The sequence below is a fragment of the Dipodomys merriami genome, unplaced genomic scaffold, assembly GCF_024711535.1.
Source record: "Dipodomys merriami isolate MVZ:Mamm:240054 unplaced genomic scaffold, mDipMer1.0.p SCAF_14, whole genome shotgun sequence".
Taxonomy (NCBI): domain Eukaryota; kingdom Metazoa; phylum Chordata; class Mammalia; order Rodentia; family Heteromyidae; genus Dipodomys; species Dipodomys merriami.
In genome coordinates, this window is record NW_027202715.1 from 20,134,475 (window position 1) to 20,242,671 (window position 108,197).

The 108,197-nt window shown below is 43.1% G+C and overlaps 1 protein-coding gene across 2 annotated transcripts; it reads right to left on the bottom strand.

Moving 5' to 3' along the window:
* Positions 1-1,236: 1,236 nt before the first annotated feature.
* On the bottom strand, positions 1,237-88,719 carry Tet1 (tet methylcytosine dioxygenase 1). Of its 2 annotated transcripts, none has more exons than XM_070020966.1 (12): positions 86,758-88,719; positions 67,674-67,727; positions 31,679-33,857; positions 26,528-26,612; positions 25,604-25,697; positions 21,182-21,393; positions 18,129-18,279; positions 17,429-17,527; positions 14,939-15,028; positions 12,834-12,971; positions 11,061-11,358; positions 1,237-4,351 (listed from the first exon to the last, which is right to left on the bottom strand). In XM_070020966.1, the coding sequence occupies exons 1-12, from the start codon at positions 88,669-88,671 to the stop codon at positions 3,756-3,758; spliced, it is 5,910 nt and encodes a 1,969-aa protein (XP_069877067.1). In that variant the 5' UTR covers positions 88,672-88,719; the 3' UTR covers positions 1,237-3,755. The 2 variants fall into 2 exon arrangements, with proteins under 2 accessions (XP_069877067.1, XP_069877068.1); XM_070020967.1 differs by lacking the exon at positions 86,758-88,719 and adding an exon at positions 67,980-68,024 and having other exon boundaries at positions 11,055-11,358.
* Positions 88,720-108,197: the final 19,478 nt, after the last annotated feature.

The window sequence follows — 108,197 nt, forward strand, 5'->3', positions numbered from 1 at the left end:
TAACTGTCTAACATCTCACTACATACTGACACTGAAATCTGCTCTCTGGGCCCCAACTGAATACCTACCACTGAGAATTTATTACTTGATCACCTTTCCTCATTCTTTTGTTAGCAATTGCTACTGACAAACTTCACAATTTTATTGAATCTAGAAAGAAAAAGTTTTCCATGCATCAATTTCTGAAGTTGAAGGTAGCTATACATAAAGGTTGTATACATCTGCTGATTGGGTTGGCACATTCAAAGGAAATGTGCCCAACTGATCGAAGTTGTCATGCAGTATTATAACTTCATCCAACGTAATAGGTTATTGTAGTTTGTTTAAAGACTAGGCTTGGGTAAATTTGTTACATGCAACTGTGCAATGATAATTAGGTGACTACAAACATTAGAAAGTAGGCCACTTCATATAAATGAAGTCAGTAGCTCATTTACACAAGGGTATGTACTCAATTAATTATGAATCAGGGTTAGGTCTTAAGTAAATTGCTTATGAATCTCTTCTAGTAAAGTTCTAAATATATATATACATATACATATATATATATATACACACACACACATACAAGTATATTTTTTGTGCCACTCAGTACTGGGGCTTTAACTCAGGACCTGGGCACTATCCCAAAACTCTTGTGCTCAAGGCTAGCACTCTATCACAACTCCATTTCAGCTTTTTTGGTGGTTAATTGGAGATAGTCTCATGGACTTTCTTGCTTGGGGTTGGCTTCAAACCTAGATCCTCAGATCTCAGCCTCTTGAGTAGCTAGGATTAGAGGAGTGAGCCACAAGCACACAGCCACTGGCACCCAGCTTACACTTCTATTTATTTTAACAAATGAAATTACTTCATCCACATGCAGAATGAGTAATAAAGCAGTTGGAGTTATTTAAAATGTAAACATAATACAAAAACTTACCTACAACTATATATTTTCAGATACCATCACTTTGCACCATATAGCTCAATTAGGTTTAATTGACAAGGTGTAATTGGGCACTGTGTGGATGAATTAGAAACAAAATGTAGGTAAGGTTGACAAGCACCGGAAGCAGAAAAAAAAATCCCTAATAGCATTAGAAATGGAATTTTGAGGAATTTGATATCTAAGGGGACTGTAACAAGTTATTCTATAATTATAGTTTATAAGGTTATAAGACTCAACAAAATACAACTTGAGTACTATAAGAGGTAAGAGAATAGGTAACCATTACAGTAAGACCGATAGTATAGAAATAATGTTAGATGACAAGTCTTATGGGTGAAAATGTAATTTCAAACCAATTTATTTTCTTGCTTCATGAGAAACAGCATTTTTTAAAGCAGTGTATCCAGCATACAATCACAAATCCTACAAGACACTGAAAAACAAAACAAAACAAAAACAAAACCACAGGGCAGAGAATGAATGGGATGGTAAACTACTGAAATTCCAACAGAGTAGGAAGTGTGTGTTTCCCAAAGCTGGATTATTGATTGAGGCAGTCCACTCATCATGTTAATTACAGAAACAGAATGAAAACATTTTACTTGAAATCGGCACGTTCCCATACTTGTTTTGGTAAATTGCAACTAGCTTCACAAATTCTAACGGCCCTATTAATCAATATTGGTGTATAATGTTTAGCCATTAAGAAAGTTAAAGTCAGAAACAAATTTGAACTTACTATATATCTATGATCATGATAATTTGCTATTAAAATATGTATTTCACAAAGGAATTATTTAGGATTTAAATTTTAAGGTTTACTATGATATAGACGATAATTCAGGGGAAAACAAAATCAACAACTGAATTGCACAGGCATTCATGCACTGGAAGAATGGAAAGATGGAGGGACAAAGCCATGGTGGCAATTTCATCCATTAAATCTGGTAAGGAAACAATTTCTAGGGGGAGCTAAGGCCTAAAAATCTAAAAGGGTGAATTCCTGATGTGTAAGACCAGTAAATATCTTATTGAAGCAGCTGAACAATCACTCATATACTTACATAAGAAGTGTAAGCTAAAAAAAAATACATTTTTAAATGGAAATCTAAGGCACACAAAATCCTAAAACTCAATGAACACCCCATTTTACATATTCAAGAAGCAGAATTCTACTTGTATAAGATGATGGTCTATTAATGGACATTTTGTTATTTACAATCCCTTCGTATTCCTTTACTTGAATTTTGTCAAAAGCTTTAAATAATATTTTGCACCATATATTATTTTAATAAGTTACAAATGAATTTTTCTTTAGAGAGCTTGTTGGAGCTATTTGCTTTTGCACCAAAAAGGATGAGAGTTAGCAGTTGTGGGCTTCCTATGGCATTTCCAAAGGAAAAGCACCATTAGGTTTTCCTATACTCGAGATTCTGATAGTTTGTGTTGTAGCACCTCTGCATTTTAAAAGAATCAAGTATTTCATGGAAGGTTCTTTGTATTCTAAAGATTGTTTGGGCAATCCTTTTTGTTTTTCAATAAACCAATGGGAATGTCTATTTTTCCTATTACCTAGAACATAGGCAATTTATTTGAGTTACATTTTCTCAAATGCAATAAGCTAAGGTCATTGAGTACATTGGCTTTTCGTGGACAAAGCCAGGTCTCTAATATCATTCCTGTCATTTAACTAGGGACCATATTTTTTCAAACGTTTCAGAATGAGTTCTGAAGAAACGAGGCAAATTGAATAGGTAGATTTCTGGATCCATTTTATCATTTAATCAACTTGAAACAGTAGAAGCATTTGACTCTCCTGAATTCCATTTTGTCCTAACTCCTTCTGGAAACATCTTTCATGGGATATACTGAAAAGGCTGGGATGAAAATAATTTATTGGGGACACTGGTCCTCAATAAATCAGAAGATACCACTATTTTAGTATCCCAACACTCACTAATATTGGTGATATCTAACTCCAATTTTGAGATTGACTATTTTGTATAAGTAGCTAAAATGTAATGTGAAAGAACACATTCAAAGAACATAAACCATATATATGCTTTCAATATATATGACAGTCAACAACATGGAACTCTACACAGCAATAAATGATTTCTTTTGTATGCAAATATGCACAAACAATAGACATTAGGATTCTTCTATACTATTTCAAGTTACTTTTAAAAATAGAAAGTGCTTTTAAAATATATATTTATATATTTACAGTTTATGAACAGCCTCCAACCATTACTAACAATAACAAATAAACTTATGCAGGAAAAAAGTTTAGGAAGGAAAGAAAGCTTTTCATTGGTTTATTCAAAGGAGCATGCCAGTTTTCTAGCAATGATTGGAAGATGTCAGAACGAATGGCACCATGAAATAATAATTCAGCTTATTTTTAACTGTGTTGATGTGGTTAAGCACCAGAGGCTGTGTAGAGTTAACACTGTGTCTTGATTTTACATCACAGAACAAGAACCTGTTAAAATCCTCTAAAAATGACTTGATTCATAGTAAACAGACTTAATTTAAAGCACCAAACTGAGTGACTCTATCAAGGTTAACACCTAACCAAAACATTTCTGAATGTATTTAAAACTATAAAAATTTTATTTTTACTTAAAATGTGCACCTTCTACTAATTTTCAAAATATAGTCACAGTTAAATACCCACCCCATTCTTAAAATTTTTACCTCAGACTTGAAATGGGGGAGATGAAGATATAGTAAACCACAACATAACTTTCTTTAAACAGCACCTTGAAAAAATACACTGCACTACCAAAGGCATTATTTAAAAGGGGGTGGGAGTACACCTTCAGACCCAACGGTTATAGGGTCCAGCCACCTGTGTGAGAGCGTAAGGGGAAACAGTGACAACGTTGTCATGGGTCAATGTTATTGTTTTATGAGAAGGAATTAGGCTCAATTCATTTACTCCACTTTCAGGGGACTGTTCAATACAGTTAGCTGCCAGGTCACTTGGATGAGAAATCTTCATTCTCTTATTCTTAGCTTCTTTAGCCTCAAACTTAATCTTGTTGTGTTCATAACCATGTAAGGGCAAATTCAGATTTTTGTGCTGGTAATATACAAGGGAGAGGCGACAAGGTAAAAGTCGGTTGGGGTGGATCAAAGCAGTGGTGGCATGAAGCTCTCGCCTTGCACACTCAATCAAAATGGAGCCATGTGTGGGTGCTATTGCCACACCCCCAATATTGGGATCCAAGAAGATGGGCTCATTGTCTGACCAATACTCCTCGATGTCGGGCAGGTTCTCTTCATCAGCTGACAGGTCTTCAGATAGGAGAGACTCATCTGGTTCAGAATGCAGCTCATCTTCTACTACAGGACGGGAAGTGACTAATGGCAGCAGCTGGTTGGGTTGACTAGAAGTTAGCTGCTCAGCTGGACCTGTGGGAGGCTCAGAATAAGCAAGGGTATTGGCTATGGAAAGGAGGGGGGAGCACTTGTCCAGGCTGTGAGATTCCAGCCCATCCCCCAGCAGCCCTAGTAGCTTCTTTCACTGGGTGAGAATGGATGGAATAGAGGAATACCTTTTAGAGTTGTCTGAATAACTCCAGCTATCAGCAAAAAGCTGCAAATGGAAATGTGGCTCAAGTGGTAGAGCACCAGATGAGGGAAGGTGCAGTGAGGCCAATAGGACCACAACATTTACAATCTCTCTGGATGTACGGTCTAGCACATGTTAGGCAAGTATTCTACCATTTAGTGACACTATCAACCCTAAGCCCTTCGAGAATTCTTGCCCTGGGAAGCAATCAGAAGTCAATGCAAAGTTTTAAATAAAATTATTATTGTTCATTGTTTAAAAGAACAAAATACTAAAAGTGATCTAAAGATATTTAGATCTTGTATGATCTCATTTTGAAAAAGAAAAAACAGTTCATTTGTTAACTGGACACGGTGGCTCAGGATTCTAACTGGCTTCTTTGGAGACAACAATTATGGGATAGGATAGCAGTTGTGCAAGCTGAGCATTAAGACTTAAGACTGCATCTCAATCGATGGTTGACTGTCATCATAGTGACACAGAGGAAGATCACATTCTAGGGTGGCCTAGGCCTACAGAAAGATCCTAAAACCAACCAACATACTGGAAGACTCACTGAAGTGTTAGAAAACATGCTTAGCAATCCTGAGTTAGTTCTAAATTTGGGGGAGAGAGGATACATAAGAACAACAAATTGCAGAGAGTAAAGGAGTGAGCTTTGGAAAGCAGACAACAGTACATCTGAGTAAGCTTCAGCAGCTCCAAGTCTGACTCAAACAGGGAACGTGACTTTATAAAAACCTTCAAGAGAACAGCACTGTGTACCATGTGACGAGACCAATTGAAACAGATAAGTAAAGGGAAGGAAGATGTTAAACAACAACAAACATGCCTGTTACTGGGGATTGAAGTACTTGAGCTATGACCCTAACCAGAGTCTCATTAGCTGTGCCTGGGTTGGCAACGACATAGGCATGTAACTCCGTGTCTTAGTATAAGATTTTCTAAGGCAAGCCTCAGTAGCTCACGCCTATAATCCTAGCTACTCAGAAGGCTGAAATCTGAGGATATGATTCAAAGCCAGATAGGGCAGGGAAGTCCCTGAGGCTTTTTTTGGGGGGGGAGGGGGAGTCAGTCATTGGGGCCTGAACTCTGGGCCTGGGCGCTGTCCTTCAACTCTTCTGCTTAGGGCTAGCGCTCTACCCCTTAAGCCACAGTACCACTTCCAGCTTTTTCTGCTTACGTGGTGCTAAGGAATCGAACCCAGGGCTTCATGCTTGCAAGGCAAACATTCTACCACTGAGCCACCTTCCCAGCCCCATCCCTGAGACTCTTATCTCCAATTAACCACCAGAAAAATGGAAGTGGCGCGGTGGCTCAATTGGTAGAGCTCTCACCTTGAGCAGAAGAGCTCAGTGACAGCACCTAGACCCAGAGTTTAAGCCCCAAACCAACAAAAAAGAAAAAAGAAAGAAAAAGAAAAAACAATATTTTTTAAAAGAGCAATGAGTTTGATTGACCTTGCTGAATGTATTTTTTAAGTCTCACGGGTAAACTTTAAAAAAATTTTTTTCTTTTGTCAGTGGTGGGGCTTGAACTCAAGGCCTAGGCACTGTCCCTGAGCTCTTTTGATCAAGGTTAGCACTCTACCACTTTGAGCCATCGCTCCACTTCCAGTTTTTTGAGTGGTTGATTAGAGGTTAAGTCTCACGGTGACTTTACTGCCTAGACTGGTTTTGAACTGCCATCCTCAGATCTCAGCCTCCTGAGTGGCTAGGATTATAGGCAGGAGCCACTGGTGCCCAACTTTATGGGTAAACTTGTAAATCCGTAGGAAAAATATGATGCATACAGTTTCTAATATCAAGCAATCATATGTAAGGATGACTGTGAAATAATGTAAGAAGCTAAAAAAGGACAGCCAGTGATAGGGGATATAGTTCAGTAGAAGGGAGCTTGTCTAGCGTATTAACTTGAATGTGCTGGGCTTGATATCTAGGACCAAAAATAACAATTTTTTAAAAATGAACAATTAGCATACATATAAGGATATCAATTAGAAATGGCACAAAATGCCTGAATTATTGCTTCTTCTAAAAACTGCGTTATAGGTATAAAAGTGAGAAGAACTAAGGCCTACCTGGCATATTTCTTCCTTTTTTTTTTTTTTTGAAAATTGGGAATTCTTCTTAAGTGTTAACCACATACTGTATCCCTGAGCTACATTCTCAGTACTAACCTGTAATTCTAAATTTGGAAATCAGTATAAATCCATGATGTATTCTTTTTTTTTTTTTCTTTAGACTCCTCAGAGAAATGGATGATTTTAGATATGGGGCAGCATTATATAAGCCTAGAACATTTTGCTGTTTAAAAGAATTAGGACTGTGACAATAAAAAAAAAAAACCAGGTGTAAGGGGTTTCTACAATTTAGATTGGGGTCAAAAATAAATACGCACTGACAATACATAAAAAAGTAAATATGCACTATGTGAGAACATTTCTGAGACTAAAATCATATTAAATTTCAGAAAGTAAGATACTAAGAAACTAGTATTTTGAGAACTGAAAAATAAGCACAAATGATTAAGCAAGTAAGAGAAAAGAAATGACAAAATTTGTTGTAATAAAATTAACAACATAGAGATTAAGATGTTTCTTGAATCATTACATAAGGGTTGAATCAGGCTGACAACGCCTGACCCAGGAATCAGTATTAACATCACAAAAAATAAGCACAAAGCAGAATCAGACATTAGGTGATACTAGACATGAAATGTGTCAATTAGATATTAGTCCCTCTCTGGTGTTAAAAATATGACATTAACTCTGCTCTAGCAACAACAGAAGAGAACCAATAACAGACAGAAATCCAGGACAATGATTTCTTCAATTGTTGAAATAGGCAAGACAAGGGATTAGAGAGTTTTAAGTAAGAGACATAGCTAAATATAATGTCTGAGGTTTTCTTAAGACACTCCAAAAATTAAAATAAAAAATACTTATCAGAAAAATAGGACAAGAGCTGAGAAGGTGGCTCAGTGGTAGAGCGCTTGCCTTGCATGCTCGAGGCCCTGGGTTCGATTCCTCAGCACCACATAAGCAAAAAGAAGAAAGTTGGAAGTGGCGCTGTGGCTCAAGTGGTAGAGCGCTAGCCTTGAGCTGAAGAGCTGAGGGACAGAGCCCAGGCCCAGAGTTCAGGCCCCAAGACTGGACCCAAAAAAAAAAAAAAAAAAAAAAAGGACAATTGTTGTGTCGTATTGGGAATCAAACCCAGGGCTTCATGCATGCTAGACAAGCACTTTATCACTGAGTATTCTACTACTTAGTCCTACAGTTTTTGAATATTGGGATTATAACCTCCATTTGATATTTTGGTATTTATCTTCTTCTAAGTATTATGACTATGAAAACTTATTTTAGGAAATACTTATTTCTAAGTATTATGACTGAAAACTTGTTTATTACAGCATGGCTGTAATTACATGACTAGGAAGGAAAAAGAAATAAATGAGTTATAAATAAATAAATAAATAAATAAATAAATAAATAAATAAATAAGTTGGAGGTCAGTCCAGAACGCATAAAATCACTAAGATATTCTCTCAAGAAATTTCTAAAACTAATCCTTTTAGAACCAACCCAAAGAAATCCATTCTTCCAGTCCTTCATTAATTCACTTCATCTAGAAGAGTCAGAGTTAATTTTTATACCTAATGGTGATAAATTGGTGCTTCTCGGTATTTCAATAGTGGGGTTTGAACTCAGAGCCTCGAGGCTAGGTGGTACTCTATCAATCTTTAAATTACTTTTCATATATAAGCAGTATTTTCAAGTTGCCCACTTCCTTCTTGGTTTTAGTCCAACAGACATTTTAGTACTTATTTCTGGGAATTCTGGAGATTGACTTTAGGGCTTCTTGCTTGCTAGGCAGACATTGGTATTGTATGTATCCAATCTTGTTCTTACTATTTTTTTTTTTTGGAGGGGGATGGGGGGTCTGGTCATGGGGCTGAACTCTGGGCCTGGGCGCTGTCCCTCAGCTCTTCAGCTCAAAGCTAGTGCTCTACCACTTGAGCCACAGCGCCACTTCCGCCTTTTATCGAACCCAGGGCCTCATGCATGCAAGCAAGAGCTCTATCTCTGAGCCACCTTCCTAGCCCCTTACTATTTCTTTTAGGCTGCTACTCAATTTTGAAATTAAATTAGAAATCCCTAGGAATGGCCCTTGAATTTTTTTTAACCATTTCATTTATACTTCAAATCCTTTTCTTTTTTTCTTTCTTTCTTTTTTTTTTTTTTTCATTTTTTTTGGTCGGTTGTGAGGCTTGAACTCTGGGGCCTGGGCTCTGTCCCTGAGCTCTTCAGCTCAAGGCTAGTGCTCTACCACTTGAGCCACAGCGCCACTTCCCATTTTCTGGTGGTTAATTGGAGGTAAGAGTCTCACACAGTGGTAGAGCGCTTGCCTTGCATGCAAGAGACCCTGGGTTCGATTCCTCAGCACCACATAATCAAAAAGAAAAAAGCCGGAAGTGGCACTGTGGCTCAAGTGGTAGAGCGCTAGCTTTGAGCTGAAGAGCTGAGGGACAGCGCCCAGGCCCAGAGGTCAGGCCCCACGATCGGACTCCCCCCCCCAAAAAAAAAAATCTCACAGACTTTCCTGTCCAGGATGGCTTTGAACCGAGATCCTCAGATCTCAGCCTCCTGAGTAGCTAGGATTAGATTTGTGAGTCACTAGTGCTCAGCTTTTCAAAGCCTTTAAATATGCTCTCTCAGTGCTATTGCCTTCAAAATCATCTCTTAACTGCAGTTTCTGCTGTGGCTTCAACTTGAGCTTTTGTTGCTGGCACTTTGCTACGTGAGCCACACCACCAGATCCTCCACTTGTCTTCAAGTGTTGGCTTAGAATCAGATCCTCAGAGCTCAGCTATGATTACAGGTACAAGCAACTGGCCCTTGAATTCACATCTCTTATTACTCCTACCTGTTCTTATTTTCCCATTCAGTTACAGGTGATAATGACAGCATCATTTCAGTTTCCAATGTTACAGCATTTTAGACACTCTTTTTTCTTTTGTTCCTGATCATGTGACATCAACTTAGGGCATGAGCTCTGTCCCTGGGCTCTTTTTGCTCAAAGCTAGCACTCTACCACTTTGAGCCACAGAGCCACTTAGAACTAGTCATCTCTCATTTTCTCACTAGCTGCTTGCTCAGGTCTATATTACAGGTTTTTAGATTATTATTATTTTTAACAATCTCCCAAATTCCTTTTCCTCTAGTTTTAACCACATTTATGTACAAGATGTTTTTTGGTATTCCCTACAATTAAGACATTTTTCTGGTTCTCAGCTAAGCTGAAGACTTTACAAAGGCCTGTGCAATCCAAGATGAATACCCAGCAATGCCTTCATCTCATGGACCACATTTCCTACCATTCTTATCTTAGTCTCTGGTACAGCTAATCTGATCTCTTTTTTTGCTTAAAATATATGATATTTCCATGTACTTGCTGTTTTTTTCAGCCAGGAATAGTATTTCCCCAAATGCCCATGTTGCAGGCTTTCATTTGATTTTAGACTTTACTCAAATGCAGTATTGTCAGCAACTTTCCATTGGCTTTTTTCTTTTTTTTTTTGGTTGGTCGTAGGTCTTGAACTCTGGGCCTGAGCACTGTCCCTGAGCTCTTCAGCTCAAGGCTAGTGCTCTACCATTTTGAGCCACAGCAGCATTTCTGGTTTTCTGGTGGCTAATTGGAGGTAAGAGTCTCCTGGACTTTCCTGCCCACACTGGCTTTGAACTGTGACCCTCAGATCTCAGCCTCCTAAGTAGCTATGATTTCTCGCATGAGCCATCTGTGCCTGTCATTCATTAGCATTTTTAATTAAATGTAAATGAAAGCCTTTCACATCATTATCTCCTGTGTTTTCAAAGAGGTCAAGGCTAGCCAGAGCATCATGGAGACATCTTGCCTCAACTGCCTTCCTTCCCTCCCAAACAAACAGGACAGGTAGAATTGAGAGATCAGACAAGTTAGTGATATCCTAAAAAACAAGCTGAGCATGTAATATCAGCCAGTTGGATGATGGAAATAGGGAGACTGCCCTAAAAAAAAAAAAACAGGTTAGGACAAAAGACTATCCTAAAAAACCTAAATCAGAAAGGGAGTGGAATATAGCTGAAGTGAGAGGCCCATAGTTCAAACCCCAGTACTATCACAAAAAGTGAAAAACAATCAACTAAAATAAAATACACATACACACATATCCCAAAACCCCAAAACAACCACCATTAACACTATCAAAACAAAGAGAAGAAAGGGATGAGGAATTCACGGGAAAATTATTAGGTGAAAGAAAAATAAAAAAGGAAAGAGAAAATTATGAGGAAAAAAGTGTTGGGTAACTATTTTGTTGACCACTAGTTCTGGTAAAAAGGTAGGAATATATCAATGTCTCAATTCCAAACAAACTACATTACAATACCATGAGATTCAAGAGAAACTCATTCATATATGCACTTTTTTCTTCATAATACCTCAACCTTAAGTAAGGAAGGAGCAAGGTCAGATCCCAAGACCTTTTAATAACATAGGGACCAACCCTTACTGTGGATTTCTCTTGCTTTTTTCTTCAGGGGTTTCTCCTCCTCCACCTCGTCCAGGATCTCTGCGGAGGCCCTTGACCTCGTTTTTCCACAACGAGGCACAGGATTAACGAAACGGGTTCTTTTAGTGAGGGAGGGCTTTAGGACATGAATGGCCCCAGACTTGATCTTGGCTTCTATCCCCTCCTGGGAACCAAATTCATCAGTGTCTGCCAGTTTGTACAGGGGGAGGACATGGAACTGCTCATCCTCAGGAATGCCCTCTGGCTCGCGGTTTTTCTCTCCCAGTAATGTACAGACCTGAGAGAAGAACACAGGATGGGAAAACAGCAGACGCGTTCATGGAAGTAGCCTGTAAATTTTACTTTCAATTGATTGCTGCTAGCACATTAATTTTGGGTCAATATATTTTAATCACGTAGGCATACTGACTCAATTCGATTAGCTTCACAACTACAAATAAATGATCACTATCAAATAGCTATGCATATAGATCCATTGTGTATGTGTATGTATGTGAATGTGTGTTTGTATATATTTGTTTTCTCTGAAGTCAGTTTATAGTCCCAATTTGTATTTTTCAATCAAGGGCTATGCTCTAGCACTTGAGCCACTCCACTTATATATATATATTTTTTTTGGGGGGTGGGGGTGGGGTCTGTTGTGGGTCTTGAACTCTAGGTCTAGGCACTGTCCCTAAGCTCTTCAGCTCAAGGTAGTACTCTACCACTTGAGCCACAGCACCACTTCCAGTTTTCTGGTGGTTAATTGGAGATAAGAGACTCACAGACATTCCTGCATAGGATGGTTTTGAACCACAATCCTTAGATCTCAGCCTCCTGAGTACCTAGGATTATAGGTGTGAGCCCCCAGCTCCCGGCCAGATGATATTTTGATACTATAAATTTCTATATTCCATCGTATTTAAGTATGAGAAGATACTTCAGTTACCATAGAACATTACTTTTGGATATTTAAGTGTACTATGAATAATTCTAACTTGCTAATGTTTCCTATAAAATTTTGAGTTCTGATTTAAAAATAAAAAAACAAACAAAAAATAAAACAGCTTTTTCACTCAAGGCTGGCACTCTATTACTTGAGCCATCACTCCACTTCACAGACTGGTTTCAATCCAAGATCCTCAGATCTCAGTATCTCCAAGGAGCTAGGATGACAGTCTTGAACCAACAGCAGTAAGCATGCTTCTGTTTAACAACTGAATACTTAAAAAAAAGTTTTTAAATTTGCATGACTTATTGTAATGCATATATATGTTTATACACACATACACACACAACTAGTTGAAATAAACTTATTTCTCTGACAAATTGTGTGTTCTGCTCATTCCAATATTTTCATAGCAATAATCTATCTCAAAAAATGATCCAACCAATCGGCATGAAAAATACATGACTAGTGAGGTCCTTAAATCCACATATCAAAAAGATAACCTGGGGCTGGGAAGGTGGCTCAGTGGTAGAATGCTTGCCTTGCAGGCATGAGGCCCTGCATGAGTCCTTAGCACCACATAAGTAGAAAAAGCTGAAAGTGGTGCTGTGGCTCAAGTGGTAGAGTCCTCACCTTGAGCTGAAGAGCTGAGGGACAGTGCCCAGGCCCAGAGATCGGGCCGCCCTATGGACAAAAAAAAAAGAAAAAGAAAAAGAAAAAAAAGATAACCTGTACATAATCAGACACTTAACATCACACAGATAATAATTTCTCACAGCAACAATCTACTTACCAACTCCAGCCTAAGTAACTCAAGTACGTACCACAGTGCTTCCATTAAGCATGTTGTGAATGTCCCTGTGAGAATGGGCACAGAAGTCCAGACAGCAAGTGACCCCAGAAAAAGGACGACCTTTCTTGGTACCAAGACGACACTCTCCAGCAACATCTTCATATGCCACCTTAAAAAAAAAAAAGACGGAAAGAAAGAAAAAAAAGAGGCTGAGTGCTGGTGGCTCATACCAGAAATCCTAGTTTCTCAGGAGGCTGAGATAGGAGGATTACAGTTCCGAGCCAGCCTGAGCAGGAAAGTGTGTGAAACTCTTACCTCCAAGTAACCACCAGAAAACTGGAAGTGGTGCTGTAGCTCAAACTGGTAGAGCACTAGCCTTGAAAAAGAGCTCAGGGACAGTGCCCAGGTCCTGAGTTCAAGCCCTACCACCAACCAAAAAAAAAGGGACTGGGGAAGGTGGCTCAGTGGTAGAGTGCTTGCTTTGCATGCATGAGGCCCTGGGTTCAATTCCTCAGTACCTCATAAGCAGAAAAAGCCGGAAGTGGTGCTGTGGCTCAAATGGTACAGCGCTCACCTTGAGCTGAAGAGCTGAGGGACAGCACCCAGGCACAAAGTTCAGGCCCCAGGACTGACAAAAAATAAAAATAAAAAAATAAAAAAAACAAAAAACGTATTTGAAGATAAAATCATGTAAATTATTCCATCATAACAGCAGAAGCTAGGAAGGGCGATTAAAAAAAAAGAATAGAGACAAACACATCATGAGTACCCAATATAGTACAAACTTTTGAAAGGTCAGAATAAAAGCAAAAAAGAAAATGCATTAATCATAGGACTTACAGATATTTGCTGAATTGAAACCCTGTTGTACAAGCACTTAAATATCATTTTTTTAAGGACAAAGACTACATATTTTGTCTATATTTTGTCCTTCTTGCTCAATATATATGGACCAGTACCATCAAAAATTGAAAACACCTGGGCACCAGTGGCTTGCATCTGTAATCCTAGCTACTAAGGAGGCTGAGATCTGAGGATCAAGGCTTGAAGCCAGTCTGAGCAGGAAAAGTCCATGAGACTCTTACCTCCAATTAGCTACCAAAAATCCAGAAGTGGAGCTGTAGTGGTAGCACAATGGCCTTGAGCAAAACAGGTCAGGGATAACACCCAGGGGCTCAGTTCAAGCCCAAGGACCAGCATACCCCCAAGAAAGCTCAAATATAAACTTTGAAACTATATATGAAAGCTATATAAACAACCTCTATGAATATAGGCTATTATGGGGGGGAAAAAAGCAGGTTCTTTTGGGGTAGGGTGGGAGGAAGGATGATCTTACAAGGATAAATATATAGGGGCTAGGAATGAGGCTTAGTGGTAGAGTGCTTGCCTAGCATGTATGAAGCCCTGGGTTTGATTCCACAGTACCACATAAACAGAAAAAACTATAAGTGGTGCTGTGGCTCAGTGCTAACCTTGAACAAAAGAAGCTCAGGGACAGTGCCCAGGCCCTGAGTTCAAGCCCCAGGATTGGCAAAAAAAAAAAAAAAAAGATGAGTATGTGGAAAGTAGTATATTTGCATGTATGAAAAGAGATCAAAATAGAACAATGAAACCCTTTAAAAGGGGAGGGGAATAAGGGAACCCTGAGAGAAGTATACGTTGTATAGGAATGTGGATATGTTCCAGTAACACTCTCCCTTGAATAATAATAATTATTATTATAGTAATAACCAGAGTCTGAGATTCCATCTCTGACTAATTGGCAAAAAAAGCTGGTAATAAAGCCTAGGAGTTCCAGCCACATGCCAGTGGCTCATGCCTGTAATCCTAGGTACTTAGGAGGCTGAGATCTGAGGATCGCAGTTCAAAGCCATCCCGGGCAGGAAAGTCCCTGAGACTCTTATCCCCAATAAAACCACCAGAAAACCGGAAATGGGGCTGTGGCTCAAGTGGTAGAGCACTTGCTTGAGCTGAAGAGCTGAGGGACAGTGGCAAGGCCCAGAGTTGAAGCCCCATGACTGACAAAAAAAAAAAAAAAAAAAACCTAGAAGCTCCAGAGCTTAAACCTGTCTACCCACCCCATAATCGCACCCACCCCAAAATAAATTTGCTTCAGATCGCTGTTCCAAAACATACCTGATTTTGGTAAGCCTCCGGAGCAAACTGTTCATAAACTGGAGCTAAAAATGTAGCCAAACCCTGTAAATTATCTTCAAGTATTTTCTCCTATAAGGAAAAACAGTTTATCTGGTTATTTTATAATCACATACCATGAACTAATTGTTTGTGTATGGCTAAAGCATAAGAAATACTTTCCAGCACACAGTTGCCATTGCAGGCAATATTTTGCTTCTTTTTCTTAATCTAAACTATAAGAAATTGTCATTTTAATTAAAATTGTTCTAAACCAGCAATCCAAACAGTATTGAGAAATGTTACTCATGTGGCTAAGAATGAGAAGCAGGCTTTGTGATAAGGGAACATTCTCATCTGGAAGAGAAGATGTTGAAGAATTCAGGGTGATACAATGTGAAAAGAAAGAGCTCCATACATCATGTAAAACACATACTGGCTGTATTTCAGGGATAATGATGAAAGAGATTTTTGTAAAGGCCTCTGGATCAAAGGTGACTAATTGCACAATTGGATGTCCACTGTCATCCATCTAACATCACAAAGACAATTAAGATTTGGTAGGAGTGAGGACTTGTAATATGAGACTAAGACTCAGGATGCCACTTTGTGCCTATCTGGGACCCCAGCACCAGGGAGGCAAAGGCAAGAGAATTTAAGCGACACCTTGGCTAAAGTTAGTGATAGGGTTAATGATACACAAGTAGGGCATCCTAGCTATTCAAGAAGCTGAGATCTGAGATATCTGAGATATCTAAGGATGGAGGTTCAAAGCCAGCCAGGGCAGAGAGGTATGGCTCAAATGGTAGAGTACCAACCTTGAGTAAAAAAGTCAAGTGAGAGAGCTATAAGGTTTGAGTTCAAGCCTTACTAGCTGCGTATTAAAAAAGAGAGAGAGAGAGGGAAATTGATGTAAGGCTGAAGTCATGCTCAAGCAGTAAAGGGCTACCTAAGATTTCCTGAGTTCAGTCTCTAATATTAACAAAAACAAAGCAAGACAAAACGAAACAAAACAAAACATGGACACTCCCCCAAATCCCAAAAACAGTGTAAATAAAGTACATTCCTAAATTAGATTTTTGTGTGTATGCTGATCCTAGGGCTTGAACTCAGGGTCTGGGCACTGTACCTGAGCTTTTTTTGCTCAAGGTTGGTGTTCTACCACTTTAGCCACAGCTGCACTTCTGGCTTTTTTAGGTAGTTAAGTGGAGATAAGCGTCTCAGGGGCTTTCCTGCTTAGGTTGGCTTTGAACTCCGATCCTCAGATCTCATCTCAGCCTCCTGGGTAGCTATGACACCTAGCTAGATTAAGAACACATTTTTCCAAGATTCCCCTGCAATCATCCTGCCTCACCCTCAAACATAAGTGCATCTCACCATGCCTGGAAGATGAAGTTGATTTCCCCCCCCCCTTTTTATTAGCAGTATTGGGACTTGACCTCAGGCATATACTTTTTCACTTTTTTTAAGTTCATTATGAGATAGGCTCTTCTTCAGGATGCATCTCTTCTGTGCTTCCTGTTGAAGTGACAGAGCACCAGCCCCAGCTACAATGCTATGCAAGAGGTCCTGAGCTCAAGTCCCAGTACCAGCATAAAAGTTCTTCTATGGGGCTGGGAGTGTGGCTTAGTGATAGAGTACTTGCCTTGCATGCATGAAACCCTGGGTTCAATTCCTCAACACCACATAAACAGAAAAGGCCAGAAGTGGTGCTGTGGCTCAAGTGGTAGCGCGCTAGCCTTGAGCAAAAGCATCTCTGGGACAGTGCCCAGGCCCTGAGTTCAAGCCACAGGACTGGCAAAAAATATATCTATATATTTATCAAGACTTAGTTAAAATATATAATTTCTACATGTATTCATTAAAAAAGTTTAAACACACATTAAACTTTTTCAAATATATTTTCTTTAGAAGATTTTATAAGTAATGTTTTATAAGCTGTAGGGTACCACCAATGAGAGTTAGGAAATTCAAGGAGTCTCATGGACTTTCCTGCCTTGGCTGGCTTCAAACTTCTGTCCTCAGATCTCATCCTCCTGAATAGCTATCTCTTTGCTTCCTACTTACAAATTCCTTTTACCTCATTTTTTCAACCCAAACTGTGTGTGTATGACAGAATGAAATAAAGGTTAATTTTCTACATATGACTGTGAATACTATGCCAATAAAAAAAAAAGAAATGCAAATAAATTGCAAGCACATTAGGAATAAGTACACAGTAGTAATTTCATTTCACTTTTGCTTTTTATTACATGTTATCACAGCATTAATATATAATTTTTGATAACTTTCTACAAATCTGTGTATAGTTATCAATCTTACTTTAATTTTACTTTTGGATACTTCCAAGTTTAGAAAACACAAATCTTCAAGGCAATTAAAAGGTAAATTCCTTTCATCCAAAAAAAGAACCTGTGGAGTGACACCCCTCCCTCAGTCTACCCATCCCCAAAACAAGTCTGAGTACTCATGAATACTAATCTCTTTGCTCACCATGGCCAGGTGTTCTGGACTGATTCGTACTGGTTTCTTACTTCGTACAGGTCTCTTACTTCTTTTTACGTTACCTCCTCTTATTCTTCGATAGTAAGTCTGTGGGTAGTAAATTTGCTGTGTTTTTCAAATGTTGACAAATGGCTTTTGCTTACACTGGCTTATTTTTAGACTGGGTATAAAATTCCAGTTGTTGTTTAAAAAAAGAAATCACACACATACACACAATCTTTACTTTTAACAATAGCCAAGGACACAACATTTGATGTTGAGGCTTTGGATCCCTATGGCTCACATCTGTTATCCTAGCTGCACAGTGGGCTGAGATAAAGAGAATCTTAAGCAGGATCTTTAGGAGGTTTGAAGCCAGCACAAACAGAAAAGTCCATCTCAAAAAGACTCCTATCTCCAAACCAGCAAAAATGCTGGACTAGAGTCATGGCTCAAATGATAGAGCCTCAGACAGCTGACTAAACTGAGCAGACCCAATGCCTTGAGTTCAAGCCCCAGTTATTCCTTTATCTATCCCCCTTACCAAAAATAAAAATCAGGGATTGTTACTTTCTCTAAAGTGGAAGTTAAAATTTCTTACAAATATTAATGTTATTGCTACATTTAGATCTCTATTTCATTAGTGTTTCAAAAAATTTAAAGAAATACCTGTACAGTGTAATTTTTAAAAAATCAAAAGGACACTTACATGTGAGAGAGAGTTGCGACCGATTTTAAATTTTTGGGGTCCACAGCTTCTACCAAATTTGCAGCCATTTAAATACATGCTCCATGAACAGCCAAAAGAGAATGAGGCTCCGCAGGTTTTTGGATTAAGTCCTTGGCATGTACAGGTACGACTGTGGATGAAATTGTGAGAGAGTGAGGGAACAAAGCAGGATAATATATAAGTCACAAAACTACACACACAAAAAACTAGTGAGAAGGTTGTATCATTTACTTATTTTATGTAATCATTCACTTAAAATGTCCATTGCTTTGTGTGATTTGGAGAAACCCGAGGTAGAAAATATAAAACAGACTTGGATATATTACTTATTAACTGTTTATATTCCCCTCAACTCTTGGGTCTTAAAATTTGGAAGCCATAATTTTAAACTTCAATTAGTAATAGGACAATGGTTCATACTTACAAAGAAATAAACCCAAAGAAATACCATTCATTCTTCTAGTGTTTCTAAATTTGCATGTTTAAAAATTCTAATCTGATAGATGCAATTTCTGGATACAAATACAACTCTAATGTATTTATAAATTTATGAATATTTTCATAGTTCTGGGGAATGAAGTTGTCTTGTATAAGCTAGGTAAGCACCTCCAAAATGGAAGTTATCAAAGAAATTGAAAAATAATTTACATGACATGAAAAAATACTTAGGAGAGGGAAATTTATTTTGTTCATTCTAGACACTTGAAGTCAGGGAATTAAACTTGCCAGCTTTTTTGCTTATATCACTTGAGCACTATACCACTTGAGCCCAACCTCCAGTCCAGCAGTTGGAGACTTTTCTACCTGTCTGGCTTCAACCCAAAATTATCTACTCATCTCAGCCTTTTGAAAAGAGGGAGACATCAGCAACATAGTATATAAATAGTATTCATATTTACTGCTAAGATCTAAACACAGGTCTATAAATGCTAGGTAATCTGTCTGCCACTTTGCCACATCCATAGCTCTTAAGTTAAATACGGTGGGTCCATATGAAGAAATATATTTATTTTTAATTGAGATGACTAAATGAGGTTATCATCTTTAGAACTCATTATTGTATACCCATTAAAAAAAGCTTTTAGTCTGTAAAAGATTTTGATCTCGCAAGGGTTAGGAAGGGAATATATATCTACTATATATCTACTATAACATTTATTTTAAACATACAGACTTAGCTATGATCAGTGGCACAAACAACCCTGTAATCCTGACTAATTGGGAGGCAAAGATGGAACTGTATAAACAATGACCTGGGCCAGTTGTGTATTTCTGTTTATTCACTGGTTTCTGACTTTGTCAACCATAGAAATGGGAAGGATCTAGCCCAGACCTTACTTCAAAAATATCCAACAGGGAGAAAGTGAGCAGGGTGACATTGATCAAGTTACATTACAGGTTATGAAACCTGACTTATAAATTGAAATCTCTTAGCTGGACGCCAGAAATCCTAGCTACTCAGGTGACTGAGATATGAGGATAACGGTTCAAAGACAGCCTGGGCAAGAAAAGTCTGAGACTCTTATCTCCAATTAACCACCAGAAAATCGGAAGTGGCGCTGTGACTCAAGTGGTAGAGAGCTTGCCTTGGGTTGAAGAGCTGAGAGACGGCGTCCCGGCCCAGAGTTTAAGCCCCACGACAGAAAAAATAAATAAAAAATTTAAAAAATCTCTTTGTACAAATGCACAAACAGCTAGATGCTGGTGGCTTACACCTGTAATCCTAGCTATTCAGGAGGCTGAGATCTAAGAATTGTGATTCAAAGCCAGACCAAACAGAAAAAGTCAGGCTAGGAATGTGGCTTAGTGGTAGAGTGCTCCCCTAGCATGCATGAAGCCCTGGGTTTGATATCTCAGTACCAAATACACAGAAAAAGCCAGATGTGGGGTTGTGGTTCAAGTGGTAGAATGCTAGCCTTGAGTAAAAGAAGCTCAGGGACAGTGTCCAGGCCCTGAGTTCAAGCCTAGGACTGGCAAAAACAAACAGAAAAAGTTCATGAGACTCTTATTACCAATTAACCACCAGAAAACTGGAAGTAGAGCTTTTACTCAAAGTAGTAGAGTGCTATCCTTGAGCAAAAGAGCTCAGGGACAGAGCCTAATCTCTGAGTTCAAGCCCTATAATCCCTAAACTAACAATAGACTACAATGTAATCATGTGTGCAGATGAAACACTACCAGCCAATTAAAAAAAAAAAAAAAGCAATGGGCTGGGAGTGTAGCTTGGTGGTAGAGTGCTTGCCTCACATGCATGAAGTCCTGGGTTCGATTCCTCAATACCACATACACAGAAAAAGCTGGAAGTGGCACTGTGGCTCAAGTGGTAGAGCGCTAGCCTTGAGCAAAAGAACCTCAGGGACAGCATGTAGGCCCGGAGTGCAAGACCCAGGACTAGCAAAAAAAAAAAAAAAAAAAAAAATTAATGAATAAATAAAAAATATACTGGCTGCTGTGGCTCACATCTGTAATCCTAGGTTCTTAGTAAACTGAGACCTGAGGATTAAGGTTCAAAATCAGCCCTGGCTTATCTCCAATGAACCAGCAAAAAATCCAGAAGTAGAGCTGTGGCTTTTGTGGTTGAGCAGTAGTCTTGAACCCAAAAGCTTAGGGACTGTGCTCAGGCCCTTAGGTCAAGCCCCAGGACCATAGCGCACACGCACACATCCATACACCCACACCTACACAAAACCAAAACAAAAAGTGGCTGGAGTGTTGCAGTGCTTGCTTAGTGAGCATTATTATTAGGAAGTTCTAACTTTGTTCCCCACACAGAGAAAGAAAGAGGAGAAAGAGAGAAAGAGAGAGAGACAGAGACAGAGAGAAGATAATCTCGTATTCTAAAGGTGACATTCAAAGTAACCCTAACTCACAGCCAAACTAATCTCTTTTAAACAAAATGTACATTAATTTTAGATCCACAATAGTTAAAACTGATTTTCCCATACAATACACTTAGTGGGTAGTTAATTAACAATTTACCATTAGATAATAGAGATCTGAATGTCAAAGCAGTACAAAACAGATTTGATTACTTTTCGTTGAGGGTACATCTTCGGTCTGTCGGATGACCATTGTACGACCTTAGACTGTGAGTTATCTCCGCGTACAATCTGTCAGCTAGCAGCCAAGGAACGCCTTCCCATAGCATGATGACCACCACTGTCACTGCTGTTTGACAATAGTGGCCTGGGCGCTCCCGGACCAAACAAAGAACTTTTTCTTCATTACTGCTTCTTCTTATAACCTGCAAAAGCAGAATGCATCCATCCATGCAAAACAAGCCTACTTTCTGTAAACAACTACTAAACACATCAAGGGGTCGAAGTCTATGGCCACCATCATATGATCTGTCTACCCAACTCACTTTCATAACTAACAAAAGAAGTGCAAAAATCTATGATTTGTACTTTTTGAAAAAGTTTATACAGGAACAAGAGGACTCAGTGGAAAAGTGACATTAGCAGGATTGCAAAGTCACATGACAAGTGGGACTGGATATAAAAAACCTAAGAAATCTCATAGTAAATAGACAGTTGATGGGTAGATATGTAAATAATACAGAAAGCAATTCCCTGAAATTTTCATGGCTTCTTCATGTTACCACTAGGATATATTACATTTAAGGTGATATAGCTGACTTAGTGAATTGCAAAATATAACAATTTGAAATTCTATTTTTCATGTGTCTAGTGTTCAAAAGGGTTTCTAGTTCTGTTTTTGTGGCTCACACCTGTAATCCTAACTACTCAGGAGGATGAGATCTGAGGTTGTGGTTGAAAGCCAGTCCAGAAATGGGAGGTTGGTGAAACTCTTATCTCCAATCAATCAGCAAAAATTCAGAAGCGAAGCTGTGGTTCCAGAGTGCAAGCCTTAAGTGCAGCAGTGGAGCCCACTAGACATTGTTGAAAGTGAATGATACGACTTATGGGCATAGATGGAAGACAGAGAGGGAATGGGAGAGAATGAGGGACAGATAATGCTATGCAAAAGGAAGGAAATGTATTTAGTACCTGACCCGTGTAAAAGTAATATGCTGTATATCACCTCTAAAACAACAATTAAAAAAAAAAAAAAAAGAGTACCAGCCTTAGCTGGGCACCGGTGGCTCACTCCTACAATCCTAGCTGCTTAGGAGGCTTGAGATCTGAGGATTCGGGTTCAAAGCCAACCAGGGCAAGAACATTCATGAGACTCTTATCTCCAATTCACCACCAGACAATTCCAAGTGGCACTACAGCTCAAAGTGGTAGAGCACTAGCCTTGGGCAAAAGAACTCATGGGCAGCATGTAGGCCCTGAGTTCAAGATCCAGGAGCAGGAATAAAAAAGTGCCAGCCTTGAGCAAAAACAAAAAAAAAGGTAAGGGCCAGCACCCAGACTTGAGTTCAAGCTCCAGTACTAGCAAAGAAATAAATGAAATAAAGGAAAATAAAAAGACAAAATGCAGCCGGGTGCCGGTGGCTCACACCTATAATCCTAGCTACTCAGGAGGCTAAGATCTGAGGATCGTGGTTCAAAGCCAGCCAAGGCAGGAAAGTTCGTGAGACTCTTATCCCCAATAAACCGCTAGAAAAGCAGTAGTGAGGGGCTGGGAAGGTGGCTCAGTGGTAGAGCGCTTGCCTTGCATGCATGAGGCCCTGGGTTCGATTCCTCAGCACCACATAAGCAAAAAGAAAAAAAAAGCCGGAAGTGGCGCTGTGGCTCAAGTGGTAGAGTGCTAGCCTTGAGCTGAAGAGCTGAGGGACAGCACCCAGGCCCAGAGTTCAGGCCCCATGACTGGACCCAAAAAAAAAAAAAAAAAAAGCAGAAGTGGTGCTGTGGCTCAAGCGGTAGAGCACTCGCCTTGAGCTGAAGAGCACAGGGACAGCGCAAAAGCCCAGAGTTCAAGCCCCACGACCAACAAAAACAAAAACAAAACAAAAAGACAAAATGTAACAGTGAAACCTGCCTGTATAACTAACCTCAGCTTAAAAAAAAAAAAGCTTGGTGCCATTGGTACAGCGCCCAGCATCCTGGAGCAGGTAAAACATTTCCAAGATAGAAAATCAGCCAAACAAAACCACAAGCACTTCACAACAGAAACCTATGAGAAACATGTAAAAATGTGTTCAACAATATGAGTTGCCCAACAAAGAAAAACAATTTATAGTATTACAGATGCTGATAGGAGCCCCAAATGGTACAATCATTATGGAAAAATTAATGAAGTTACCATGGTGGTCCCAATTCTGCAAACCCAGGATTCAGGAGGCTCAAGCAATAAGACTTTGAACATTAATGCCAACTGTGTCTAAAAACATCTTAACCATTGTCAAGATGAAAGGGAATGTCACATGACTTAGTGGTAGACGGCTTACTTATCTAGCATACTAGAGGCCTTGAATTCAGTTCCCAAGGGCAGCGAGGGTTGGGATGGCAATTTTCCTATTTATTTTTTACTCCAGGGAGTTAAAAAGTACTAAGTATCAAGGATTGGCAAACATGTGGAGAATCTTTATATTGTACATTGAATATAAGAACTGTAAAAGTGGTTATCTCACAAAATTATTAGCAAAAACTGAATATGGCTATTTCCCAAAGTCAGCATAACTGAACTCAGAAGTGATCCAAATGCCACTGAGGAACTGGCTTCAAATTTGTGATCCTCCTCTTGGCCTTGTGACTCACTGCTTCTGGGGGAAAACAAGCTACTACGTCATGGAAACATTCCAATAGTACTGAAATGGAATTAAGGCTACAGGCAACAGCGACCAAATACCTATGGCCTTCCACAAGGAGCCTAGAAGTGACACTGTAAGTCAGCTCCCTCCTCCAGACAGTGATCTCACAAGCACCCACTCAGCTGATCTGCATCCCAAACCCACAAAACTGTGTGATGGAGTATTTTTTATCCCAAGTTGCTATATTTTGGTGTATTCTGGTTCAACAGATTATGCACACAGATTTGATCAGTTCATTCCATAGAATATGATTTAGAATCCAGCTACCATGTCCCTATCTCAAACATCTCAAAGGTTTCATGCTGCTCATAGAGAAGAATTTTGAGTTCCTTTCTATGGTCTGAAAAACCATTCCCTTATCTCTGCATGTTCTTTTATCCTCAGCTAGTTCCATTCCTGCTTTAACTCCATTGAATTCTTCTGACATGTGTGCATGTGTTCATGTGTGTGTGAGCATGTGTGTGCGTGTGTTCATGTGTGTGTGTGTGTGCATGTGTGTGTTTGTTTGTATACCAGTACTGAAGTCTGAACTCAGAGCTCGCTGCTCTTGCTCAGGTCATAGCTAGCACTCTACCCTTTAAGTCATGCCTCCAGTCTGGCTTTTTGGCTGGTTAATTGGAACTAGTTTGGCTTTCTAAATAGGTGGGATTCCATGTGTGAGGCACTAGTACCCAGCAGTGACACTATTTTTTTTAAAGAGGTGCCCTTTTCCTTGAACCCAGACATTGTACTTAATGCTGAGAAAAAGCCTCTGCTCCTTTCATTCTTTGAGAGTATTTTAATTTGCACACTTGGGCTATCTGTTACTTTGTGATACAAGTTCTCTAGGTTCCAAGGTTGGCCTTAAACTTGTGGACTCAAGTGATTCCCTTGTCTCAGCCACAAAGAGATAGGTTATACATGAGAATCAGAGACTACAGGCATACACCACCATGCCAAGATTCAATTTTCAGCTTAAATGTTTTATCCCAAGACAAGCTTGTTAATTAGAAAACCATGGAATGATTGTTGCTTAAAAGGGTAAAGTGAGAAGAGAGAGAGAGAGAGAGAGAGAGAGAGAGAGAGAGAGAGAGAGAGAGAGAGAGAGAGAGAAGAAAAAGACCCCTAGCTCCCACACAACATAAAATCAGAGTTGGTCTATTGGACTAGCAGCAGTATTTTCAGAAACTCAATCCAGGCTGGGAATGTGGCTTAGTGGTAGAGTGCTTGCCTAGCATACATGAAGTCTGGGTTTGATTCCTCAGAACAACAGAAACCAGAAGTGGTGCTGTGGGGTCAAGTGGTAGAGCTAGCTTTGAACAAAAGAATCTCTGGGACATTGCCCAGGCCCTGAGTTCAAGCCCCAGGACTGGCAAAAAAAGAAGGAAGAAGAAGAAGAAGGAGGAGGAGGAGGAGGAAGAGGAGGAAGAATCAGCAGCAGCAGCAGTTCATTCCACCAGATATACAAGAAAAATAAAGAGACATGTAATCTATGAGAACAATTTTTTTTAGTAAATGTGAGAAACCACAGAAACAGAAGGTAAAAACAGCCCTGAAGGACAACTGGGAAAAACTATAACATATTGTCTATGATAAAAATTGCATGTTTAAACATTGTAAAAGTGTGTGCCTACCACCAAAAGCAAAACCAGAGCAAGGAAACTCTGCTTTTATATCATCTCTCCATGAGTATATTGCTACTTCTCAAATTGATTTAAAGGAAAAGAATGATAATCAAGCCTTTACAAATACTTACCCACTTAGCGACTGGACACCCCTGAGAACTCTTTCCTTCTTTGCCTGTGTACACTACTTTTTCTAGCCTTATTGCCTTTCCTTGTTGGCCATACCTAAGTACAGTGGAAGAAAAGTACTAAATTATTGCAATACATACCTGAAACCTTTAGCTTTCAACATTTAAGATACAAAAGGAGAAATGAATAAAAGTTCAAAAACTATTCCTAATTTACTTTTGTTAAATTTGTTTTTGCTAGACTATAGTGGCTCATGCTTGTAATCCTAAGTATTAAAGAGCTGAGATCTGAGGATGAGATTCAAAGTCAGCCTCTGCAGAAGTCCATGAGGCTCTTATCTTCAATTAACCACCAAAAAGCCAGAAGTTGAACTCTGGTTCAAGTAGTAGAGCACCAACCTGGAGTGCAAAAAGCTAAGAGACAATGCTCAGGTCCTTGAGTTCAACAATCCCCAATATCTGCACGCACGCACACACGGGTGCACGCATGCACGCGTGGGCGCACACACGCGCGCGCACACACACACACACATCTACAAAAAGATCAAAAATTAAAGTTTGCTTTTGTGTGGCAGGTAATTTGTTATTCAGTTCTTATCCTTATCCTTAAAGACCTTAATAGCTAGGGACAGAACATAAAGAGGAAGATAGTGCTTGCTGGAAATGATCATTTGAACTATTCCTACCATAGCACTTATATAAAAGAAAGTTCCCTTGAATTCCTCAAAGAGCCTTTCCTTCCTTGAGAGGAATTTGTTGAATGAATCCCAAGACCTCATGGGAAAGTTAGGACACCTGGCCAGCTTTCTTACTTCCTGGGCCCTAAACAACATTCAAATCACACTCCATTCCCGAAAAGAACTGACCTTTAGTGAGCCAGGTACTCAGTGAGGAAGGATGAACAGGGAGGGGATCATGTTTCCTTACCTAGTCTCCATGAGTGTCCTGATAGCAGCAACATCAGGTCCTGCCCCCAAATGTGTGTAATATGGCCCTTTGTCCTTTTGTTTCCCTGTAGAAGAAATGAGATGATTAGATCCCTAAGCTTTTAGAAAATTGCATGAGGACAAGGAGGAGATGCACAGCATTTTGGCCACTTTTGAGAATTACAGTCAAAGATAACAGGTCCTATCATACAACTTGTTCCAGTCTTTCTTCCTCCAACAACCATGACAAACACAAGTATTTTAGAGGGTGGATGTTTATTCTCTCATCTCCTATTTAAAAAGAAAAAAGTTCATTGGAGAGTGATGCAGGGCAGGTGCGGGGTGGGGGGGGTCGAGGATGGAAGAAGTGACAATGATCAATGATTAAGAAGCATTGTGGGCTGGGAAGGTGGCTCAGTGGCAGAGTGCTTGCCTCACATGCATGAGGCCCTGAGTTCGATTCCTCAGCACCACATAAACAGAAAAAGCTGGAAGAGGCGCTGTGGCTCAAGTGGTAGAGCGCTAGCCTTGAGCTGAAGAGCAGCACCCAGGCCCAGAGTTCAGGCCCCACGAACGACCAAAACACACACACACACACACACACACACACACACACACACACACACACACACACACACACAAAACCCCACAGAATTGATACCCCTCATGCAACTGCTCAATTAAAATAAGTAAATAAATTAATTTAATTAAATGTCAATGATGGAGGTGCAAATTCAAAAGTTATCCAAACTGGGTACAGGTGGCTCTCACCTGTAATCCTAGCCACTCAGGAGGTTGTTTAAAGCCAGCCTGGGAAGGAAAATCCGTGAGACTCTTATCTCCAGTTAACCACCAGAAAACTAGAATGGGTCAAATTGGTAGAACGCTAGACTTGAACAAAAAAGCTCAGGGATAGAGCCCAGGCCTAGAGTTCAAGTCCCACAACCACCACCACTACCACCACCAAGAAAAAGTTATCAGAGAACAATATATCTAAAAATATTAAAAGTTCTCTGCTAGCTGGATTCTGGTGGCTCTCAACTGGTACCTTAGCTACTTAGGAAGCTGAGGTCTGAAGAGTGAAGCTCAAAGCCAGCCTGGGCAGGGAAGTCCATGAGGATCTTATCACCAATTAACCACACCAAAAAAACCTAAAATAGAGCTGTGGCTCAAGTGGTAAGGTGCTAGCCTTGAGCAAAAATGTTCAGAGAGCTGGGTATCAGTGGCTCACGCCTGTAATCCTAGCTACTTAGGAGGCTGAGATCTGAGGATCACAGTTCAAAGCCAGGAGGGGAGGAAAAGCCCATAAGATTCTTAACTCCAATAAACCACTCAGAAGTGGTGCTAAGTGGTACAGTTGCTCAAGTGCTCATCTTGAGCTGAAGAGCTCAGGGACAGCACCCAGGCCCAGAGTTCAAGACCCACTATCAACACACACACACACACACGTACGTTCAGAGACAGTATTCAGGCCCTTATTTCAAGCTCCAGGACCCGCCCCCCCCCCCCCCCCACTTCTCTGCTGAGATCTAGTGGGCAAAGGCTTGGGATGTTGTATATTCCTCAAAAGCACTAGATAGGGATAGGCTGGGAAGGTGGCTCAGTGGTAGAGCACTTGCCTTGCATGCATGAGGTCCTGGGTTCGATTCCTCAGCACCACATAAGCAAAAAGAAAAAAGCCAGAGGTGGCGCTGTGGCTCAAGTGGTAGAGCGCTAGCCTTGAGCTGAAGAGCTGAGGGACAGCGCCCAGGCCCAGAGTTCAGACTGGACCAAAAAAAAAAAAAAAGCACTAGATAGTCTCCCTGTAACAAAGCAGTATGAAGTCTAAAATGTCAATAAAAAGCCCACTCAAGGTATAATTACTCTAATATAGAGAGGTTATTAGTGTTTCCACTCCAAGGAAAGCTTTTGTCTTCAGATATGATGGTTCTCCTTGAGAAGTTACCTTTTAGCTTCTCTTCTACCCTTACAACACAAAATGTATATATACAATGATTAAAGGAATCTTAGGACTTAGGGCTTAAATGACAGAGCAGAAAAACCTGAGAGTTCAAGTCCAGGTACCGGTACCCAAACCAGAAGTAAAGAGTGTATAAAGTACTTCTGGGGGCTGTGAAGGTGGCTCAGTGGTAGAGTGCTTGCCTTGCATGCATGAAGCCCTGGGTTCGAACAAAAAACAAAAAAAACAAAAACAAACTTCTGGTTCCACTACAAGTATTCAATTTTGATCTTTAATATCTGGCTGGATACACTATAGCTACTCAGTTTGAGGAAAGGATTTTGAAGGGACAATCATCTATTAGAACTATTTACATAAGAAAACTAGAGTAGCTCTGGGATACTCATTTGGAATTGAAGGTAGTCTTTTCAGTTGTAAAAGATATGCATAAGAAAGTGTTTAGATTTTTGAAGCCAGAGGGTGGGGATAGCAAGTTTAGCCTTAACATCGCCTGTCTACCGGTACCGGTTTGTAAATTTATATAAAAGGAAAAGAAGCCCTCCCTTTGTAGGGATGATGTGAAGCTAACATGTCAAAGGCATGGCCAAGCACCACACTTGTAGGAACAGTTGCAGAATGGAGACCTTCATCGTTATGAGCATTTTTTTCTCCCTAGTCTAAGAACCTCTATACTGCGCCAACTCAGCTCCACTCAGTAAGTACACTGTGAGCACTTGTAGACTGTGTGCTGTTCCTGAAAGAGCCTACCCATGGATCCTGATACAAGATAGCCTGAAAACCTGCAGAGGAAAGAGAAGCAAGGAATGGAAACACATATGAATATCGACTGAACCTTGTATTAAAACTATAAAACTCAGTATAATACTGTTGTCTAAAAGTCAGAATAGACTTTTATTCTTCCAAAGTATCCTTTTTTTGTTTGTCTGTTTTGATTGGTCATGGGGCTTGAACTCTGGGCCTGAGCACTTTCTCTGAGCTCTTCAGCTCAAGGCGAGCACTCTACCACTTGAGCCATGGTGCCACTTCTGGTTTCCTCATGGACTCTCCTGTCTGGGTTGGCTTTGAACTACAATCCTCATATTTCAGCCTCCTGAGTAGCTAGGATTACAGGTGTGTGTCACTGGTGCCAGCCCAAACTATTCTTTAACTATCCATTCTGGATGTCTTTTTCTCTTTAAGGAAAGAGGAAAAGGTTGATGTTAAACTTTGAACCCAGGCAAGACTTTGAACTCAGGGCCTCATATATGGGGCTAGAAGATGCTGCTGTACCATTTGAACCATATCCCCTGCTCTTACTACTACTCTAGAAATTTTGGTGTTAGTATAAAAGGCCTGTCCTTTGTTTAGTTGGAGGGAAAAACACATAGTCTAGGTAGTTCAGGCTGGCCTTGAACTCACCTTCTTTCTTCCTATTCATGAGCTAGAATTTGAGGTGTATATCAGTAGGCCTGGCTGTAATTTTATTTTATTTATTTTTTAACCATCTTTTTCACCTTTTTTTCTTTGTGATTTGAGCCCTACTTTAACTTACTGTTAGGCTAATTAAGTCTATTGAGAAGGGGTTTAAAACACTTGACAAATTCCATCCTATTTCAGTTGAAATAAAGGTTATAAAAGCTGCAAAGGGAGCTGGGAAGTTGGCTCAGTGGTAGAGTGCTTGCCTCACATGCATGAGGCCCTGAATTCGATTCCTCAGCAGCATCACATAAACAGAAAAAAGCTGGAAGTGGCTCTGTGGTTCAAGTGGTAGAGTGCTAGCCTTGAGCTGAAGAGCTGAGGAACAGCGCCCAGGCCCAGAGTTTAGCCCCCACGACTGACCCCCCCCCCAAAAAAAAAGCTGCATGGCAAACCTTAATGACACAATGTATTTGATTTCCCTAATGTCAGATTTTTTTTCTTGTATTTGTGTGTTTTATGTAACTTGAGTATGGACAGTGACTAATCAGAAGTCAAGAGAATCTTTACCCCATAAAAATTTTGTGGGGCTTGTAAAACTTTGATAGAACCAGTTTCTAAAAAGGCTGGGCACTGGTGGCTCACACCTGTAATCCTAGCTATTCAGGAGGCTGAGATCTGAGGACTGAGATTCAAAGCCAGCCAGGACAATAAAGTCTGTGAGATTCTTTTTTTTTTTTTTTTCTTTTTGCTTATGTGGTGCTGAGGAATCGAACCCAGGGTCTCAGGCATGCAAGGCAAGCACTCTACCACTGAGCCACTGAGCCACTTTTCCCAGCCCAGTCTATGAGATTCTTATCTCCCATCAACCAACAGAAGACTAGAAATGGAGTTGTGGCTCAAAGTGACAGCACTAGCCTTGAGCAAAAATTTAGGGACAGATGAGGTCAAGCCCTACAACACACACACACACACACACACATACACATACACACATACACACACACACACACACACACACAACTAGTTTCTAAATTTTAATGACTATTCCTAAGACACACTGTATTAAAACATTGATTAGAAACCAGTCAATGACTAGCACTTACTTGTAGTAGTATTGAGATAGGAAATCAAGTTTTATAAAGCAAGTCTTAAGAGTTCCAGCTCTTGATTAGGATGCTAATTCTAGATACTTGTTAATTAAGTTGTAACAATGTTTACATTCACTCTATTATTTGTTCTATTCCACACATAAAAATCAATGATTTTTTTTTTTGTTGTTGGTAGTGGGGCCTGAACTCTGGGCCTAGGCGCTGTCTCTAAGCTCTTCAGCTCAAGGCTAGCTCTGTACCACTTGAGCCACAGCACCACTTCCAGCTTTTTCTGCTTATGTGGTACTGAAGAATTGAACCCAGGGCCTCATGCTTGCAAGGCAAGCACTCTACCACTGAGCCACCTTCCCAGCCCCCAAAATCAATGATTCTTATATAGATTAAAATTCTGTTTACTGGTTTATTATTACATATTGGTTTTTTGGTTTATCTGTTTATTATTATTCTGTTTATTGGCAAGGCCAATAAACTTCACTTTGTCTTGAGACATCAGTGTATTTTCTACATTGGGAAGATTACCTGTTTTTCCAAATCTGCTGAAATTTCCCTTTTAATGAGCATAAGGAATATTAAAAAAAAAAAAAAGTGCCACAGAAAATTAGGTAGAGTACTCCTTAGCTCATTGTAACAGAATAGAAAGGGGTAGTAATGCCACAAAAGGTGGTCATTCCACACAAGAACTTACCTTGACAGTTGCAATCTGGCCCTTCATCTTTGACCGGAGGCCCCGTATTTCTTTTCCGTTTATTCATGGAGACCATGGCAGATTCTGTAGCTCCAACACTAGATGAATGGACCTCCTCTTTGCTCTTACTACTAACTACACCTGAACTTACTACATTCACATTCCTGAGAACTGGTTCTGGGTCAGCTAAAAGGATCTCACCAGGCAATGTGGGCAGACACGCCTCTGGAGTCCCACCATGTTGGAACTGTGTTTCCTTATCACTCTCCATCACATTCTCACATTGGATAGACGAGGAGGATGGAGGCCAAGGAAGAATTTTCTGATTGACATTCACCATTGACTGTACCTGAGAATTACCAACTTTGTCTGTAAATGCTTGCCCCTTGGACTCTGTCTGGAGATGATTTGGGAATGAGTCCAATGGTTCAATCTTCATTTCTTCCTGGCTTAATTGACAATATCGCTTGAATTTAATCTGAGAAAGTGGGAGAAATAATTTACGTTTTCCGGCTGAACCAGTTTGAATCAGTGGTTTCCATTCTTTGGCAAGAGTATTTCCCAAAAGAGGAAAATCATGTGGACCAAACTGTCCAAATCTTTGAAATTTGGATGCCATCCAAATGTCATGCAACTTATTATATTCATTTGCTAACTGTTCCTGATTCTTTTGGCCATTTTCTTGAGCGTTGAGGACTGTGGACTTTTTCTTTCGATCTCTTGACTGAGTAGACTTTGCTTTCTTCTGAGTTGTGCTCTTTGGCTTTACAGATGATAAACCATGATGATTTTGTACACTTAAAGTTGGTTTCTCTTCTTTCAGCTCTTTCTCCTGTACTTTATATGTAACAATGTTTGTTGGTGCAGTTTCAACATTCTTGTCCTCTGGATTTACATAATTGCATTTAATGATCGAGGCCAGTTGTGTTAATTGTGTTGCCACATCTTCCTCAATTTGACTATGGGATACATTTTGACATGATGGGTTATGTGAATTCAAATTTTTGCTACTGTTCAATAACAAGTTGTAATGTCCCCATTTATTAATTTGTGGCAACGGAGACAAAGCCTTAGAACCATCTTCAAGGGTATCTCCACCTCCAACATTTTTATTGGTATCAATTTGGGATGAATTTGATTTGGGTGTTAAAAAAGATACAACATTTTTGATTTTGGAATGCTCCTGTGGCTTTCTGAATACTTCATAAGTAGCTGAATTGATATGTGACTTGTATAGGGTACTGTGGCCATTGTATACTGTGTTGCATGAACTCTGCTTTTCCAAAGATGGACTGTGATGAGTTCTTTGTGTCTCTCCTTGAGTAATGGGGACTGGGTGGTCTTTTCTTACAGAACTTAAGATGATTTTACAACTATTCAGCAAGCTAGCTGTTCTCTGAGCGGTTCTTTCATCCTTTTCAGACTTTGATGGTGAGGAACTCTCAGATGGGGCTTCTGAGAGTTGAGTGAGAGCCTCTATAGCTACCACTTGCTCCAAAGTTAATCTCCTATCTTTTATTAGGGAGAGAAGACTTGGTTGAACTGGAGATCCATCTTTTGGTTCTTTATGTGGTTTAATCTCAGGTGTTTGAGATTGTTCAACTTCTCTCACTGAAGTAGTATGAATATTTAAGTTTGCAGAATCCTCAGATGTGTTGTTAAAGCCAGGTTTCTGTAAGATTAGCACTTGACTATCCTTGAGATGATCGTTGCTTGCACCAGAAGCAATAGGGCTTATGGCCTTGTTATGGTTGGCAGTGTCTGTCAGGAATTTGAAGGAATGGTTTTCCAATGCTTTGTCCAATTCTTCAAAGTTGAATTTGTTAAATGATGCATTTGTCTCAGCTGGGATATAGTGTACATTTTCAATGCCATTTCTAACGGTGTGTGCAAATAATTTGGAAGATTCAGTTGGTTTCTGGTCATCTTTAGAGTTTCTTGAGTTTTCAGCTTCTGTTATAGGGGAACTAAAGTCTCCTTTGACCTGCTCAGTTAAATGTGCCTTCTTGTTTTCTGTCCATTTCTCCACCTCAATACCTGTCATGCTTCCTTCATTTTGAGTTACATTTTCAGGGGGAGCTGCATTCAGATCCAATCTTTGTTCTTCCCCATGACCACATTTGCTGTTTTCCATGGATTCTGACTCGGGGCCATTTACTAATTTCTTGTCAAGCTCTGCCTGTAAAATATGGAAGCGACTACTGATCATCTAAATAGAAATAAATACCACTTAATGCAATATTACTTAAATGTGAGGCCTCTGTGGACACAATGGTTACTGAGGCTACTTCTACTCTTCTAGATTCTAGAGATGCATGAACACTACTGAGAATGCCAGTCAGTATCAGATAGTCACTATGGGGTATTGAAACAAAGGTCAGTCTCCAGCCTCCACTAAAAGATGTGTTCAATTTGGCCTTTGATATTTAAAAACAAAATCAAATGAAACAACAACAAAAATATTGAGACAGAGGTCAGCCCAATTATTTGCAAAAAGGAATATGGAATACTGGCCAAAGACGGTTAAGTTCCCACGAAGACAGATGTTGGTAATCCAAAGGAGTAGTCTATATCATATTTGGACAACCAGAGCACCAGAAAGCTGAATGCCCAACGGGACCAAACAGTCCGGTGACATGCTGCCACTACCATAGCAGGAGAAAGAACTGTCTCTCTGCAGGGAGGCATCTGCCACCAAAATATAGTCCCTGAGCCCCCCAAATCCTATGAGGAACCTCTGTGTCTCAATGTGGCTAAAACACTCTTTTTTTTCTTTTGCCAGTCCTGGAGCTTGAACTCAGCCTGGATGATGTCCCTGGACTCCTTTTGCTCAAGGCTAGCACTCCATCACTTGAGCTACAATGCCATTTCTGGCTTTTTCTGAATAATTTATTGGAGAAAAGAGTCTCAAAGACTTTCCTGCTTGGGCTGGCTTTGAACCAAGACCCTCATCCCTCAGCCTCCTGAGTAGCTAGGATTACAGGCATGAGCTACTGACGCCCAGCTTTAAGCCAGGCACTGGTGGCTCACGCCTGTAATCCTAGCTACTCAGGAGGCTGAGATCTGAGGATCGCGGTTCTAAGCCAACCCCGGGCAGGAGAGACCGTAAGACTCCTATCTCCAATAAACCACCAGAAAACTGGAAGTGGCGCTGTAGCTCAAGTGGTAGAGCGCTCGCCTTGAGCTGAAGAGCTGAGGGACAGCGCCCAGGCCCAGAGTTCAAGCCCCACGGCCGACAAAAAAAAAAAAAAAAAATGCTCATTTTAAGAGATCTAATTTTCTGCCTTCACTGACTTCCCTATAGTACACAGGACTTGATAAGGATGCTACTGGAAAATTTTTAAAGGGGAAATGCTTGTAGATGAAAAAGGATTTGAAAGGTAAGCTTTATCCTAATGAGTGTTCTATGATACAAAAAGCCAGGTAGGTAGGTCTTTTACAAAGTAAATTAAAGGGGTTGGGAATGTGTCTTAGTGGCAGAGTGCTTGCCTAGCATGAGTGAAGGCCTGGTTTCCTCAGTACCACATAAACAGAAATAGCTGGAAGTGGCATTGTGGCTCAAGTGGTAATGTGCTACTTTTGAGCAAAAGCAGCTCAGGGACAGGGCCCAGGCCCTGAGTTCAAGCCCTATAACTGACAAATAAATAGACAAATAGATAAAGAAATAAAGAGATAAATAAGTGACAGGATTACAGGCTTTCACCTGTAATCCTAGCTACTCAGAAAACTGAGATCTGAGTATTTCTGTTCCAAGCCAGCCAGGGCAGAAAAATCCCCAAGAGAATTTTATCTCCAATTAACCACTCAAAAACAGGAAGTGGCCACTGTGGCTCAAGTAGTAGAGCTCTAGCCTTGAGCACAAATTGGCTCAGAGACAGGGCATATGCCCTGTTCAAGCACCACAACAACAAATGCAGCCAGGTCCTAGTGGCTCCCACCTGTAATCCTAGCTACTCAGGAGCCTGAGATCTGAGGATTTTGATTCAAAGCCAACTCTGAGCAGCAAGTAGATGAGACTCTGATCTCCAATAAATACTCAGGAAAAAGCTGAAAGTGATGCTGTGGCTCAAGTGGTAGAGCCTTGAGCAAAAGAAACTCAGAATGGCACTGAGGCCCTGAGTTCAAGACCCAGGACCAGCCTGTGTACACACGTACAAACATACACTCTCTCCCACCCTCCCTCCATTCTTCCATCTCCCCCCCCCCCAGCCCCCTTAAGTTTGTGGGCTAGGAAGGTGGCTCAGAGTTAGAATACTTGCTTAGCATGCACAAAGCCCTGGGTTTCATTCCTCAGCACCATATAAACATAAAAAGCCGTAAGTGGTGCTGTGGTGCAGTGGCAGAGTGCTAACCTTGAGCCAAAAGAAGCTCAGGGACAGTGCTCAGGCCCTGAGTTCAAACCCTAGGACTGGAAATTAAAAAAAAAAAAAAAAATTGTGAATGCTGGGCACCAGTGATTCATGCCTGTTGTAATCCTAGCTACTCAGGAGGCTAAGACCTGAGCATCCCAGTCCAAAGCCAGTCTGGGCAGTAAAGCCCAGGAGACATATCTCCAACTAATCACCACAAAGTCAGAAGTGAAGCTTTGTGTCAAGTGGTAGAGCACTAGCCTTGAGCAAAAGAAAAGACTCAGGGACAGGCCCAGGCTCTGAATTCAAGCCCCAGGACCAGCAAAAGGAAAAAGTAAAAATGAATAATGAGTAAATAAGAAAATAAAAATGCAACTAGGCATGATAATACATAGGACTATATGCATTTACACAAAAGGGCTAAATAAACAAGGGTATTCTTAGGGATAGGATCTAAAGTTATAACTCCTCTGAAGAACTAAAATACAGTTTATCAAAATGAATACCAGGAAGTGGAAACATGCTTGGGGGGGGAGGGGGAGAAGGATGAATGGACCAAGGGTAAGCAAATGAAGTCATGGTATTCAATGACTATGTAACTTGAAGGTAGGGAGAGGAGGAGGAAAATGAGGGGAAAAGATGGAAGGGCTGACATTGACCAAGAAGCATTGTACTCATAACTTGACTTAAGGAATTGTAACCCCTTTGTATAACTACCTAATAATAACAATAAAAAGTAAGAAATAAAAATAAGCATGAGGGCTGGGATGTGGCTTAGCTGATAGAGTGCTTGCCTCACATGCATGAAGCCCTGGGTTCAATTCCTCAGTACCACATACACAGAAAAGTCCAGAAGTGGTAGAGTGCTAGTCTGGAGAAAAACAAGTTCAGGGACAGTGCCCAGACCCTGAGTTCAAGTCCCAGGACTAGCCAAAAAAAAAAAAAAAAATTCTTACAGGTGCTTATATCCTAGAAGCATGGCTCAAATGGTAGCCAGTCATGAATAAGAATGCAAGGCCCAAGCTCAAACACTGGTACTAGCACACACAAAAAAAGCAATTATTCAGGGCTGGAAATGTGGCTTAGTGGTAGAGTGCTTGCCTAGCATGCATGGAGCCCTGGATTCCATTCCTCAGTACCACATAAAGAGAAAAAGCTGAAATGGTCTGTGGGTCAAGTGTAGAATGCTAGACTTGAGTAAAAGAAGCTTAGGGACAGTGTCCAGGTCCTGAGTTCAAGCCCCAGGATTGGCAAAAAGAAAAAAAATTCAATTATAGTACATATTCACAATGCCATTATTACTATTTTTTGTTTGTTTGTTTGTTTGTTTTTTTATTGGTCATGGGGGCTAAACTCTGGACCTGGGAGCTGTTCCTCAGGTCTTCAACTCAAGTGCTCTACCACTTGAGCCACAGCACCACTCCTGGCCTTTTCTGCTTATGTGGTGCTGAGGAATTGAACTCAGGGCCTCATGCATGCAAGGGAGCAAGCACTCTACCACTGAGCCACCTTCCCAGTCCCATAATGCCATTATTAATGTCCAGCTGATGGTGACATAGCTCATTTCTTTTTTTTTTTTTTTTTTTTTTGGCGGTCGTGGGGCTTGAACTCTGGGCCTGGGCGCTGTCCCTCAGCTCTTCAGCTCAAGGCGAGCACTCTACCACTTGAGCTACAGTGCCACTTCCGGTTTTCTAGTGGTTTATTGGAGATAGGAGTCTCACGGTCTTTCCTGCCCGGGCTGGCTTTGAACCGCGATTCTCAGATCTCAGCCTCCTGAGTAGCTAGGATTACAGGCGTGAGCCACCGGCCCCGGGCTACATAGCTCATTTCTAAGTACCTTGGCTTAGCATATATTAGTTCTTGGGCACCCTTCCCTCCAACACACAATTAAGCAAAAACACATACAATATATACATGTATGTATGTATATATGTATATATTGAATAGAAAGACCAAGACCAGGGCATGGGTGGCTCCCTAACTACTCAAGAGACTGAGATCAGAGGATGGAAGTTCAAAGCCAGACCCATCAGGAAGGTAAGCTGAGATTCTTAGCTCCAATTAATTACAAACAACAACAACCAGAAATGGAGCTGTGGCTCATGGTGGCAGAACATTAGCCTTGAGCACAAAAGCTCTGGGACAGGGAGACCAGGCCCTGAGTACAAACCCCACGACCGATGGACACACAAACCCACGGACACACACACACACAGAGAATCATAGAAAGATGAATTCTACCTAAGGAGAATTGTAAAGCAAACATTCAGGACAAAACCAGGAACAACAAACCTCATCTTGGGAGCAAATTTGTAGAGCAGCACCATAATTTCCAATGACTTGATCCAACACTCCTTTTCCTTCCTGAGGGCCAAAAAAGCATCTCTCATGGGAGGTTTGGTTGTCCTGATAGCCCATGAACTCAGCCTACTCTGAGGTCTCTGTACTCAGCTCTTTGTGGGACTTCAAACCACAAAAAGGCAATACCAAGGGAGTACAGGCACTCACCATGTCAGGCTCCGTGAGGCGGCTGGCTCTCCTCCTCCAGAGTCTGCTGAACACCGCACACAAGTGCGGTTTTATTCTAATCTTTCCTTTGTAACCCCCAACAAAACTCCACCCTCATCTAGCCACGGGGTCTCAGAACCCAGACAAATTCTTTTTTAACTCAGGGTGGAGTAAAGGTGGGTAAAAAGAGATAGATAGTTAAAAGAGGGAGGGATCCCAGATCCTCCAAGTTAATTTCAGAAAGAAAATGTAAATTGAGGTTTGGGTCAAAAGCTGTAGCAGGGCTCTGTAGGCTCTTGCCTATTGCCTGTAATTCTAGTTACTCTAGTGGCTGAGAACTGAGGATCCTGGTTTGAACACACACACACACACACACACACACACACACACACACACACACACACACACACACACACACACACACACACACACACACACACACACACACACACACACACACACACACACACACACACACACAGAGCCAGAATTAGAGTTGTGGATCTACTGGGAGAGCACTAGTTTTGGGCAAAAACAAAACAAAACAAAACAAAACAAAAACTCAAGGCAGCGCTCTGGCCCTCAGCAATCATAAACATCAGGGACATAACTTTTTTCTGTAGACTTCTTTTCCACTGAAAAGGCCTCAGTTTCTCCTGGGTTTTTACTTTTAAACTCTGAATTGTTTCTGTAGGTCAGTCTGCTCTACCTGAGACTGTAAGAAGCTCAGGCCTTTTCTAGGACAATCCCACTCAGGTTCAAGGTTAAAGCACTGAACTTCACTTCCATCCTCCACCAGATTACACATACATACACCTTTGTTTGCTTGCTTGTTTGTTTGTTAAGGCAGGGCCAGTTTAGCAGCCTAGACAGACTTGATCTTCAACTTCAACAATCAGTACTTTGTTGGGCAAAAACAGTTTAAATGTTCCTTAAGATTTCATATTTGGGGGCTGGGAAGGTGGCTCAGTGGTGGAGTGCTTGCCTTGCATGCATGAGGCCCTGGGTTCGATTCCTCAGCACCACATAAGCAGAAAAAAACGGAAGTGGCGCTGTGGCTCAAGCGGTAGAGCACTAGCCTTGGGCTGAAGAGCTGAGAAACAACATCCTGGCCCAGAGTTCAGGCCCCACGATAAACCAAAAACAGGATCCGTCAGTTTTAAGCCATTCCATCTGGAATTCTCCCTCAGGATCAAAGATAATGTTCCCAGAGCAGTCCAACAGATAATTAGCTTCTTCCACAAGTCACCAAAAAAAAAAAAAAAAGGCAAGGGAGCATCCCTACAGCCCTGTACCCACTGTCTCAGTAGTCTAGAGTCTCCGGTTGGTTTCTCCAGTATTTCCTCTTAAAGAGAAAACTGTCTATTTCTTCTGTCTCAGCTTTCTAAGAACAAAAGTTGTAAGATTAGTGAGTATTCAACCATCATTTATCATCAGCACTTGACTAAGGATTGTATGTAGAGGTGTTTACAGAAAAAAAAAAATAATCAGAGACCGCTCTGGAGCCAAACTAAAGATCTACAAATCTTTCCCTCCAGACTCCTTCCTCATAGGCCATAACAAACTCAGTCTTTCCTATCTTAAGAAAACAAAACTTTCCAGGAATACTTAGCTTCCACCACACTGAAATAAACCGCTTACAACTAAAGACTGTAATTACCATCCCTCTAATGTGTGCTAGGATCCAACAACTGAGAGCCTTGGGAATACTAAGTATATGTTCTATGACTGAACTACAATCCAGACCATGGGTATTTATCTTAACAATAAATTCACAAATGAATATTTTTTTGGTTGGTCGTGGGGCTTGAACTCCGGGCCTGGGTGCTGTCCCTCAGCTCTTCAACTCAAGGTAAGCACTCTACCACTTGAGCCACAGCACTACTTCTGGTTTTCTGGTGGTTAATTGTAGACAAGAGTCTCATGGACTCTCCTGCCTGAGCTGTCTTTGAACCGAGATCCTCAGATCTCTACCTCCTGAGTAGCTAGGATTACAGGCTTGAGCCACTGGTGCCCAGCTCACAAATGAATTTTTAAAAATTAAAATAAAAAATAAGGCTTACACCTGTATTCCTAGCTATTCAGGTAGCTGAGATCTGAGGATCCTGATTCTAAACCAGCCAGGGCAGGAAAGTGTATGAGACTTTTATTTCCAACTAAAAACCAGAAGTGGAGGGGGCTAAAAGGTGGCTCAGTGGTAGAGTGCTTGCCTTGCATGCATGAGGCCCTGGGATTCCTCAGCACCACGTAAGCTGAAAACGCCAGAAGTGATGCCATGGCTCAGGTGGTAGAGTGCTAGCCTTGAGCTGAAGAGTTGAGGGACAGCGCTCAGGCCCAGAGTTCAGGTCCTATGACTGAACAAAAAACAAAACAAAACAAAACAAAAACAAACAAACAAACAGAAGTGGAGCTGTGGTTCAAAGTGGTAGAGCACTAGCTTTGAGGGGGAGAAAAACAAAGCTCAGGGACACTGCCCAGGCCTCAAGTTCAAGTCCGACCACCAAAAATAAAAAATAAAAATAAAAATAAAAACAAACAAACAAAAAAACTAGAGTTGGTCATGTGGCTTAATGGTAGAGTGCTTGCCTCACATGCATGAACCACTGGGTTCAATTCCTCAGTACCTCATAAACAGAAAAGGCCAGGAGCAGTGTGGCACAAGTGGTAGAGTGCTAGCCTTGAGCAAAAGAAGCTCAGAGACAGTGCCCAGGCCCTGAGTTCAAAGCCCAGAACTGGTTAAAAAAAAAAAAAAAAAAAAAGCTGGCCCCGGTGGCTCACACCTGTATTCCTCAGGAGGCTGAGATCTGAGGATTACGGCTCAAAGCCAGCCCAGGTAGGAAAGGCCGTGAGACTCTTATATCCAATTAACCAGCAGAAAACCAGAAGTGGTGCTGTGGCTCAAGTGGCAGAGCGCAAAAACAAAAACTTGGCCTCATTGCTTGGTGCTGGTGGCTCATGCTTGCAATCCTAGCTACCCAGGAGTCTAAGATCTGAGGTGGCTAAGTGGTAAAGTGCTTGCCTTGCATGCATAAGGCACAGGGTTCAATTCCTCAGCACCACATAAACACAGAAAGCCAGAAGTAGCACTGTGGCTCAAGTGGTAAAGCACTTGCCTTGAGCTGAAGAGCTCAGGGACAGCTCTAAGGCCCAAAGTTCAGGCCCCACCACAGACAAAAAAAAAACCACAACAGGTTGGAAGCCAGCCAGGACAGCAAAGTCTAATCAAAGTCTTATTTCCAAGTAACCAGCAGAAAGCCAGAAGCAGAGCTGAGGTTCAAGTGGTTGAACTCTAGCTTTAATTGAAGAAGCTCAAGGACAGGCTCTGAGTTCAAGACCCAAGACCAGCAAAAAAAACTCCTCACTAAATTTTTTTTTTCTTTTGGTCACAGGCTTTCCTGCCCAGGCTGGCTGTGAATTGTGATCCTCAGATCTCAGCCTCCTGAGTAGCTAGGATTACAGGCGTGAGCCACCGGCACCAGGATTCCTTACTAACATTTTTGAGTGTTTACATGTGATGAATTCAGTTTTGTACTTGGATCCAACAACTGAGAGTCTTGGGAATACTAAGTACACCTTCTATGACTGAACTATACCCCAAATCCTAGGGTATAGTTAACAAAAAATTCACAAATAGATTTTTTAAAATATGTAAAGGAAACACCTTCCATGATAGAATAAACCAAGGGTGTTTCTCAACTCTGTCTTCATTGGTAAATACAATTTTAGAATAAAGTAGTAGAGTTCCTCTCATTCCTTTTTTTTTCTTTTTTTAGGGCCTCTGGCAAGTGCTCTACTAGCTTAGCAACACTTTCAGGCCCTAGTCTCATTTCAATGTATCATTTTTTCCAACATTTGTTTTAAGAAAGAAACAGAGAAAGGAAGGAAGGGAAAGAAAGAAAAGAAAAAGGAAGGGAGAGAAAAACAGAGAGAGAAAGAGAAAGAAAAAAGGAAAGAAAGGTTCTTTTCTACCAGACACATAAATTGATGCCAAAAATGAACCTAAAGATGTACTACTTGTTTCCTCTCCCAGATCTGATTAAAAACTGAAGCGTTTCCAGGCTGCCTCACTGGTCCCATATCATGTTTCTTCTGCGCATAACATTCTTCCCCCTCAACCTGGACTCCAGTCTTTTCTTCCATCTAGGGCAGAAAAGTCTTGAGAGATTCCAGCAAAAAGCTGAACTACAGTTATGGCACAAGGATGATGTACCAGCCTAGCAAGTAGAGGTATTGAGTTCAAACTTTAATAGCAGCAAAAGAAATGCCAGAATTAAAAAACATTAAAAAAAAAAAAAAAAGATTTTTGGCACTGGGAAGGTGGCTCAGTGGTAGAGTGCTTGCCTTGCATGCATAAGGCCCTGGGTTCGATTCCTCAATACCACATAAGCAAAAAGAAAAAAGCCAGAAGTGGCGCTGTGGCTCAAGTGGTAGAGCGCTGGCCTTGAGCTGAAGAACTGAGGGACAGCGCCCAGGCCCAGAGTTCAGGCCCCACGACTGCCCCCCCCCCAAAAAAAGATTTTGAATTCCATAGTTCCCACAGACAGTGGTTACAAAAAAAAAAAGAATAAATTTTAAAATCACATATATGGGAATGGTTACAGACCAACACCATTGAGTGCAGAAGATGTTTCATGAAAATAGTGTACTTTTTTGTATTTGTCATTTCCTAGCCTGGGTCCACTGACAATTTTCTGCTACTTGTTTATTTTTCTTACCTCTCTCTTTTTTTTTTTTTTTCTTTTTTGTCAGTTGTGGGGCTTGAACTCTGGACCTGAGCCCTGTCCCTGAGCTCTTCAGTTCAAGGTGAGCACTCTACCACTTGAGCCACAGTGCCACTTTCAGTTCTCTGGTGGTTTATTGGAGTCTCGAGGACTTTCCTGCCCAGTCTGGCTTTGAACCACAATTCTCAGATCTCAGCCTCTTGAGTAGCTAGAATTGCAGGCATGAGCCACAGGTACCTGGCTCTTGCCTTTCTTTTATAAGTTATAAAAAATTATGAACTGCCCCTAAAATTTAATTCTGGACCTCTCTGAAATGTGGCCAAACATTCTTTCTGGCCTGTTCTTAAACAATGCTGCTGTGTGAACAAAGGACATGACAGCAATGGGAAGGAAAGGGACTTCTGAGACACAAGGTTCGGCACGACTGCGCCTCAGCAGATGCTCTATATTTGGACATTAATAAGAAAGCAATACCTCCAAGGCCTCTTGGTATTTTACTTGCAAAACTGATTCAAGGGTGAACTAATGCACACTGGTACTCACTAGGCACTATGGTGAAAATGAACTATACAACTTGTATGTGGGGATGAGAGGGAAAAACTGGGAGAGCTAGGGAAGGGGTGATATTGTCCATAAAGAAATGTGCTCATCACTTGACTCACGTAACTGTAACCCTCCGTACACCATCTTTATAATAACAATTAAAAAAGAAAACTGATTCAAACAACTCAGCTTGAGAAAAATCAATCATGGAGGCTGGGTGTCTGCTTAATTACAGCCAACAAAAGGCTCTGCCAGGCGTGAGCACTCATGGCTGATACAGTCAGTAAAACTCAGGCCTACAATAGCTCACACCTACAATACTAGCTACCCAGGAGGCTGAGATCTGAGGATCACGGTTTGAAGACAGCCTCAGCAAGAAAATCCATGAGACTTTTATTTCCATAAAAAGATGTAAGAGGAGGTATGGAATGAGCCAGTGAAAAAGGTAAGAGGGAATGCCCAGGACCTGAGGTCAAGCCCCAGTACTGACTCACACCATACACCGCACACCACACCTATACCCATGTCCAAACCAAGGCACTCTAATTTCAAGGGTTAACTGGAAGAAGGGTTGGAGACAGACCGTGGTAAAGCACTTGCCTCGCATTAATGCCACACAGAGTTTAAAGACTCACCATTAAAAAATAGTAAGAGAGAGAGAAAGAGAACAAGAGAGGAAGGCAGGCAGGCAGGCAAGAAGAAAGGAAGAGCAAAGCAAAAACCTTTATATTTATCACGTAAATAAGGTCGCAAACTACTTGAAGGGAAGAAAGTTCCAGTAACATCATATAAAATTTAGAAAAAAAATAAAAATCAGATATTTCTATTATTTTCCAGTATATAACCACAAGACACTTACTAATTACAAAGAAAAAGTGATTTTACAGAGAAGAAATTGGACACTTAAGCCAAGTGATTAAAGTTAACCCAGTGAGCCTACATAGGAACAAAATACATTTAAAAATTGTCATATTGCTTCATTTAATAATTATTGCTGTGTCCCTCTGGATATCTCCTTGTGGTGTATCTGTGTCTGTGTCTTTGTGTTTCTACAAGAGCACCCATACTCTGCTAGAGTGTGCCCCCGCCCCTGGTTTGTCTGCTTTATTATCTGTTCGTTTGTTACCTAACTTGTTTACTTAATAAAGCTCTGCCAAGTTACCATGGTGGGGAAAAAAAGTATTATTGCAAAAATGAGAGGGGTTATACAGAATCCTGCTTTAAAAATTTTGAAAGTGAAGGCTGGGAATGTGGCTTAGTGGTAGAATGCCTAGCATGCATGAGGCCTTGGGTTCGATTCCTCAGCACCACATAAACAGAAACAGCTGGAAGTGGCTCTGTGGCTCAAGTGGTAGAATGCTAGTTTTGAGTCGAAGAAGCTCAGGAACAGTGAGTGCCCAAGCCCTGAGTTCAAGCCCCAGGACTGGCAAAAACAAAAAGAAGAAGAAAGAAAAGTGATTAGTGGGAATGTATAAAGACTGAAATTCAGACCAAAATGTGACTGCAGACAACATCTTAGCTAACACCAGGAAGTGAAGAATCTCCAATAAACATTAGGAAAAGTCACCTCGCACTACTTAAAAAGCCTCATTATGCTTAGCTACTTGAAAGTGGTAGACTTCCTTAGACAAGGCATATCTAGATTATTTACATTGAATTTCACTCTGCATATTGGCCTGGGGTGCCTACAGGGTCAAAATAAGGTCTCAGGCAAAAGCCTTACTGCACAAGCTGAGTTGTCAAGTTGGGTGGAAGAGGCCTTCTGTGTCTTTGGCTTCACCCCAAGAGAATCTCAAAGTTAGAATGGAAACTTCCAAGACATCTAGCTCACCCTTCCGGGGTAGGCCAGGACACTCAGCATTGTCAGAATGAGTGATTCTATGACCTTCGCTCACTTATACAGAGTTAGAAGAAACTCCAGCCCACCAATGGGGAATGCCCTTCCTGTAACCTCCAGGAGCCATCAGCCCTTGGGGCCCTGAGGGGCCGGTCTATGTAGGGCTGGGGAGGTGGGAGCTCAGGGTGTTGCAGCCGCCTGGATCTGTCAATAATGAAATCTGGCCCAAAGACTAAACTATGTAGGGGGAGGCTAGACTGTTGTGATAAATACTTTAATGGAAAAATGAAAGAAAAGGGGCTGCACTTCCTTAAAGTAGGTTCTTCATTATATGGAGAATGGATGGTGGAAACTGAAAATAATTATTGAGTGTAAAAAATATTGAATCTATGTTAATACCACATTAATAATTGTTGGAAGCAACAAGTATTATTATCCTTTTATTATTTGTGTGTATTTATTGTTAGGTTTTTAAAAAGAGTAAGAACAGCACCATGCACGTGGTATTCAGGTAAGGGGTAGGTTTATTCATCGTTCTGGCGGGCACCAGGCCATCTTGGACCTCCACACGGGGCGGGTGGGGATGGGGTGGGGGAGCAAGGGGAAGGCCTGGGAAAGATAGCTGGGAAAGAGAGAGCAGGGAAAGAGAGGGAAAAGAGCTAGAAAAGAGGGCATCTGGGCCTGGGCTAGGTAAAGGTGTGGCCACATCAAATTCAGATGTGACCTCAGCGGATGCAGATGTGACCTCTTCCAGGTGTGCCAGTTGCCTAGGTAACGCAGGTACTGGGTGGAGACTTTGCTGTGAGGAGGGGGAGACAGCTCGCCATCCAGGAGTGGACCTTACATTTATTTTTATCATTTTTATTATTATTATATTATTTATTATTTTATTATTTGTGGGGCTTGAACTCATGGCCTGGGGGGCCTGGACACTGTTCCTAAGCTCTTTTGCTCAAGGGTAATGCTCTACCACTTTGAGCCACAACTCCACTTCTAGTTTTCCAGTGATTAAGTGGAGATAAGCATCTCACAGACCTTCTATGCCTGGGCTGACTTTGAACTGCGATCCTCAGATCTCATCTTCCTGAGTAGCTAGGATTGCACGTGTGAGCCACCGTGCCCTGCTATTCTTGAGCCCTTTCTTTCTCAAGGCTTGCACTCTAACAGTTGAGCCACAGCTCCACTTCCCGCCTTTTTGATGGTTAGTTAGATATAAGAGTCTCACTGAGGGGCTGGGAAGGTGGCTCAGTGGTAGAGCGTTTGCCTTGCATGCATGAGGCCCTGGGTTCGATTCCTCAGCACCACATAAGCAAAAAGAAAAAAGCTGGAAGTGGTCCTTTGGCTCAAGTGGTAGAGCGCTAGCCTTGAACTGAAGAGCTGCGGGACAGCGCCCAGGCCCAGAGTTCAGGCCCCACGACCGGACCCCCCCCCCCCAAAAAAAAAAAGAGTCTCACTGATTTTATCCCTGTCCAGGCTGGCTGTATCCTGTGATCCTCAGATCTGAGTCTCCGGAGTAGGTAGGATTACGGGCTTGAACTCCAGCACCCAGTTCAAGTATTAATTGATGCTAAAATTACTGTTGAAAATATAATGCAAAATAGGTATTTCCATTATCTCCATTTATTTCCCCACAAGATATCTGTTAATTAATACCAGAAAACTAATTTTACAGAAAAGAAATCTGACAGACAAAAGCCAACAGCTTGTGGGCACCAACGGTTTATGCCTGTAATCCAAGCTACTCAAGAGGCTGAGATCTGAAGATCACAGTTCAAAGCCAGCCCAGGCAGAAAAGTCCATGAGATTCTTTTTTTTTTTTTGTCAGTCATGGGGCTCTAACACTGGGCCTGGGCAATGTCCCTAAACTCTTCAGCTCAAGGCTGGTGCTCTACCACTTGAGCCACAGTGCCACTTCTGGTTTTTTCTGTTTATGTGGTACTGAGGAATTGAACCCAGGGCCTCATGCATGCTAGGCAAGCACTCTACCACTGAGCCACCTTCCCAGCACCATGAGATCTTATCTCTAATTAACCACCAAAAGACCAGAAGTGGTACTGTGGCTCAAGTGGTAGAGTGTTCGTCTTGAGCTGAAGAGCTCAGAGACAGCGCCTGAGCCCAGAGTTCAAGCCCCACAACCGACAAAAAAAAAATAAAAAAGCCAACAGCTCAAAGCCTGGAGCAAAAGGCTAAGAGCACAAGGTCCTAAGATTAAGCCCCCAGTATCAACACAAAATAAAACAAACATGCATACAAAAATAGCTTAAACAAAACATACAAAAAGAAGATAGCCTAAATTTAAATCATGAGGAAGCATCCTATACAGTAAATTTGAGGAACATTCTATAAGCCAACTGATCAAGATTCCTCAAAGCATCAATATCGTAACACACTGAGAATTCATGCAGCGGAGAGACTAAGAAACAAGGACAACTAAATGCTAATTCGTAATTCTAGACAGAAGGCTAAAAGGATGTAAGTGGGAAATTTAAATTTCAAATTTAAATTAGTTCTGTAAAAGAGTTAATAGCTCCAGGTGCTACTCAGGAGGCTGAGATATGAGGATCAAGGTTCAAAGCCAGCCCATACAGAAAAGTTTGTGAGACTCTTATCTCTAATTAACCACTAGAAAAATGGAAGTGGTGTTGTTGCTCAAATGGTAGAGCGATGGCCTTGAACTAAAGAGCTCAGGGACAGCATCAAGTCCCAGAGTTCAAGCCCCACAACCAACCAAAAAGAAAAGTTAGTATTTAATCAGAAACTGAAGGTGTGCCTCAAGTGGTAGAGCATCAGACTTGATGCTAAATTCAAGCCTAGGTTCGGCACTCAAAATTTTTTTTATTTTTAAAAAAACTGAATTGGGGGCTGGGAAAGTAGTTTAGTGGTAGAGTGCTTGTCTTGCATGCATGAAGCCCTGGGTTCGATTCCTCGGCACCACATAAGCAGAAAAAGTCAGAAGTGGTGCTGTGGCTCAAGTGGTAGAGCATTAGCCTTGAGCTAAAGAGCTGAGGGACAGTGCCCAGGCCCAGGGTTCAGGCCCCATGACCGACAAAAAAAACCAAAAACTGAATTGGGCCGGGCTCTGGTGGCTCACTTGTGTAATCCTAACTACTCCTTAGGCTGAGATCTGAGGATCATGGTTCAAAGCCAGGCTGAGCAGGAAAGTCCATGGGACTCTATCACCAATAAACGACCAGAAAACCAGAAGTGGCAATGTGGCATAAGTGGTAGGAAGCTTTCCTTGAGCTGAAGAGCTCAGGGACAGTGCGCAGGCCCAGAATTCAAGTTCCACAACCTACCATAAACAAACAAACAAACAAACAAACAACTAAATAAATAAACTGAATTGGTGTTAAAATCTTGGGTTTTCTCTCTCTCTGTCTCTGTCTCTCTGTCTCTCTGTCTGTCTCTCTGTCTCTCTGTCTCTCTGTCTCTGTCTCTGTCTCTGTCTCTGTCTCTGTCTCTGTCTCTCTGTCTCTCTGTCTCTCTCTCTCTCTCTCTCTCTCGTCAGTCCTGGGGCTTGAACTCAGGGCCTGGGCACTGTCCCTGAGTGAGCTTCTTTTGCTGCAGGCTAGCATTCTACCACTTAAGCCACAGTGCCACTTGCGACCTTTTCTGTTTATGTGGTACTGGGGAATCGAATGCAGGTTTTCATGCATGCTAGGCAAGCACTCTACCACTAAAGCACATTCCCAGCTTGGTTTTGATGGTATGATGAGTTAAGGCGGGAGGATTTTTTTGGGGTGGGTGGGGTGGGCTTGAACTCAGGCCCTGGATGCTGTCCCTGACTTTTTTGTTCAACATAGCACTCTGCCACTCAAGCAACACCTCTGCTTCCAGCTCTTTGGTGGCTAATTGGAGAAAAGAGGCTCCTGGACTTTCCTACCCATCTGGGTTTCCACCTCAACCCTCAGGTCTCACTCTCCAGAGTAGCTAGGATTACAGGCATGAGCCACCACTGCCAACCCGTCAAGGCAGGACTCAAACAAAACAAACAAAAACTTACTTAGCAATTTAAACTTGCCTCTTCCTCATGCTGATTTTACAGATTCAATGTTGTACACACATACACACACACACACACACACACACTTCCTCATGCTGATTTTACAGATTCAATGTTGTACACACACACACACACACACACACACACACACACACACACACACACACACACACACACACACACACACACACACACACACACACACACACACACACACTATAACATCCTTTTAAGGAAACCTATGCTCAGAAGTGGTGCTGTGGCTCAAAGTAGTAGAATGCTACCCTTGAGCAAAAAAATCTCAGGGACAGCTCCCAGGATCAGTTCAAGCCCCATGATGGACAATAATGGAAGAAGTGAAAGAAAGAGAGAGAGAGAGAAGAGAGAGAGAGAGAGAGAGAGAGAGAGAGAGAGAGAGAGAGAGAGAGAGACAGACAGACAGACAGACAGACGACAGACAGACAGACAGACAGACAGACAGGGAGGGCGGGCTGGGAAGGTGGCTCAGGTGCTTGTCTTGCATGTATGAGGCTCTGAGTTCGATTCCTCAGTACCACATAAGCAGAAAAAGCCAGAAGTAGCGCTGTGGCTCAAGTGGTAGAGTGCTAACCTTGAGCTGAAGACCTGAGGGACAGCGCCCATGCCCACAGTTCAGGCCCCACAAGCAACAAGAAGGAAAGAAAGACAGAAAGAGAAAGAAAGAAAGAAAGAAAGAGAGAGAGAGAAAGAGAGAGGGAGGGAAGGAGGGAAGGAGGGAAGAAGGAAGAAAGGAAGGAAGGAAGGAAGGAGCCTATGCCCAATCAAGTATGATTATTTAAACAGTGATTTTTTTTTCCTTCGTTGTGGGGCCTGAACTCTGGGCCTGGGCTCTGCTCCTCAGCTCTTCAGCTCAAGGCGAGCGCTCTATCACTTAATCCACAGTGCCACTTTGGGCTTTTTCTGCTTAAGTAGCGCTGAGGAATGGAACCCAGGGCCTCAAGCATGCAAGGCAAGCGTTCTACCACTGAGCCACCTTCCCAGCCCTAAACGGTGATTCTTGAAAGCTAACTCATTCTGTGAGGGCAGTGTTTTTCCATAATTGACACTGCCATTTAATACATGACTATCTCTTTGTTTGAATATTAAAAATAAATTGACAGGTAACCTCCACCTGCTCTCCCAGAACTCTAGAGGCCAAGGCAGCCTGGGCTTGGAGTGGAGACCCTCTCTCCTGGCACACAACAAAGCAAAACATAACTTAAGTAGGTATTACTGAGACCTAGATTGGGTTAATAATGAAAATGATCATAGCTATCACTATGACTAAATGAAAACAAATTGCCAAAACCAGCTGTTAGCCAAGATTCAGTTGTTGGAGAACAATTGAAATTCTCACAATTGCCAGTGGAAATTCTGAAATTAAACATCCATCTATCCAATGACTCAGCATTTCCATTTCTAACTACTTATCCAAGAAAAATGAAAACATATGCTCATGCACACACACACACACACACACAACTTTTTTAAAAAAGGTTCAAAACAGCTGTAATCTAGTTGTAAAAGAATGAATCCAAATATCTATTGTGAGAGTAAAAGAACAAAACATAGCTTTTTTTCTTTTCTTTTCTATTTTTTGCCAATCCTGGGGCTTGAACTCTGGACTGGGGTACTGTCCCTGAGCAGTTTTGCTCAAGGCTAGTGCTCTGCCACTTGAGCCACAGCTCCACTTCTGCCTATTTTGGTTAATAGCAGTCTCCAGGACTTTCCCAGGACTGGCTTTGAACTATGATCCTCAAATCTCAGCCTCCTGAGTAGCTAGGATTATTGGCAAGAAGCACTAACACTCAGATTGGCCTTAATAGTTTTTTGTGTGTTTTGATGATTTTTGGTCAAGGCTAGCGCTCTACCATTTGAGCCATAGTACCACTTCTGGTTTTTTCTGTTTATGTGGTACTGAAGAATCAAACTCAGGGCTTCATTCATGCTAGGCAAGCACTCTACCACTAAGCTATATTCCTAGCCCAGGCTTCATAGTTTTTAAAACCAGTCATCAAAAGCCCAGACATAGTTGGGCACTAGTGGCTCACTCCTTTAATCCTCAGGAGGCTAAGATCCCGGATCTCGGCTCAAAGCCAGCCCAGACAGGAAAGTCTGTGAGACTTTCATCTCTAGTTAACCATCAGAAAACCAGGTGGAGCTGTTGTTCAAAGTGGTAGAGTGTTAGTTAGCCTTGAGCAAAACAGCTCTAGGACAGCACCCAGGCCTGTGTTAAAGCCCCATAATAGACAAAAAAAAAAAAAAAAAAAAGCCCAGATAATCAGTTGGGCACTACTGGATCAGACCTGCAATTCTAGTTACTCAGGATGCTGAGATCTACTGATTAAAGTTCAAAGCCAGCCTGGGCAGGAAAGTCCCAGAAAGGGAGCTGAAGCTCAAGTGGTAGAATACAAGTCTTGTCTTGAGTGAAAAAACAAAGGGACAGCACTCAGGCCATGAATTCACTCTCTATCGCTCTCACACACACACACTCTCTCTCTCTCTCTCTCTCTCTCTCACACACACACACACACACACACACGCACACACACACACACAGAGTACACATAGATGGGGTGGAATATCTCAGTGGTAGTTTGCTTGCCTAGCATGTGTGAGTCCCTCGGGTTCAACATTAGCACAGCAAAACAAGAGGCGGAGGAGAAGGGGAAGAAGGGAGGGGAGAAGAGTAAGAGGACCACAAAGACAACCTTCTAAGGAAGACATTACCAATGGCCAAAGAAGATGCTAAAAATCACTAGCTACATGCAACAGCACTGTGTCTATCCAGTAAGAGAACAAAACATGAAGAAGACATTAACAAAAGTTGGCCAGAATGTGAGAAAGTGGAATATGTTCCCAGTGGAATGCAAAATGATGTAGTGCTTTTGCAAAAGTTTGGCAGTTGCAGTGAAAGTCAAACATTGAGTAAACGTATGACTTTCCCCCAGAATTGTACTCCTAGGTATCTTCCCAAAAGAAATAAAAATGTCCACAGAAAAACTTTACGTGCCAGGTGCTGGTGGATCACACTTATAAATCCTACTACTCAGGAGGCTGAGATCTGAGGCACTTGGTTGAAAACCAGCCCAGGCAGGAAAGTCAATGAGATTCATATCTCCAATTAACCACAGGAAACCAGAAGTGGAGCTATGGCTCTACGTGGTAGAATGCTAGCAAAAACAAGCTCAAGGACCATGACCAAGTCCTGAGTTCAGGCTCCACGACTGACAAACAACAACAACAACAACAAAAAACCCTTTACATGATTTAACTATATAATCTAAAGGCAAGGGGGGGGGTGCAGGGGATCTTAAATGTCGATCAAATGTATTTGAATGTATTTTAAAACATGTAATATACATATAGTAGAACATTCTTGGAAGTGGGGAAAAAGCCAGGAGTTGGTGGCTCACATATGTAATCCTAGCTACTCAGGAGGCTGAGATATGAGGATCATAGTCTGAAGCCAGTTCTTACAGGAAAACTCCTTAACACTTATATCTCTAATTAGCTGGGGGGTGGGAGGGGGAGGGACAATCAGGGCTTGTGCACAGTCCCTGAACTTTTTTTGCTCAAGGCTAGCACTCTACTACTTGAGCTATAGCTTTATTTCCAATATTTTGGTGGTTAATTGGAGATGAGTGGCAGGGACTTTTTTTCTTGCCTGGGCTAGCTGGCTTTAAATCTGGATCCTTAGATCTCAGCATGAGAGTAGCTAGGATTACAGGCATGAGCCACTAGAGCCCAGCTTGAATTTTCTTTTAAAAATCATGCTGATCACTCTGAATTTTCCTCTGAGACAAAATTATTGAATGCATATTTTTATGTTGCCTTTGAATCATTGCATGCATTTTTTAATATAATCAGGTTATAAGTTTCACTGAGAGATAATTTGAAAGGTAATAGGATAAGTTGTATAGGGGTTGGGAGTGTGGCTTAGTGGTAAAGTGCTTGCCTAGCATGCATGAAAATCTTGGGTTCAATTCCTCAGTACCACATACACAGAAAAGGCCCGAAGTGGTGCTGTGGCAAAAAGAAGCTCAGGGAGAGTGCTCAAACCCTAAATTCAGGCCCAGGAAAGAAGAAAAAAAAAAAGATAACTAATATAGAATTTACTTCCCGTTTCTACCAGAACATGATATGCTCTTTATTTCCTATCAATCAGGCTCCTACACAGTTGTTTCCTTTCATTAAAACTCCAGAGTCTAGGGTGGGAGGAGTTTGTTGGCCTTGATTGATGAGTTATCTTCTACTAATTTTGTCTCCTCAGAGTTTCTCTGAATTGGGTTACATGCTTTTTCCTCTAAATCCCTAATAAAGAACTATGATAAAGTTGTGGGGGAGATAAGAGCAAGAGCAGACAGATAAAGAAGGAATAAGGTAGATTTCGCAATGCGTTGGAATGCCAAGGCCCACCCACCTCATTCTCAAGATCGACATTGTTTCCCCTGTGCTTCAGTCAGGATACCTACATTTTTTTTTGGGGGGGAGGGTCAGGTCGTGGGTCAGGCCTGAACTCTGGGCCTGGGCGCTGTCCCTCAGCTCTTCAGCTCAAGGCTAGCGCTCTACCACTTGAGCCACAGTGCCACTTCCGGCTTTTTTCTTTTTGTTTATGTGGTGCTGAGGAATCGAACCCAGGGCCTCATGCATGCAAGGCAAGCGCTCTACCACTGAGCCACCTTCCCAGCCCAATACCTACATTTTGTATAGAGTAACGGAGACCAGTTTCTCAATCCAAATTACCACCTGAAGCGGGGCACCAGTGGCTCATGCCTGTAATCCTAGCTACTCAGGAGGCTGAGATCTGAGGATCGAGGTTCAAAGCCAGCCTGGGCAGGAAAGTCCGTGAGACTCTTATCTCCAATAAACCACTAGAAAACCAGAAGTGGCGCTGTGGCTCAAGCAGTAGAGCTCTTGCCTTGAGCTGAAGAGCTGAGGGATAGTGCACAAGCCCAGAGTTCAAGCCCTTGACTGATTAAAAAAAAAAAAAATTACCACCTGATTATACTCCTATAAAAGCCATAGATACTCTTCCTTATTACTCAAACATTTTATTTAGCTACTTTTGAAAGGCTACAAATATTTATCATTTCTGGACCAAAAGAAGTGTCTTAAACTCAGAACAAAATAGGTATTTTTGGTTAAAAATGAAATTTATTTTGTTGTTTTAATCTGTTAATAATCATAAATGGATCAAACCCAGGACTTGGTGCATTAATATTCAATAAACAATTCTCCCCCACCCCTACCTCATCCCCTCAAAAGAAAATAACTTACATCAGTTCAAAGAAAACTCCTCAAGCCGGGCGCTGGTGGCTCACGCCTGTAATCCTAGCTACTCAGGAAGCTGAGATCTGAGGATCGCGGTTCAAACCCAGCCCGGGCAGGAGAGACCATGAGACTCCTATCTCCAATAAACCACCAGAAAACCGGAAGTGGCGCTGTAGCTCAAGTGGTAGAGCGCTCGCCTTGAGCTGAAGAGCTGAGGGACAGCGCCCAGGCCCAGAGTTCAAGCCCCACGACCAACAAAAAATAAAGAGAACTCCTCAAGGGCTGGCAAGATGGCTCAGTGGTAGAGCGCTTGCCTTGCATGCCTGAGGCCCTGGGTTCGATTCCTCAGCACCACATAAGCAAAAAGAAAAAAGCCGGAAGTGGCGCTGTGGCTCAAGTGGTAGAGCGCTAGCCTTGAGCTGAAGAGCTGAGGGACAGCACCCAGTCCCAGAGTTCAGGCCCCACGACCGGACCCCCAAAAAAAACAAACAAACAAAAAAAAAGAAAACTCCTCAAGGGCTGGGAAGGTGGCTCAGTGGTAGAGCGCTTGCCTCACATGCATGAGGCTCTGAGTTCAATTCCTCAGCACCACTTGAGCAGAAAAAGCTGGAAGTGGCACTGTGGCTCAAGTGGTAGAGCACTCACCTTGAGCTGAAGAGCTCAGGGACAACACCCAGGCCCGGAGTTCAGGCCACACGACCAACAAAAAAAACTCCTCAAAACATTATGAAATTACAAAATTTAAAAGAATAATTTAAGCCAGGCACAGGTGAAGCACAACTGTAATACTAGTTATTCAGAAGGCTCAAATATAAGGATGGCAGTTCAAAGCCAGTCCAGGCAGGTAAGTTCCAGAGACTCTTATCTCCAATAAACTACCAAAAAGCTGGAGGTGGAGTTGTGACTAAAGTGGTAGAGTGCTAGCCTTGAGCACAAAAAACTCAGGGACAATGTCCAGGCACTGAGTTCAAACTCTAGGACCACCAGCATAAAAGAAAAAAGAAAAAAAAAGGCACTTAGAAGTAGAAAGACGAGCCAGGCGCCAGGTGGTTCATGCCTATAATCCTAGCTACTCAGGAGACTTGAGATCTGAGGATTGAGGTTCAAAGCCAGTGCAGGCAGGAAAGTCTGTGAGACTCTTATCTCCAACAAACCACTAGAAAACAGGAAGTGGCGCTGTGGCTCAAGCGGTAGAGTGCTCACCTTGAGCTGAAGAGCGCAAGGAAAGTGCCCAAGCCCAGAGTTCAAGCCCCATGATCGACAAGACGACCCACACTTGTAAGCCTGTCATTTAAGAGACTGAAGGCCAGCCTCGGCTGTGTAGTATAACTCTCAAAAATGAAACATCAAGCCAGGTGCCAGTGTCTCATGCCTGTAAGCCTAGCTACTCAGGAGGCTGAGATCTGAGAATCGTGGTTCAAAGCCAGTCCAGACAGGAAAATCCATGAGACTTTCATCTCCAATTTACCACCAGAAAACCAGAAGTGGCACTGTGGTCAAGTGGTAGAGAGTTTGCCTTGAGTTGAAGAGCTGAGGAACAGCGCCCAGGCCCAGAGTTCAAGCCCTACCTACAACTGACCAAACAACAACAACAACAAAAAACCACCACACAGAGACTAGACAGACACCACCCTTACCAGGTGTTGGATATTAACACTTTCACTTATGCTTTATATTAAATTTGTATCTTATTGTGTTTGCTTGATACATTGTATCTTACAAAAATGGCTCAGCCACTGAGAGCATTCAGGTGGTTCCAGCTTTATCAATGATCTCATCAAATATCAAAGGCTTTCTTCTGATTTTTACTTTTTGTGTGTGTGCGCTGGTAAGGAAGCTTGAATTAGGGCCTTGGGTACCGTCCCTTAGTTTTTTTCAAACACTCTACCACTTTTGCTCCATGTTAGTGCTACATCTCAACAGAAGAAGATAGGCATACTGGCCAACATGTTTCCCATCCAGCCTATGGCAAGAAGCTTGAAAGAGGAGGAGCTCATCCAAGTGAGTGAGACCCTATCTCAAAAATAACCAGCCATAACTGGGCGCTGGTGACTCACATCTGCAATCCTAGCTACTCAGAAGGCTGAGATCTGAGGATCACAGCTCAAAGCCAGATAAGAAGTAACCACTAAGAGGTTGGAAATAGATCTGTGGCTCAAGTGAGAGAGCACCAGCCTTGATCAAAGCCAAGTACCATTGAGAGGTTGAGTTCAAGCCCCAGTACATACACAAAAATAACCAAACAAACCAGCACAAAGAGCTGAAAGTGTGGTTCAGTGGGGGAGTGCCTTCCTGTCTATCAAATATCAGATCCTCAAATAAAATCCCATCACCAACAAAAAAGAAAACACAATCAGGGTCTTGAATATCCTAGGCAAACCCTCTGCCACAGAGTTACACCAAAATACTTAAACTCAATGTTTTTTTTTCCTTCAAGCCTTCTCCAAGCTCCATAAATATCCTATTTCTCTCTCTTCTCTCTCTCTCTCTTTCTCTCTCTCTCTCTCTCACACACACACATTGGGTACGTACATTGGTACTACAGAACCATACTTCCAGTCCCTCATACTATTTTCTGCATTTTTTTCCAGTGAGCTAATAACTAGGGCATCCATTTATCTTCCGTTCTGTGCAGTCCCCACGTATGAATGCAGAGATCAGTTTAATCTCTGTGTTCACCCAATTACCATTTGCTAATCTCTGATTAGGTATGTAGGATCCAGAAAGCTCTGAACATTCTCCAATAAATACTCCTAGAGCGAAATATGAATTGGACAACTTACGTGATATTTAAAGTTGCCAGTTTACTTAGATCACTTGACTTCCAAATCAAGAGAGGATATAAAAATAGAAATACTGGGGAGGGGGGTATTGTTTTTTGTTGTTGCTGGTGGGGGTGCTTATTTTTGCTTAGGGTTTTTCTTTCTTCTTCTGGGGGTGGGTAAAGGAGAAGCACAGAGGGAAGGGAGGAAGAGTGCGCAAATGCCATCATGCTATTCAATATACAATATGTAGGAGAATAAGCCATGTACTTATGGGCAGGGATAGGATGGGAAAACTGGAGAAAGAGAAGGAAGCAGTGACATTTTCCAAAAAAGAAAGGTACTCATTATCTGACTAATAAAATGATAACAGCCAGACACTACTGGCTCACACCTGTAATCCTATGTACTCAGGAGGCTGAGATCTGAGGATCACAGTTCAAAGCCAGCCAGGACAAAAAATTTGTAAGACTTATCTCAACTCAGCACCAAAAAAATTGGAAGTAGAGCTATGGTTCAGTTGTACAGTGCTAGTTTTGAGCTCAAAAGCTCAGAGACAGGGGCTGGGAATGTGACTCAGTGGTACAGTGCTTGATTCTTCAGTACCCCATAAACAGAAAAAGCCAGAAGTGGCACTGTGGCTCAAGTGGTAGAATGCTAGTCTTGAGCAAAAGAGGCTCAGGGATAGTGCTCAGGCACTGAGTTCAAGCCCAGGCAAGAAAGCCTGTGAAACTCTTATCTCCTATGAACCCTCAGAAAACCAGAATTAGCGCTGCGGCTCAAAGTGGTTGAGCTCTAGCCTTGAGTGAAAGACCTGAATTGTTCCTGAGGAAAGTGCCCAGGCCCAGAGTTCAAGGCCCTGAGCTACATTTAAAAAGAAGTCAAGAAAAGAAAAAGAAAGGAAGAAAGGAAGGAAGAAAGGAAGGAAGGAAGGAAGGAAGAGAGAGAGAGAGAGAGAGAGGGAAAAACAAAGAAAGAGGAAAAGAGAGGGTCAAAGTGCTAGAATGCTAACCTTCAGTGAAAAAGCTCATGGATAGCTCCCAGGCCCAGAGTTCAAGCCCTAGGCCAGCAAAAGAAAAAAAAAAAAGAGCGTAGGACACCCCACACAAAGAAACTCCACCTAATACCACCCACAAACACACATACAGTATGAGGGCCAGGATTTGAAACACAAGGCACATATATGTTCTTTAATGGATTTAAAAGAAGCTGACTTTTTCTTCCTTTGGCGCTAGAAAGAATTTTTCCTCCTGCCCATCCAACCCCACTTGGCTTTCATTCACTCTGATTCTGTTTGGGATCATTCCTAGAAATCACAGCGTAGACATGAGTCTTGAGTCACTGGGAATATAAATACTTCAAGGATAAATGAATGACTACACTTGGGTGAGCTGCAGCGGTGAAGAACTCAGCCCGCACCTGCCTGAGCAGCTGAGGTAAAATGTGACATTACAACTTCTGGAAAGGCAAATTGGAAGTATCCTGTGTGCCTTTGATCCTATGAATAAACACTGCAGGAGGGACACGTGGCTTCAAGTTTTTACTGCTTTGTGGAATAATGAGACAAGGATTGTACTAGCTCATGAAATGAAATACTGTGTGTGTGTGTGTGTGTGTGTGTGTGTGTGTGTGTGTGTTGTGTGTGTTGTGTGGTGTGGTGTGGTTCTACTACTTTACCACAGCTCCACAAGCCAGCTTTTTGCTGGTGAACAGGAGGCTAGAATCTCTTGGACTTGTCCACTTAAATTCTTTTTCTCTTCTTCTTCTGTGCTGGTATTATGGTTTGCATTTAGAACTTCATGCTCACCCTTAACTTTTTTGCTTAAGGCTAGTGTTCTACTCACTTGAGCCACAGCTCTACTTCCCGTTTCTGCGCTGATTAATTGGATATAAGAGTCTCTTAAACTTTCTTGCCCAATCCTCAGATTTCAGCCTCCTAAATATATTCCTAAGTAGCCACTGGCCCCGCCAGCTGCCGAAAATCTTAATTTATGTGAACTCTTCTGTATTCTGAAATTTATTTTTTATTGAATAACTTAGGAATGACAGGTATATTTATTTATGAGTGGCAGACTGGCCTAAAATGACTAATCATCCTGCCATAGACTCCCAAGTGCTGGGATTACAGGCATGTCCTACCACACCTGCAAAAATGGCATTCCTTATAGCCACTTTACCAACACTTTGAAATTATTCCTACTTGTCCATTACATCTAGATGTCTCGGATTTATTGTCCTGGACTATGGAGAACTTTAGTTGGGCACTGGGCACTGGTGACTCATGCCTGCAGTCCTAGCTACTAAGGAGACTAGACATTAGGAGGTTTGAGTCCAGCCCTGACAGAAAGGTTTGAGAGATGGAGGTGGTCATGTGTGCCATTATCCCAGCTTTGATAAAAGGCTTAAAATAGGCAAATCACTGTCCAGGTGTGCATACAGGCAAGCAGGATAATTTCATCTCAAAAATAACCAGCACCCAGGCTCTGATTAGGGATGGGGAGGAGGAGGGAGTAGGCAGGAGCAGGAGGTTGGCAGGCTAAGGAAGAGGGTCAATAAAAGATAATCAGCTTAATTTAAAACAACAAAACTTGTTGCAATTGTTTTTTTTTTTTTGGGGGGGGGGTCCAGTCGTGAGGCCTGTACTCTGGGCCTGGGCGCTGTCCCTCAGCTCTTCAGCTCAAGGCTAGCGCTCTACCACTTGAGCCACAGCGCCACTTCCGGCTTTTTTCTTTTTGCTTATGTGGTGCTGAGGAATCGAACCCAGGGCCTCAGGCAGGCAAGGCAAGCGCTCTACCACTGAGCCACCTTCCCAGCCCTTGTTGCAATTATTTTAAGAAAAGGAAATTATCCCAAGAATGATAGAGAAATAGAGAGCAAGGTTGATTATGATACATTGTATCTCAAAGATACTAAATTCAATTAACCAATGGTTTCCTCCATCTTCGTGTGTGTGTGTGTGTGTGTGTGTGTGTGTGTGTGTGTGTGTGTGTGTGTGTGTGTGTGTGTGTGTGTGTGTGTGTGTGTGTGTGTGTGTGTGTATGCTTACTGGGACTTGAACTCAGGGCTGCATGCTCTCACTAGGTTTTCTTACTCATGGCTTGTGCTCTACCACCTCATAGCTCCACTTCCAGTTATTTGGTAGTTAATTGGAAATAAGAGTCCTTGGGCCTTTTCTGCCTGAGCTGGCTTTCCAACCTTGATCTTCGAATCTCAGCTAGGATTACAGGTGTGAGCCACTGGCGCCCAGCCACTTTCATTTTTTTTTTTTTTTCAGTTTAATTGGAGATAAGACTCTCATGACTTTCCTGCCTGAGCTGGCTTTGAACTATGATCCTCAGATCTCAGTCTCCTGAGTAGCTAAGCATGTGAGAACCACCAGCACCTGGCCTATGCCTTGATTTAAAAAGCTACATAAGTATGGTCATAGGCAAGTGTCCAGCTAATGCTGAACAGCCCTCTGCCTTCACACTCCTACATGGGGAAAGAACCAAAGAAAAGGGTTACTGCAAGATCTTGCCTTTTGGATTTTTTCTTTTCTAAATCAGCTTCTGCAGACAGTTTCCAGGTTTAATATCCACTGACATTTCTTTATATTTGCTCACCCAGTTCTTTCTAATATTGTACTACACTGTGGGTATTTTATAACCAAATAGCTAAAAAAATGCCCTTGGCAGCCAAAGAAGAATAATTACAGAAAGCACAAAAGTGACCCTTCCCAATGACACTCACACGCTTTGATTTCCTTTGAAATAATTTTAGATCTGCAGATAAAAATGGAAAAAATGGAATGGAGTTCTAATATAGTCCTCCCCTTTCTACACATAATACTACCAACGTCTTAACCCTATCTTTGACCCACCATGCTGTGTGGATGCCACTAGCAATGTTGCTTCTGTTTGTGGGTATTTTTCTTCCTTCCTTCCCTCCCTCCATCCTTTTTTTTTTTGGCAAGTCCTGGGGCTTGAACTCAGGGACTGGGAGCTAGCACTCTTCCACCTGAGCCACAGCTCCACTTCTGGCTTTTTATGAGTAATTTATTGGAGATTAGAGTCTCATGGCTTTTTCTGCCTGAGCTGGCTTCCAATTGGGAGATCCTCAGATCTCAGCCTCCTGAGTAGCTAAGATTGCAGGCATAAGCCACCAATGCCTGGCTACCTTTCCCACTTTTCTTTTCTTTTCTTTTCTTTTTTTTTTTTTTTTGTCCCACAGAGTCTCTTTGGCTTTTTCTGCTTATGTGGTGCTGAGGAATCCAACCCAGGGTCTCGTGCATGCTAGTCAAGCACTCTACCACTGACCCACCTTTCCAGCTCCCCTTCCCCACTTTTCTTGAGACAGAGTCTTGCATATAGCCCCAGCTGGCTTTAACTTGTGATCGCTCTGCCTGTCTCTGCCTCCAGAGTGAGGGATTAAAAGTGTGCAGCAGCCAGCCGTCTGTGACTCACACCTGTAATCCTAGCTACTCAAGGCGGCTGAGATCTGAGGATCACAGTTCAAAGCCAGCCTGGACAGAAAAGTCCACAAGACTCTTTTTTTTTTCTTGGTGGTGGGGAGGGGGAGGTCCAGTCATGGAGCCTGAACTCTGGGCCTGGGCGCTGTCCCTCAGCTCTTCAGCTCAAGGCTAGAGCTTTACCACTTGAGCCACAGCGCCACTTCCGGCTTTTTTCTTTTTGCTTATGTGGTGCTGAGGAATTGAACCCAGGGCCTCATGCATGCAAGGCAAGCGCTCTACCACTGCTACCTTCCCAGCCCCTCCTGGAGACTCTTATCTCCAGTAAACCACCAGAAAAACAGAAGTGGCACTGTGGCTCAGTAGTAGAGCCCTCACCTTAACCTGAAGAGCTGAGGGACAGTGCCCAGGCCCAGAGTTCAAGCCCCACGACTAACAAAAAAGTGTACAGCGTCATACTCAGCTCTGCATATGTTTGCTGATCCAGGTCTTTGTTCCACCTGGTACATTGTTCCATGCCCCAGGGGGCAGACTAGGAGGTATTTCATCAGAAGGCTCCCTTTGTCTTGGGTCTCCCATTGGGACTGGGGAATAAAAGCAGTAGGAGAGCCTGACACCCCTTGGTTCATACCTGTAATCCTAGCTACTCAGGAGACTGACATCTTAGGATCGGAGTTCAAAGCCAGCCCAGGCAGGCAAGTTATGAGGCTGTTATCTCCAATTAACTACCAAAAAGGCAGAAGCAGAGCTGCGACTAAAGTGCTAAGAGCATCAGCCATGAGCAAAAAGACCAAATACTTTGGCCTGGGGTTCAAGTCCAGGCTCTCTCTCTCTCTCTCTCTCTCTCTCTCTCTCTCTCTCTCTCTCTCTTCTCTCTCCCCCTCAAGTCAAGGAGACTTGCAGCTCAGTGATATCACAGGCAGCAAGTAGTCTCACCACCAATAAGGCTGGAGCTGGAAGCAGATGCTTGGCTTCCCGTCCCTCCCCCACACACTATTGGACACCGATTGTGACCCCTAGAGGAAATGGTCATGTCAGCTAGAAGACAACTCAGGAAAGGAATTTGAAATTACTACTTAGAGTTGTAACATTTGAAGTATGTGGGAATGAACAGAGATATAAATGTAGATAATAGGCTGTTTTGGTTTGGGGCATTGCTGGGGATTCAAGCCAGGGATTTAAGCCAGCACATGCTCAGGAGCCCTGGACCAGCAGCCTCAAACCCAGCTCACTAGAGTTTCTTTCAAAGGGAGAGATCAGAGCAGGACTGAATAAGCCTTAAATTCTACACCCAATTTCCTTCATCGGGTTCTTCACATAACTACTTCTTAATAGAGGATGAAGAGGGAAACTCACCTGGAATACTTGCAACATCCACACTGGCAAACAACAAGGGGCCCGGGATATATGACCACTTAGGCAGCCAAAGCAAGAGGAAGCACCATGGCTCCCTGGCACAATGCCAAAACACATTAAAAATTATGAAAGGAGACCGCATGAAAGGCATGGATTCTCCTAACTGAATCTAGACTCTAGCCCGAACATCTAGCTAGAACATTTAGCCTTCAGCTAAAAGTTGTATTCCCTTCCCCAGTCTCCAAAACTTACTTGATACCTTCTTTGGGGCTATATAATATTCTATACTTCCTATAGCTTTATTTTATATACCTGATATATATATATATCAGAAAGTTTTTAACATTACTACTATGCAGCAGAGAAACAAAGTTTTGTTTGACAAAAGGAAAAATAATATCTCACACTATTTTTATTTTGGTGCCAGTACTAAGGCTTTTGTTTGTTTGGTTGGTTGGTTGGTTTTTTTTGCCGGTCCTGGGTCTTGAACTCAGGGCCTGGGCACTATCCATGAATTTCTTTTGCTCAAGGCTAACACTCTACCACTTGAGCCACAGGGCCACTTCTGGAAACTTTGTCTGTGTATGTGGTCCTGAGGAATCGAACCCAGGGCTTTGTGCATGCTAGGCGAGCACTCTACTACTAAGCTACATTCCCAGCCTGAGTACTGAGGCCTGAACCCAAGGCCTGAGCACTGACCCTAAGCTTTATTTATTTATTTATTTTTAAATTTTTGCTTAAGGGTAGTTCTCTACAACTTGAGCCACAGCTCCACTTTCAGTTGTTTTTATGTTGTTGTTGTTTTGGTTTTTTTTTTGGCACTTAATTGGAGACTGAAGAGTCTCATGGACTTCCCTGCCTGGGCTGATTTTGAACCATGATCCTCAAATAGCAGCCTCCTGAGTACCTAGGATTTTAGGTATCAGTCACCAGCACTGGGCTCTTTTTCTTTTTCTTTCTTTTTTTTTTTTTTTTTTGTTGGTTGTGGGGCTTGAACTCTGGGTCTGGGCACCCACAGCGCCACTTCTGGTTTTCTGGTGGCTAACTGGAAATAAGCGTCTCATGGATTTTTCCTGTCCAGGCTGGCTTTGAACCATGATCCTCAGATCTCACTCTTCTGTGTAGCTAGGATTACAGAGAATTTTTTTTAACATTTTAAGTGCTAATACCAGAAACCTTAATTTGACTAGGCACAGTGGTGTACATGCAATCCGTCATTTTGAGACTGAAGGAAGAGTATGGAGAGTTTCAGGCCAGCTTGGGCCATATCTCACCAAGTTGTTTTTAAAAAATCAAAACAATTGTAACCCCTCTGTACAGTATTTTCACAATAAGAAAAAAAAACAAAGAAAAGTGAAAAATTAATCTAAAACTTTCCTTCCAGGGCATTTCCTTACTCTTTACTTTTTAATGTTTATTTTAATTAATTTACTTGTTTGTCAGCCATGGCGCTTGCTCAAAGCTAACACTGTACCACTTTGAGCCATGGTGCCACTTCCAGTTTTCTCATGGTTAACTGGAGATAAGAGTTTTACAGATGGGGCTAGGAAAGTGGCTCAGTGATAGAGTGCTTGCCTTACATTCAGGAGACCCTAGGTTACATCCCTCAACACCACATAAGCAGAAAAAGCAGGAAATGACGCTGTGGGTCAAATGGTAAAGCACTAGCCTTGAGCTGAAGAGCTGAGGGACAGTGCCCAGGCCCAGAGTTCAGGCCCCATGATTGACCAAAAAAAAGTTTCACAGATTCACCTGCCCAGGCTGGCTTTAAACCAAGATCCTCAGACCTTGGCATCCTGAGTGGTTAGGATTACAGGCATGAGCCACTGGTGCCTGGCTTAAATTTTTTTTTACTGTTATTAGAAAGGTGAAGTACAGAGGGGTTATAGTTAGATAAGTCAGACAAGAATAAGGGGCTGGGAAGGTGGCTCAGTGGTAGAGTGCTTGCCTTGCATGCATGAGGCTCTGGGTTCAATTCCTCAACACCACATAAGCAGAAAAAGCTAGAAGTGGCACTTTGGCTCAAGTGGTAGAGTGCTAGGCTTGAGCTGAAGAGCTGAGGGACAGTGCTCAAGCCCAGAGTTCAGACCCCATGACGGACAAAAAAAAACACAAGAATACATTTGTTTTTGGACAATGTCAACCCTTCCCTCGCATATTTCCTTACTCTGACACAATTGTTAACTATAGAGAGAAAGTGAGATTCAATTCAGTTCTCTTTACTGGGAAACAGACAACATTGATGTACCAATAGGCATTTACTTGAAAAAAGAAGAATTAAGTCGAGACCTAGTGCTAAAGTAAATATACATGGTATATTTACTTCTGAAACTTACTTCAGGCGACTAGACACACACTAGCAAAATAACATGGAATTAAACAGTACTCCCAAAGCATATTCCATTCCCAAGCAAAAATGGGAAAAGATTTAGTTAGGATGAGCATCAGTGGCTCAAGCCTATAATCCTAGCTATTCAAGAGGCCTCCATCTGGAGGACCGAGCTGGGAAGCCACTTAGGCAGAAAAGTTCACTTGCTGTCCAGTGAACTATTTCCAAAATAATCAGTAAAAAGCCAGGCTGGAGGTGTGGCTCAAATGGTAGAGGTCCAGTCCAACAAGTATAAGGCACTGAGTTTAAACCTTCGTACTTCCAAAAAAGTTTAGCCGTTAAGTCTAGTCTTTTATTAGTCTTTGCATGTAGTCTATCACTTTGTTCCCACATACACACTTAAATTTGTAAGCAAAACCTCAACTATTTCTCACCTGAAAATGGATACTCCCAATACAGAACATATAGAAAAAGATCTAAGTAGAGCTTTAATGATATACTTGTATAGCTGGGGGAGAGGCAGGTCTAATAGGTGAGATATATATGTATCTGTGTGTGTGTGTGTGTGTGTGTGTGTGTATATATATATATATATATATATATATATATATATTCTTCATATCAGTATGAATAAAAAATAGTAATTTCATTTCTCTCTAATAACCTAGACTAGACCCCATAAAATACACCAATCAATTCCATTCATTTCACAGTAGCTGACACACTGTTGACTGTACATACTTGTTGACTGATGAAAAATGGTCACTCAGGAAACACAAATTCCAGGTAGTCAGTCAAATTAGAAAGCAAGGCAAGGTTTGTTCTCAGTGTCAACATTTTCCAGTTACACAACCAGGGCAACAAATGAGGTAAAATTCTACCACATTTATAAGTCATAGTTCAACACGTTCTTCTTGGAGCACTAAAACTTTATTTGCAAAAGCTAGGATTAGGTTAAAAGACTTTTAAATTAAATATGCACAGTGCAATTTTACAGACCAGTTGTTTTATTGCTTAATATTTCTTCTAGAATTAAATAAATAGGTGGCCTTCACATATAATTCCAATATACCACTTGCAATCTCAACCCCCATAAGCACCTATTTGCCAGATTCAGGCTAGCTTTGAACTTTTGGTGATACCATATGCTTTTAAATTAACCCTTCTCAATACTGTACAAAGCTCATAACAGACTGCTAGCTTCTAACCAAATTAGGTTACTGCTAAGAACTCATCAGATAATCTATACAAAATAAGGAGAACATGCATATCCTAAAAGCTCAATGAATGTTAAAAATCAGAGATGACATATTGTGAATTTAGGATTAAACAACTATCATTTGTCTATAAGATCTCAATGACCTATACATTTTACATTGAACTCAAATCTCCAAGGACCTTTTTTCCCCCTTTGGGGGGGAAAAAAATCACACATTTAAAAATAGCATTTAATGGAAGGTCTATTAAAATCACAATGTATCCTAGCTGTCAATTTCAAGTAGCACCTCTCTCCTGGAAAGCTTTAAGTACCCACTGGCGCAAGACCAGACACAGATGTTACAAAGGGACCTCTAAGGAAAAATGAATCTTAGTCCCAACACTTTGCATATGAACTTTTCCTTGTGCAAGACTTGTGTGGAGTTGAAAAATCAAAGATGTTAATATGCACATAATGTAGTACATCAGAAAAAGGGGGTGGGGAACCCTTTGGTTGAGTGAAATTTCATTTTATCTACTGACAATCTGGAATAATTCACATCCACTATACTGCAGATTTACCCTCAACTGACAGAAAAATACTATATGAAATGGAAATATATATATATCATTTAATCAACAACTGATTACCTTTAAAACTTTGGGCTTCTTTTCCCTCTGGGACCTCTTGTTTTCTTTTATAACCTAAAAAAAAAAAAATCAAATTGGAAAATCAGCCTCCATTTAAGAAAAAAATATTAGCTCCCACCTCTCCCCTTCCCAATTTTTTTTTGACTATTTCTCTGTAGAAATACTGGTGCCATTTAAAAACATCCACATGTTTGCTAGCAGAACCTAAAGAGCTTATGCAAAAATGTACACTTTAAAAAAGTCACTGGGAGAGGGGGAAAAAAAAATAACCCAAAACACTTGCATAAAGATGAAGGAGGGAAATACCCTTGTTTTTTTTTCCCCCTTAAAGTCTGTCTTAATTAGCCTCTGTATTCTTCAGAGCGAAGCCCACGAGGTAGCCATCTTGCTTGGTTCTGCAGAGGAAGCTTCGACAGTGGAACAGTTCTGCAAACTGCTTTTGGTATTATTATCATGGTGTTTAAAGGCAGCCCTGGCCTGCCAGCACTGTAGACGTGCTGGGCATGCCTTTTGCAAAAACAGCCCCACAAAGAGTACAGCCAATAGCAATGCAGAACCTAGCAACTCCAAAGTGATCTTCTCAGCCCTAGCCCTTCCTAGACAAAGGATCTCCTGTGCAGCTCTGCTCCTCACCACAGGACACAGGCAGCCACAAGCTGCGACATGGAGTTCTCTGCAGAGGATCTGGTCGCGCCGAAATCACAGGAGGCTACAGCAAGGGGAAAAAAAAAAAGCATACAAATCCCCCAGGTCACCACCAGCACCACCAGCACCGGATCGATGGCGGAGTGTCCCAGATTAGTAACCTCTTGGTGGCTCTGAGGTCATGTCTGCATGGCGGGGGAGGGGGAGCGATGCTCTGTCTCTCAAGCCTAGGGGGGCAACTTGGGCTTGCTGAAACTCTGGAAGGTATTGTGCATTTTTACTTTATAAGGCGAGGCTAAATATTGGCGATATTTAAGGCAGGGAGGTTATGTGAGGACAGAGGAGGCTCAGCTGTTGGGCTGCTTGTCTCATTCCTCCGAACCACACCTCTTTGCGGCAGGCGCTTTGCCCAGAAACACAGCAATCTGATTTCTGTCAATAAATGTCCAATGACAAAGGCGGATTAAGAAGTAACAGTAAGCCGTGTAACGAGGAAAAGGACAGGAGAAGGGGTGGACTTGTTTAAAAGACATTTGCCACCGAGCAGTCGGAGAGAACGGATTTTCCCTTGCCGTAGACATTTCTGATGACCTTCATTTCCCAGAGAAATCTCTCCCTTAGTCTAAAGCTGACTCTCACTGGTCTCTCGGAGACAAAAGCACATTTTGTTGTTGTTGTTGTTGGGGAGGAGGGTTCCTCCTTCTTGCAAGATCATCTACTGTATGTCACCGCCAAGCATCTCCCCCTGAGCTGCCAAGCCGGTCCCACGTGCAGCCTGTCTGCACTGCAGCCTGGCTGTCAGACAGAGCCACCCACTTCCCTGGAACGGGGACAAAAGGCAGAAAAAGCCACCTTCTCTCCCCACATCTACCTGGATGGCCCCGCGCTCCATGCTTAGTGTATGGTAGGCAAGGAGCGAGCCAGCCGGCACCATAGCTGACACCTGCCAGACACTGGGAAAGGCGCACAGGAGAACTCTCCCTCCGGCTAGCCCCCTGGCGTTGCAATAGCCCAGCCTGTGGAGGGTAAGAGAGACCAGGGTGAGCTGGCTGGTTTCAAGGTCACTGCCAAAAAGTAGAAGGCGGTCCCAGGGCCATCACCATCACCTTGACAGCTGCACAGATCTTGATTAGACAGAGACCTCCTCCCTCCCCCTCACCCCCCAGTACGCACTCCCCTCCAGACCGGCAGGGCCAAAGTTTTGAGCAATTACATTTGATAGATTGGCAGCATGGCTTGCCTGACTGCTCCGCCAAAAATGGGTTCCCTACTTGTAGTTGGATCCAGAACAGATTCCCAAGAACTTGGGAAGAGCGAGGGCTGAGGGCCGGAAAGTCTGGGTTTCATCACTCCCACTTCCCAGGCTTTGGTTTTGCCACGAAAGCAAACTTTCCTTGTCCGAGGGGGAAGCCCAACATGACTTCTTTTCCTCCTTTGGCTTTTTTTTTTTTTTTTAACTTTTTTCTTAGGGCAGGGGACTGGAGCCAGCACCTCTTGTATGCTCAGTGCTGATCTACAAAGGCATCCTGTATACCTCCAGTCTGATCTTCCACTTATAGACCACGCTTCCATGGAGAAAAAGAAAAAAGAAACCTACTAAGTAAAATGTTCAGCTTAAACACTTGAAGAAAACCAATGGATTCTAACCTAATGCATCCACTAAGCTCACACTCCAGCTGAGAGCTTTCTGGGGAGCAGAGGGGGCGGGGACACAGTGACAATGCTTAAAACAGTTAGAAATTTGGATTCTAAAAATTTGAAACAGGTATAAAACAACTTTATGTTTCTGTAGGTGGTCCATTTGCATGTCTGCGAGGCTCACCCTGTGAGCAGGGTAGGATGCACTGAAAAGTCATTCCTTTTTAAGACAGAGTAATATTCCCTTGTATGTATATGCATATACATTTTAATTATTTATCCAGTCTTCTGTTGTTAAGACATTCAGACTGTGTATACCTTTGGGTTTTAGAGACTAATGCTGCTATGAACATCAGTATATAAGAATCCCTTGGAGTCACTGTTTTCCATGACTGAGGATGTATATACTCAATAGAATTCAATCATAGGATAAGTCTACAGTTCACTTTTTTTTCTTTTTCTTTTTGTCGATCGTTGGGCTTGAACTCTGGACCTGGTCACTGTCCCTCAGCTCTTCAGCTCAAGGCTAGTGCTCTACCACTTGAGCCATAGCACCACTTCTGGCTTTTTCTGCTTATGTGGTGCTGAGGAATAGAACCCAGAGCCTCATGTATGCAAGGCAAGCACTCTACCACTGAGCCATCTTCCCAGCCGAACAGTTTACTTTTTGAAGAACTATCCCTCTTTTCTCTCCAGTAGCTGCACCACTTTACATCAACTATGTATTCAGAGTGCTTTACATTTCTTGGAATGATTGACTTTTTGTTATAAATTATATCCCATGCACATTTTGAATATGTGAAGGTATACATATATAATTTTTGTTGTTGTTCTGGTATTGGGGCCTGGGCACTGTTTCTTAGGTTTTCACTCAAGGCTAGCATTCTCCCACTTGAGCCAGAACTCCACTTCTGGCTTTTTGGTGGTTAATTGGAGATAAGAGTCTCAGGGATTTCCTGCCTGGGCTGGCTTTGAACATCAATCCACATATCTCAGTCTCCTGAGTAGATAGGATTACAGGGGTAAGCCACCAGCACCCAGCCCTACTTTTACTCTTTAACAGAAACCTCACCACAAAATGGTATTTGTCTATGAAATACAATATTAAATAAGCTGCATAGTGTAAATAACTAGAACCCACTAGTGACACCCGAACCCTGTCATTACGAAAGGACAAGAAATAAGTGCAGCACGGCCAACACCCTGGAAACCACAAGTGTAAGTCTACATCACATGGGAACAGAAAAGCAATTCGTTCATTATATGTCTTCAGTTCCTCAGAAGGAAAAATGCTTCACAGATGCTAAGAAACACTGAATACTGACTGCTTCTGAAAACCTCACTTTCCTTCCTCTAAAAAGCATAAAAAGTGGCAGGAGGGAAAACAGGTAAGAGAAATGGGCTGACTATACAAATCATTGCAAAGAAGCACCAATCACTAGCAACCACAGGGTAGCTGGCATGCAGTGATCACCTGTTCCTCCAGGGTTATAGCATCCCTGCTTCTCCAGGATAACAATCCTAGCATCCTATCAATGATGAGAGTCTGGAAAAACATGTTACCAGTGTAACCACTTTGCCTTAATCACACAACAGCTGTCAATGCCTTTTCTTTCTTTTTCCTTTTTGCGCTGGTCCTGGAGCTTGAAGACTTGGACATTGTCCATGAGCTGCTTTTTTTTTTTGGGGGGGGGGGTCCGGTCATGGGGCCTGAACTCTGGGTCTGGGCTCTGTCCCTCAGCTCTTCAGCTCAAAGCTAGCACTCTACCACTTGAACCACAACGCCACTTCCGGCTTTTTTTCTGCTTATGTGGTGCTGAGGAATAGAACCCAGGGCCTCATGCATGCAAGGCAAGCACTCTACCACTGAGCCACCTTCCCAGCCCTCCATGAGCTTTTTTACTCAAGGTTAGCACTCTCCCCTTGAGCCACAGTTCCACTTCCACCTTTTTTGGAGGTTATTTGAAGATAAGAGACTCAGGAACTTTTCTGCCTGAGCTGGCTTTGAACTACAATCCTCAGATCTCAGCCTCCTGAATTGCTAGGATTACAGAAGTGAGCCAGTGGCACCTGACATCTTTAAAGTCTTTAGAGATCAGTGTGATTCTCTTATTTTCTTTTCCTTTTTCTATTTATGTGGTACTGAGGGATTGAACCCAGGGCCTCATGCATGCTAAGCAAGCACTCTACCACTAAGCCACATTTCCAGTCCCTCTTGTTTTCTTTTACTTATAAGACAAGTTCTTACTCTGTAACTTAGGCTGACCTTAAATCCTACCTTCCCTCCCCAGGATTACAGCTATACGCTACAACTTCCAACAGTGTCATTCTTTTACTTCTTTTACCTTTTTCCTAGGGAGTAGGGAATATGATTCACATTTCTCTGAAATCTACCAAAAACAATAGACTATCTCTCCAAGGAAAAGTGTATTAAAATGTTATGTTGAAAGTGGTGCTGTGGCTCATGTGGTAGAGTGCTCACCTCTAGTTGAAGAGCTGAGGGACAGCGCCCAACCCCAGAGTTCAAGCCCCATGACCAACCAACCAACCAACAAATAAATAAAAATGTTATGTTATGTTGTATTCATACATATATATTTTTTTTGGGGGGGGGGTCAGTGGTGGGGGTTGAACTCTGGGCCTGGGCACTGTCCCTCAGCTCTTCAGCTCAAGGCTAGCGCTCTACCACTTGAGCCACAGCGCCACTTCCGGTTAACTGGAGATAAGAGTCTCACAGACTTTTCCTGCCCAGGCTAGCTTTGAACTGCGATCCTCAGCTCTCAGCCTTCTGAGTAACTAGGATTACAGGCATGAGCCACCGGCACCTGGCTTCATAAACTTCTTTGTTGAATGGCAACTCCTTTGTACAACTACTTAAAGATATATCTATATCCCTCTGTATATCACCTTTATAATAACAATAAAAAGTTTAAAATAAAAAGAATAAAAAAAAGATATATCTATATATCCAGGCATTTTGCCAGTCCTGGGTCTTGAACTCAGGGCCTGGTCTCACCCCTGAGCTTCTCTGTGCTCAAAGATAGTGCTCTACCACTTGAGCCACAGTACCACATCTGGCTTTTTCAGTTTACGTGGTATGAAGAATCAAACCCAGGGCTTCATGCATGCTAGGCAAGCACTCTACCACTAAGCCACACTCCCAGCCCCTTTAAGATAATTTTAAAAAATAAACAAATAAGCTAGAAGCCTTGAGGAAAAGAAGCTCAGGGACAGTGCCCAGGCTCTGAGTTCAAGACCCAGGACTAGCAAAAAAATATAAATAAATAAATAAATAAATAAATAAACCAGAAAGACAGCCTACCAATTGGAAAAAGATCTTTACCAGCAATACAGACAAAGGCCTAATATCCAATATATACAAGGAGTTCAAAAAACTAACCCCTCCCAAACCTAATAAGCCAATCACTAAATAGGCAAGAGAGATAAGGAGAGATTTCTCAGAAGAAGATGTAAAAATGGCAAAGGAACACATGAGGAAATGTTCATCATCCCTAGCCATAAAGGAAATGCAAATTAAAACAACTGACATGTGATCTTACCTCAGTTGGACTGGCCAATATTTTGAACTCTGACAATGAAAAATGTTGGTGGGGATGAGGAGAAAAAGGAACCCTACTGCACTGCTGGTGTAATGTAAACTAGTATAACCACTATGGAAAGCAGTCTGGAGGTTCCTCATAAAACTAAATATAAACCTTCCCTACAACTCAGCCATACCACTCTGAAGCGCCAACCCTGAGCATCATGAACCATATATAATAAGGACACCTGCCCATCCATGTTCATTGCTGCACTATTCATAATAGCCAAGATATAGAAACAACCCAGATGGCTGGGCGCCGGTGGCTCAGGCCTGTAATCCTAGCTACTCAGGAGGCTGAGATCTGAGGATCGCGGTTCAAACCCAGCCCGGGCAGGAGAGACCGTGAGACTCCTATCTCCAATAAACTGCTAGAAAACCGGAAGTGGCGCTGTAGCTCAAGTGGTAGAGCGCTCGCCTTGAGCTGAAGAGCTGAGGGACAGCACCCAGGCCCAGAGTTCAAGCCCCACAACCGCCAAAAAAAAAAAAAAAAAAAAAAAAAAAACCAGATGTACCACAATTGATGAATGGATCAAAGAATGTGGTATCAATACACATGGAATTTTACACAACCATTACAAATAATAAAATAATGTCATTTGCAGGGAAATGGATGGAACTAGAACAAATCATGTTAAGTGAGATGAGACAAGACCAGAGAGACAAACAGCGTATGTTGTCCTGATATGTAGAAGTTAGATTTAAAACACAATGGGACATGACAAATTATACAGGATTCTAGACACTCACATACAGAGAGAAAACGAGCATAGTCTTAGGAGAAAATTACCAAGTTGTAATAACCAATGCCTCTTCGTATATATATATAAAATAATATACAGGGCTGAGAAGGTGGCTTAGTGGTAGAGTGCTTGCCTTGCATGCATGAGACCCTGGGTTTGGTTCCTCAGCACCACATATGCAAAAAAGGCTGGAAGTGTCACTATGGCTAAAGTGGTAGAGCTAGCCTTGAGCTGAACTGCTGAGGGACAGCGCCCAGGCCCAGAGTTCAGGCCCCATGACTGAAAAAATAAAAATAAAAATAAAATAATATACATATTGAAACAAACTCCAAAGATATGAAAACAAAGGATCTTTTTCTTTTTTTTTTTTTTGTCAAGAAAATATGGCAGAGCTTTATTAAGTAAACAAACAAGGAAACAGACAAATGGACAAAAAAGCCAATGGAAGGGCAAGGGCACACTCTAGCAGAGTGCGGGTGCTCTCATAGGGACACAAAGACACAGACACAGATACACACAAGGAGACACAAAAAGAGACACCCAAAGGATCTTTTCCTTAATTTGTTTTTTCATTTTTTGATGACTCTGTATTCTTTACATCATATACGTTGTATACCCGTGCTCATCTGAGGGAAGTTGTGGGGAGGGCACAGAATCAGTGGAAAATGGGTAAAAAAGTGCAGCAATGGAGTTCATTGGCTGCACTGGACATGAATGAAAGTGAACCACGCAACTCCTGGGAGGAGATGGGGAGGAAATGGGAGAGAATGAGAAAACAGATGGTACTCTGCAAAAGGCATGAAATGTACTTATTACCTGACATATGTAAAGGTAATCCCACTATATATCACCTCTAAAACAACAATAAAGCAACAAAAGTAAATAAATAAAAGAAAAGCATTATATTAGTCAGGCACCAGTGGCTAACATCTATAATCCTAGCTACTCAATAGGCTGAGATCTAAGAACCCAGGTTCCAGCCCAGCTGAGGAGGGAAATTGTGATGTTTCTATCCAATTAACCATCAAAAAGCTGGAAGGATAGCTGGGCGCCGGTAGCTCACATCTATAATTCTAGCTACTCAGCAGGGTGAGATCTGAGGATCACAGTTCAAAGCCAGCCTGGGCAGGAAAGTCCGAGAGACTCTTATCTCCAATTAGCCACCAGAAAACCAGAAGTGGTGCTACAGCTCAAATGGTAGCGTGCTTACCTTGAGCTGAAGAGCCTGAAGAGCCTGAAGAGCTGAGGACAGTGCCCAGGCCTAAAGTTCAAGCCCTATAACCGACAAAAAAAAAACAAACAAACTGGAAGCAGAGCTGTGGCTCAAGTGGTAAGTGCCAACCTTGAGTGAAAAAAGTAAAGGGACAGTGCCCAGGCCTTGAGTTCAAGCACCAGTGTGGCACAAATGCATGCATGTGCATGCACATATGTTATGTGCATTCACTCAGCATTGAGTGCGGGGATTGCTGAAGCTTGTTCAGAATAAGAGTATTTCATGTAGCAAGTGCATGCTGTTGCTTTGGTGCCAGTCCTGAGGTTTAAAGTCAGGGCCTGAGCACTGTCCTGGAGATTCCTTTTGTTCAAGGCTAGTGCTCTATTACTTGTGCCACAACTCCTCTTTCAGTTTTTTGTTTTTGTTTTTGCTTTTTGTGGTTAATTGAAGATAAAAGTCTCCCGGGCACTGGTGGCTCACACCTGTAATCTTAGCTAGTCAGGAGGCTGAGAGCTGAGGATCACAGTTCAAAGCCAGCACAAGCAAGAAAGTCTGTGAGACTCTTATCTCCAATAAACCACTAGAAAACTGGAAGTGGTGCTGTGGCTCAAGTGTAGAGCTGAAGAGCTGAGGGATAGTGCCCAAGCTTAGAGTTCAAGCCCCACAACTGAAGGGGAAAAAAAAAAAGTCTCAGGGGCTTTCCTGCCCTGGCTGGCTTCAAACTAAGATCCTCAGATCTCAACCTCCTGAGTAGCTAGGATTACAAGCAAGCTAGATTTTCTGTTTTTATGATTTCTAAGGCAGCACGTGATTAGTGTTGGGATCATTTACACTAGGAACAAGCTCAGGAATTCTTGTAAACCAAAACCATGTGGAAAGTTTAACAGCACTTAAGCACTAATATAATAACAGTCATTTAAAAGTTCTGATTTTCCATGGTTGCTAAAAATACACCAAATACCAAATCTGATCTGGCAAGTGCCCACTTATTAGCTGGGAGAATTACGGAAATGCTGCCCCAATCAACATCTCCGAGGGGGTTTTCAGATACTTAACTAAAAAGTTAACAGAACAGAGACTAGAGTCTCATTTGAGGGAAAGAAATGGACCTGGCTGACCAAAAATACTTGTATCATTGTCTTCGGATTTCTAAAATTGGTAGATTTTAAACCCGCCAGGCACCCATGGCACATTCCTATCGTCCTAGCTACTCAGGAGCCTGAGACCTGGAAAATCATGGTCAAGGCTAGCTAGGGCAGAAAAGTCTAAGAAATTTCATCTCCAATTAACAGACAAAAAGCCAAGCCAGAGGCTTGGCTCAAATGGTAGAATACCAGCTGTAATCAAGACATGGGAGTAAGGTAGAGTACACACAAATGTGCATACACAAATATACACACACATACACACATATTCCTTAGGCTTATATATTGTTGAGGGTGGAAGGAAGTGTTGGGGGATTGAACTCAGCACTCAGCTAGCTAAGCATGGGCTCTACTCCTGAGTTGTTGCCTTGAATTTCTGTTACAGATGTCTCATAATCCTAATATTACTAGTACTTGAAAATGACCCATATAAAATAAAACTCCAAAAATGTTGCTTTGAGATACTAAGCTGCTGAAATAGTAAGTATATACGCCAGTGGCTCATGCTTATAAACCTAGTTACTCAGGAGGCTCAGATCTCTGGACTACAATAAAAAGCCAGACTGGGCAAGAAAGTCCATGTTACTCTTTTTTTTTTTTTTTTAAGTGAGTTGTGAATTCCAGGCCTGGGCGCTGTCCCTCAGCTCTTCAGCTCAAAGCTAGTGCTCTACCACTGGAGCCACAGTGCCACTTCTAGTTTTCTGGTGGTTTACTGGAAATAAGAGTCTCATAGACTTTCCTGCCCAGGCAGCTTTGAACCACAATCCTCAGATCTCAGCCTCCTGAGTAGCTAGGATTACAGGCATGAGCCACCAACACCTGGCTGCTACTCTTATCTCCAATTAACCAGTAAAAAGCCAGAAATGGTGCTGTGGCTTAAGCATGGTAGTTAGTACACAAGCCTTAAGTGAAAAACTAAATGAGAGTCTAAGGCACTGAGTTTCAGTTCAAGCTTCAAATACATATTGTATAAAATGAATGGTTTATGGCTACTTTTTGTTTCTTATAACAGACATTGGAATGTAAGCAATGGAAAAATCTTGTATAAATCTTATAAAATTTCCAACATTTGTGCAGCCAACATTGGTTGAGCACCTATTGGGTGTACCTGACACTAATAAGTCCTGTCTTGGGTTTTGGAAATAAGTATCTCCTAATCTCTGCTCTCTCTGCAGGAGAATATCCTGGCCTCCTTTTACAGAGACTTGGTGACAGGGCTGGGAAGGTGGCTCAGTGGTAGAGTGCTTGCCTTGCATGCATGAGGCCCTGGGTTAGATTCCTCAGCACCACATAAGCAGAAAAAAAGCCAGAAGTGGTGCTATGGCTCAGGTGGTAGAGTGCTCGCCTTGAGCTGAAGAGTTGAGGGACAGCACCCAGGCCCAGAGTTCAGGCCCCATGACCACCACCACCACCACCACCACCAACAACAACAACAAAAGCTGGATATGTGGCTCAAGTGGTAGAGCGCTAGTCTTGAGCTGAAAAGCTGAGAGACAGTGCTCAGGCCCTGAGTTCAAGCCCCAGGACTGGAGGGGGTGGGGAAAATCAGAGACTTGGTGACAATGGGACATAATTAAACCAAGAGGGAAAAAAAAAAAAGTAGATTTCTTTTTTGTGTCCCTCCTAAAAGGCATGAAGAACCGATGATAATTAGCCAGCATATCTGGATATATATCACAGGAATACTTATTTAACATAATTCCCTGAATTGCTTAGGTTAGTTTGATTCATTTGGAAGGGGCACCTTATTTATTTATTTGTTTGTTTGTTTATTTTATGCTTGTCCAGGGGCTTGAACAGGCAAGTGCCTATCATTTGAGCTACAGCTCAAGTGGTTATATGGAAATCAGAGTCTTACAAACTTTCCTGCCAGGGCTGGCTTTAAACCACAATGCTCAGATCTCAGCTTCCTCACTAGCTAGGATTACAGGTATGAGCCACCAACGCCCAGCTGGGGTTCCTTATTGTAGAATGGTAAAAATGTTTAAAAAAATTAAGATCCTTCCCTGGAACTTTTGTGCTACTTCCAGCACAGACCCACAGACTGACCTTTTCTAAAGAATGACTTTTTCAGGGCTGGGAAGGTGGCTCAGTGGTAGAGCGCCTTGCCTTGCATGCCTGAGGCCCTGGGTTTGATTCCTCAGCACCACATAAGCAAAAAGAAAAAAGCCAGAAGTGGCGCTGTGGCTCAAGTGGTAGAGCGCTAGCCTTGAGCTGAAGAGCTGAGGGACAGCGCCCAGGCCCAGAGTTCAGGCCCCATGACCGGACCCCCCCCCAAAAAAAGAATGACTTTTTCAACTAAGAGGCTGACCAGTAAAAAGAGATCTACAATTAAGTTCCACAGAAAATATGCACATGCCTCTCTAGTGTATCCACTATTACATAACAGTATAACCTGCATTATGCTAATGCTAGATGAAAGTGTGGGCCACTTTCATACCTTTTTCTTCCAAACTAAGATGATATACAAGCCTGGAATGATGGTTCATGCTATGTGATCCCAGCAAATTGGAATTTCAGCTCATTGGAATCCAGTTAGTTGGAAGATGGAGGCAGGAGGAAGATCAGGTCAAGGTCAGCTAAGAGAGCATCCTAAGCAAAGTAGTTGAGAGCCTACGCCACCTACAAAATAAAGGGCTGGGAGCATAGTGTACATGATAAGAGGGTTACCTGCCAAGTTGGCTAGCAAGTATGAGGTTTTACATTTAATCTTCAGAAATAAATAACACAAAAGTAGCTACTCAAGAGGCTGAGATCTGAGGATACAGGTTTGAAGCCAACCTAGGCAAGAAAATCAGTGAGAAGCTTTTCTCCAATAAACCACCAAAGCTCAAATGGTAGAGTGCTAGTCTTCAGCACCCAGGCCAAGCCATAGGACAAAAATAAATAAATAAGCCAGGCACTGGTGGCTCATGTCTCTAATCCTAGCTAATCAGGAGGCTAAGATCTGAGGATGTCAGTTCAAAGCCGGCCCAGGCAGAAAAGTCCTGGTGAGACTCTCTATCTCAATAACTGGAGGTGGTACTGTGACTCAAGTGGTAGAGTGCTAGCCTTGACCACAAAGGGGCTCAAAAACAGCACGCAGGCCCTGAGTTTAAGTCCCACAACTGACAGACTAACAGACAGACAAACAGACAGACAAGCAGACGGACAGACAGACAGATAGGTAGAAGAAATATACACACAGAAGAGTAAGGTAAGAATTGGACTTTAAACTGATACATGCGTATAATCTCAGCAACTGGAAAGTTGAAGCAGGAGGAAAAACATGTCTGGGCAATATAGGAAGACTGGGCTACTTAGTAAGAGACTTGCTCAAAAAAACAAACAACAAAAAAACACCAACAGTCTTGATAAGATTTCAGAAATTAATGCTCACAAGACAGGATCAGTAAAGATCAGCTTGATTGTTGTGTTGAGATATTTGGTGTTAATGCACACATAATCACTGGGCATGAGATGGTGTTTTCTTAGAGACACTTCACTGTCCCTCTCAAAGTGCAGTAGGCTACTAAAGCTTCAGTCAAGATCCAGAGAGAATCCTTCCAGGCAAAGTTAAAGAACTTGCAACATCTGCCTTCAATTGAAGGAGTTGGTAGCAAAAATATGTTCCATATGTCATAGATAGCATATGCCAAAATGAGATTGGCTGTTGGAAAACACTGAGAAAAGCAATGGCCAAATGAAGCTACACCCACCCCCAAATCCCCCTATGAAGGGGAACAATGAGTGTGTCAACCATTTCTGAGACATTGCTGAATGATAGTACAAAGTACACAAAGACCCATCTATAAGACAATGGACAAGCAGTGGTTCAATTTGTATCATTTAATACCTCTCAACTTTTAGCTTTACGTATACACTATGTAGTGAACTCAATTTCTCTAGGTGGAATTCATATTAGGAAGGTGCTACTGTAATAAACAGCACTTCAGAGTGTTACCTAAGAGGCAGCTATTTATTCTAACCAAACATAAATAAATAATGTTTAATCTGGTACCGGCGGCTCATAATTGTAATCCTAGCTACTCAGAAAGCTGAGATCTGAGAATTGTGGTTCAAAGTTATCTAGGGCAAAAAAAAAAAAAAAACAACCCTTGAGACACCTATCTTCATTTAGCCAGGAAAAACAAAAAAAAGCTGGATATGGAGCTGTGGTTCAAGTGGTAGAGTACCAGTCTTGAGTGATAAAGCCGAGAGAGAACACTAATACAAAAGAAAAGTAAATATAATCTTTAATATTTGGGGAGCAAAAAATGTTCAACCAGAGTAAAACATAAAAAAAATGATTTCCCTTTCAGTAGATCAACTCTCACACAACTCAGTACTCATTCAAGTGATATTAATGAAATGCATGACACTGTCTCCAAATCATCTGGCTAGACTCTACCAGCTCCACACTACATTAGAAGCATATTCTACAAACAACTGTCTTTGGCTTTTGTTTGTGCACACCCTAAAAATAACTTGTGAAAGTGTGGCTGAGCCAAACAACCACTCTTTATGTCTGGTAGACACTAGTCTCTCTGTTTTTATCCCTCTACCACTAGCTAAAACAGAGGGTACAGTTCAGTGAATAACAGCCTAGCCAAAAGCAAATTCCTAACGTTATACATTTTGATTGTTTTTTCTGCCTTCCCCTTCCTTCCTTCTTTCCTTCCTTCCTTCCTTCCTTCCTTCCTTCCTTCCTTCCTTCCTTCCTTCCTTCCTTCCTTCCTTCCTTCCTTCCTTCCTTTTTTTCTATGTAGTACTGGCAGGGAGAAGACAGGCATCTACCACTTGACCCACACCTGCAGCTCCTTTTGTGTTAGCTGTTTTGGGGAAATAGGGTTTTGTTTTAGACCAAGGCTAGACTGGACTGTGATCTCCCTATGTATACTTCCATGAATAACTTGGGTGACAGATAAGCACCACCATGTACAGTCATTGGCTAAGGTAGAGTCTCAAAACCATTTTGCCTAAGCCAGGCTCTGGTGGCTCACGCCTGTAATCCTAGCTACTCAGGAGGCTGAGATCTGAGGATCGTGGTTCAAAGCCAGCACGGACAAGAAAGACCGTGAGACTCCTATCTCCAATAAACCACCAGAAAACCAGATGTGGCGCTGTAGCTCAAGTGGTAGAGTGCTCACCTTGAGCTGAAGAGCTGAGGGACAGCACTCAGGCCCAGAGTTCAACCCCCACGACCGACAAAAACAAAACAAAACAAAACAAAAAACCATTTTGCCTATACTGGCCTCAAACCAGGATGTTCTTAATCTTAGCCTCCAGAATAGCTGGCCTTGAAGTCACAACCTTCCTGCCTCAATCTCCTGAGTACAAGGACTAAATGTGTATGCTTTCTCACAGGTCTTGAATCCATGTTAAATTCTTAATTTTGGGCTGGGAATATGGCTTAGTGGTAGAGTGCTTGCCTGGGATGCATGAGGGTTCGATTCCTTGGTACCACATAAAAAGAAGAAACAAAAAGAAACAAAAATTTTAAATAGTCCCTAATTTTGATAATACAAGTAAATATCCTTGCTCTTAGGAAATACACTTTCTACTATATGGTGTAAAAGAACGTGATGTTTTTAGAACTTCCTTCCAATTGACTCAGCAAGAGAGAAATGGATAAATTGAAAAGAAGCAGGATAGCCGGGCGCTGGTGGCTCACGCCTGTAATCCTAGCTACTCAGGAGGCTGAGATCTGAGGATCGCGGTTCAAAGCCAGCCCGGGCAGGAAAGACCGTGAGACTCCTATCTCCAATAAACCACCAGAAAACCGGAAGTGGCGCTGTAGCTCAAGTGGTAGCGTGCTCGCCTTGAGCTGAAGAGCTGAGGGACAGCGCCCAGGCCCAGAGTTCAAGCCCCACGACCAACAAAAAAAAAAAAAAAAAGAAGCAGGATAAAAATGTTACTGTTTGGGCAATTAGGATGAGAGACCAAATTCTCAATATTGATCTTTCCAACTTTTCTATACACCAGGCACAGGTGGCTCGTAATTGTAACCCTAGACACTCCGGAGGCTGAAATCTGTGGATTGTGATTCAAAGCCAGCCTGGACAGGAAAATATATTTATCTCCAATAAAGACCAAAAAGCCAGAAGTGAAGTGGTAGAGCTAGCCTTGAGTAAAAGAAGCTCAATGACAGAGCCCAGGGCCTGAGTTCAAATCCCAGGACTGGCATTAAAAAAAAAAAAAACCTGAAATGTATTATACCCATTAGGAATAGTATTTTGGGTAATGATGTCTGTTTGCAATTACATCATAGATTGCAACTGTGCTAGAGATATTGCTTCTATGCGTCCCTGATGTTTTGTTTTCAAGCCATTTAGTAACTGGCCATATTTGTTCTACATGAGTGAAGTGACATGAGTAAAGGAAAACTATTTGTTGTGGTATGTGTAACATATTTTTTTTTTGGTCAGTTATGGGACTTGACCTCTAGACCTGGGCACTGTCCCTCGGCTCTTCAGCTAAAGGCTAACACTCTACCACTTGAACCACAGCGCCACAGCTTTTTCTGAATAGTTTGTTGGAGATAAGAGCCTCATGGACTTTCCTGCCCGGGCTGGCGCTGAACCACGATCCTCAGATTTTGGCCTCCTAAGTAACTAGGATTACAGGTGTGAGCCACTGGTGCCTGGCTAAGAAATATTTTTTTGAATGTGTGCAGGAACTGGGGCTTGAACTCAGGGCCTTGTGCTCTTGCTTAGCTTTTTCACTCAAGACTCTATCACTTGAGCCACAGCTCTACTTTCGACTTTTTGGTGGGTCTTTGAAAGTCTCATGAACTTTCCTGTCTGGGCTGGTTTAGAACCACAATCCTCAGATCTCAGCCTTTCCAGAGTAGCTAGGATTAAATGTTCAAGACAGGATTGGTTAAGAGGATGAACTCTTGTTTTCCAAGGTTCAAATAGGAAACTAGAATTTTTAGACCAAAATTTAAACCAAGAGAGACCTAGAAAAGAATGATTGAGGGCTGAACGTATGATTCAGGTGGCATAGTACCTTCCTAGCAAACTCGAGACTCTAAATTCAAACCCCTGTACCACCTTAAAAAAAAAAAACACTAAAAGTATCTCAGAATTGAATACGATCCAAATATTTAATATCAACTCATTTTACAATATCTGCATTCACAGTAGGCAAAAGAAATCTAACTTTGAGAGTTCTAAAAATTCCTAAAACACCATACTTGACAGGTGCTTTAAAAGTCTGGTAAACAGCCAAGTGCCGGTGGATCACACCTGTAATCCTAGCTACTCAGGAGGCTGAGATCTGAGGATCGCGGTTCAAAGCCAGCCCGGGCAGGAGAGACCATGAGACTCCAATAAACCACCAGAAAACCGGAAGTGGCACTGTGGCTCAAGTGGTAGAGCGCTCTCGCCTTGAGCTGAAGAGCTGAGGAACAGCGCCCAGGCCCAGAGTTCAAGCCCCACGAGCGACCCAAAAAAAAAAAAAAAAAGATCTGAGATCTGAGCTGTGGCTCAAATGGTAGAGCACTTGCATTGAGCTGAAGAGCTCAGGGATAGTGCCAAGGCCTAGAGTTCAAGTCCCACAATCAAAAAAAAAAAAAGTATGGTAAGCAACACTTTTTAGTTTTAACTGAAGTTCATAAATTTTTTAAAGTAAATTTAAGATTAAAAGATATTTCAACTATCTTAGGTTCACAAACTACAATAATAAGCAGTGTTTATATCACATTGAGTTTGCAAGTTATTTTCACTTAGCCCTCCAAAACCCCACTACTTGTGTGCTAAAAGTTGGGTAACATTATTGTTATGCCTCCAAGGCAAAGTTTCAAGGTAAGGGATGCAGATGTATTTCTTTTTTCAAAGAGAGTTACCCTAGAGGGGCTGGGAAGGTGGCTCAGTGGTAGAGCGCTTGCCTTGCATGCCTGAGGTCCTGGGTTCAATTCCTCAGTACCACATAAGCAAAAAGAAAAAAGCCGGAAGTGGCGCTGTGGCTCAAGTGGTAGAATGCTAGCCTTGAGCTGAAGAGCTGAGGGACAGCGCCCAGGCCCAGAGTTCAGGCCCCACGACCGGACCCCCCCAAAAAAAAGAGAGAGTTACCCTAGAGGCAGTGGCTCATTCATGCCTGTAATCCTAGCTACTTAGGAGACTGAATTTTGAGGATTGAGATTCAAAGCCAACCTGGGCAGGAAAGCCATGAGACTTATCTTCAACTAACCAGCAAAAAAACTGGAAGTGAAGCTGTGGCTCCAGTGGTAGAGTGCTAGTCTTGAGCAAAAAAGCTCAGGGACAGTGCCCAATCCCTGAGTTCAAGACATACGACTAGTAGAAAGAAAAGAAAGGCCCAGCGCCAGTGGTTCATGCCTATAATACTAACTACTCAGGAGGCTGAGATCTGAAGATCTCGGTTCAAAGCCAGCCAGGGCAGGAAAGGCCGTGAGACTCTTATCTCCAATTAACCACCAGAAAACTAAAGTGGCACTGTGGCTCAAGTGGTAGAGTGCTAAACTTGAACTAAAGAGCTGAGGGACAGCACCTAAGCCCAGAGTTCAAGCCCCACAACCAACCAAAAAAAAAAAAGGAAAGGAAGGTTTTTCCAGGTTTCAAGGCAGTTAGTGAATATGTTCTACTATTAAATTTTAAGTTTATAACTTAAAAAAAAAAAAAAAAAAGCAACTGGCCAAAATGAGGACCAATAGAAACCTTTGCAAAATAACACTGCATCAAATTTGCCTACATTTCTGTGAGAACCTGTGGAACAGGAAGTCCCACCCCATGCTGACACCACCACCACCACCACCACCACCACCACATGTCAGGCTGTAGGGGGTGGGGGCGGGGAGTCAAAGGGCAGTGTGTGGATGGGCCACCAGCTTTAGGAAGGAGGGGATTCTGGGAAGGAGTGAGAGGTGAGAAGCCGTAAGAGACACGCAGGAACAGGCCTGAGGGGACCGCAGAGCCAGCAGAGAGGCCTGGGGATGGGGGGAACGCCAAGGGCTGGTTGGCCGGGGAGGAGACCGGGGCAGGAACAGACGCCTAGGAGACCAGACTTGCATGGAGGCCTGGCGGGGTGGGACCCGGGCAGGCAGAGCAGAGAAGCCCGACTAGGGCTGAGAGGCTGGTAGAGAAGCCTGCGGAGAGGCCCGCAAAGAGAGAGAGGCCTGCATAGAGTCCGAGTCCCATAGAGTGGGAAGGAGGAAAAAGGGGAAAAAAACACTTGCCCCTTTGGAGGTTGCACTACTCCAAGTTCTGAGGTAACCCAGGACAGGGTTGCAGACCAACTAATAAAACTCCTTTGTCACTCTTAAGCGTGCTCTGTGGATTTTCTCGCTCCTGGATTATTACATTTCCATTATATCCTATCATGAAAAAAACTATATTCTACTGGTCTGCAGCAGTAGTTGGAGTTCTCTACAAGACATCCTTTAAGGTTGGTAAACAACATTTTACTAAAGTTAAAGGGTACAAGATTGAATTGTTAGACAGGTGCTATAGCTCTTGCCTATAATCCTAGTTACTCAGGAGGCTGAGATCTGAGTATTAAGGTTTTTGGTTTTTTTCCCCAAGTGGTTTATAGAAATTTATTTAAGTAAAAATCAATGGCATGGTTATTATTTTCTAACCTAGATCATCCATCCAGACAACCATCTTACCTGCAATAAAAAAAACATTTTTTTTTTTTTTTAATGTTCGGCCAGTCCTGGGGCTGGAACTCTGGGTCTGGGGGGCTGTCCCTGAGCTTTAGTTCAAGGCTAACACTCTACCACCTAAGCCACAGCACCACTTAAAGTTTTTTTGTGATTTATTGGAGATAAGAGTCTTACAGACTTTCCTGCCTGAACTGGCTTCGAACTACAATCCTTAGATCTCAGCCTCCTGAGTAGCTAGGATTACAAACATGAGTCACCAGCACCCAGCTTTGAGAAACTCCTATCTCCAACTAACCAGCAAAAAACTGGAGTGGAGGTCTAGCTCCTGTGGTAGAACACCAGCCCTGAGCAAAATAGCCAAGTGAAAATGTAAGTCCATAGTTCAAGCCAGCACCAAAAATACATACATGCATACATATACAAAGAACAAATTTTCTCTACACAGATCATTATGTCAAGCATTACATTCCCCTAGCTCCTGAACTATTCACTTACCTCCAAAGGTATATGGGCGGATGGTTTCTTCTTCAGCACCTCACATTTCCTCTTCTTACAGATCTGATGGCTGTTCTTTCTGTTCATGCAGTAAGTACATTCCCCACAGTTGGTCTTCTGCTGGCAGGGCCCACAGACTCCACATGGCTTTCGTTTCTTCTTCTCCGACATTGGTGGCAACGTTGTACAGGAAGAAGATGAGGTATTGACAAGGGATGTTGGCATAGACATGCCTGTGGTATGGACATCAGCTAAGCTATTCCCGTTGGCCTGAGAAGTACTTTTTTCCAATATGCTCAGACCAGCCTGAGAGAATTGGCTAATATCCACGGGTGAATGGTAAAATCCACTTTCAGGGGTGAAGGTGAACCCCTGAGTGTTAGCTGGAAGAAGGCTTACAGAAACCTGCTTCTCATTTTCTACATTGCTTGCAGCTATGACTGGAGGTATAGAACTTGGCTCTGAGTTTGATGATGATTGAGGAGTATGTCCCGAGTCCAAAGACAAAATCGGCATAGCACCCTGGACATCAAGTCCATATAAGACAGTGCCCTGGGACTCGGACCAGTTTGAGGGAGCATTGTAGGTAGCGATGGTGTTTATAGGAATAGGAAGGAAGGTAGGCAGGGCTGGGGCAGCACTCATACTCATATCAAGAGGCTCTTGTTGGTTTAGCATAGTACCAAAGATCTCTCCTTGGACTGAAATAGCACCAGGAATCTCTGGTGGGCCTGGAACCAAACCCAGGGCCTCACCATGTACTTGGTTAGCACCAGGAAATACCCATTGTGGCAGAGAACTAAAGGTCTGTCCTAGGACAGGGGTGGAATCTGGAACTTCCTGTTGATCTGGGGTAGCTTTGAAGACCTCTTGAGGATCTGGTTTAGCACCAGTGGTTTCTGGCTCTGAGCCTGCCAAGAGGAATTTTATTAGAGCAGCAGGATACATAGACCCATCAAAAGATAAGCAGTTTCTAAGGTCCATTCCAGGTGTAATCCTATTAAAATTGGAGATGAGGGGGTGAACAGATGCACTTTTCGTGGGATCCAGATAAGAATCAGACAGCTTAAGAGATTCTACTCGTGTACCCAAGTCTTCTACCTGAATATTAGGGGTTCTCTGATGGGTCGGTTCAGGAGTCGTTCTTTGGGGCAAAGGAGCACACACAGTCTCCTGAGCAAATGTTCCAGGGTGATGACTGACATCACTTGGTGTCTGTTCGGAGAAGAGTCTGTCACCATCGTGATTTCCTTCCAAAGATTCAGAAAGGATCTCTGCTGCAGGCCTACTATTCATGGGAAGATTGATTTGGGAATCTTCTACTCTTTGAGACCAAGACTGGGTTGCTTCTTGGCTTTCTTGGCTCTTGCCGTTCATTAGACATTCATTTTGGATACCAATTAGATTTTCTACAGCAGAGACCATTAGGGGATCTTGGTTTGGGACTGGATCATTTTCTGAGTGCATTTCTTCCATGTCATTGAGTACCTTATAGTCACACTCACGCTGCTTTTCTGAAGTCTTTGAAGGTGGGACTTTCTTAGGTTTGCTAGTAACCACCGGGGGTTGGGAGAGTCGCCTGCTAAGAGAGGTACTTCGGAGAGCCATTGTAAACCCATTGCAAGTTAAGGACTCTGGGTTCTGAAAAAGAACCTCAGTCCTCTCAGAATTCATGCGAGCTGCCCCAGATCTGGTCAGAAGGCTTCTGACTGGCACAAGTGGTTTGAGTTCTGTCTTTTTCTTAACATCTCGATCTTGAATTAATTGCTTTAATTTTCCGGGGTTCACAGTCTTCACTGATGCTACATTCTTGTTTGCTGGCTTGGATGTCTTCTTCCCTTGGTTGTTTTTCTTCTTGTTTAGATCTTCTTTCCTCACTAATCTGGAAGGCCTTGCATGGCGGGATCGAGACATAGCTACAGAGCAGGAAGAAATAAAAGGGCACAAGAAACAGAGTCATTGGTCCTTTGGAAAGTCTTACTTCTGAGGAGAATCTGGATGTGTGGCCAAGTTCATTTATATAAGTTGTTGATCTGAAATAATAAAGAAAAGAAAAATACTGAAAGTGAACATTTTTCTTTTTTTTTTTTTTTTGTTTTTTTTGTTTTTTTTTTGGTCGGTCGTGGGGCTTGAACTCTGGGCCTGGGCGCTGTCCCTCAGCTCTTCAGCTCAAGGCGAGTGCTCTACCACTTGAGCTACAGCGCCACTTCCAGTTTTCTGGTGGTTTATTGGAGATAGGAGTCTCACGGTCTCTCCTGCCCGGGCTGGCTTTGAACCGCGATCCTCAGATCTCAGCCTCCTGAGTAGCTAGGATTACAGGCGTGAGCCACCAGCGCCCGGCTGTGAACATTTTTCTTATGTATTCTTTAATATGAAATACAATATTGGGGCTGGGAATGTGGCATAGTGGTAGAATGCTTATCTAGCATGCATGAAGCCCTGGGTCAGATTCCTCAGTACCACATAAACAAAAGAAGCCGGATATGGCGCTGTGGCACAAGTGGTAGAGTTCAAGCTCCAAGACTGGCCAAAAAAAAAATCGGGAAATGATAATATTTACTGCAAAAGAAAAATATAACAGACATAATAACAAATACTAGAGAATACTTTTTTGTTTCCAGTGCTGAGGACCGAACCCAGGGCCTTGCGCACGCCAGGCGGGCACCCTTCCGCTGGGCTAAACCCCCAGCCCCTAGAGAATACTTTAAACCTTGGTCTCATTACACTGCTCCTTTAATTACTATGGCACCTGGTGAAATTGATAAAAGTTCTTCTAATAAAATAAGCACGAGAGCATTTCTCTACATTCGAAACTACACTTACAAGGCCCTGGTAGCTCATGCTTATAAATCCTAGCTACTCAGAAGACAGAGATGAGGATCACAGTTTGAAGCCAGCCCAGGTAAAAAATCTCACATTACCTACTAAAAACCCAAAAATGGATCACTAGCCTTAGAGTAAAAAAGCTAAGGGACAGAGCCCTGAGTTCAAGCCCCAGTCCTGGAATGAACACACACACACACACACACACACACACACACACACACACACACACACACACACACACACACACACACACACACACACACACACACACACACACACACACACACACAATATTATTGATGATATTAACTGCATGTTATTAACTGCATGATAATAACACCTTGATAAATCTGTACTAAATACAAATACTAGCGAATATCTAACTTGAATTCTTGTCATCTATACTTACTGCTTTTCCTTTTTTCTAAAAAAATTCATAATAAAAAAAAACACGCTTGGCTTATATAACTCACACTTTGGCTGTGAAGAACTGTAGGATATTTCCTCCAAAAAACACTGCTGTTGTAGAAAACAAAAAGCATTCCAATAACAATTTCTAAAAGATGACATATTGTGAAGAATGATTTCTTATTATGAAAAAAAAAACATTCCAATCCCTAGAAATTTAACAATGTGGGGCTGGGAAGGTGGCTCAGTGGTAGAGTGCTTGCTTTGCATGCATGAGGCCCTGGGTTCGATTCCTCAGCACCACATAAGCAAAAAGCCGGAAGTGGTGCTGTGGCTCAAGTGGTAGAGCACTAGCCTTGAGCTGAAGAGCTGAGGGACAGCGCCCAGGCCCAGAGTTCAGGCCCCACAACCGGACCCCCCCCCAAAAAATGTAAATACTTTTTTTAATCCCTTGTACCAAGATTCCACCGGAGTTTAAAATTAGGAACATATAAACTAGATATTTCAACCAGCCATAAAAATTAAAATTCATGTATACAGGCAAGCATTCTATATGCTTAATCTCTTTCTTTTTTTTTTTTTTTTTTGCCAGTCCTGGGGCTTGAACTCAGGGCCTGGGTGCTGTCCCTGAGCTTCTTTTGCTCCAGGCTAGCACTCTACCACTTGAGCCACAGAGCCACTTTTGGCTTTTTTTTTTTCTTTCTTTCTTTTTTTTTTTTTTTTGTCGGTCATGGAGCTTGAACTCTGGGCTTGGGCGCTGTCCCTCAGCTCTTCAGCTCAAGGTGAGCGTTCTACCACCTGAGCTACAGCGCCACTTCCAGTTTCTTCTGGTGGTTTATTGGAGATGAGTCTCACAGTCTTTCCTGCCCGGGCTGGCTTTGAACCATGATCCTTAGATCTCAGCCTCCTGAGTAGCTAGGATTACAGGCATGAGCCACCAGCGCCCGGCTTACTTTTGGCTTTTTCTGTGTTCGTGGTAATGGAATTGAACCCAAAGTTTCATGCATGCAAGGCAAGCACTCTACCACCAGGCCACATTCTCAGCCCCTGTGTTCAATCTCTTTTATCAAGATTACCTTGATAGGGCTGGGACTGTGGCTTAGTGGTAGAATGCTTGCCTAGCATGCATGAAGCCCAGGGTTCAATTCCTCAGTACCACATAAGCAGAAAAGGCTGGAAGTGGGTGCTGTGGCTCAAGTGGTAGAGCTCTATCCTTGAGCTGAAGAGCTGAGCAACAGCTCCCAGGCCCAGAGTTCAGGCTCCAGGACTGACCCCGCTCAAGTGGTAGAGTGCTAGCTTGCAGCAAAAGAAGCTCAGGGACAGTGCCCAGGTCCTGAGTTCAGGCTCCAGGACTAGAAAAAAAAAAAAGAAAGAAAGAAGAAAAAGATTGCATTGATAAAAATAATTATTTGAGGAGCTGCTTAAGAGTGCTTGAGAGTGCTTGCCTTGCATGCATGAGGCCCTGGGTTCAATTCCTCAGCACCAGATAAACAGAAAAAGCCAGAAGTGCTGTGTGGCTCAAGTGATAGAGTGCTAGCCTTGAGCTGAAGAGCTGAGGGACAGCGCCCAGGCCCAGAGTTCAGGCCCCACGACCAACCCCGACCCCCCAAAATTATTATTATTTGAAGCTACACTAGATATTGCAATCAGCCATGAAAATTAAACTTCATACATTATAGACAGGTAATCTGTATGTAATAGAGAGTGGCACGGGATCTGTTTTAGAAAGTAATTTATAAATTGATCTCTGAATATTCTATGTATTTTTTATATTTTTAATTGGAGCACATTAGAGATTCAGACTTATAATTAAACTAATGGATACCACTCAAATCTTATCACAAAAAATAAAAGTAAAAAGTAACTAGAAAAGGGGCTGGGAAGGTGGCTCAGTGGTAGAGTGCTTGCCTCGCATGCATGAGGCCCTCTGGGTTCAATTCCTCAGCACCACATAAACAAAAAAAGCCAGAAGTGGGCGCTGTAGCTCAAGTGATAGATCACTATCCTTGAGCTGAATAGCTGAGGGACAGCTCCTAGGCCCAGAGTTCAAGACCAACTAACTAGAAAAGTACTGGTGTTCTATCACTTGAGCCAGCCACAGCTTTAGTTCCAGCTTTTTGGTAGTTAACTGGAGATAAGAAGTCAGGCAATGGGGCTGGGAAGGTGGCTCAGTGGTAGAGCACTTGCCTTGCATGCCTGAGGCCCTGGGTTCGATTCCTCAGCACCACATAAGCAAAAAGAAAAAAGCCGGAAGTGGCGCTGTGGCTCAAGTGGTAGAGTGCTAGCCTTGAGCTGAAGAGCTGAGGGACAGCGCCCAGGCCCAGAGTTCAGGCCCCAGGACCGGACCAAAAAAAAAAAGTCAGGCAATGGTGACTCATGCCTGTAATGCCTGTAATAATAGCTACTCAGGCTGGGTGGAACTGGCTCATGCCTGTAAATCCTAGCAACTCATGAGGCTGAGATCTGAGGAACATCATTCAAAGCAAGCCAGAGTAGGAAAGTCCATGAGACTCTTATCTCCAACTAACCACCAGAAAACTGGAAGTGGCAACGTGGCTCAAAAGGTAAAGTGCTCACCGTGAGCTGAAGAGCTTGGGGACAGCACTCAGGCCCATAGTTCAAGCCCCATGACTGACAATTTTTTTTAAAAAATCATATATTTAGACAAGCACTAGTGGCTTACGCCTGTAATCCTAGCTTCTCAGGAGGCTGAGATCTGGGGATCAGGGTTCAAAGCCAGCTGGGGCAGGAAAGTCCATGAGACTCTTATCTCCAATAAACCACCAGAAAAGTGGAAGTGGTGCTGTGGCTCACGTGGCAGAGCGCTACCAGCCAGCCTTGAGCTGAAGAGCTGAGAGCCTTGAGCTGAAGAGCCCAGACCCAGAGTTCAAGCCCCAGGACCAAAAAAAAATAAAAATAAAAACCATATATTTGTGTGTACCTATATTAATATACATATACTATATCCATATGTATGATTTTATTAAATGATGAAAGACTTTCCCTAGGAAATTTTTTTAAAATAGAGCATATGGGTGCAAGTGGTCATGTCTATAACCCTAGCTATTTACGAGGCTGAGATCTAAGGATTGCAGTTCAAAACCAGTCTGGGCAGAAAGAGTCCATGAGACTCTTATCTCCAATTAACTACCAAAAGAAAAAAAAGACAAAAGTGGAGTTGTGGCTCAAGTGTTAAAGCACTAGCCTTGAGCAAAAAAGCTCAGTCACACACACACACACACACACACACACACACACACACACAAAAAACCAGAACAATTATTAAAATTCCACCTTGCCCATCAAATGAAAGGCTGACTTCCCAAACTGTAGTAGTCCGGAAGTGGCGCTGTGGATTGCCTTGAGTTAAAGAGCTGAGGGGCAGTGCCCAGGCCCAGAGTTCAAGCCCCACGACTGACAGAAAAAAAAGGGAAAAAAATCTGCCAAACTGCAGTAGTCTGAAAACTACAATAGTGACATGGAGGTATCACAAAAACCTCTCCATCTCCATCTCTCCTTTTTCAGATCTCCCACACTGGGAGGCAGGAAGTGGCTAAATAGCAGTAACCACCCAGCCCGCATGTCAATTTAAAATTACATAGCAATCCTCCCCACTGCCAGGGGTGGCCGAAAAAGCAGCATTTGCATACCTAGTGTAGTTGCAAAAAAGGGGGCGGGTCTCGCAGGCCCTCGTCTCCGCGGCCACTGAACCACAGAGCCCTCACACTTGACCCGACAACAGCACTCTGAAGACATTTTTCTCAAAAAGGCACCTCCTGGCTCAGTTTCCTCCAGCAACTAAGTTGTGCGGAGAAAGGAAAGGGTGACCAGCGCCTCTCGCTGCCGTTCCTAGGTAGCTCTCGACCACAGGAAGTGGGAGAGCCCTAGGCACACGGCAGGGCTCTGCAGAGAAACTCGCGGAATGCCAGCAGATTTAGTCAAAGGCCCCTTCCATATGCAAAACAGCCCCGCAGAGCAAGGGCGGGGGGGGGGGTAGCAATCAGGGCCAGAGGAAAGGAAGAGAAAGGTAGGTGGAGATGATTGGATCTTCCAAAGACACAGGAATAAATCAAGAAAAGGAATAGAAAGGAAACGTCTAAAACAGAGTGGAAAAGCCAAATGACTTGTGTAAGGACAAGATAAACTGGGATCCAAAGACTGAGGACGAAAGACCGTGGAGGGAAAGGAAGAGGCGTACAGCGGGGGGGGGGGGAGAGGAGGAGGGGGGAGGAGGGGGGAGGGGAAAGGTCAAGCCTGATAAGGAGGCTTGGAGAAGGAAGAGAGAAACAAAGCACACGGAACTGGAGCTGCGCAAAGGCAAACTTCTGACCCTTCCCCTTCAGGGAGGGGGACAGCCGGGACCGCCAGGGTTAACTCATGCTCAAGTTAGGCGGTGAAAGGCGGCAGACCCGAAGTGGTGAATCTGCAGAGAAAAAGGGACACTATCCACTTTCCGTACACGTTGATTCTGAAGTTTCCATTATAATTTAAAGTCGGAGAGGCTGACAACCTAATTTAAAAGCTCTTCATTGGAAAAGTGTAGGATTTGGGTTTTACTCTGTGTGATCCATACCCATACAATCACAAAACACGCATACACACGCAAACCCAGGAAACACCAAAAAAATAGAAATCATGTAATCTCCCGTCTGTGAAATTCCTGGAAATAAAGACTGATCTCCAAACATCGCCTTGTCTACTTCTCTGCATCTACCTCGCCTCTCCCGCGGAATCCTCGACGTAAACTCCTTACATGCTCTAACTCACCCTGGTTCTGACTGGCTGAGATGTGCCTCTCCCGGATCGTTTTCGGAGGCCTAATTTTACTTGGTTTATTAGGGAGGGGAGGGTGGGATACGAGACCCCGAGCCTGCAGCTCGCTAGCGCCCCCCCTCTCCCCGGCCGGTGTGGAGCGCGCAGCTCCCACCGCCGACCCGAGGCTGCGAGCGAAAGGTTTCAATAGCTCCAGGATCTCCAAGCACATTCCAAACATTAATTCACTAATGGATCATTCTAAGGAGGTTACAAGGAGGTAGCGCAAGCAGTGGCTGAGAGTGGAATTAGGGAGGAGCGGTACTTAAATGGCCGAAGCTAGAAGGAAACAGAATGGGCTGGGGGCCCGGAGGGGGGGGGGGGGAAGGAGGATTAATCCCATTTGACCAGCTCAGAAATGCCGAAGGTGGGTGCTGGTTTTCTGGAGCTGGCCAAGTTCCTTCCTAACCACTTCTGGTTTAAAAAGAAAAGAAAAGAAATCTACCCTTGGCGCGGTGTTCTTGGAGAAGTGAAATAGGAGGAGGTGGGGAACCAGGGAGGAAGGGAAAGTTTTAAATTAAAATTTAAATGAAGATTACAAACAGCAACATCAATAAACAGGGAGCTCACCAGCCTTTCACTAGAATTGGCAGAGGCCCTACAGGATCCCCAGCTCCGGGGCTGGGACCGGCCCGCTCACGTGCCGCACGGCCTGTCCACGGCACCCGGCGCGGCGCACCCGGGGACCCGCTCGCCGGATCCCGCCCAAGTGCGGGCCAGACGCGCCACCGCGCCCGCGCGGGCAGCCACCGAGTCGCCCTCCCTCAAGTCTGGAAATACTATTTTGACAGAACACAGCTTCCGTCCTCTATTGCCTTCCTCCCCAGGCCATAAAACAACTTCAGATCCACTCCTACCGTGACTCCCCTCCCGGCCTCCAGCGCAAAACCTTCGCCCCACGGCGCCTCCCAGGAACTCTCAGAGCCGCGGCGCCCAAGCGCTTTTCCCTCCCAGTCCGGCCCGGGTGGAAGGAGGGAGAGAGGGAAGCGATCCCCGTGGGGGACGCTGGAGCTGGGGACAGCCTAGGCTCTCCACTCGCAAGTTGCGCAAAACTCTTGCCTCTCCAGCCGCTCCAAGGCTCCCCGGCCCCCGACCCTCCCAAAGCGGCTGGCTCCGCGATCGCCAGCACGTTTAGGTATCATTCTCTCTCCCAAGTCACACACGGCCTCCTTCAGCTCAATTTCCAGCGCAGCCGGGGATCGGGGGACCCCAGGCGTGTGCGCTGCCCGCCCCCCACCCACCCACCCACCCCGCGCCCCAGATCAGGCCTCCGGGGCGGACGACCAAGTTTCCCCCCTCACTCCCGCCGGGGGCATTGTTTACCACCACCCGCCACAAAAGCAGCCGCGGCGGCCCGGAGAAGGGGGGGTGGGGGGTGTCCCGGTGGGATCGGGCCCACCCCTGCGGTCCCAGGGGAGCGGCCGATGCCTAGCCCCCCGCCACGTCCAGCCTAGGCCGAGCGCCGCCCCCCGCACCGCCATCGGGCCTCCGACCCTTCGTCCCCGATCCGCACACGCCTGCCCTCTGGCCCGGGCTCCAACTCACCGCGGGCGGGCTGGGGACAGCGGGGGAGCGCGCGTGCCCCGTCTCCGAGCCCGCACCGGCCATCCCGCAAACTTTTCAACTCCCGCCGGTCCCCACAACTTCGGAGCCTGGGGTCCCAGCGGACTCGAGGAGCGAGGCAGGGCCCCCGCGAGGACACTTACCTTCCGGCGTAGTCAGGGCCCCAGCCCCCGGGGTGGGCGGCTGCTTCCCAAAGTTCCACCGCGGACGGGCAGGTAACAAGGCATGACTGGGGTGGGATAGGGGGGTGTCCCGGGGGGCAGACCCTGGAGCAGAGCGGGCAGCGATCGCGCGCGCCAAGCCGCGCCAGAGCGGACTTCGCGGCCACTCCCCGCCAGGTCAGCCCCCCGGAGCCGCAGTGACTCCCCAGGACAGACCTCGGGGAGTGAAGCTGGGGCTCAGCCTTAGCTGGACCCTGCACTGAGGAGTGAGAGGCAAAACGTGAGCTGGAGTTTCCCAAACCGGACCTGGACTCCCCTTGTAGACCCTCTTTTCCTTCCCTTCTCCCCTCTCCTTCCCTTTCTCCCAATATCCTACTCTCCGCGCTCCCCCTTCCCTCTTTTTTTTTTTTTTTTCTTTTAAGGTCAAAAGAGAGTATTGAAAAGGTAGTGGAAAGGTGTTAAGATTCTCTTCTTACTCCATTTCCCACCCACCCAACCCTAGGGGCTCTCAAGCCAGCAGAAAGTTTTAGCTCTCAAGCCAGCAGAAAGTTTTAAACATCTGTAAAATGAATGTTCCAGCTCAGAGTTGAAACCACTGAGCAATACCTGAGTTGTGCACAATGGAAAAAGGTTCTCAATACCAAAGAGAAACCAGATAAAAGTTGTGTTCCTTGATTCAGCTTGATGTCTGAAAGATCTTCATAATTGTGTGTGTATGGGAGGAGGGGAGGGTTGTGTAAGTGTGTGCTTATCTTGGGGTTTGAACTCCAGGCACTGTCCCTTAGATCTTTGACTCAAGTCTAGTGTCCTATCACTTGAGCCATAGCTCTACTTCTGGCTTTTTTATAATTAATTGGAGATAAAAGTCTCAAAGACTTTCCTGGCCAGACTGGCTTCAAACCACAATCCTCAGATCTCAGCCTCCTGAGTAGTTAAGATTACAGGGAAGAGTCATGATGGGATGTTTCAATTCAGACCAATATTTCTTTACTGATTGACAGTGCAGGGGATTGAACCTTACTCTGGTACATGCTAGGCAACCCTCTACCACTGAGTTACATCCCCACACATATTTTAATTTTTGAAACAGAATCTTTCTCCTGCTTCAATCTCCCAAATGGCTAGAATTACATTATAGCCATGCCCAGCTAATTCAATTCTGACATAATTTAGATAGCACCAGATTGCACAGGTTTAAGGGTTCAGTCAGACAAGGCTGTCCCACTTACCATGTTTGGTATTACCCTATGTAATCCCAGCATTCTGGAGACCAAGAGGCAAGAGGATTGCAAATCTGAGGCCATCCTGGGCTACACAGAGACCTTGTTTCAAAAAAGAGTGTTCTACTTGAGACACTGATTGCCATGGCCCAGGTTGTAACTCATTATATCTATAAATTGGGTTTCAAGTTTGATAAGTTGTGGGAAGATTCACACAACTCATGGACAGCTTTACCTATATGAGCAGGGGAAGGAAGATTCTAAGTCCTTTCTCAGCTCACCATGAACTTTGCACTTTCACCTGTTCAGCAACCCACAAGCTTATTCCATTTCAGTGTTCAAATGTTTTTAGAGTGTAGTCTCCAAACCATAACTCCCCACCCCCCACTTTCCTGGAAGCGGGTAGTTGACTCTGAAAGTTCCAGTTTTCTAATTATCTAATTCCTGGTGCCGAGCCCCTACCTTGATGCTTCTAAGACCCCATCCTACATCTCTTTAACTTAAATCTCTGTTAGGAGTAAGAAAATAGTTCTGAAAAACTAAATAGTTCTGAAAAACTAAAGATGTTTCTATCACTGTGAAACTTTCAACTGTTGTAGGAGTTCTGTGACAGTGTCTAGGGACTAAGAATACACTATACAGCTGGGAGCAGGTGGTGCATGCCTGTAATCCTAGCTACTCAGGAGTCTGAGATCCGAGGATCACGGTTCAAAGCCAGCCTGGGCAGGAAAGTCATGAGACTCTCTCCAATTAACCACCAGAAACTCAGAAGTGGTGCTGTGGCTCAAGTGGTAGAGCGCTAGCCTTGAGCTGAAAGACTCAGGGACAGCACCCCAGAGTTCAAGCCCTACAACTGACAAAAAAAAAAAAAAAAAAAAAGAATACACTATACTATACTGGTGCAAAACTAATACCTTTTACTATTTCAAGTTTTTAACTGAAATTGAAAGAGTATCAAGAATCTTCTGGAAGAATGGGCTATAGCTTCCTTATAAAGCACTGGCCTAGCTTGTGCAAAGCTCTATGTTTGATCCCTAGTACTGAAAATAAGTAAAAACAAAACAAAACAAAACAAAACAGGCAGAGGTAGATACTCCAAAGAAATCAGGTTAATATTCTGAGGGAGAAAAAAATGAAATTGAAAATATGGTTTGGGAAGAAAAGGGAAGAATTAGCGTATTTTCATGGTGCCTTACAGTATGAAGCTGTATATTTACTTGAGTATGATAATATTATCTAAAGCCATAGAGTGCCTATCAAGCAAGTGGGAAGCTCTGCGTACAAACCCCAGTACTTCCAAGGAAAAAAAGAAAAGAAAACCTACATTATAATCAGATGCCAAAAAGAATCAATATGGAAATCAAGAACTTTCTGAGTTCTTTTTTTTTTTTTTTCTATCAGTCATGGGGCTTGAACTCTGGGCCTGGGTGCTGTCCCTCAGCATTTCAGCTCAAGGTGAGTGTTCTACCACTTGAGCCACAGCACCACTTCTGGTTTTCTGACTGGTTTATTGGAAATAAGAGTCTCATGGCCTTTCCTGCCTGAGCTGGCTTTGAACTGTGATCCTCAGATCTCAGCCTCCTGATTAGCTAGGATTACAGGCGTGAGCCACCTTGTCCCGCTCCTTTCTGAGTTCTTTTTTTTTTTGGTCAGTCGTGGGGCTTGAACTCTGGGCTTAGGCGCAATCCCTGTGCTCTTCAGCTCAAGGCAAGCACTCTACCTCTTGAGCCATAGCATCATTCCCGGTTTTCTAGTGGTTTTATTGGAGATAAGAGTCTCATAGACTTTCCTGGACTGGCTGGCTTTGAACCGTGATCCTCAGATCTCAGCCTCCTGAGTAGCTAGGATTATAGACATGAGCCACCAGCGCCCGGCTCTTTCTGAGTTCTTAAAGTAAGTATATTTTAGATACACATTCCCTGCTTCTTATGTCAAGTGTTCTCCAACAACTTCTATTTAATTTTTTTGACCCCAAATTCAATTGTTCTTTGTTTTTTTGGGGTCCGGTCATGGGGCCTGAACTCTGGGCCTGGGCGCTGTCCCTCAGCTCTTCAGCTCAAGGCTAGCGCTCTACCACTTGAGCCACAGCACCACTTCCGGCTTTTTTCTTTTTGCTTATGTGGTGCTGAGAAATCGAACCCAGGGCCTCTGGCATGCAAGGCATGCGCTCTACCACTGAGCCACCTTCCCAGCCCCTTCAATTGGTCTTTAACTACAATCAACCCCTTCTTGTATCTCTACCTCACATCTCCTTTGCCATCCATTTTCTCTACTCCTGTCTGCAGAGTAGAATTCTACTGGGGCCATAGCTAGCTCCAAAAATCTCAAGAACTTATGAATGAAAAAAATATCACAATGGAGCAGCATTGGTTGGTGGCAATTAAAATGGAGGCCACAAAGGCCATGCCAATCAGATCTCAGTCTTGCCTGTAGCTGAACCTTTGCAATTGGCTTGTAGACATGTATACCCCTAGATGGAAGTTGACCTTTGAAACATTATGACATAATGACCTTTGCTACTACTGACCATTTCTCCCAAATTGCCTCAGACAGCACCTCGTACTTTTCTTATAAGACTATTTATTTACTTATTTATTATGGTGTCAGTCCTGGGCCTTGAACTTAGGGCCTGGGCACTGTCCCTGAGTTTTTTTCACTCAAAGCTAGTGCTCTACCACTTGAATCCCATTTCCACTTCTGGTTTTTCAGTGGTTTATTTTATTTATTTTTTGTTATTTTATTTTTTTAATTGTGAAAATACCATACAGAGGGGTTACAATTACAGGGGCAAGATAATGAGTACATTTCTTATCAAGCATTGTTGCTTCCTCCTTTGTTTCCCCTTTCCATCCCTTCCCATATCCCCCTCACCACCCCCTTTTCAGTGATTTATTGGAGAAGAGAGTCTTATGGACTAGCCCAGTTAGCTTTGAACTGTGATCCTCCGATCTCATTCTCTTGGGTAGCAAAATTACAGGTGTGAGCCTGGCTTCATAAGACTGCTGCTAGCACCAACTGTAATTCCTAACAAGTGATGCCATTTCCAGCATCCTTGAGGTTTAAGGTTGTAAATAAATGAAGGTGCCATTTTGCAAATCAACAGAGCACATTTTCAAGATTACTTTCATGAGTTATTTTGGGGGTTTTATTTTTTTTGTACTAGTGCATGGCTCATGCCTGTAATCCCAGCTATTCATGAGGCTAAGATTTGGATTGCAGCAGTTTCAAACCAGCTTAGGAAAGTCACATGGATTTAAACCCTGGGACCCAAGTGTGTGTGTGTGTGTGTGTGTGTGTGTGTGTGTGTGTGTGTGTGCGTGTGCGAGCGCGCAAGCGCAGTCACGCACATACACCCATACATCCTTAAAGATGCAATCTATCTGTTCCTGTTAGTGATGTCACACCTCAGGTATGTCTGATTCCTCTCCAAGCTGAAAGGAGATATGACCACCTATGTGTGTTTCCTGCCTGCCCTCTGGGACAAAATGCTCCTGAAACCTTCTGGACTGGAGCTACTGGGGACTGGGCAAAGTGACAGGGCATCATGGGCTTCACCAGCATAACCAGACCTCCCAGCTTGTCTCCTGAGGACTACCCCAAGGCAATGTCTACAGGCAGCCCATCATTGGGGGCCACTCTTTGGGGCAAGGGATCTCTGTATCAATGGCATAGATCTGAACAAGATCAGAAACAATATTATCAATGATTGGCCAGGTAAGGTGATCACTAAGCATCTGCCACCAAGACTTCTTTTCTGGGTCTTTCCTTGTGGGGGAACTTGACCTCCCACGCATCTGTAGGGCTAGGTGCAAAGGCACAGCCCCTATGTCTATAACCATCCAGTCAGTGAGTTGAGAGGAGTGGGTAGTTGTGTGGGCGCTGCTGCAAGGAGACCTGGAAGCGCTGGATCAGCTTGCACTGCAGCTAGCTCCCAGAAGCACTAGTCTGGTGGAAAGGGCTCAGGGACCAGCTGGACAGGATACTGATGTCCTGGGGAAGCATTGTGGCTCCTCCACTTTGTCCCCAAGGACGTGGAAGACAGGGCCACCAGGTAAGGGTCTTAGTGTGTCCAGGTTGATCTCGCAGAGTAAATGGTGCAAAAACTGGCGACAGGAATGGATCACATCCTTAGCCTGACACCTACCTCCCTGGTGAACTTTGTCACTGGCTTGCTTCCTTCCTTGCTGTCCCAGGGATCAGTCCCCATGAGGCTGGACCTCTGACCCCACAAGCCCCACCTCCACCAGAAAAAGAAGGAGAAGAGCCCCCAGGGGATAGGAAGGGGGTGGAGGGGAAGAGAGGAGCAGGGGGAGGAGGGAATAGGAGGACCCTTGTGGCCTGCACAGCTGCTGTGCAGTCTGGCTTACCCAGCCCAGTTCCAGTAGGTGCCACCTACCTACCTGCGTGCGTTTGTTTTCTTGCCACTTCTGGGGTCTGAACTCAGGGCCTGGGAACCGTCTGTCCCCTGAGCTTTTCTCTAGGCTAGTGCTCTTCTACTTTGAGCCACAGCTAGGATTACAGGTGTGAGCCACCAGCACCTGACGCAGCTTTTTGCTCAAGGCTGGCACTGTGTCACACCTCTACTTTCAGATTTTTGCTGGTTATTTGGAGATAAGACTCTCAGATTTGTACACTCAGCCTGACTTTAAACTGGACTCCTGGGATCTCAGCTGAGTAGTTATAATTACAGGTGAGAACCATCAGAACCCAGGTCAAGAAATGTTTGCTTTGATAAGAAATGTATTCATTATCTTGTCCATGTAATTGTAACCCCTCTGTACAGTATTTTCTCAATTAAATAAATAAATAAATAAATGTTTGCTAAATGCTTGTCTAAGGTTTTGTCTGAGTTTTATGGTTCTAATCATTCAACTCTGTTTGCACAAATAAAGCCAAGTTGTTAGTAAACTCCAAGGCGTTGCAAACCTTAAATAATAAATAGGCTTGGGATATGGGTCAAGTGGTAGAGTACTTGTCTAGCAAGAGCAGTTTGGAGTTGAATTGCAAATACTTCCAAAAGACAATAAATACAAAACACCTCGTACCAATTCACATAAAGCAGAGGCTTGGCAATTCTTTATCCTATTCCTTTAATATAATAAGCATCTCAAAAATGTCTATCGTAGCTGGGCGCTGGTGGCTCAAGCCTGTAATCTTACTACTCAGGAGGCTGAGATCTGAGGATCACCGTTCAAAGCGAGCCCAGGAAGGAAAGTCCATGAAACTCTTTTTTTTTTTTTTTGGGTCCGGTCATGGGGCCTGAACTCTGGGCCTGGGCGCTGTCCCTCAGCTCTTCAGCTCAAGGCTTTAGCACTCTACCACTTGAGCCACAGCGCCACATCTGGCTTTTTTCTTTTTGCTTATGTGGTGCTGAGGAATTGAACCCAGGACCTCAGGCATGCAAGGTAAGTACTCTACCACTGAGCCACCTTCCCAGCCGCCCCCCCCCCCCCCCGCCCCTGGCTGGCTTTGAACCGTGATCCTCAGATCTCAGCCTCCGGAGTAGCTAGGATTACAGGTGTGAGCCACCAGCTCCCACAGAGCGCTCATCTTGTGCTGAAGAGCTGAAGGACAGCACTCAGGCCCAGAGTTCAAGCCCCACAACCAACAAAAAGAAAATGTCTGTCATTGCATTGTGAATCTCTAAGTCCCTTAGGTTCTCTAGAAGTGTATTATTCAAAATCAAGTATCAGCAGGGTGTGGTGGAGACCTAAGCAAGAGGATCATGAATTCTAGGCTAGGAGAGGCTAGAGAGCAAGGCTATCTTCTTTTTTTTTTTTTTTTGTCGGTCGTGGGGCTTGAACTCTGGGCCTGGGAGCTGTCCCTCAGCTCTTCAGCTCAAGGCGAGCGCTCTACCACTTGAGCTACAGCGCCACTTCCGGTTTGCTGGTGGTTTATTGGAGATAGGAGTCTCACGGTCTCTCCTGCCCGGGCTGGCTTTGAACCGCGATCCTCAGATCTCAGCCTCCTGATTAGCTAGGATTACAGGCGTGAGCCACCAGCGCCCGGCTAGCAAGGCTATCTTCTGTCTAAAATAAATAAACAAACAAACTGGCAACTAATTCCTCCAATAAACATTCCTTTCCCTTCCCTTTCCCTTTATCTTTTCTTCCTCTTTCTTATTTTTATTTAATTCATTTAATTAATTAATTTTTTTTTTTGCCAGTCCTAGGGCCTGAACTCAAGGCCTGGGCGCTGTCCCTGAGCTTCTTTTGCTCCAGGCAAGCGCTCTACCACTTGAGCCACAGTGCTACTTCCAGCCTTTTCTTTTTTTTTCTTTTTGTCGGTCATGGGGCTTGAACTCTGGGCTTGGGCGCTGTCCCTCAGCTCTTCAGCTCAAGGCAAGCGTTCTACCACTTGAGCTACAGTGCCACTTCCGGTTTTCTGGTGGTTTATTGGAGATAAGAGTCTCACAGCCTTTCCCGCTCAGGCTGGCTTTGAACCATGATCCTCAGATCTCAGACTTCCAGCCTTTTCTGTTTATGTGGTACTGAGGAATCGAACCCAGGGCTTCGTGCATGCTAGACAAGCACTCTACAACTAAACCACACTCCCAGCCCTCTATTTTTTTTTTTTTGAGATAGTGTCTTGCTATGTAGATAATTGGCATCATACTTATACTTATGTTCCTCCTAATATAACAGATACTTAAAAGCTAATTTTGTTAAAACAAACAAACAAAAACAACTGATTTGTTACTTGGGCTAGAATAAACCCAAAAGATAGTTCAAAAGAAGATAAAAGCAGGGCGCTGGTGGCTCAAGCCTGTAATCCTACCTACTCCGGAGGCTCAGATCTGAGGATTGGGGTTCAAAGCCAGCCTGGGCAGGAAAGTCTGCGAGATCCTTATCTCCAATAAACCAGTAGAAAACTAGAAGTGGTGCTGTGGCTCAAGCGGTAGAGCACTAGCCTTGAGCTGAAGAGCACAGGGACGGCTCCCAAGCCTAAAGTTCAAGCCCCATGACCAACAAAAACAAAAAACCCCAAAAATAAAAACAAAAAATCCCCAACAAGAGAAAGGCTTGAGAAGCCTGTCTATTTTGTGTGAGGCATTCTCTTCTGCAGTCACCTCAGAATTGAGGAAGAGCAGAAATAATAGATAAAAGCTAACTATCTTGTATCAGGAATTGAAGCTTCCCACCCTCCTCCAAAGTAACATGGACTTTCTCATTGGAGCAAGGCTTGCCTGACCAATACTGAGATGAGACACCAGATCCCACCTATGACCCAGAACATATAATAATTATGCAACCTCACTTCCTTAATTCTTCTATTTAAAACCCAGACTGCATATCTATACATGGAAGCCTGGGTGAAGTGTTTTCCTTTCCCAGGAGGAGCTATTTTGAACATTGGGCTGAGTGGCCCAACCAGACACTTGAAACCTTTGGAGTTGGGATTCTATCCTAGAGCTCAAGTTACAGTGCCTTATACTCCCAGTGTTGACATTCCCTGCATGTCTAGCCTAGGAAATGTTCTGTGATGCTGGGGATTGAACTCAGGGCTTCATGAATGCTAGTCATGAGCTCCAGCCTGAGAGTCACCTTTGTACATTATTCAGTGTTGTGCAAATAAACACGGCTTCAGTTGCAACTTAAATGGCTCAAACTTCCAAGTTTATCTCTTTTCTACCAAGGTTTCTTTTTTTTTTGTTGTTGGTCATGGGACCTGATCTCTGGGCCTGGGTGCTGTCCATCAGCTCTTCAGCTCAAGGGTAGCGCTCTACCACTTGAACCATAGTACCATTTCCAACTCTTTCTGCTTATATGGTGCTGAGGAATCGAACCCAGGGCCTCATGCATGCAAGGCAAGTGCTCTACTACTGAGCCACCTTCCCAGCTCCCTCTACCAAGGTTTCTAAGACCCAGGAAATCTCCCTTTCTCCTCCCCCCCCACCTCTCTTTTGCCAGTCCTGGGGCTTGAGCTTAGGGCCTGGGCTCTGTCCCTGAGCCTCTCTATGCTCAAGACTAGCTCTCTACCACTTGAGCCACAGCACCATTACCAGTTTTCTGGTGGCTTTTGGAGATAAGAGTCTCACAGACATTCCTGCACAGGCAGATTTATTTATTTATTTATTTATTTTTTTGGTCATGGGGCTTGAACTCTGGGCCTCAGCTCTTCAGCTCAAGGCTACCACTCTACCACTTGAGCCACAGCGCCACTTCTGGCTTTTTCTGCTTATGTGGTGCTGAGGAATCAAACCCAGGGCCTCATGCACACAAGGCAAACACTCTACCACTGAGCCACCTTCCCAGCCCTTCCAGCTTTTTCTATTTATGTGGTACTGAGGAATTGAACCCAGGCCTCTATGCATGCTAGGCAAGCACTCTACCATTAAGCCACATTCCCGCCCCTAGGAAATCTCTTATTTCCAGGTAAATGGCTCTTAGAGCCAGGTGCTTATGGCTAGCTATAACCCAAGCTACTCAAGAGGCTGAGATCTGGGGCTCAAGTTTCAAAGCCAACCTGGGCAGCAAAGTCCTTGAGATTCTTTTTTTGGGACTTGAACTCTGGGCCTGAGTGCTGTCCCTCAGCTCTTCAGCTCAAGCCTAGTGCTCTACCACGTGAGCTACAGAGCCACTTCCCGTTTTCTGGTCCTTTAGAGATAAGAGTTTCACTGACTTTCCTGCCTGGGCTGGCTTTGAACCAAGATCCTCAGATCTCAGCCTCCTGAGTAGCTAAGATTTTACAGGAGTGAGCCACTGGAGCCCAGCTAGCCTGAGATTCTTTTTTGTTTGTTTGTTTGTTTTCTTTTTTTTTTTTGGGTCCAGTTGTGGGGCCTGAACTCTGGGCCTGGGCGCTGTCCCTCAGCTCTTCAGCTCAAGGCTAGCACTCTACCACTTGAGCCACAGCGCCACTTCTGGCTTTTTTCTTTTTGCTTATGTGGTGCTGAGGAATCAAACCCAGGGCCTCATGCATGCAAGGCAAGCACTCTACCACTGAGCCACCTTCCCAGCCCTAGCCTCAGATTCTTGTCTCTAATAAACCACCAATAAACCAGAAGCATATTTATGACTCAAGCGATACAGCAGCAGACTTGTACAAAAAAGATAAAGGACAACACCTGAGCCTGAGTTCAAGCCCCAGGACAGGCACATATATACACACAAATGATTTATAGAGCTTTGAAAAATAGGATTTTAGGGGTGGGAATGTGGCAGAATAAACAAACATTTTTATTTATTTATTTAGTTACTTTTTGGGTACAGTCGTGGGGCCTGGACACTGTCCCTCAGCTCTTCAGCTCAAGGCTAGTGCTCTACCACTTGAGCCACAGCGCCACTTCTGGCTTTCTTCTTTTTGCTTATGTGGTGCTGGGGAATCACACCCAGGGCCTCATGCATGCAAGGCAAGCACTCTACCACTGAACCACCTTCCCAGCCCACAAACAAACATTTAAATCTCCCCAATTTAGGAAGAGGGGGTTAAGGAAGGAAAAAACTGGGAGAAAATGAGGGAGGGAGTGATAGTGACTCTATTCAAAAAGAAATATAATCGCCTGGGTATGTGGCTTAGTGGTACAGTGCTTGCCTAGCATACATGAAAGCCCTGGGTTTGATTTCTCATAAGGAGGAAAAGTCAGAAGTAGTGCTGTGGCTCAAGTGGTAGAGTGCTAGCCTTGAGCAAAAGAAGCTCAGGGATAGTGTCCAGGCCCTGAGTTCAAGTCCCAGGACTGGCAAAAATTAAAATAAACTTAAAAAGTAAAGAAATGTACTCATTATCTGATTTATGTAATTGTAATCCCGATATATATCACCTTTACAATAAAAAAACCCTCATTTCCCATAACGCGCCCGCGCACACACACACACACACACACACACACACACACACACACGCACGCACGCACACACGCACATACACAATTATTTTGGTGGGATTTAACCAAGTCCTTCTACTTGCTAGTAACCTCTCTACTACTGAGCTAAATCCCTGTGAGCCATCTGTGCTCTCAATATTACACATCATCATCATCATTTTTTAAATCTTACCAGTCCTGGGGCTCAAACTCAGTGCTGGGCACTGTTCCTGAGAGTCTTTTGCTCAGAGCTAGCACTCTACCCCTTGAGCCACAGCGCCACTTCTGGTCTTTTCTCTTTATGTGGTACTGAGGCTTCAAGCATGCTAGGCAAGCACTCTACCACTAAGCCACATTCCCAGCCCATAATTTTTTTTTACTGTGTGTGTGTGTGTGTGTGTGTGTGTGTGTGTGTGTGTGTGTGTGTGTGAATGTGTGTGTGTGAATGTGTGTGCCAGTACTGGGCTTAAACTCGGACCGAGGTTCTATCCCTTAGCTTTTTCTGCTCAATTCTGGCACTCTACCACTTGGAGTCACAGTTTCATTTCCTGTTTATTGGTAGTTACATTGGAGATAGAAGTCTTATGGACTTTCTTGTTCAAGTTGACTTCAAAACTCAGTCCTCAGAGCTCAGCCTCCTGAATGGCTAGG

Bases quoted from the DNA above. Each gene is read 5' to 3' on its own strand.
- Tet1 (XM_070020966.1), bottom strand. From the start codon at position 88,671: ATGTCTCGATCCCGCCATGCAAGGCCTTCCAGATTAGTGAGGAAAGAA. The intron at 67,728-86,757 runs GTAAGTGAATAG...TTTTTTTTTTAG, and splicing joins CCGCCCATATACCTTTGGAG to GTTATAAAAGAAAACAAGAG. The intron at 11,359-12,833 runs GTACGTACTTGA...TTCTTCTCTCAG, and splicing joins TGCTTAATGGAAGCACTGTG to GTCTGTACATTACTGGGAGA.